The sequence below is a fragment of the Trachinotus anak genome, unplaced genomic scaffold (genome assembly GCF_046630095.1).
Source record: "Trachinotus anak isolate AG129_WGS33_773 ecotype Australia unplaced genomic scaffold, CSIRO_AGI_Tana_v1 ptg000016l, whole genome shotgun sequence".
Taxonomy (NCBI): Eukaryota; Metazoa; Chordata; class Actinopteri; order Carangiformes; family Carangidae; genus Trachinotus; species Trachinotus anak.
In genome coordinates, this window is record NW_027273867.1 from 99,803 (window position 1) to 243,981 (window position 144,179).

The 144,179-nt window shown below is 43.1% G+C and overlaps 5 protein-coding genes, 3 long non-coding RNA genes and 1 pseudogene across 14 annotated transcripts; 5 read left to right on the forward strand and 4 right to left on the reverse strand.

The window, feature by feature from the left end:
• The first annotated feature begins 8,383 nt into the window (after positions 1–8,383).
• Positions 8,384–10,821, forward strand: LOC139634212 (uncharacterized). The gene is made up of 8 exons (XM_071500525.1): positions 8,384–8,703; positions 8,793–8,967; positions 9,083–9,187; positions 9,295–9,440; positions 9,592–9,681; positions 9,777–9,964; positions 10,095–10,322; positions 10,424–10,821. The coding sequence occupies exons 1-8, from the start codon at positions 8,396–8,398 to the stop codon at positions 10,819–10,821; spliced, it is 1,638 nt and encodes a 545-aa protein (XP_071356626.1). The 5' UTR covers positions 8,384–8,395.
• Positions 10,822–31,238: 20,417 nt separating this feature from the next.
• LOC139634213 (uncharacterized) lies at positions 31,239–33,720 on the forward strand. The gene is made up of 8 exons (XM_071500527.1): positions 31,239–31,602; positions 31,692–31,866; positions 31,982–32,086; positions 32,194–32,339; positions 32,491–32,580; positions 32,676–32,863; positions 32,994–33,221; positions 33,323–33,720. Exons 1-8 carry the CDS (start codon positions 31,244–31,246, stop codon positions 33,718–33,720), a joined length of 1,689 nt encoding a protein of 562 aa, XP_071356628.1. The 5' UTR covers positions 31,239–31,243.
• A 15,848-nt stretch (positions 33,721–49,568) lies between these two features.
• Positions 49,569–52,210, forward strand: LOC139634322 (amino acid transporter heavy chain SLC3A2-like). Its single transcript, XM_071500701.1, has 5 exons — positions 49,569–49,876; positions 49,979–50,076; positions 50,214–50,356; positions 50,517–50,832; positions 51,406–52,210. Exons 1-5 carry the CDS (start codon positions 49,792–49,794, stop codon positions 51,751–51,753), a joined length of 990 nt encoding a protein of 329 aa, XP_071356802.1. The 5' UTR covers positions 49,569–49,791; the 3' UTR covers positions 51,754–52,210.
• A 2,328-nt stretch (positions 52,211–54,538) lies between these two features.
• Positions 54,539–58,421, forward strand: LOC139634321 (uncharacterized). Of its 2 annotated transcripts, none has more exons than XM_071500700.1 (4): positions 54,539–55,737; positions 56,432–56,584; positions 56,870–56,962; positions 57,520–58,421. In XM_071500700.1, the coding sequence occupies exons 1-4, from the start codon at positions 55,714–55,716 to the stop codon at positions 57,817–57,819; spliced, it is 570 nt and encodes a 189-aa protein (XP_071356801.1). In that variant the 5' UTR covers positions 54,539–55,713; the 3' UTR covers positions 57,820–58,421. The 2 variants fall into 2 exon arrangements, with proteins under 2 accessions (XP_071356801.1, XP_071356800.1); XM_071500699.1 differs by having other exon boundaries at positions 54,547–56,315; positions 57,520–58,418.
• A 14,103-nt stretch (positions 58,422–72,524) lies between these two features.
• On the reverse strand, positions 72,525–74,829 carry LOC139634131 (spastin pseudogene; annotated as a pseudogene).
• A 40-nt stretch (positions 74,830–74,869) lies between these two features.
• On the reverse strand, positions 74,870–80,694 carry LOC139634597 (uncharacterized). Its single transcript, XR_011693993.1, has 4 exons — positions 80,358–80,694; positions 79,808–79,915; positions 78,288–79,652; positions 74,870–77,080 (listed from the first exon to the last, which is right to left on the reverse strand). It is a non-coding gene; the product is annotated as an uncharacterized lncRNA (long non-coding RNA).
• Positions 80,695–83,901: 3,207 nt separating this feature from the next.
• On the reverse strand, positions 83,902–90,937 carry LOC139634533 (uncharacterized). Of its 2 annotated transcripts, XM_071501013.1 has the most exons (5): positions 86,692–90,937; positions 86,207–86,361; positions 85,938–86,007; positions 85,213–85,321; positions 83,902–85,113 (listed from the first exon to the last, which is right to left on the reverse strand). In XM_071501013.1, coding segments are annotated over exons 3-5 (651 nt in total). In that variant the 5' UTR covers positions 85,940–86,007; positions 86,207–86,361; positions 86,692–90,937; the 3' UTR covers positions 83,902–84,573. The 2 variants fall into 2 exon arrangements, with proteins under 2 accessions (XP_071357114.1, XP_071357115.1); XM_071501014.1 differs by lacking the exons at positions 85,938–86,007; positions 86,207–86,361; positions 86,692–90,937 and having other exon boundaries at positions 85,213–85,926.
• An 11,747-nt stretch (positions 90,938–102,684) lies between these two features.
• Positions 102,685–106,727, forward strand: LOC139634636 (uncharacterized). 5 transcript variants are annotated; one of them, XR_011694009.1, is made up of 4 exons: positions 102,685–104,116; positions 104,579–104,675; positions 106,085–106,183; positions 106,536–106,727. It is a non-coding gene; the product is annotated as an uncharacterized lncRNA (long non-coding RNA). The 5 variants fall into 5 exon arrangements; XR_011694010.1 differs by having other exon boundaries at positions 106,092–106,183; XR_011694007.1 differs by having other exon boundaries at positions 104,579–104,685; positions 106,092–106,727.
• A 7,997-nt stretch (positions 106,728–114,724) lies between these two features.
• Positions 114,725–119,823, reverse strand: LOC139634070 (uncharacterized). The gene is made up of 2 exons (XR_011693897.1): positions 119,665–119,823; positions 114,725–115,180 (listed from the first exon to the last, which is right to left on the reverse strand). It is a non-coding gene; the product is annotated as an uncharacterized lncRNA (long non-coding RNA).
• Positions 119,824–144,179: the final 24,356 nt, after the last annotated feature.

A 144,179-nucleotide genomic window follows, 5' to 3' on the forward strand; every position in this document is an offset into this window, starting at 1 on the left:
GAAATCAATTATTATCAAGATATGAGTGGTCCTGGAGCTGGCTGCTGATGGGCTGGTCCTGTTTCTCTTCTTTGTTTTGGAACTAGCTGATGGTCAATCTCATCCTCTTCTTCAAAGTCACTGTCAGACTCTGAATTTTCAGAAATGTGATCCTCACATTCTGAAACCCCTTCCTCTACATAATCATCAAAAGCTTCTGTCTCTTCCAAAATCAATTGCAAGGCCCTGTGAGCAGAGAATCCTTTGGCCATCTTGATCAGTTGTGATAAGTAACAACACTGGCAAAGCTATATCTATTGTGTCCCGCTCCCAGTTGGCAGCTGGGATAGGGTATGAGAAAATAAAGATTGGTTCCCGCAAGACAGAGGGTAAAATGTGCGGGAATGTGAGAGCAGAAGGTGTTGGTGAACAACTTCTCTCCAGGACTTTCAAGCAGGGAAAATCAAGAGCACTATAGTATTACAAACATTGTTATTATCGTAGATCTTTTCAAATGCTGTTGACTATTTTGTTGAAGTATGGCACACCCAGTCAAGGCGATTGAATGGGTGAATAATATCAGTGAAAATTAGGGTTTTTTTTTAAGTGGCACAGTTACTTGCTGTGTGTTTTGCATGCATTTCTTGCACTTGATGCATGTATATTGTGTTTTTCTATCCATCTTGGGCCAACACGCTCAGCAGCGCTTCTTTTTGTTGCTGCTGGCCACAATCCTAGAATAATGAAAAGATGAAAAGATGAGGAATTTTACCAACATATCTCTCTCTCTCTCTCTCACAGACACACACACACACACACACAAACACTCACTCACTCTCTGTCTCTTTCTCCCTCACACACACACACACAGACACACACACACACACAAAACAATTAAAAACAAATTAAAAAAACAATGAATCATATCATTTTTCTTTTGATAAAAAACGAAAATGGGTCCCTCACACCGCTGAGCCAGGACTCCTTTCAACAGCTGTGGGAGAGTGTATTAGACAGGCTCAAATAAACCTGGAGTTGACCTTTGACCTCTCAAATTGTATGGGGTATTTTATTATTTCTATTTTAATTTCTTTAAGCCCAATCAGGAAATTTGACACTAACTACAATCTCAGGACCATAACCCTAAACACAACCATCCCCCTGACCATTGACTAACACCAACCACTATTTCTACTTGGACTGTTAACCCTATCAGGCCTTCTGAAAATTAATTATTTATTTATTTTCCTCCTTTTGTTTTTTTTTAGGGGGGCTGGGTGACACTCTTTCAGGGGGACTGTGATGGAGAGAGCATAACTCGGCCACTGCTAGTCAGTGGCTGGGTAAACTTTTATCTTCCCTCATATTAGGTCATATTTGTTGTAATTTATTTCTACATTTTTCCCTTGTCCTTCTCTATCTTGAAGAGGTTTTTTTTTCTTTCCATAACATAAAAAAAACAAAAACTCATTGGATGATGTTTTTTTTTCAGATTTCATGTATTAGAAAATATATCAGGGCTTTACATACATTTCATTAGGGAGAATTACACAACAGAAGTGACATATAAAGCAGTTGCCAGTGCCGATACATCAAAAATATATTGGCCATATTTTTCTTCTAGCACACACGTTTCAATAAATCATTTTGTTCATTGCTGTGGACACACGATAGCTGCACAACCTCCAAATTGACTTGGGATCATGAAAATCACAATAAATGAGAATTAAACATTTAATTGGCACATAAAGAGTTTTTTAAGAAAAAGGCATGGAATACATTTTATAATCCAATAAAAAACAGCAACATGCAATACATACAATATACAACATACAACATTAAAACCTCAAAACCCAGTATACTTACCATTGACCTCAAGCAAATACTTGCCTTCAGGGAACCTTGCCTTCAGCTAACATTAGAGCTGGGCTTAAATTGACTGTATTTCAATTTCATGGGCTGTTTTGAGGCTAAAATGAGTGCTTTTTACTGATCTGTAACTGCAGGTTGAATGATTGCTGTTTTTTCCCAAGGTGGATGCAATGATTTATTTTGTCCAACAGATGGAGACACGGGGCCACTAATCACAAGAGTTACCATCTCTTCAACTCTGTACAGTAACCCTGTCAGTCTAGACAACACATCAGCCCCACTGAACACATTGCCTTTTCATACAAGCCTACACAACACATGAGTGGCACAGTTACTTGCTGTGTGTTTTGCATGCATTTCTTGCACTTGATGCATGTATATTGTGTTTTTCTATCCATCTTGGGCCAACACGCTTAGCAGCGCTTCTTTTTGTTGCTGCTGGCCACAACCTACAATAATGAAAAGATGAAAAGATGAGGAATTTTACCAACATATCTCTCTCTCTCTCTCACACACACACACACACACACACACACAAAACAATTAAAAACAAATTTAAAAAACAATGAATCATATCATTTTTCTCAGACCGCTGAGCCAGGACTCCTTTCAACAGCTGTGGGAGAGTGTATTAGACAGGCACTTATGTGTTTATTTCTTTTCATTTTAGATATTATTCATTTTCATTGGTATTATTCACCCATTCATTGGCCTCGACTGGGTGTGCCATACTTCAACAAAATAGTCAACGGCATTTGAAAAGATCTACCGTAATAACAATGTTTGCGATACTGCTACTGACTTTAAAAGGGACAGGTTTAAAGAGTCCAAGTGCAGGTTTAGCAGGGCGGTGAGAGAAGCTAAACGACTGTACTCTGAGAAACTTCAGCTCCAGTTCTCAGCCAACGACTCTGCTTCCGTCTGGAAAGGGCTCAGACAGATCACTAACGACAAACCTACCCCCTGGCTGTAAACGTTTTGGCTCTAACAGCAGGCAGCACAGGTGGGCTTCATAAACCAGAGTGAGGGACTCCTCTGACTCTAGGAGGAGGGGGACCCCTCTTGTATCAATAACGAAGAGTGTGCATTGTTGACAATTTGAAGAGCATAAAGCATTACTGCATTGCCACTGCCGTTAATACACTCAATTCTATTTCTTCAATTGCTGTAGCGCTTTGATAACAGTTGTATTACACTCATTTGTTGCAAAATGTAAATACCAATGCCATCAGATTTTAGATTTAGACCCAATTGAAGACAGTGTCTTGAGTGAGAACAAATTTGACAAAAAACTAACCTGGCTGGACACGACAGAATTCTCCGAGCTGTGGACGCTCCGGGGACGGGGGATGCAGTGTTGTTTAACACATCTCAGACTTTTTTTTCAACCTGTCCCCAGGTGCCTTATCCTGATTGGTTAACGCCATCAGCCAATCATGGGCCTAACCCTAACCCTAGGGGCTGGGTTGAGGGGCAGGGGATGGAAGATTACTGACTGTATGGGGCCGCAATGTCATCTCATTAATAAGAAAGAATGAGAAAACACAGGAATGACCTTCACTCAAATAGCCTGCGACCAATGATTGTGGTTGATACATTTCTGTTTTCTGTGTTTATTTTAAATTTCAAATGTAAAAAAGATTTAATGTGGCAGAGGAAGTCCGAACGACGCCGCCATATCTAAAGTCACTTGACCGCGCCTGTCAGATCCTGCTACAATCTGCAGACTATAGCGATTTCTGACAAGAGGACACATGACAAAGCACCGCCGCCAAACGCCACACTACCAACTCATCCCAGTCCACTCAAAGTGGCCTGAAATGTGCTCCCAAAGCCATTCTGCTGACACTTTTTTTTTTCTCTGACTTCTTTCATTGAGCATGAAATCCCCCTAAACGATCAACATTTGCATCAGGTGTCGGCAGCAGTCCGCTGGAGGTGCGCCGACCTCCCCAGAAACCAAGTTTCACACCTCCGCCCTGCTCCACAGAAGCTACAGCTGTTCTGACCAATCACAGGCCTAGTATGCTAATGAGAGTCAAACTGCTGAGAGTCCTTTGCCATATTCACCCATATACCTACCTCTGTCTGACCCCAGCCCTAGCCCTAGAGAGCAACGCCCCCCTGTGGCCGTCCCCAGGCGCTGATCTTAACCCTAGCCACTCATATTAGGTCATATTTGTTGTAATTTATTTCTACATTTTTCCCTTGTCCTTCTCTATCTTGAAGAGGTTTTTTTTTCTTTCCATAACAAAAAAAAACTCATTGGATGATGTTTTTTTTCAGATTTCATGTATTAGAAAATATATCAGGGCTTTACATACATTTCATTAGGGAGGATTTCACAACAGAAGTGACATATAAAGCAGTTGCCAGTGCCGATACATCAAAAATATATTGGCCTTATTTTTCTTCTAGCACACACGTTTCAATAAATCATTTTGTTCATTGCTGTGGACACACGATAGCTGCACAACCCCCAAATTGATTTGGGATCGTGAAAATCACAATAAATGAGAATTAAACATTTAATTGGCACATAAAGAGTTTACAACAAAGGCATGGAATACATTTTATAATCCAATAAAAAACAGCAACATGCAATACATACAATATACAACATACAACATTAAAACCTCAAAACCATTGACCTCAAGCAAATACTTGCCTTCAGCTAACATTAGAGCTGGGCTTAAATTGACTGTATTTCAATTTCATGGGCTGTTTTGAGGCTAAAATGAGTGCTTTTTACTGATCTGTAACTGCAGGTTGAATGATTGCTGTTTTTTTCCCAAGGTGGATGCAATGATTTGTTTTGTCCAACAGATGGAGACACGGGGCCACTAATCACAAGAGTTACCATCTCTTCAACTCTGCACAGTAACCATGTCAACACATCAGCCCCACTGAACACATTGCCTTTTCATACAAGCCTACACAACACGAGTGGCACAGTTACTTGCTGTGTGTTTTGCATGCATTTCTTGCACTTGATGCATGTATATTGTGTTTTTCTATCCATCTTGGGCCAACACGCTCAGCAGCGCTTCTTTTTGTTGCTGCTGGCCACAACCTAGAATAATGAAAAGATGAAAAGATGAGGAATTTTACCAACATATCTCTCTCTCTCTCTCTCTCACAGACACACACTCACTCACTCTCTGTCTCTTTCTCTCTCACACACACACAGACACACACACACACACAAAACAATTAAAAACACATTTAAAAAACAATGAATCATATCATTTTTCTTTTGATAAAAAACAAAAACGGGTCCCTCACACCGCTGAGCCAGGACTCCTTTCAACAGCTGTGGGAGAGTGTATTAGACAGGCACTTATGTGTTTATTTCTTTTCATTTTAGATATTATTCATTTTCATTGATATTATTCACCCATTCATTGGCCTCGACTGGGTGTGCCATACTTCAACAAAATAGTCAACGGCATTTGAAAAGATCTACCGTAATAACAATGTTTGTGATACTACTACTGACTTTAAAAGGGACAGGTTTAAAGAGTCCAAGTGCAGGTTTAGCAGGGCGGTGAGAGAAGCTAAACGACTGTACTCTGAGAAACTTCAGCTCCAGTTCTCAGCCAACGACTCTGCTTCCGTCTGGAAAGGGCTCAGACAGATCACTAACTACAAACCCAAACCCCCCCACTCCATTAACGACTTCCGCCTGGCCAACGATCTGAATGAGTTCTACTGCCGCTTTGAAAGACAATGGGACAGGCCTGACACCAACCCCTGCGTGTCAGTTCGTGTTCGCACCTGTTATTATTATATTATTCACCCATTCATGGGCCTCGACTGGGTGTGCCATACTTCAACAAAATAGTCAACGGCATATGAAAAGATCTACCCTAATAACAATGTTTGCAATACTGCTACTGACTTTAAATAGGCTTCCATGTGGCGCCTCTACTCCTAACACCCCTTGCTCTTGTAAGTGATGTGTGTGCATCTCCTTCCACTAAGGACTGAATTCACAGACAGATGTGGTACTTTACAATTATTTATTTAACTCGGCACACACCAAACCACACAGAAAAAATACAAAACAGAATAAATAGTCAATCTGTACAAAGGGTCAAAGTCAAATGTGAAAAACAAAAACAACAAACAAAAGGTCTGCAAATCCTTGCTTTAAAAAAAAAACAAACCCAAAACATATCAACCAATAAAAACATTTTGCTTATGTACATTTAAAGTGTCAGTGCCACCAGTGCAACATCCTGACCACCGTGAATCCCCATCAACAGTGTCCCTCTGTGCTTTTTCGAGCCTTTTTGGCTGACATCCTCAGCTCCTCCATCACCTGCGAAGCCCTTCTCTTCTTTTTTAAAGTGGTTTTGATCTTCTCCGCCAGAAAGTCCTGGAGAGATGTTGTTCCCCGGGGTTTCCAACCAGGAGGCCAGATGTCGTCTTTCGCGCCATCCCTCTGGATCCGGAGAGCCTTTAAATGCAGGTCCTTTGCATCTGAAAATGAATATTTGGATTGAGAATTACACACGGCATGTCACCTCATTTCACTCATTCACTGGACACAAGCAACCCACGTCCATTTGTCTCTGTGATTTACCTTGGATGGCGAGTTGTTCAAACTTGTAGCTGAAGAAGGCACACTGGAGAGCAGACAGCTTCTCTTGAAGGGAATGGCGCGTGGGCATGTGTGGCTCCAGAGCCGTCGCCATGGCGGGCTCCAGGTCATCCAGGCTGGTGGCGACCTTTGCCGGGGTGGTGCACGGTGGAGGTGTAGCGTCTGGGCTGGTCGGCGGCACCGTTCCGGCCTTCTGCTCAGGAGCATCTGCCGTGGCCTCGGGCATGGAAACCTCGCTCTCCGCCCTCACCAGTTCTAAGAAGCTTTCAAGCGATTCAGCACTATAGCGATTTCTGACAAGAGGACACATGACAAAGCACCGCCGCCAAACGCCACACTACCAACTCATCCCAGTCGACTCAAAGTGGCCTGAAATGTGCTCCCAAAGCCATTCTGCTGATTTTTTTCTCTTTTTTTTAACCTTTAAGTCTTGACCATGAAATCCCCCTAAGGTCGGAATTCTCCGAGCTGTGGACGCTCCGGGGACGGGGGATGCAGGGCTGTTTACCACATCTAAGATTTTTTTTTTTTCTCCCCGTCCCCAGGTGACTTATCCTGATTGGTTAAGACCGCAACGCCATCAGCCAATCATGGGCATAGGGGCTGGGTTGAGGGGCAGGGGATGGAAGATTACTGATTATATGGGGCAGCAATGTCATAAATAAGAAAGAAAGAGAAAACACAGGAATGACCTTCACTCAAGTCGCCTGCGACCAATGATACTGGTAGGTAGATTTGTTTTCTATGTTTATTTTACGTTGCAACTGCAAAAAACAAAAAAGAAAGAAAGAAAGGAAGAAAGAAATCATGAACATTTCTAGCTCTTGTAAACAAACTAAACGTGTCGTGGCTCGTCTTGACCACTCACCTGTTAGGACAGAACGACAAACCATCGTCGAGCTTTGCGTCGTTTTATTTTGAAGGAACACTTCCTGTGGCAGAGGAAGTCCCAACGACGCCGCCATATCTAAAGTCACTTGACCGCGCCTGTCAGATCCTGCTACAATCTGCAGACTATAGCGATTTCTGACAAGAGGACACATGACAAAGCACCGCCGCCAAACGCCACACTACCAACTCATCCCAGTCCACTCAAAGTGGCCTGAAATGTGCTCCCAAAGCCATTCTGTTGATTTTTTTTTTTTTTACCTCTTAGTCTTGACCATGAAATCCCCCTAACCCCAACCCTGACACTTGTCATGGGGTTACACAGAGCAAGCCACCGGCGACTGGTAAAATCAGCAGGAGATCCTGCTGTGGACACATCAAACAAGAGAATTCTGAAACACGCAAGTGCCATTTTCTTTACAGTAGATTTGCATTTATTGCTGCATAAATACCAGTGTTTCCCACAGACCAGGTAGCAATATGTGGCGCTCCACTGACACACGGCATATGCGCGCTTGTCTGTGTCTGTGTGTGTCCGCGTGTGTCCGAGAATGACAGAGAAAGAGCGCTATGCGGAGATGAATGAACGGAACGATATTACGTTGAGAGCACAGACGAGGGAAAACAACAACAACGAAAAAAAAAACCAAAACAGAATCATTCTGTGGCGGTTGGTCTCCATTCTGTGGCGGTGCGCACACAGAATGGTCTATGTATGGGAAACACTGAATACGTTAATTTATGTGATGAGAGTTTGTTATTCCACTGATGACCTGACTTTGCAACACGCAAATTAGTATTTGGAAACAACACATGCCAACCCACAAGTTAGAGAATAAATGTTTTTATATGTATTCACTGTACACCATGTTCATTGTTTTAGTGGAAGAAAAAAAACACACTCACTCACGCACACACACACACACACACACACACACACACACACACACATAAATAAATAAGATAAATGAAAAATAAAAATGTTATTCTCCTAATGATATGATGCTTCTCCCCATATTGATAGATTTGTCATTGTTAACCAAAGCAGTGATGAGCCATATGGAGAGAAACAGCGTCTACTGCCTGCTTTGCAACAAGCCCCAACAATCCATTGCAACTCATCTGAAGAGGGTGTGTATGAAAAACAACACCCCAGAGGAAAGGGAGCAAGAAGCATCCAGAGCAATTACCTCCCAGAAAATCTTTGCCAGAGAGGGCAGAGTGTGGGACTTTTCGGAGCTTGAAGAGTATTGCAAAGATGCAGCATCTTGTGTCAACCTATGCCATCGCCTTCAGAGTCGAGGATTTATAGTGACTAACACTCCTCAAATCTGCCTGACAATTCAGCCAACACAGAGGTATGATTATCTTATTACCACTGCACTATCAGTTGCACTGATGTAGTAATGCATAGACCCCTTCTACACTGTGTTATCTTTTGCAATAGGTCTCAAAAGAAGGACGTCCTTGCCGTTGCAAAGAAGGAAATTGATTACATCCAGCAAAGGATAGTCAGCGGAGATTACATTCCTAACACTGCAGCTACAACCTTCAGACATTACTGTGAGGCCATCCTGCTGTTAGAGCATCGGCTGACAGGAAATGCAGTGATGGAACTCTGTGTAAGCACCTCCACAATAATAATAATCATAATAATCATAATAATACAAATGTTAGTAAATCTATATTACTTTAAGTTGGAAGAGTTTCATCATGATCCCACATGCATATACGCAGGTACAAGACTGGATTGACCGAAAGCCAGTTGCAGACGGTGTTTGCATTCAGTTGAGTTCCACAGCACAATGTAAGAGCTTCACGCTAACCAAAGAAGAGGAAGGAGTAAGTCATTCATTCTCAACATGCATTTCCTTTATGGAGATGGTTTTATATGTATGTGTTGAATGGATTTATACTATAATAATTATTTTTTCTTTGTTTCTCTGGAGTTGTTTGAATGCTACTTCAACAATATCAGGCCAGTTTCCTTAGAACAACAAAGTGTAAACAAAGATGACAAGAGCAAGTTCTTCCTTGGAGAGGGTGGGGTCCCACTGTCCAACCCAGCATCAGATTTACAACGTCTGAAGGCCAAGTGAGTGCTTGGCATTACTACATCAAAAGTGTGCTCTAAAAAGCTTGCAAGACTTTGATTTGACAATGTACTCATAACAATCAAACAAACTAGGACATGTAGCAATTTTTTTTTCTGCTTTCTAATTGGCCTACACACATGTAAACCACAGGTACTTGCCACTTGAATCTGAGGATGCCGTGGCTGCATCAGCATCACAATCAGAGGCGCTGAAAGGACAACCAACCCCGGGACAGGCCAGGTATGCATTCTAAAATGCCACCTATTGTTGGAAGTAATCCCCCATTTCAGGTTTCAACAGGAAAGTGTGATAGATTCTTTTTTTCTTTTGTGCAGTGCATCATTGCCAACTGCGCCCGCATCCATGCAAGACTGGGATGCTTTCTGCAAGACCTTCCCTGTTACACTAAATGGTGACCCGCCTTCAAAAAAGCAGTCCATACAGGCTGGTTTTCCACACTACCGACCCTACTACCACAAGTGGAGGGATCTTCAGCTTGGGCAGCGAACTCAATACATTCTGAGTAAGCACTGTGCATGTCTTGTAAATGGAGGCAGTTGTGTTGCATTGAAGTTTTTTGTTTTTTTTCCCCATGCACTCATCACTGGCATTATTTATATTATATTACTTACCTTTTGCACTCCATCGTACAGGTCATTCTGTTGGCAGGAAATTCAACCCCCCTCAAGCAGCCAGAGTACAGATGATATTAGATAAGGAGGCAACGTGGACCACCAACAAACCCACCGTTGATGACGTTTTGAAGGCCTGGGTTCCTCACCAACAAAAAATTGAGGACAAAGATTCCCTCATCTGCTCAATAACTGAGCAGAAATGGAAGGGCCTGGCCTTGAAAGATTTTGGAGAGGAAAAGGGCAAAGGTAAATGCACTCAGAATTTGGATTCCAATAATCTTTTAAAAGGGAGTGAATATTTCTGTGTGCATATAATGACTGATGCTTTTCTATTCATTGTTTCACAGGTGTTATCGCACTTATGCCCTTCAGTAAAGGAGATGTCATCTGCGATTATCACGGGACAACCATTTCAGAAGCTGAAGGGAAACAGAGGCCACAATCAGGGTATCTGTTCTTCTTTAAGGGAGAGAGCGCCCGGGGTATGTGCATTGACGCTACTGCATTCCCCTGTGTATGTCATCCAGACAGGGACACTTATGGCAGAAGGATGAACCATTCAAGGAAAAATCCTAACGTCAAACCCAAGAAGTACACCATTAACTTTCCTGAAGGCCCACAAGAAACAATACTCTTTATCGCCCAAAGAGACATCAGGGTTGGTGAGGAACTGTTGTGGGACTATGGAGTCACAAGGAAAGCCTTCGGAGGGGAAGGACAAGATTTGGAGTGGCTCGACAGTTGAGGTTGTCCTGTCAGCAGGCCTGTTGCTGTCAGCAGCCCAGGATCCTTATGTGAAGCATTGTCCTCAAATAGAATATATTTTCACCTAATATTGTATTTATTGTTTATTCTTGTATTTTAGCATTTATGTCATTTAATTGTCTGTTGGAGTGGTTGTACTGTTGTATTTTTTGCATTCTAGCACACAAGTTTCAATAAATCTTTTTGTTCATTGTTTTTGGACACATGATAACTGCAGAACCTCCAAATTGCTAATAGTGTGCAAAAAAAAAAAACAAAACTTGATTATAGTGTAATGTCATATGTTTTAAAAGTGATATTCCTATATACTTGTGGATGCTTAATGCGAGCCATGAAGATACATTACCTTGCACATGCAGCGGTGAAGATTAGAATTTGACGCTGATCATGCACACAGTCCAGGGATAACAGAAATGAGGCAAGGACAATATCAATTCATAGTACATCACTTTATTTGAAAACAATGCGTGAGCTATTCAAAACTATATTTGTCTGTCTCCTCATCCTCGTTACCTGCAAAACACTGGAGAGGAAATGAAATAGCAAAACAGCTACTTATGAGCTTCTGAATTGCATCACATTATAGGGGATCCACTACTTCTCGCCATTCAATGGCAGTTAAACCTAGCATAGCCTACAATGATTGATCTCAAAACACATGCAGTGCATAGAAGTTAGACAACTTACAATGTGACTCAAGAATAATGTGGAGGCACGGACAAAGTCATGGATTATTAACTTACAACCAAGTCAGGTCAGGTCAGGGCTATGGACACTCGACTCAATTATCAATTTAAGACCAATAAATCACAAATCACTTTCTAAACCTTGTGTTTAAACTCTTAAACAGTGACTTCAAAAAAAGATAAATGAAGAAATAATACCAAAATTGTTCCGTTGGTCCTATAGTTCCATTATTGCATACTTCAACAAAATAATACATGGCATCTTAAAAGATCTATAATAACAACAATAATGATAATAATAACGAAGGGGTATTGCATCTAGGTTTTAGCAGTTTAAAAGCACCGTACATTTCAGGTCTTTTTTACATAAAACATTGTGACTTTAGAGAAATATATTTCATTCAGTTACTACTGACGTTATTACTCAATCACATCCACACACTCACACTCACACACTCACACACATGCGGGTGCTGGCATGCAGCTGCAGCTGCTGTACTTGTAGGAAGACAGAAACAGATATACGTCCCAGGCAATGCTGCTGGCAACAAATGAAATCCTCATTCCTTTGGCATATTCTGCTTTTGTGACTGAGGCAGCATTTGGACTTTTGACCAGTAGATGGAGATATATGATAAGGTTTGGCAGCTGGGGGACACTGACAGACACACAGCAAAGTTCTCATGCTGGCCCTGCTCATCCTTCATTTGGAACGATAGAAATCAGGTAAAATACCAACCCGATTAGCCACCTGCACATGCTGTCACAGAAGAAGAGAGCCACCGGTACCAGCTGCAGTATTATTGCCTCCCTGATTGTAACCCAGCACATTATTGTGGAGGGTGCCGTGCTGCATTTTTGTGCTCCTGTTGCTTGTGTGTTGTATTTTTTGGATGGAGGCCTTTTGCATCTAAGCAAGGTTTTGACTACAGTGCTCTTTCTTGGAACAGAGCATCGTTTACTCTGAGGCTTTGCTACTCTTACACTTGAAGGGAAATGCCACTGCCAACTGGAAGATTAAAGGTGAACACAATATTGCATCCGTCAGTGTGGCTGCTTTATAATGTTCTTCTTACTTTATTTATCCACTTATGTGTTTATTTCTTTTCATTTTGGATATTATTCATTTTCATTGATATTATTCACCCATTCATGGGCCTCGACTGGGTGTGCCATACTTCAACAAAATAGTCAACGGCATATGAAAAGATCTACCCTAATAACAATGTTTGCAATACTGCTACTGACTTTAAATAGGCTTCCATGTGGCGCCTCTACTCCTAACACCCCTTGCTCTTGTAAGTGATGTGTGTGCATCTCCTTCCACTAAGGACTGAATTCACAGACAGATGTGGTACTTTACAATTATTTATTTAACTCGGCACACACCAAACCACACAGAAAAAATACAAAACAGAATAAATAGTCAATCTGTACAAAGGGTCAAAGTCAAATGTGAAAAACAAAAACAACAAACAAAAGGTCTGCAAATCCTTGCTTTAAAAAAAAAAAAAACCCAAAACATATCAACCAATAAAAACATTTTGCTTATGTACATTTAAAGTGTCAGTGCCACCAGTGCAACATCCTGACCACCGTGAATCCCCATCAACAGTGTCCCTCTGTGCTTTTTCGAGCCTTTTTGGCTGACATCCTCAGCTCCTCCATCACCTGCGAAGCCCTTCTCTTCTTTTTTAAAGTGGTTTTGATCTTCTCCGCCAGAAAGTCCTGGAGAGATGTTGTTCCCCGGGGTTTCCAACCAGGAGGCCAGATGTCGTCTTTCGCGCCATCCCTCTGGATCCGGAGAGCCTTTAAATGCAGGTCCTTTGCATCTGAAAATGAATATTTGGATTGAGAATTACACACGGCATGTCACCTCATTTCACTCATTCACTGGACACAAGTAACCCACGTCCATTTGTCTCTGTGATTTACCTTGGATGGCGAGTTGTTCAAACTTGTAGCTGAAGAAGGCACACTGGAGAGCAGACAGCTTCTCTTGAAGGGAATGGCGCGTGGGCATGTGTGGCTCCAGAGCCGTCGCCATGGCGGGCTCCAGGTCATCCAGGCTGGTGGCGACCTTTGCCGGGGTGGTGCACGGTGGAGGTGTAGCGTCTGGAGCATCTGCCGTGGCCTCGGGCATGGAAACCTCGCTCTCCGCCCTCACCAGTTCTAAGAAGCTTTCAAGCGATTCAGCACTGGGGCTGGTCTGCAGCGGCGCTGCTCCCGCTGCGGGCTGGGGCTGTTGTGAGGCCGGCGAGGGAGGGGAGGAAGGGAAAGCACCGGGATCCACGGGTGACGCAGGCGTGCCTGCGGGCCGCAGGTCGGTCGCTGGCCCAGCCCCAGCTAACTGTCCACCCTTTTGTTCAAGGGCCTGCAGCCTGGTTGAGAGGCATCCCCCCATGTCCGTCATCCTCTCCTCCATCACCATCATCCCGCTGCTGTGGGCTTCATACAGGCTGCGCAGGTCTGCCGCAAACTTCCTCTCCAGCTCCTCCCTCGTGGCTTGCAACCTCTGGCCAACGTCTGCCATGAGCTCGGCCCTCAGTCCATCCAGGTGGTGTCGGAGGTCCTGCTTGAAAGCACCAAGCACAGATTTGAAGCTGGCAAGCTCTTGTGTGAGGTAGTCGGTCAGCACCTGCTGCCACACCTCCACCTCCTCCGCCGCGTCCAAAGCGGAGCTCACAGAGATGTCCTCCCCAGGGGTACTACCGCCGCTGTGCATGTTTCCTGTGAAAAATATAGAGAAGTTAAAAGTGAGCTTGTTGTTGTGCAGTGGGTGCTGGCTGTAAACGTTTTGGCTCTGACAGGAGGCAGCACAGGTGGGCTTCATAAACCAGAGTGAGGGACTCCTCTGACTCTAGGAGGAGGGGGACCCCTCTTGTATCAATAACGAAGAGTGTGCATTGTTGACAATTTGAAGAGCATAAAGCATTACTGCATTGCCACTGCCGTTAATACACTCAATTCTATTTCTTCAATTGCTGTAGCGCTTTGATAACAGTTGTATTACACTCATTTGTTGCAAAATGTAAATACCAATGCCATCAGATTTTAGATTTAGACCCAATTGAAGACAGTGTCTTGAGTGAGAACAAATTTGACAAAAAACTAACCTGGCTGGACACGACAGAATTCTCCGAGCTGTGGACGCTCCGGGGACGGGGGATGCAGTGTTGTTTAACACATCTCAGACTTTTATTTTCTCCCCGTCCCCAGGTGCCTTATCCTGATTGGTTAAGACCGCAACGCCATCAGCCAATCATGGGCCTAACCCTAACCCTAGGGGCTGGGTTGAGGGGCAGGGGATGGAAGATTACTGACTGTATGGGGCCGCAATGTCATCTCATTAATAAGAAAGAATGAGAAAACACAGGAATGACCTTCACTCAAAAAGCCTGTGACCAATGATGTTTATTTTAAGTTTCAAATGTAAAAAAGAATTAATGAATGAAAGAAAGAATGAAATAAAGAAATAAAGAATGAATGAAAGAAAGATAGAAAGAAAGAAAGAAAAAATGAAAGAAAGAAAGAGATCATGAATATTTCTAGCTCTTGTAAACAAACTAAATGTGCCGTGGCTTGTCTTGACCACTCACATTTTAAACGAACACTCTCTCTGACCCGAGCCCTAGAGAGCATCGCCCCCCTGTGGCCGTCCCCAGGCGCTGATCTTAACCCTAGCACCTCATATTAGGTCATATTTGTTGTAATTTATTTCCACATTTTTCCCTTGTCCTTCTCTATCTTGAAGAGGTTTTTTTTTCTTTCCATAACAAAAACAAAAAACAAAAAAAACTCATTGGATGATGTTTTTTTTTTCAAATTTCATGTATTAGAAAATATATCAGGGCTTTACATACATTTCATTAGGGAGGATTACACAACAGAAGTGACATATAAAGCAGTTGCCAGTGCCGATACATCAAAAATATATTGGCCTTATTTTTCTTCTAGCACACAGGTTTCAATAAATCATTTTGTTCATTGCTGTGGACACACGATAGCTGCACAACCTCCAAATTGATTTGGGATCATGAAAATCACAATAAATGAGAATTAAACATTTAATTGGCACATAAAGAGTTTTAAAAAAAAGGCATGGAATACATTTTATAATCCAATAAAAAACAGCAACATGCAATACATACAATATACAACATACAACATTAAAACCTCAAAACCATTGACCTCAAGCAAATACTTGCTTTCAGGGAACCTTGCCTTCAGCTAACATTAGAGCTGGGCTTAAATTGACTGTATTTCAATTTCATGGGCTGTTTTGAGGCTAAAATGAGTGCTTTTTACTGATCTGTAACTGCAGGTTGAATGATTGCTGTTTTTTCCCAAGGTGGATGCAATGATTTGTTTTGTCCAACAGATGGAGACACGGGGCCACTAATCACAAGAGTTACCATCTCTTAAACTCTGTACAGTAACCCTGTCAGTCTAGACAACACATCAGCCCCACTGAACACATTGCCTTTTCATACAAGCCTACACAACACATGAGTGGCACAGTTACTTGCTGTGTGTTTTGCATGCATTTCTTGCACTTGATGCATGTATATTGTGTTTTTCTATCCATCTTGGGCCAACACGCTCAGCAGCGCTTCTTTTTGTTGCTGCTGGCCACAACCTAGAATAATGAAAAGATGAAAAGATGAGGAATTTTACCAACATATCTCGCTCTCTCTCTCTCTCTCTCACAGACACACACTCACTCACTCACTCACTCACTCACTCACTCTCTGTCTCTCTCTCTCTCACACACACAGACACACACGCACTCACTCACTCTCTCTGTCCCTTTCTCTCTCTCACACACACAGACACACACACAGACACACACACATTCACATACACTACAACCGAACAAGGCATGAGTGTCGCACATACCTTTTCTCTTTTCTTTGCATCTGTTTTGGTGTGGTTTGGATTGCACCTGCCTTGTGTTTTGAAGTCACGAGTTCAGTGTCTCCAAGTTGAGTTTCGAGACCTCTTCCAGTCCTCAGTGTGGATCTGAGGGAGTTTGTGTTTTTATGAAGAGTTTATTGTAACTAAATGTCTGGAGTGTAGCCTTTGTCCAGGGGAAGCATTGGCACCAGTGCAATTGTAATCAATGATAAATGTGAGTTGGATTTTTTTTTTTTTTTTTATGTGGAGAGGGGGGAGTTGGGAAAAGCAAGCCATAAAAATGAAAAGGAGAGGAGAGCACACCTATGGGAGAAAAACCTGTTTCTGATAAGGCGGCACACGATGGCGGAACAGCCATCCGCAATTTGCAGCTGGGACAGAGTATGAGAAACTAAAGCTCGATTCCCGCAAAACAGAGGGTAAAATGTGCGGGAAAGTGAGAGCAGACAGGTCTCGCTGCTTGAATTTTGCAACAATGTTGCAACCTTGTGCGGGAACAGCAGGAGCAGAACCACAAAACTCTCTCACACACACACACACACACACACACACACACACACACACACACACACTCACTCTCTCTCTGTTTCTTTCTCTCTCTCTCACACACACACACACTCACTCTCTCTCTCTCTCTCTTTCTCCTTCTCTCTCACGCACACTCACTCACTCACTCACTCTCTCTGTCCCTTTCTCTCTCTCTCTCACACACACACACACACACTCACTCACTCTCTCTCTGTCTCCTTCTCTCTCTCCTTCTCTCTCTGTCTCTCTTCTTCGCTCTCTCTCTCCCTCGCTCTCTCTCTCTCTCTCTCTCTCCCTGTCTCCGTCTCCTGCTCTCTCTCTCTCCTTCTCTCCCCCCCCTCTCTTTCTCCCCACCTTTCTATCTCTCTCTCTCTTTCTTTTTTTTTCTCTCTCTCCTTCTCTTTGCGTGGCGCTCTCCCTATCTCAAATTCACTTTAACCTTTGACCTCTATAACACATTCTAGACCCAAATCCTAACCACAACCAAATTGGACACCTAATCTCAATCCTAGACCCTAATCTTAACCACAACCATACCTTGACCTTTAACCCTGTCCTCTATTCTATACCTAACCACAACCATACCTGGACCTTTAAACCTATCCCCCACTGCAAACCTAACCACAACCACCTCTGGACTTTTACCTAACCACAACCATACTTGACCTTTAACCCTAACCTACCTTAAACCTAACCACAACCACATTTGGACTTTTAACCCCATCCACTATTTAACCCTAATCATAACCACATTTGGACCCATAAGCCCAATCAGGAAATTTGACACTAACTACAATCTCAGGACCATAACCCTAAACACAACCATCCCCCTGACCATTGACTAACACCAACCACTATTTCTATTTGGACTGTTAACCCTATCAGGCCTTCTGAAAATTAATTATTTATTTATTTTCCTCCTTTTGTTTTTTTTAGGGGGGCTGGGTGACACTCTTTCAGGGGGACTGTGATGGAGAGAGCATAACTCGGCCACTGCTAGTCAGTGGCTGGGTAAACTTTTATCTTCCCTCATATTAGGTCATATTTGTTGTAATTTATTTCTACATTTTTCCCTTGTCCTTCTCTATCTTGAAGAGGTTTTTTTTCTTTCCATAACAAAAAAAAAACAAAAACTCATTGGATGATGTTTTTTTTTCAGATTTCATGTATTAGAAAATATATCAGGGCTTTACATACATTTCATTAGGGAGGATTACACAACAGAAGTGACATATAAAGCAGCTGCCAGTGCCGATACATCAAAAATATATTGGCCATATTTTTCTTCTAGCACACAGGTTTCAATAAATCATTTTGTTCATTGCTGTGGACACACGATAGCTGCACAACCTCCAAATTGATTTGGGATGATGAAAATCACAATAAATGAGAATTAAACATTTAATTGGCACATAAAGAGTTTTTTAAGAAAAAGGCATGGAATACATTTTATAATCCAATAAAAAACAGCAACATGCAATACATACAATATACAACATACAACATTAAAACCTCAAAACCCAGTATACTTACCATTGACCTCAAGCAAATACTTGCCTTCAGGGAACCTTGCCTTCAGCTAACATTAGAGCTGGGCTTAAATTGACTGTATTTCAATTTCATGGGCTGTTTTGAGGCTAAAATGAGTGCTTTTTACTGATCTGTAACTGCAGGTTGAATGATTGCTGTTTTTTCCCAAGGTGGATGCAATGATTTGTTTTGTCCAACAGATGGAGACACGGGGCCACTAATCACAAGAGTTACCATCTCTTCAACTCTGTACAGTAACCATGTCAACACATCAGCCCCACTGAACACATTGCCTTTTCATACAAGCCTACACAACACATGAGTGGCACAGTTACTTGCTGTGTGTTTTGCATGCATTTCTTGCACTTGATGCATGTATATTGTGTTTTTCTATCCATCTTGGGCCAACACGCTCAGCAGCGCTTCTTTTTGTTGCTGCTGGCCACAACCTAGAATAATGAAAAGATGAAAAGATGAGGAATTTTACCAACATATCTCTCTCTCTCTCTCTCTCACAGACAAACACACACACACAAACACTCACTCACTCTCTGTCTCTTTCTTTCTCACACACACACAGACACACACACACACACACAAAACAATTAAAAACACATTTAAAAAACAATGAATCATATCATTTTTCTTTTGATAAAAAACGAAAACGGGTCCCTCACACCGCTGAGCCAGGACTCCTTTCAACAGCTGTGGGAGAGTGTATTAGACAGGCTCAAATAAACCTGGAGTTGACCTTTGACCTCTCCAATTGTATGGGGTATTTTATTATTTCTATTTTTATTTCTTTTGACCTCCCCAGAAACCAAGTTTCACACCTCCGCCCTGCTCCACATAAGCTACAGCTGTTCTGACCAATCACAGGCCTAGTATGCTAATGAGAGTCAAACTGCTGAGAGTCCTTTGCCATATTCACCCATATACCTAACCCTAACCCTAACCCTAACCCTGCTGAGAGTCCTTTGCCATATTCACCCATATACCTACCTCTGTCTGACCCCAGCCCTAGCCCTAGAGAGCAACGCCCCCCTGTGGCCGTCCCCAGGCGCTGATCTCAACCCTAGCCACTCATATTAGGTCATATTTGTTGTAATTTATTTCTACATTTTTCCCTTGTCCTTCTCTATCTTGAAGAGGTTTTTTTTTCTTTCCATAACAAAAAAAAACTCATTGGATGATGTTTTTTTTTCAGATTTCATGTATTAGAAAATATATCAGGGCTTTACATACATTTCATTAGGGAGGATTTCACAACAGAAGTGACATATAAAGCAGTTGCCAGTGCCGATACATCAAAAATATATTGGCCTTATTTTTCTTCTAGCACACAGGTTTCAATAAATCATTTTGTTCATTGCTGTGGACACACGATAGCTGCACAACCTCCAAATTGATTTGGGATCATGAAAATCACAATAAATGAGAATTAAACATTTAATTGGCACATAAAGAGTTTTAAAAAAAAGGCATGGAATACATTTTATAATCCAATAAAAAACAGCAACATGCAATACATACAATATACAACATACAACATTAAAACCTCAAAACCATTGACCTCAAGCAAATACTTGCCTTCAGCTAACATTAGAGCTGGGCTTAAATTGACTGTATTTCAATTTCATGGGCTGTTTTGAGGCTAAAATGAGTGCTTTTTACTGATCTGTAACTGCAGGTTGAATGATTGCTGTTTTTTCCCAAGGTGGATGCAATGATTTGTTTTGTCCAACAGATGGAGACACGGGGCCACTAATCACAAGAGTTACCATCTCTTCAACTCTGTACAGTAACCATGTCAGTCTAGACAACACATCAGCCCCACTGAACACATTGCCTTTTCATACAAGCCTACACAACACATGAGTGGCACAGTTACTTGCTGTGTGTTTTGCATGCATTTCTTGCACTTGATGCATGTATATTGTGTTTTTCTATCCATCTTGGGCCAACACGCTCAGCAGCGCTTCTTTTTGTTGCTGCTGGCCACAACCTAGAATAATGAAAAGATGAAAAGATGAGGAATTTTACCAACATATCTCTCTCTCTCTCTCTCTCACAGACAAACACACACACACACAAACACTCACTCACTCTCTGTCTCTTTCTCTCTCACACACACACACACAAAACAATTAAAAACACATTTAAAAACAATGAATCATATCATTTTTCTTTTGATAAAAAACGAAAACGGGTCCCTCACACCGCTGAGCCAGGACTCCTTTCAACAGCTGTGGGAGAGTGTATTAGACAGGCTCAAATAAACCTGGAGTTGACCTTTGACCTCTCCAATTGTATGGGGTATTTTATTATTTCTATTTTTATTTCTTTTGACCATCACATGGCGTCTTTCCTAAACATAACCTGAGAGGAGAGAGTGCCTAATGCCAACCAATTGTGTTATTCATATTTTTATTCCTTTTAAACCTCACTCTTTCCTCATCTCAAGCAGAAATGGCCTACTCTTAACCTCATTTGATTTGTTTTTTTATGAAATCATGAACATTTCTAGCTCTTGTAAACAAACTAAACGTGCCGTGGCTCGTCTTGACCACTCACCTGTTAGGACAGAACGGTGGAGCTGGGCAAACCATCGTCGAGCTTTGCGTCGTTTTATTTTGAAGGAACACTTCCTGTGGCAGAGGAAGTCCCAACGACGCCGCCATATCTAAAGTCACTTGACCGCGCCTGTCAGATCCTGCTACAATCTGCAGACTATAGCGATTTCTGACAAGAGGACACATGACAAAGCACCGCCGCCAAACGCCACACTACCAACTCATCCCAGTCCACTCAAAGTGGCCTGAAATGTGCTCCCAAAGCCATTCTGCTGACACTTTTTTTTTTCTCTGACTTCTTTCATTGAGCATGAAATCCCCCTAAACGATCAACATTTGCATCAGGTGTCGGCAGCAGTCCGCTGGAGGTGCGCCGACCTCCCCAGAAACCAAGTTTCACACCTCCGCCCTGCTCCACAGAAGCTACAGCTGTTCTGACCAATCACAGGCCTAGTATGCTAATGAGAGTCAAACTGCTGAGAGTCCTTTGCCATATTCACCCATATACCTAACCCTAACCCTAACCCTAACCCTGCTGAGAGTCCTTTGCCATATTCACCCATATACCTACCTCTGTCTGACCCCAGCCCTAGCCCTAGAGAGCAACGCCCCCCTGTGGCCGTCCCCAGGCGCTGATCTCAACCCTAGCCACTCATATTAGGTCATATTTGTTGTAATTTATTTCTACATTTTTCCCTTGTCCTTCTCTATCTTGAAGAGGTTTTTTTTTCTTTCCATAACAAAAAAAACTCATTGGATGATGTTTTTTTTTTCAGATTTCATGTATTAGAAAATATATCAGGGCTTTACATACATTTCATTAGGGAGGATTTCACAACAGAAGTGACATATAAAGCAGTTGCCAGTGCCGATACATCAAAAATATATTGGCCTTATTTTTCTTCTAGCACACAGGTTTCAATAAATCATTTTGTTCATTGCTGTGGACACACGATAGCTGCACAACCTCCAAATTGATTTGGGATCATGAAAATCACAATAAATGAGAATTAAACATTTAATTGGCACATAAAGAGTTTTAAAAAAAAGGCATGGAATACATTTTATAATCCAATAAAAAACAGCAACATGCAATACATACAATATACAACATACAACATTAAAACCTCAAAACCATTGACCTCAAGCAAATACTTGCTTTCAGGGAACCTTGCCTTCAGCTAACATTAGAGCTGGGCTTAAATTGACTGTATTTCAATTTCATGGGCTGTTTTGAGGCTAAAATGAGTGCTTTTTACTGATCTGTAACTGCAGGTTGAATGATTGCTGTTTTTTCCCAAGGTGGATGCAATGATTTGTTTTGTCCAACACATGGAGACACGGGGCCACTAATCACAAGAGTTACCATCTCTTCAACTCTGTACAGTAACCATGTCAACACATCAGCCCCACTGAACACATTGCCTTTTCATACAAGCCTACACAACACATGAGTGGCACAGTTACTTGCTGTGTGTTTTGCATGCATTTCTTGCACTTGATGCATGTATATTGTGTTTTTCTATCCATCTTGGGCCAACACGCTCAGCAGCGCTTCTTTTTGTTGCTGCTGGCCACAACCTAGAATAATGAAAAGATGAAAAGATGAGGAATTTTACCAACATATCTCTCTCTCTCTCTCTCTCACAGACAAACACACACACACACAAACACTCACTCACTCTCTGTCTCTTTCTCTCTCACACACACACAGACACACACACACACACACACACAAAACAATTAAAAACAAATTTAAAAAACAATGAATCATATCATTTTTCTTTTGATAAAAAACGAAAACGGGTCCCTCACACCGCTGAGCCAGGACTCCTTTCAACAGCTGTGGGAGAGTGTATTAGACAGGCTCAAATAAACCTGGAGTTGACCTTTGACCTCTCCAATTGTATGGGGTATTTTATTATTTCTATTTTTATTTCTTTTGACCTCCCCAGAAACCAAGTTTCACACCTCCGCCCTGCTCCACAGAAGCTACAGCTGTCTGACCAATCACAGGCCTAGTATGCTAATGAGAGTCAAACTGCTGAGAGTCCTTTGCCATATTCACCCATATACCTAACCCTAACCCTAACCCTAACCCTGCTGAGAGTCCTTTGCCATATTCACCCATATACCTACCTCTGTCTGACCCCAGCCCTAGCCCTAGAGAGCAACGCCCCCCTGTGGCCGTCCCCAGGCGCTGATCTTAACCCTAGCCACTCATATTAGGTCATATTTGTTGTAATTTATTTCTACATTTTTCCCTTGTCCTTCTCTATCTTGAAGAGGTTTTTTTTTCTTTCCATAACAAAAAAAACTCATTGGATGATGTTTTTCTTCAGATTTCATGTATTAGAAAATATATCAGGGCTTTACATACATTTCATTAGGGAGGATTTCACAACAGAAGTGACATATAAAGCAGTTGCCAGTGCCGATACATCAAAAATATATTGGCCTTATTTTTCTTCTAGCACACAGGTTTCAATAAATCATTTTGTTCATTGCTGTGGACACACGATAGCTGCACAACCTCCAAATTGATTTGAGATCGTGAAAATCACAATAAATGAGAATTAAACATTTAATTGGCACATAAAGAGTTTTAAAAAAAAGGCATGGAATACATTTTATAATCCAATAAAAAACAGCAACATGCAATACATACAATATACAACATACAACATTAAAACCTCAAAACCATTGACCTCAAGCAAATACTTGCTTTCAGGGAACCTTGCCTTCAGCTAACATTAGAGCTGGGCTTAAATTGACTGTATTTCAATTTCATGGGCTGTTTTGAGGCTAAAATGAGTGCTTTTTACTGATCTGTAACTGCAGGTTGAATGATTGCTGTTTTTTCCCAAGGTGGATGCAATGATTTGTTTTGTCCAACACATGGAGACACGGGGCCACTAATCACAAGAGTTACCATCTCTTCAACTCTGTACAGTAACCATGTCAACACATCAGCCCCACTGAACACATTGCCTTTTCATACAAGCCTACACAACACGTGAGTGGCACAGTTACTTGCTGTGTGTTTTGCATGCATTTCTTGCACTTGATGCATGTATATTGTGTTTTTCTATCCATCTTGGGCCAACACGCTTAGCAGCGCTTCTTTTTGTTGCTGCTGGCCACAACCTAGAATAATGAAAAGATGAAAAGATGAGGAATTTTACCAACATATCTCTCTCTCTCTCTCTCTCACAGACAAACACACACACACAAACACTCACTCACTCTCTGTCTCTTTCTCTCTCACACACACAAAGACACACACACACAAAACAATTAAAAACACATTTAAAAAACAATGAATCATATCATTTTTCTTTTGATAAAAAACGAAAACGGGTCCCTCACACCGCTGAGCCAGGACTCCTTTCAACAGCTGTGGGAGAGTGTATTAGACAGGCTCAAATAAACCTGGAGTTGACCTTTGACCTCTCCAATTGTATGGGGTATTTTATTATTTCTATTTTTATTTCTTTTGACCATCACATGGCGTCTTTCCTAAACATAACCTGAGAGGAGAGAGTGCCTAATGCCAACCAATTGTGTTATTCATATTTTTATTCCTTTTAAACCTCACTCTTTCCTCATCTCAAGCAGAAATGGCCTACTCTTAACCTCATTTGATTTGTTTTTTTATGAAATCATGAACATTTCTAGCTCTTGTAAACAAACTAAACGTGCCGTGGCTCGTCTTGACCACTCACCTGTTAGGACAGAACGGTGGAGCTGGGCAAACCATCGTCGAGCTTTGCGTCGTTTTATTTTGAAGGAACACTTCCTGTGGCAGAGGAAGTCCGAACGACGCCGCCATATCTAAAGTCACTTGACCGCGCCTGTCAGATCCTGCTACAATCTGCAGACTATAGCGATTTCTGACAAGAGGACACATGACAAAGCACCGCCGCCAAACGCCACACTACCAACTCATCCCAGTCCACTCAAAGTGGCCTGAAATGTGCTCCCAAAGCCATTCTGCTGACACTTTTTTTTTTCTCTGACTTCTTTCATTGAGCATGAAATCCCCCTAAACGATCAACATTTGCATCAGGTGTCGGCAGCAGTCCGCTGGAGGTGCGCCGACCTCCCCAGAAACCAAGTTTCACACCTCCGCCCTGCTCCACATAAGCTACAGCTGTTCTGACCAATCACAGGCCTAGTATGCTAATGAGAGTCAAACTGCTGAGAGTCCTTTGCCATATTCACCCATATACCTACCTCTGTCTGACCCCAGCCCTAGCCCTAGAGAGCAACGCCCCCCTGTGGCCGTCCCCAGGCGCTGATCTTAACCCTAGCCACTCATATTAGGTCATATTTGTTGTAATTTATTTCTACATTTTTCCCTTGTCCTTCTCTATCTTGAAGAGGTTTTTTTTTCTTTCCATAACAAAAGAAACTCATTGGATGATGTTTTTTCTTCAGATTTCATGTATTAGAAAATATATCAGGGCTTTACATACATTTCATTAGGGAGGATTTCACAACAGAAGTGACATATAAAGCAGTTGCCAGTGCCGATACATCAAAAATATATTGGCCTTATTTTTCTTCTAGCACACAGGTTTCAATAAATCATTTTGTTCATTGCTGTGGACACACGATAGCTGCACAACCTCCAAATTGATTTGGGATCATGAAAATCACAATAAATGAGAATTAAACATTTAATTGGCACATAAAGAGTTTTAAAAAAAAGGCATGGAATACATTTTATAATCCAATAAAAAACAGCAACATGCAATACATACAATATACAACATACAACATTAAAACCTCAAAACCATTGACCTCAAGCAAATACTTGCCTTCAGCTAACATTAGAGCTGGGCTTAAATTGACTGTATTTCAATTTCATGGGCTGTTTTGAGGCTAAAATGAGTGCTTTTTACTGATCTGTAACTGCAGGTTGAATGATTGCTGTTTTTTCCCAAGGTGGATGCAATGATTTGTTTTGTCCAACAGATGGAGACACGGGGCCACTAATCACAAGAGTTACCATCTCTTCAACTCTGTACAGTAACCATGTCAGTCTAGACAACACATCAGCCCCACTGAACACATTGCCTTTTCATACAAGCCTACACAACACATGAGTGGCACAGTTACTTGCTGTGTGTTTTGCATGCATTTCTTGCACTTGATGCATGTATATTGTGTTTTTCTATCCATCTTGGGCCAACACGCTCAGCAGCGCTTCTTTTTGTTGCTGCTGGCCACAACCTAGAATAATGAAAAGATGAAAAGATGAGGAATTTTACCAACATATCTCTCTCTCTCTCTCTCTCACAGACAAACACACACACACACACACAAACACTCACTCACTCTCTGTCTCTTTCTCTCTCACACACACACAGACACACACACACACACACACACAAAACAATTAAAAACAAATTTAAAAAACAATGAATCATATCATTTTTCTTTTGATAAAAAACGAAAACGGGTCCCTCACACCGCTGAGCCAGGACTCCTTTCAACAGCTGTGGGAGAGTGTATTAGACAGGCTCAAATAAACCTGGAGTTGACCTTTGACCTCTCCAATTGTATGGGGTATTTTATTATTTCTATTTTTATTTCTTTTGACCTCCCCAGAAACCAAGTTTCACACCTCCGCCCTGCTCCACATAAGCTACAGCTGTTCTGACCAATCACAGGCCTAGTATGCTAATGAGAGTCAAACTGCTGAGAGTCCTTTGCCATATTCACCCATATACCTACCTCTGTCTGACCCCAGCCCTAGCCCTGGAGAGCAACGCCCCCCTGTGGCCGTCCCCAGGCGCTGATCTTAACCCTAGCCACTCATATTAGGTCATATTTGTTGTAATTTATGTCTACATTTTTCCCTTGTCCTTCTCTATCTTGAAGAGGTTTTTTTTTCTTTCCATAACAAAAAAAACTCATTGGATGATGTTTTTTCTTCAGATTTCATGTATTAGAAAATATATCAGGGCTTTACATACATTTCATTAGGGAGGATTTCACAACAGAAGTGACATATAAAGCAGTTGCCAGTGCCGATACATCAAAAATATATTGGCCTTATTTTTCTTCTAGCACACAGGTTTCAATAAATCATTTTGTTCATTGCTGTGGACACACGATAGCTGCACAACCTCCAAATTGATTTGGGATCATGAAAATCACAATAAATGAGAATTAAACATTTAATTGGCACATAAAGAGTTTTAAAAAAAAGGCATGGAATACATTTTATAATCCAATAAAAAACAGCAACATGCAATACATACAATATACAACATACAACATTAAAACCTCAAAACCATTGACCTCAAGCAAATACTTGCCTTTAGCTAACATTAGAGCTGGGCTTAAATTGACTGTATTTCAATTTCATGGGCTGTTTTGAGGCTAAAATGAGTGCTTTTTACTGATCTGTAACTGCAGGTTGAATGATTGCTGTTTTTTCCCAAGGTGGATGCAATGATTTGTTTTGTCCAACAGATGGAGACACGGGGCCACGAATCACAAGAGTTACCATCTCTTCAACTCTGTACAGTAACCCTGTCAGTCTAGACAACACATCAGCCCCACTGAACACATTGCCTTTTCATACAAGCCTACACAACACATGAGTGGCACAGTTACTTGCTGTGTGTTTTGCATGCATTTCTTGCACTTGATGCATGTATATTGTGTTTTTCTATCCATCTTGGGCCAACACGCTCAGCAGCGCTTCTTTTTGTTGCTGCTGGCCACAACCTAGAATAATGAAAAGATGAAAAGATGAGGAATTTTACCAACATATCTCTCTCTCTCTCTCTCTCACAGACACACACTCACTCACTCTCTGTCTCTTTCTCTCTCACACACACACAGACACACACACACACACAAAACAATTAAAAACACATTTAAAAAACAATGAATCATATCATTTTTCTTTTGATAAAAAACAAAAACGGGTCCCTCACACCGCTGAGCCAGGACTCCTTTCAACAGCTGTGGGAGAGTGTATTAGACAGGCACTTATGTGTTTATTTCTTTTCATTTTAGATATTATTCATTTTCATTGATATTATTCACCCATTCATTGGCCTCGACTGGGTGTGCCATACTTCAACAAAATAGTCAACGGCATTTGAAAAGATCTACCGTAATAACAATGTTTGTGATACTACTACTGACTTTAAAAGGGACAGGTTTAAAGAGTCCAAGTGCAGGTTTAGCAGGGCGGTGAGAGAAGCTAAACGACTGTACTCTGAGAAACTTCAGCTCCAGTTCTCAGCCAACGACTCTGCTTCCGTCTGGAAAGGGCTCAGACAGATCACTAACTACAAACCCAAACCCCCCCACTCCATTAACGACTTCCGCCTGGCCAACGATCTGAATGAGTTCTACTGCCGCTTTGAAAGACAATGGGACAGGCCTGACACCAACCCCTGCGTGTCAGTTCGTGTTCGCACCTGTTATTATTATATTATTCACCCATTCATGGGCCTCGACTGGGTGTGCCATACTTCAACAAAATAGTCAACGGCATATGAAAAGATCTACCCTAATAACAATGTTTGCAATACTGCTACTGACTTTAAATAGGCTTCCATGTGGCGCCTCTACTCCTAACACCCCTTGCTCTTGTAAGTGATGTGTGTGCATCTCCTTCCACTAAGGACTGAATTCACAGACAGATGTGGTACTTTACAATTATTTATTTAACTCGGCACACACCAAACCACACAGAAAAAATACAAAACAGAATAAATAGTCAATCTGTACAAAGGGTCAAAGTCAAATGTGAAAAACAAAAACAACAAACAAAAGGTCTGCAAATCCTTGCTTTAAAAAAAAAACAAACCCAAAACATATCAACCAATAAAAACATTTTGCTTATGTACATTTAAAGTGTCAGTGCCACCAGTGCAACATCCTGACCACCGTGAATCCCCATCAACAGTGTCCCTCTGTGCTTTTTCGAGCCTTTTTGGCTGACATCCTCAGCTCCTCCATCACCTGCGAAGCCCTTCTCTTCTTTTTTAAAGTGGTTTTGATCTTCTCCGCCAGAAAGTCCTGGAGAGATGTTGTTCCCCGGGGTTTCCAACCAGGAGGCCAGATGTCGTCTTTCGCGCCATCCCTCTGGATCCGGAGAGCCTTTAAATGCAGGTCCTTTGCATCTGAAAATGAATATTTGGATTGAGAATTACACACGGCATGTCACCTCATTTCACTCATTCACTGGACACAAGCAACCCACGTCCATTTGTCTCTGTGATTTACCTTGGATGGCGAGTTGTTCAAACTTGTAGCTGAAGAAGGCACACTGGAGAGCAGACAGCTTCTCTTGAAGGGAATGGCGCGTGGGCATGTGTGGCTCCAGAGCCGTCGCCATGGCGGGCTCCAGGTCATCCAGGCTGGTGGCGACCTTTGCCGGGGTGGTGCACGGTGGAGGTGTAGCGTCTGGGCTGGTCGGCGGCACCGTTCCGGCCTTCTGCTCAGGAGCATCTGCCGTGGCCTCGGGCATGGAAACCTCGCTCTCCGCCCTCACCAGTTCTAAGAAGCTTTCAAGCGATTCAGCACTATAGCGATTTCTGACAAGAGGACACATGACAAAGCACCGCCGCCAAACGCCACACTACCAACTCATCCCAGTCGACTCAAAGTGGCCTGAAATGTGCTCCCAAAGCCATTCTGCTGATTTTTTTCTCTTTTTTTTAACCTTTAAGTCTTGACCATGAAATCCCCCTAAGGTCGGAATTCTCCGAGCTGTGGACGCTCCGGGGACGGGGGATGCAGGGCTGTTTACCACATCTAAGATTTTTTTTTTTTCTCCCCGTCCCCAGGTGACTTATCCTGATTGGTTAAGACCGCAACGCCATCAGCCAATCATGGGCATAGGGGCTGGGTTGAGGGGCAGGGGATGGAAGATTACTGATTATATGGGGCAGCAATGTCATAAATAAGAAAGAAAGAGAAAACACAGGAATGACCTTCACTCAAGTCGCCTGCGACCAATGATACTGGTAGGTAGATTTGTTTTCTATGTTTATTTTACGTTGCAACTGCAAAAAACAAAAAAGAAAGAAAGAAAGGAAGAAAGAAATCATGAACATTTCTAGCTCTTGTAAACAAACTAAACGTGTCGTGGCTCGTCTTGACCACTCACCTGTTAGGACAGAACGACAAACCATCGTCGAGCTTTGCGTCGTTTTATTTTGAAGGAACACTTCCTGTGGCAGAGGAAGTCCCAACGACGCCGCCATATCTAAAGTCACTTGACCGCGCCTGTCAGATCCTGCTACAATCTGCAGACTATAGCGATTTCTGACAAGAGGACACATGACAAAGCACCGCCGCCAAACGCCACACTACCAACTCATCCCAGTCCACTCAAAGTGGCCTGAAATGTGCTCCCAAAGCCATTCTGTTGATTTTTTTTTTTTTTACCTCTTAGTCTTGACCATGAAATCTCCCTAACCCCAACCCTGACACTTGTCATGGGGTTACACAGAGCAAGCCACCGGCGACTGGTAAAATCAGCAGGAGATCCTGCTGTGGACACATCAAACAAGAGAATTCTGAAACACGCAAGTGCCATTTTCTTTACAGTAGATTTGCATTTATTGCTGCATAAATACCAGTGTTTCCCACAGACCAGGTAGCAATATGTGGCGCTCCACTGACACACGGCATATGCGCGCTTGTCTGTGTCTGTGTGTGTCCGCGTGTGTCCGAGAATGACAGAGAAAGAGCGCTATGCGGAGATGAATGAACGGAACGATATTACGTTGAGAGCACAGACGAGGGAAAACAACAACAACGAAAAAAAAAACCAAAACAGAATCATTCTGTGGCGGTTGGTCTCCATTCTGTGGCGGTGCGCACACAGAATGGTCTATGTATGGGAAACACTGAATACGTTAATTTATGTGATGAGAGTTTGTTATTCCACTGATGACCTGACTTTGCAACACGCAAATTAGTATTTGGAAACAACACATGCCAACCCACAAGTTAGAGAATAAATGTTTTTATATGTATTCACTGTACACCATGTTCATTGTTTTAGTGGAAGAAAAAAAACACACTCACTCACGCACACACACACACACACACACACACACACACACACACACACACATAAATAAATAAGATAAATGAAAAATAAAAATGTTATTCTCCTAATGATATGATGCTTCTCCCCATATTGATAGATTTGTCATTGTTAACCAAAGCAGTGATGAGCCATATGGAGAGAAACAGCGTCTACTGCCTGCTTTGCAACAAGCCCCAACAATCCATTGCAACTCATCTGAAGAGGGTGTGTATGAAAAACAACACCCCAGAGGAAAGGGAGCAAGAAGCATCCAGAGCAATTACCTCCCAGAAAATCTTTGCCAGAGAGGGCAGAGTGTGGGACTTTTCGGAGCTTGAAGAGTATTGCAAAGATGCAGCATCTTGTGTCAACCTATGCCATCGCCTTCAGAGTCGAGGATTTATAGTGACTAACACTCCTCAAATCTGCCTGACAATTCAGCCAACACAGAGGTATGATTATCTTATTACCACTGCACTATCAGTTGCACTGATGTAGTAATGCATAGACCCCTTCTACACTGTGTTATCTTTTGCAATAGGTCTCAAAAGAAGGACGTCCTTGCCGTTGCAAAGAAGGAAATTGATTACATCCAGCAAAGGATAGTCAGCGGAGATTACATTCCTAACACTGCAGCTACAACCTTCAGACATTACTGTGAGGCCATCCTGCTGTTAGAGCATCGGCTGACAGGAAATGCAGTGATGGAACTCTGTGTAAGCACCTCCACAATAATAATAATCATAATAATCATAATAATACAAATGTTAGTAAATCTATATTACTTTAAGTTGGAAGAGTTTCATCATGATCCCACATGCATATACGCAGGTACAAGACTGGATTGACCGAAAGCCAGTTGCAGACGGTGTTTGCATTCAGTTGAGTTCCACAGCACAATGTAAGAGCTTCACGCTAACCAAAGAAGAGGAAGGAGTAAGTCATTCATTCTCAACATGCATTTCCTTTATGGAGATGGTTTTATATGTATGTGTTGAATGGATTTATACTATAATAATTATTTTTTCTTTGTTTCTCTGGAGTTGTTTGAATGCTACTTCAACAATATCAGGCCAGTTTCCTTAGAACAACAAAGTGTAAACAAAGATGACAAGAGCAAGTTCTTCCTTGGAGAGGGTGGGGTCCCACTGTCCAACCCAGCATCAGATTTACAACGTCTGAAGGCCAAGTGAGTGCTTGGCATTACTACATCAAAAGTGTGCTCTAAAAAGCTTGCAAGACTTTGATTTGACAATGTACTCATAACAATCAAACAAACTAGGACATGTAGCAATTTTTTTTTCTGCTTTCTAATTGGCCTACACACATGTAAACCACAGGTACTTGCCACTTGAATCTGAGGATGCCGTGGCTGCATCAGCATCACAATCAGAGGCGCTGAAAGGACAACCAACCCCGGGACAGGCCAGGTATGCATTCTAAAATGCCACCTATTGTTGGAAGTAATCCCCCATTTCAGGTTTCAACAGGAAAGTGTGATAGATTCTTTTTTTCTTTTGTGCAGTGCATCATTGCCAACTGCGCCCGCATCCATGCAAGACTGGGATGCTTTCTGCAAGACCTTCCCTGTTACACTAAATGGTGACCCGCCTTCAAAAAAGCAGTCCATACAGGCTGGTTTTCCACACTACCGACCCTACTACCACAAGTGGAGGGATCTTCAGCTTGGGCAGCGAACTCAATACATTCTGAGTAAGCACTGTGCATGTCTTGTAAATGGAGGCAGTTGTGTTGCATTGAAGTTTTTTGTTTTTTTTCCCCATGCACTCATCACTGGCATTATTTATATTATATTACTTACCTTTTGCACTCCATCGTACAGGTCATTCTGTTGGCAGGAAATTCAACCCCCCTCAAGCAGCCAGAGTACAGATGATATTAGATAAGGAGGCAACGTGGACCACCAACAAACCCACCGTTGATGACGTTTTGAAGGCCTGGGTTCCTCACCAACAAAAAATTGAGGACAAAGATTCCCTCATCTGCTCAATAACTGAGCAGAAATGGAAGGGCCTGGCCTTGAAAGATTTTGGAGAGGAAAAGGGCAAAGGTAAATGCACTCAGAATTTGGATTCCAATAATCTTTTAAAAGGGAGTGAATATTTCTGTGTGCATATAATGACTGATGCTTTTCTATTCATTGTTTCACAGGTGTTATCGCACTTATGCCCTTCAGTAAAGGAGATGTCATCTGCGATTATCACGGGACAACCATTTCAGAAGCTGAAGGGAAACAGAGGCCACAATCAGGGTATCTGTTCTTCTTTAAGGGAGAGAGCGCCCGGGGTATGTGCATTGACGCTACTGCATTCCCCTGTGTATGTCATCCAGACAGGGACACTTATGGCAGAAGGATGAACCATTCAAGGAAAAATCCTAACGTCAAACCCAAGAAGTACACCATTAACTTTCCTGAAGGCCCACAAGAAACAATACTCTTTATCGCCCAAAGAGACATCAGGGTTGGTGAGGAACTGTTGTGGGACTATGGAGTCACAAGGAAAGCCTTCGGAGGGGAAGGACAAGATTTGGAGTGGCTCGACAGTTGAGGTTGTCCTGTCAGCAGGCCTGTTGCTGTCAGCAGCCCAGGATCCTTATGTGAAGCATTGTCCTCAAATAGAATATATTTTCACCTAATATTGTATTTATTGTTTATTCTTGTATTTTAGCATTTATGTCATTTAATTGTCTGTTGGAGTGGTTGTACTGTTGTATTTTTTGCATTCTAGCACACAAGTTTCAATAAATCTTTTTGTTCATTGTTTTTGGACACATGATAACTGCAGAACCTCCAAATTGCTAATAGTGTGCAAAAAAAAAAACAAAACTTGATTATAGTGTAATGTCATATGTTTTAAAAGTGATATTCCTATATACTTGTGGATGCTTAATGCGAGCCATGAAGATACATTACCTTGCACATGCAGCGGTGAAGATTAGAATTTGACGCTGATCATGCACACAGTCCAGGGATAACAGAAATGAGGCAAGGACAATATCAATTCATAGTACATCACTTTATTTGAAAACAATGCGTGAGCTATTCAAAACTATATTTGTCTGTCTCCTCATCCTCGTTACCTGCAAAACACTGGAGAGGAAATGAAATAGCAAAACAGCTACTTATGAGCTTCTGAATTGCATCACATTATAGGGGATCCACTACTTCTCGCCATTCAATGGCAGTTAAACCTAGCATAGCCTACAATGATTGATCTCAAAACACATGCAGTGCATAGAAGTTAGACAACTTACAATGTGACTCAAGAATAATGTGGAGGCACGGACAAAGTCATGGATTATTAACTTACAACCAAGTCAGGTCAGGTCAGGGCTATGGACACTCGACTCAATTATCAATTTAAGACCAATAAATCACAAATCACTTTCTAAACCTTGTGTTTAAACTCTTAAACAGTGACTTCAAAAAAAGATAAATGAAGAAATAATACCAAAATTGTTCCGTTGGTCCTATAGTTCCATTATTGCATACTTCAACAAAATAATACATGGCATCTTAAAAGATCTATAATAACAACAATAATGATAATAATAACGAAGGGGTATTGCATCTAGGTTTTAGCAGTTTAAAAGCACCGTACATTTCAGGTCTTTTTTACATAAAACATTGTGACTTTAGAGAAATATATTTCATTCAGTTACTACTGACGTTATTACTCAATCACATCCACACACTCACACTCACACACTCACACACATGCGGGTGCTGGCATGCAGCTGCAGCTGCTGTACTTGTAGGAAGACAGAAACAGATATACGTCCCAGGCAATGCTGCTGGCAACAAATGAAATCCTCATTCCTTTGGCATATTCTGCTTTTGTGACTGAGGCAGCATTTGGACTTTTGACCAGTAGATGGAGATATATGATAAGGTTTGGCAGCTGGGGGACACTGACAGACACACAGCAAAGTTCTCATGCTGGCCCTGCTCATCCTTCATTTGGAACGATAGAAATCAGGTAAAATACCAACCCGATTAGCCACCTGCACATGCTGTCACAGAAGAAGAGAGCCACCGGTACCAGCTGCAGTATTATTGCCTCCCTGATTGTAACCCAGCACATTATTGTGGAGGGTGCCGTGCTGCATTTTTGTGCTCCTGTTGCTTGTGTGTTGTATTTTTTGGATGGAGGCCTTTTGCATCTAAGCAAGGTTTTGACTACAGTGCTCTTTCTTGGAACAGAGCATCGTTTACTCTGAGGCTTTGCTACTCTTACACTTGAAGGGAAATGCCACTGCCAACTGGAAGATTAAAGGTGAACACAATATTGCATCCGTCAGTGTGGCTGCTTTATAATGTTCTTCTTACTTTATTTATCCACTTATGTGTTTATTTCTTTTCATTTTGGATATTATTCATTTTCATTGATATTATTCACCCATTCATGGGCCTCGACTGGGTGTGCCATACTTCAACAAAATAGTCAACGGCATATGAAAAGATCTACCCTAATAACAATGTTTGCAATACTGCTACTGACTTTAAATAGGCTTCCATGTGGCGCCTCTACTCCTAACACCCCTTGCTCTTGTAAGTGATGTGTGTGCATCTCCTTCCACTAAGGACTGAATTCACAGACAGATGTGGTACTTTACAATTATTTATTTAACTCGGCACACACCAAACCACACAGAAAAAATACAAAACAGAATAAATAGTCAATCTGTACAAAGGGTCAAAGTCAAATGTGAAAAACAAAAACAACAAACAAAAGGTCTGCAAATCCTTGCTTTAAAAAAAAAACAAACCCAAAACATATCAACCAATAAAAACATTTTGCTTATGTACATTTAAAGTGTCAGTGCCACCAGTGCAACATCCTGACCACCGTGAATCCCCATCAACAGTGTCCCTCTGTGCTTTTTCGAGCCTTTTTGGCTGACATCCTCAGCTCCTCCATCACCTGCGAAGCCCTTCTCTTCTTTTTTAAAGTGGTTTTGATCTTCTCCGCCAGAAAGTCCTGGAGAGATGTTGTTCCCCGGGGTTTCCAACCAGGAGGCCAGATGTCGTCTTTCGCGCCATCCCTCTGGATCCGGAGAGCCTTTAAATGCAGGTCCTTTGCATCTGAAAATGAATATTTGGATTGAGAATTACACACGGCATGTCACCTCATTTCACTCATTCACTGGACACAAGTAACCCACGTCCATTTGTCTCTGTGATTTACCTTGGATGGCGAGTTGTTCAAACTTGTAGCTGAAGAAGGCACACTGGAGAGCAGACAGCTTCTCTTGAAGGGAATGGCGCGTGGGCATGTGTGGCTCCAGAGCCGTCGCCATGGCGGGCTCCAGGTCATCCAGGCTGGTGGCGACCTTTGCCGGGGTGGTGCACGGTGGAGGTGTAGCGTCTGGAGCATCTGCCGTGGCCTCGGGCATGGAAACCTCGCTCTCCGCCCTCACCAGTTCTAAGAAGCTTTCAAGCGATTCAGCACTGGGGCTGGTCTGCAGCGGCGCTGCTCCCGCTGCGGGCTGGGGCTGTTGTGAGGCCGGCGAGGGAGGGGAGGAAGGGAAAGCACCGGGATCCACGGGTGACGCAGGCGTGCCTGCGGGCCGCAGGTCGGTCGCTGGCCCAGCCCCAGCTAACTGTCCACCCTTTTGTTCAAGGGCCTGCAGCCTGGTTGAGAGGCATCCCCCCATGTCCGTCATCCTCTCCTCCATCACCATCATCCCGCTGCTGTGGGCTTCATACAGGCTGCGCAGGTCTGCCGCAAACTTCCTCTCCAGCTCCTCCCTCGTGGCTTGCAACCTCTGGCCAACGTCTGCCATGAGCTCGGCCCTCAGTCCATCCAGGTGGTGTCGGAGGTCCTGCTTGAAAGCACCAAGCACAGATTTGAAGCTGGCAAGCTCTTGTGTGAGGTAGTCGGTCAGCACCTGCTGCCACACCTCCACCTCCTCCGCCGCGTCCAAAGCGGAGCTCACAGAGATGTCCTCCCCAGGGGTACTACCGCCGCTGTGCATGTTTCCTGTGAAAAATATAGAGAAGTTAAAAGTGAGCTTGTTGTTGTGCAGTGGGTGCTGGCTGTAAACGTTTTGGCTCTGACAGGAGGCAGCACAGGTGGGCTTCATAAACCAGAGTGAGGGACTCCTCTGACTCTAGGAGGAGGGGGACCCCTCTTGTATCAATAACGAAGAGTGTGCATTGTTGACAATTTGAAGAGCATAAAGCATTACTGCATTGCCACTGCCGTTAATACACTCAATTCTATTTCTTCAATTGCTGTAGCGCTTTGATAACAGTTGTATTACACTCATTTGTTGCAAAATGTAAATACCAATGCCATCAGATTTTAGATTTAGACCCAATTGAAGACAGTGTCTTGAGTGAGAACAAATTTGACAAAAAACTAACCTGGCTGGACACGACAGAATTCTCCGAGCTGTGGACGCTCCGGGGACGGGGGATGCAGTGTTGTTTAACACATCTCAGACTTTTATTTTCTCCCCGTCCCCAGGTGCCTTATCCTGATTGGTTAAGACCGCAACGCCATCAGCCAATCATGGGCCTAACCCTAACCCTAGGGGCTGGGTTGAGGGGCAGGGGATGGAAGATTACTGACTGTATGGGGCCGCAATGTCATCTCATTAATAAGAAAGAATGAGAAAACACAGGAATGACCTTCACTCAAAAAGCCTGTGACCAATGATGTTTATTTTAAGTTTCAAATGTAAAAAAGAATTAATGAATGAAAGAAAGAATGAAATAAAGAAATAAAGAATGAATGAAAGAAAGATAGAAAGAAAGAAAGAAAAAATGAAAGAAAGAAAGAGATCATGAATATTTCTAGCTCTTGTAAACAAACTAAACGTGCCGTGGCTTGTCTTGACCACTCACATTTTAAACGAACACTCTCTCTGACCCGAGCCCTAGAGAGCATCGCCCCCCTGTGGCCGTCCCCAGGCGCTGATCTTAACCCTAGCACCTCATATTAGGTCATATTTGTTGTAATTTATTTCCACATTTTTCCCTTGTCCTTCTCTATCTTGAAGAGGTTTTTTTTTCTTTCCATAACAAAAACAAAAAACAAAAAAAACTCATTGGATGATGTTTTTTTTTTCAAATTTCATGTATTAGAAAATATATCAGGGCTTTACATACATTTCATTAGGGAGGATTACACAACAGAAGTGACATATAAAGCAGTTGCCAGTGCCGATACATCAAAAATATATTGGCCTTATTTTTCTTCTAGCACACAGGTTTCAATAAATCATTTTGTTCATTGCTGTGGACACACGATAGCTGCACAACCTCCAAATTGATTTGGGATCGTGAAAATCACAATAAATGAGAATTAAACATTTAATTGGCACATAAAGAGTTTACAAAAAAGGCATGGAATACATTTTATAATCCAATAAAAAACAGCAACATGCAATACATACAATATACAACATACAACATTAAAACCTCAAAACCCAGTATACTTACCATTGACTTCAAGCAAATACTTGCCGTCAGGGAACCTTGCCTTCAGCTAACATTAGAGCTGGGCTTAAATTGACTGTATTTCAATTTCATGGGCTGTTTTGAGGCTAAAATGAGTGCTTTTTACTGATCTGTAACTGCAGGTTGAATGATTGCTGTTTTTTCCCAAGGTGGATGCAATGATTTGTTTTGTCCAACAGATGGAGACACTGGGCCACTAATCACAAGAGTTACCATCTCTTCAACTCTGTACAGTAACCCTGTCAGTCTAGACAACACATCAGCCCCACTGAACACATTGCCTTTTCATACAAGCCTACACAACACATGAGTGGCACAGTTACTTGCTGTGTGTTTTGCATGCATTTCTTGCACTTGATGCATGTATATTGTGTTTTTCTATCCATCTTGGGCCAACACGCTCAGCAGCGCTTCTTTTTGTTGCTGCTGGCCACAACCTAGAATAATGAAAAGATGAAAAGATGAGGAATTTTACCATCTCTCTCTCTCTCTCTCTCTCTCTCTCTCTCACAGACAAACACACACACACAAACACTCACTCACTCTCTGTCTCTTTCTCTCTCACACACACACAGACACACACACACACACACACACACACAAAACAATTAAAAACACATTTAAAAAACAATGAATCATATCATTTTTCTTTTGATAAAAAACGAAAACGGGTCCCTCACACCGCTGAGCCAGGACTCCTTTCAACAGCTGTGGGAGAGTGTATTAGACAGGCTCAAATAAACCTGGAGTTGACCTTTGACCTCTCCAATTGTATGGGGTATTTTATTATTTCTATTTTTATTTCTTTTGACCTCCCCAGAAACCAAGTTTCACACCTCCGCCCTGCTCCACAGAAGCTACAGCTGTTCTGACCAATCACAGGCCTAGTATGCTAATGAGAGTCAAACTGCTGAGAGTCCTTTGCCATATTCACCCATATACCTACCTCTGTCTGACCCCAGCCCTAGCCCTAGAGAGCAACGCCCCCCTGTGGCCGTCCCCAGGCGCTGATCTTAACCCGAGCCACTCATATTAGGTCATATTTGTTGTAATTTATTTCTACATTTTTCCCTTGTCCTTCTCTATCTTGAAGAGGTTTTTTTTTCTTTCCATAACAAAAAAAACTCATTGGATGATGTTTTTTCTTCAGATTTCATGTATTAGAAAATATATCAGGGCTTTACATACATTTCATTAGGGAGGATTTCACAACAGAAGTGACATATAAAGCAGTTGCCAGTGCCGATACATCAAAAATATATTGGCCTTATTTTTCTTCTAGCACACAGGTTTCAATAAATCATTTTGTTCATTGCTGTGGACACACGATAGCTGCACAACCTCCAAATTGATTTGGGATCATGAAAATCACAATAAATGAGAATTAAACATTTAATTGGCACATAAAGAGTTTTAAAAAAAAGGCATGGAATACATTTTATAATCCAATAAAAAACAGCAACATGCAATACATACAATATACAACATACAACATTAAAACCTCAAAACCATTGACCTCAAGCAAATACTTGCCTTCAGCTAACATTAGAGCTGGGCTTAAATTGACTGTATTTCAATTTCATGGGCTGTTTTGAGGCTAAAATGAGTGCTTTTTACTGATCTGTAACTGCAGGTTGAATGATTGCTGTTTTTTCCCAAGGTGGATGCAATGATTTGTTTTGTCCAACAGATGGAGACACGGGGCCACTAATCACAAGAGTTACCATCTCTTCAACTCTGTACAGTAACCATGTCAGTCTAGACAACACATCAGCCCCACTGAACACATTGCCTTTTCATACAAGCCTACACAACACATGAGTGGCACAGTTACTTGCTGTGTGTTTTGCATGCATTTCTTGCACTTGATGCATGTATATTGTGTTTTTCTATCCATCTTGGGCCAACACGCTCAGCAGCGCTTCTTTTTGTTGCTGCTGGCCACAACCTAGAATAATGAAAAGATGAAAAGATGAGGAATTTTACCAACATATCTCTCTCTCTCTCTCTCTCACAGACAAACACACACACACACAAACACTCACTCACTCTCTGTCTCTTTCTCTCTCACACACACACAGACACACACACACACACACACACACAAAACAATTAAAAACAAATTTAAAAAACAATGAATCATATCATTTTTCTTTTGATAAAAAACGAAAACGGGTCCCTCACACCGCTGAGCCAGGACTCCTTTCAACAGCTGTGGGAGAGTGTATTAGACAGGCTCAAATAAACCTGGAGTTGACCTTTGACCTCTCCAATTGTATGGGGTATTTTATTATTTCTATTTTTATTTCTTTTGACCTCCCCAGAAACCAAGTTTCACACCTCCGCCCTGCTCCACATAAGCTACAGCTGTTCTGACCAATCACAGGCCTAGTATGCTAATGAGAGTCAAACTGCTGAGAGTCCTTTGCCATATTCACCCATATACCTAACCCTACCTCTGTCTGACCCTAGCCCTAGCCCTAGAGAGCAACGCCCCCCTGTGGCCGTCCCCAGGCGCTGATCTCAACCCTAGCCACTCATATTAGGTCATATTTGTTGTAATTTATTTCTACATTTTTCCCTTGTCCTTCTCTATCTTGAAGAGGTTTTTTTTTCTTTCCATAACAAAAAAAAACTCATTGGATGATGTTTTTTTTTCAGATTTCATGTATTAGAAAATATATCAGGGCTTTACATACATTTCATTAGGGAGGATTTCACAACAGAAGTGACATATAAAGCAGTTGCCAGTGCCGATACATCAAAAATATATTGGCCTTATTTTTCTTCTAGCACACAGGTTTCAATAAATCATTTTGTTCATTGTTGGGGACACACGATAGCTGCACAACCTCCAAATTGATTTGGGATCATGAAAATCACAATAAATGAGAATTAAACATTTAATTGGCACATAAAGAGTTTTAAAAAAAAGGCATGGAATACATTTTATAATCCAATAAAAAACAGCAACATGCAATACATACAATATACAACATACAACATTAAAACCTCAAAACCATTGACCTCAAGCAAATACTTGCTTTCAGGGAACCTTGCCTTCAGCTAACATTAGAGCTGGGCTTAAATTGACTGTATTTCAATTTCATGGGCTGTTTTGAGGCTAAAATGAGTGCTTTTTACTGATCTGTAACTGCAGGTTGAATGATTGCTGTTTTTTCCCAAGGTGGATGCAATGATTTGTTTTGTCCAACAGATGGAGACACGGGGCCACTAATCACAAGAGTTACCATCTCTTCAACTCTGTACAGTAACCCTGTCAGTCTAGACAACACATCAGCCCCACTGAACACATTGCCTTTTCATACAAGCCTACACAACACATGAGTGGCACAGTTACTTGCTGTGTGTTTTGCATGCATTTCTTGCACTTGATGCATGTATATTGTGTTTTTCTATCCATCTTGGGCCAACACGCTCAGCAGCGCTTCTTTTTGTTGCTGCTGGCCACAACCTAGAATAATGAAAAGATGAAAAGATGAGGAATTTTACCAACATATCTCTCTCTCTCTCTCTCTCACAGACAAACACACACACACACAAACACTCACTCACTCTCTGTCTCTTTCTCTCTCACACACACACAGACACACACACACACACACACACAAAACAATTAAAAACAAATTTAAAAAACAATGAATCATATCATTTTTCTTTTGATAAAAAACGAAAACGGGTCCCTCACACCGCTGAGCCAGGACTCCTTTCAACAGCTGTGGGAGAGTGTATTAGACAGGCTCAAATAAACCTGGAGTTGACCTTTGACCTCTCCAATTGTATGGGGTATTTTATTATTTCTATTTTTATTTCTTTTGACCATCACATGGCGTCTTTCCTAAACATAACCTGAGAGGAGAGAGTGCCTAATGCCAACCAATTGTGTTATTCATATTTTTATTCCTTTTAAACCTCACTCTTTCCTCATCTCAAGCAGAAATGGCCTACTCTTAACCTCATTTGATTTGTTTTTTTATGAAATCATGAACATTTCTAGCTCTTGTAAACAAACTAAACGTGCCGTGGCTCGTCTTGACCACTCACCTGTTAGGACAGAACGGTGGAGCTGGGCAAACCATCGTCGAGCTTTGCGTCGTTTTATTTTGAAGGAACACTTCCTGTGGCAGAGGAAGTCCCAACGACGCCGCCATATCTAAAGTCACTTGACCGCGCCTGTCAGATCCTGCTACAATCTGCAGACTATAGCGATTTCTGACAAGAGGACACATGACAAAGCACCGCCGCCAAACGCCACACTACCAACTCATCCCAGTCCACTCAAAGTGGCCTGAAATGTGCTCCCAAAGCCATTCTGCTGACACTTTTTTTTTTCTCTGACTTCTTTCATTGAGCATGAAATCCCCCTAAACGATCAACATTTGCATCAGGTGTCGGCAGCAGTCCGCTGGAGGTGCGCCGACCTCCCCAGAAACCAAGTTTCACACCTCCGCCCTGCTCCACAGAAGCTACAGCTGTTCTGACCAATCACAGGCCTAGTATGCTAATGAGAGTCAAACTGCTGAGAGTCCTTTGCCATATTCACCCATATACCTACCTCTGTCTGACCCCAGCCCTAGCCCTAGAGAGCAACGCCCCCCTGTGGCCGTCCCCAGGCGCTGATCTTAACCCTAGCCACTCATATTAGGTCATATTTGTTGTAATTTATTTCTACATTTTTCCCTTGTCCTTCTCTATCTTGAAGAGGGTTTTTTTTCTTTCCATAACAAAAAAAACTCATTGGATGATGTTTTTTCTTCAGATTTCATGTATTAGAAAATATATCAGGGCTTTATATACATTTCATTAGGGAGGATTTCACAACAGAAGTGACATATAAAGCAGTTGCCAGTGCCGATACATCAAAAATATATTGGCCTTATTTTTCTTCTAGCACACAGGTTTCAATAAATCATTTTGTTCATTGCTGTGGACACACGATAGCTGCACAACCTCCAAATTGATTTGGGATCATGAAAATCACAATAAATGAGAATTAAACATTTAATTGGCACATAAAGAGTTTTAAAAAAAAGGCATGGAATACATTTTATAATCCAATAAAAAACAGCAACATGCAATACATACAATATACAACATACAACATTAAAACCTCAAAACCATTGACCTCAAGCAAATACTTGCTTTCAGGGAACCTTGCCTTCAGCTAACATTAGAGCTGGGCTTAAATTGACTGTATTTCAATTTCATGGGCTGTTTTGAGGCTAAAATGAGTGCTTTTTACTGATCTGTAACTGCAGGTTGAATGATTGCTGTTTTTTCCCAAGGTGGATGCAATGATTTGTTTTGTCCAACACATGGAGACACGGGGCCACGAATCACAAGAGTTACCATCTCTTCAACTCTGTACAGTAACCATGTCAACACATCAGCCCCACTGAACACATTGCCTTTTCATACAAGCCTACACAACACATGAGTGGCACAGTTACTTGCTGTGTGTTTTGCATGCATTTCTTGCACTTGATGCATGTATATTGTGTTTTTCTATCCATCTTGGGCCAACACGCTCAGCAGCGCTTCTTTTTGTTGCTGCTGGCCACAACCAAGAATAATGAAAAGATGAAAAGATGAGGAATTTTACCAACATATCTCTCTCTCTCTCTCTCTCACAGACAAACACACACACACAAACACTCACTCACTCTCTGTCTCTTTCTCTCTCTCACACACACACACAGACACACACACACACGCACAAAACAATTAAAAACAAATTTAAAAAACAATGAATCATATCATTTTTCTTTTGATAAAAAACGAAAACGGGTCCCTCACACCGCTGAGCCAGGACTCCTTTCAACAGCTGTGGGAGAGTGTATTAGACAGGCTCAAATAAACCTGGAGTTGACCTTTGACCTCTCCAATTGTATGGGGTATTTTATTATTTCTATTTTTATTTCTTTTGACCTCCCCAGAAACCAAGTTTCACACCTCCGCCCTGCTCCACATAAGCTACAGCTGTTCTGACCAATCACAGGCCTAGTATGCTAATGAGAGTCAAACTGCTGAGAGTCCTTTGCCATATTCACCCATATACCTACCTCTGTCTGACCCCAGCCCTAGCCCTAGAGAGCAACGCCCCCCTGTGGCCGTCCCCAGGCGCTGATCTTAACCCGAGCCACTCATATTAGGTCATATTTGTTGTAATTTATTTCTACATTTTTCCCTTGTCCTTCTCTATCTTGAAGAGGTTTTTTTTTCTTTCCATAACAAAAAAAAAACTCATTGGATGATGTTTTTTCTTCAGATTTCATGTATTAGAAAATATATCAGGGCTTTACATACATTTCATTAGGGAGGATTTCACAACAGAAGTGACATATAAAGCAGTTGCCAGTGCCGATACATCAAAAATATATTGGCCTTATTTTTCTTCTAGCACACAGGTTTCAATAAATCATTTTGTTCATTGCTGTGGACACACGATAGCTGCACAACCTCCAAATTGATTTGGGATCATGAAAATCACAATAAATGAGAATTAAACATTTAATTGGCACATAAAGAGTTTTAAAAAAAAGGCATGGAATACATTTTATAATCCAATAAAAAACAGCAACATGCAATACATACAATATACAACATACAACATTAAAACCTCAAAACCATTGACCTCAAGCAAATACTTGCCTTTAGCTAACATTAGAGCTGGGCTTAAATTGACTGTATTTCAATTTCATGGGCTGTTTTGAGGCTAAAATGAGTGCTTTTTACTGATCTGTAACTGCAGGTTGAATGATTGCTGTTTTTTCCCAAGGTGGATGCAATGATTTGTTTTGTCCAACAGATGGAGACACGGGGCCACTAATCACAAGAGTTACCATCTCTTCAACTCTGTACAGTAACCATGTCAACACATCAGCCCCACTGAACACATTGCCTTTTCATACAAGCCTACACAACACATGAGTGGCACAGTTACTTGCTGTGTGTTTTGCATGCATTTCTTGCACTTGATGCATGTATATTGTGTTTTTCTATCCATCTTGGGCCAACACGCTCAGCAGCGCTTCTTTTTGTTGCTGCTGGCCACAACCTAGAATAATGAAAAGATGAAAAGATGAGGAATTTTACCAACATATCTCTCTCTCTCTCTCTCTCACACACACACACACACACAAACACTCACTCACTCTCTGTCTCTTTCTCTCTCACACACACACAGACACACACACACACAAAACAATTAAAAACAAATTTAAAAAACAATGAATCATATCATTTTTCTTTTGATAAAAAACGAAAACGGGTCCCTCACACCGCTGAGCCAGGACTCCTTTCAACAGCTGTGGGAGAGTGTATTAGACAGGCTCAAATAAACCTGGAGTTGACCTTTGACCTCTCCAATTGTATGGGGTATTTTATTATTTCTATTTTTATTTCTTTTGACCATCACATGGCGTCTTTCCTAAACATAACCTGAGAGGAGAGAGTGCCTAATGCCAACCAATTGTGTTATTCATATTTTTATTCCTTTTAAACCTCACTCTTTCCTCATCTCAAGCAGAAATGGCCTACTCTTAACCTCATTTGATTTGTTTTTTTATGAAATCATGAACATTTCTAGCTCTTGTAAACAAACTAAACGTGCCGTGGCTCGTCTTGACCACTCACCTGTTAGGACAGAACGGTGGAGCTGGGCAAACCATCGTCGAGCTTTGCGTCGTTTTATTTTGAAGGAACACTTCCTGTGGCAGAGGAAGTCCCAACGACGCCGCCATATCTAAAGTCACTTGACCGCGCCTGTCAGATCCTGCTACAATCTGCAGACTATAGCGATTTCTGACAAGAGGACACATGACAAAGCACCGCCGCCAAACGCCACACTACCAACTCATCCCAGTCCACTCAAAGTGGCCTGAAATGTGCTCCCAAAGCCATTCTGCTGACACTTTTTTTTTTCTCTGACTTCTTTCATTGAGCATGAAATCCCCCTAAACGATCAACATTTGCATCAGGTGTCGGCAGCAGTCCGCTGGAGGTGCGCCGACCTCCCCAGAAACCAAGTTTCACACCTCCGCCCTGCTCCACAGAAGCTACAGCTGTTCTGACCAATCACAGGCCTGGTATGCTAATGAGAGTCAAACTGCTGAGAGTCCTTTGCCATATTCACCCATATACCTAACCCTAACCCTAACCCTAAATTGTTTTTAATGTTAACCTCAACCATGTGGAATCTATAGCTAACCCTAACCATGTGGAATACACATTTAACCCCGACCACCCTCAGGAAATTCAAATTATGGACAATGCTCACCCTTTGTCAATTAGAATAACTTTGGATTCTTGGAACACACTCTTTCATTTTACGAAGATCAAATTTAGATCAACCAGCTCAGCATAAATCGACCTTAACTTACCTGGAGCATGGATTCATGGGTCATCATCAAGTTCATGGTATTACATAAGCTCCGCCCCCAACCAATCAGAATCAATCTTTGGCTCTCCTGGGATACGGGCAGCTCCCAGGGACCCACTGTAGACAAGATTACTTGCATATGGTCAACCATAAAGGGATAGTTGGAATAATCACAGGCTCCACCCCCCACCAATCAGATTTCTATACAAGATGTCCGGGGATGATGGTCCCCTCTAGGGACCAGTCACACCCGGTACAACCATACGATCGATCTCTATTCTTTAAAATAGGTTAAATTCACATAAGCCCTGCCCCCCCCAACCAATAAAATGTCAGTTTGGGTCCCCCTTGAGGACTATCACTCTCCAGAATCCCATTAGACCTAATATGACCTGAACATACCAGGTTTTCACAGATATAACAAGGATTATTCATGTGAACTCCGCCCCCAACCAATCAAATTTGGACAGGACATCCCCTTGATGGGAAAGTTCAACCAGGAAGACCAATCATACTTAATCTTGTCCAGTTTGAAAACAAAAAGAAAAAAAGTTTTGTTTTTTTTTCACAAGCCACGCCCCCAACCAATAGGGGCTCAATTAGATCCCTCCCAATAGGACTGACACCGAGGATAACTGACCAACCCATGGAGGTAAACAAATTGAGTTTTATTTCATCAAATAAGTCTCGAAAAAGCCTCAAATAATTCCTTTTACAGGCCCCGCCTTCAGCCAATCAGAAGGGAATTGAGATCTTTGATTCTCTTGGATGAATGGAGCCTAACCAATAATCCGATTGGATTTCTGTTATAAAAGACAAGATAACAAACAATTTTTTAACGGCTCTGCCTCCAACCAATCGGAGGAGGGCAACATCCGAACAGGACCTGCCCCTAATTGATCAATTGAAGACTAGGAGCCTTGTAGGGGAGAATTCAAACCAACCAGGGACATGTGGACTACAAAAAATCCAAAAAACAACATATTTCCTTTGAGAGGCTCCGCCCCCAACCAATCAAGAGAGTTCATGGTCCAAATAGACCCACCATGTCCTTCATCTTGCTCCAGATGTTGAAGGTCAGGTTGCCCAGGTGTTTGGCCTGGTCTATCAGAGCTCCTGAGCCCAGCTGGGGATCATCCAGCAGGGGGCGCTGCTGGACTCTGTCCACTGCAGCCTTGTAGTTGAGCAGGAATGAGACGTCTTTAGCTCTCAGCTCATCCTCTGTGGCTCTGACTGTGTCTGAAAGAGCTGCTCTCTCTCTGCTCAGAGCCTCCATCTTCTCCTTCATCATCTGACTCTTCTGCTCCTCTTCCTCCCTCAGTGCAGCCATCCTGGCCTCCTCTTCCTCCTCTAGAAACCTCTACTAACTTCACTGAAGTTCACTTTGACTCTGAGTCCTGGTTTTGGTCAAACTCACCTTCAGTGTGTAGAGTGTCAGCAGGTTGAAGCAGCAGTGTTGTAGTTTTCCTCTTTTCTCTCCTGTAGCTGGACTCACTCAGAGGAAGTTGTTGGTTTGGTCTGAAGGTGAATCTGATTGTCTCTTCTTCAGTCTGTGTCTCTTTAGTGAACAGGAACAAACTGTTTCCTGGTTTGTCTCAGGTGAGTCAGATGAGGGGTGGAGCTTTGTCAAACCTCCTCTGATAAAAGCTGCTGCTTCACCTGTAACACAGGTTGATTTTCATTCCAGAGTTTTGATTCATTGCTGGAAATAATTGGTGCAGCAGCTCTGTCTAGTTTGTTTGTAAAAATCTTAATTTGTAAAATCAGAAGAAACTAAATCCATCAGAAAAATGTGGAGCAGTAAAAACTTAGTAACTTTCCACTTTAATGAAATAATTATTTCTCTTTCATGAACTGTGTTCTACCAAAATAAAGAGGAGCACCGACTGTTCAGAAAAGCTCTTTGTGTTGATTTTTGTCTTTATTTTTGCCTGTTTCAGCAGCAGTTTTTTCATAATTCAGTGTTTTTTGAATGGAGTTCAGTGTCAGCTTCAGTACCTGCAGATTGTATCAGGCTCCAGAGGCTGTTAGCTACAGAGAGTTTTTGACCAGAAAATGTTCAGTTGTGTTATTTAGTTCTTGGAAATCAGCCATTAACATTATCACGTCTTTTTTGTGTATTTTAGTTCATGTTGAATGAACATGAACAGACGACCTACAACCACAGTAACACAATGTTCTGGTTAAACAGACAAACTTAGATGTTCTGTGAACCATCATCACTGCCACTAATGTCAAACTAGACCACCATCATCTCAGACCAAAACAAATTCATTTAGCCGTCCTCATCATCGTGCAGGCTCCTCGCTGCAGAGACCTGCCCGCCACCAGCTGGTGGAACGACAGCCCCCTGTACCAGATCGGAAACATCCAGGCCTTCACCAACACACACAACCTGAATAATAATATGTTCATTATTCAATAATAATGATAATTATTATAATAATATAAGATAATAATGATGATAATTATTATAATAATATAAGATAATAATGATGATAATAAATCAAGACCGAGGTTTGAACAGAAGCCTGTCACACAAACTTCTGCTTGGATAGAAGACGGAGGAGGTGCAGGAGGCTCAGTGAACAGCTGGTCAGACGCTCCACAGGGAACCTTTGACCCCAGCCTCGGTCACAGCTGCTCTGTTCTGGTCCTTCAGGTCTGGAGCAGAAGGTCGACAGCCTGGCTCAGCTGAAGGTTAAAGGTCTGGTGGTCGGACCGATCCACGTCGCTCCGCCTGACAAGGCCATGAGCCTGAGGTTTGAGGAGATCTCCCCCGAGGCGGGAAACCTGGAGCAATTTAAAGGTTTCGTTCAGGCTGCTCACAGGAAGGGTGAGGAGAGGTTTAACGATGGGGGGGGGGGGGGGGGGGGTCGTTACTCAGGTGAAGAGCCGTCTACACACTGTGTTCTGTTGTGGTCTCGTGTTTCTGCAGGTATTTCTGTGGTTCTGGATCTGACTCCAAACTACCAGGGATCGTCTGGACCATGGTTCTCCAACATCAGTGTGACGAACGTGGCAGAGAGGCTGAAGGTGAGCTCACCCTGAACACACAGCCCCGTGCAAAGGTGAAGTGAGGGGGTTTTCAAAATAAAGTATGGTAGGTTGATGCAGCGTCTTGGAGAACCTGCCACGTCGATGTCTCTAACTCCTGTCTCTCTCTGCCTCAGTCTGCTCTGGTGTTCTGGCTCAACGAAGGCGTGGATGGCGTCCAGCTGTCGGGGGTGGAGCGTGTGTCCAGCGTGGTGCCGTCTCTGTGGAACGACATCCGAGCCATCGTCCAGAAAGGGACGGACGAGCGTCCAAACAAGAGGTCAGGAACCATGACGAACCAGCAGATCTCTCATACATCAACATCCGGAAGGGAAGTTCACCATCAAAATAAAATCACACAGAACAGTTTTCTGTCTCAGAGGTCTGGGTGTTCATAACGGAGCAGATCATTGGTAAAATAAACGCGTTGTGTTTTCCAGGCTCCTGATTGGCGTCACAGAGCAATCCTCGGCTGAAGACGTGTCCTCCCTCCTCTCCTCCACCAGTGTTGACCTCCTGATCTCCAGGGTCCTCCGTGCGGGAGACGTGGACGCCACGGAGCGCGCTCAGTCCGTCCAGCGCTTGTACTCGTCCCACAGCCAGACCACGCTGGCCTGGAGCCTGGGGGGCGGGGCCGAGGGTCACATGGCGTGGCTCGTGGGTCCGGCTCTGGTGAAGCTGCACCAGCTGCTGCTGCTCACGCTGCCCGGGACGCCCGTCTTCAACTACGGAGACGAGCTCGGCCTGATGGACGCGGTGAGGACGCAGCTGTAAAGGTTTTATTTCAGCAGTGCTGCAGGTTCAAGGTTCAAGGTTCAAGGTTCCTCCTCACAACCAGCAGGTGGCGCCGCAAACATCCGACACAGTCTGGGTTTAAAGTTTTACTGTTGCTGTACCAGAGTAACTGCAGTACCAGTGGCAGTAGAGGTAGTTTTAGTTGTAGTAGCAGTACTTGGAGCAGCACCAGTACTAACATCAGCAGCTCAGGCTAAAACATGAATATTGATTATTACTGATTTATTATCAATTTAGAAGTAGTGTTAGTAGTAGTAGCAGTAGTAGAGGTATAAAGAAGTAGTAGTAGTAGAGGTAGAGGTATAAAGAAGTACTACTACTTCTAGTACCAGCAGTAGATTTATGAGCAGCAGTATTAGCAGTATGAGTACCCATTGTAGTAGTACTGGGAGCAGTACTGTAGTACTGTTGAGGCTTGAGCGTCTGTGATGTCACTGATTTTTTTGCAGTATTTTTATTAGTTGTAGTAATACCAGCAGCGGTACTGCAGTATTGCAGTACTGTGTGTTGATGTCCTGCTCTGTCTCGCTGCAGGAGGAGAGGGCGGAGCGTCTGTCCTGCCGCAGCTTCTTCCGCAGTCTAAGCGAGCTGCGAGGGAAAGAGCACTCCCTCACGTTCGGAGACTTCCTGCTCCTCTTGAACTCCTCCTCCTCCCTGGCGTACCTGCGGGTCTGGGATCAGAGCGAGCGTTACCTGGCCACCTTCAACTGGGCCGAGGAGGCGGCGGTGCTGCAGCTGAGCCGTGCGACCCTCCCCCGCCAGGCGGCGGTGGTCCTCAGCACCAACAGCAGCGCCCTGCCCGCAGACAGCAAGGTGGACCTTACCAACCTGTGGCTCGGCCCCCGACAGGCCGCGCTCCTCAGGTTTCCCTACACTGGATAGAGCAGAGGTTCACTTTTATCTGTTGTCAGTTATCACCTCTAGACAAAGTGATGATTAAAGGCCCATTCACACTGGATTAAGATTGTCACAGCTGATCACTGCTGATCTCTGCTGATCTCTGCTGATCACAGCTGATCACTGCTGATCTCTGCTGATCTCTGCTGATCACAGCTGATCACTGCTGATCTCTGCTGATCTCTGCTGATCACAGATGATCACAGATGATCTCTGCTGATCACAGCTGATCTCTGCTGATCACAGCTGATCACAGATGATCACAGATGATCACAGATGATCTCTGCTGATCCTGAAATCCAGTCCACATGGGTTTTTCATCCAGTAACTGTTCCCTGGTGGTTCTTCATGTCTCCAGTGAGTGAAGATGTGATGTTCTGTGATGATGCACCTGTTCTCTGTGAATTGTGTGAAAACTAAATAAAAATAAGACAAAAGCATCTTCAATGTGTCTTTTTATTTGTAATGAGTTTCTGATCTTAACGTTAACTTAACGTTTTCTGGGTGAACTGGATATAATAACCAGAGTCTGTATCTTCACTGTGGCAGCAACAGAAGGGTGGATGTGAGCAGACTGACACCACAGTGAATCGGGGGGTGGGGCTCAGGTCTGGAAGTGTTTTTAGTCTGGAGTTGGACTCCACCCAGATTAAGTATAAGTGCCCCTCCGTCCTTCAGGGATATGCTACACCCTCTGGTTTGCAGGATTGATTCTGCAGCAGGATAACGACCCAAACACACCTCAGCTTTACAGGAACCACCTGAAGAGGGAGGAGTCCTGACGGTCCTGGACTTCCTGCGGCACCACACGTCTGTGGACCACCGTCCCATCATGCTGGGAGAACGTGGGTCATTGGGTTTTGTAAAGTGTGTCCCTGCCAGCTGAGGGAGTGTTTCAGTACCAGGACAAATACTAAGATATTTTGAAATTAATGTACACTTTTCAGAAATTCAGCTTTATACTCAAATTAGTTAAATTATTATTTGTAAAGAAACATTTAGTATCACGCTCAAAACAAAGTCATAACCAGAGATTTGGACCCTGTTGCAGACAGACAGCAGCAGGAGCACTTGTGGTTAATATTGATTTTGTTGGTAAAAATCACTGTGGACTAATGAGGCTTTTATTAACTTTTTACAACTAATTATTGGTCAATTGACCAATAAAATAATAGTGATAGTAATTAATCAATAATAGAAGTAATTGTTGCACCTGTTAACTGATGCCCAGTCACCCCGACCCTCGGCGAGTGTCTGTGGGGTGAGTGGGACAGAACCAGAGGACGAGTTCAAACCATGGATGTATGATAAGACCTTATACCTTAGGTCTTATCATACATCCATGGTTCAAACAAACAAACAAGATGGCCGCCGCCGCGGGAAGTTTCAGAACTGTAGCGCTGTGTGACGTGATACTGAACAGCAGCGCGGGCTTTACGTCACATAACGTGAGTCAACAATACTTCCTGTTTTCATAATTGTCTGTTTGCTAGCTGCTTCACTATTGGTTGAATGTGCCGCCATGGCTGCTCTGTAAACCACCTGATGACCTCATGAGGTTGTAGACGACTTGACACCTGGTTTCATTCAGGATTAAAGTCACAGGTGTGACAACAGATTATCTACAGATTATTTTATTAATCTCTGAACGTTCTAATCTTTTAACAGCACAAACTCAAGCCAGTGTGTTTAAAGTGGATGAGAGTACGAACACGAACAGATCACAGTCAATAAATTATATTGTTCCCACTGCAACATGTTCTGACCCTGAACGTCAGGTCCACGGGAAACCTGCTGCAGACCTGAGGTCAGAGTTCAGGACAGACCTACAGCTCAAAATCATCTGATTCTATTCAGTTCCACGGTTTAAAATCTGCATGTTCTGCTGAAGGCAACTGGGTCTGCAGCAGGTAGACAGTAGTGGTGTGCGATACTGCATATTTTGGTATCGATCCGATATCAAGTAAATACGGGCCAGTATCGCCGATACTGATAATTTTCAATAAGTAAGGTGGATGCGTCATTGAATTGCTAAATCTCAATTTTCATGACCTTAAGTGTTTTTTGTGATGTTTCCTTTTTTATTATTAAATAGTTAAAACCCAGGACACAATTAGGACAAAGTATAGAAAATGCTTCATTATCAAATTTTTTTCAGAAAAATCTTAAATAAAAAGTGCACGCAAACCAGTAAACAAATTAAAACGAGTACTGTTGAGAAACTATAATACAAAAATTAAATTAAAATTCTCAACAACAAAAACAACAACTGGTGAAAATATAAATAATATGTAAACAACTTAACAACCCCCAAAGCCTTTAGTTAGTCTGTGCAGAACAAAGGTTTTGGTTACAGGTTTTTGTTCAAGAACAGTATCATATTAACATTTTTTGCTTTTAATGCACTTCGTCTGTGACTCACTAACTGCCCTGCTTTTGAAAAAATCCTCTCAGCTGGCACTGATGTTCACTGAAATTCCTGAAGCCATCATCCTCTACTATGGAAAGAGGTTGCAGGTCTTTCACAATCATCTCTGCCAGGCTCTTTGTGATCTCCTCTGCTCTTGGGGAATCAGCTAAGTGAAATAATAAAAGAAATAAGCCTTTAGCACAGCTATGTGTAGTTTAAATGCAGTAATCATACACACTGTTAGCCCCGATTTCATTTCTACTCAAACAATCAATTTCAATGTACATAGATAATTTAAGTTTGATTGTAGAACTATTAAATTTGAGCGCAGTCTACTATGATCTGATGCTTCTTAAAGACATAATCGAGCTGGCTATGGCACCAAGGCATACTGAAGAGACACTGCATTTCATGGAATGTAAAATAACAGAACATAGACGGCTTCTGCAGTCAACTTTTCCAGGTTTTCAGTTAAAGCCAAAGCATCACTATCTCGAACACTATCCTTACCTTGTGAGGAAGTTTGGTCCCTTGTGTGATGTTTGGACAATGCGCTTTGAGGGTAAACATAAGTTCTTTAAAAAAGCAATTTGAAACGCTCAAAATTTCAAAAATGTTGCAATGACACTCGCTACAAAACACCAGAAAGCAGTCAGTTACCATCTTGACTGCAGCGCATTTTTCAAACCATCGGTGGAGATGACAAGGGTTACCCCAGTTTTGCTAGCCTCTTTCCCTTTGAATGTTCAGAGAGTATTTGCTCAAGACATTGCAAAGGTAGATTCTGTTCTGGATGTGTCATCTGTCTGCATAGAGGGAATCATGTATCATCCACGTATGATTCTCTCTTTTGGCGCATGCTCAGGTCTCTCTGAATTTGCCCAGATTGAAAAAGATTGTTGCAGCTAACACAGAAATCCTGTTCATCTGCCACAAAATGACCGCATGGTACTGTGAACATTTGAGATCTTACCAACTTCTCTGTGGTGATATCCCCTCCACACATGTGGTCAAGATATCGGAGCTGAATGATGTCCTCCCGTTATCAGCATACAGGGTCCAAGGAGAACTTATGGTAACATTGAAACGATATGTTATTTGCTAAATTCTTGTGCATATCCTTTCTCCCCAGATGGCTCTGCAAGAGAAATTCATCTTGAGGGTTATTGTCTCAGAGGGAGACATCAGAAAATTGACAATGACAACACGACCGGACACACTTGAAGATTTAATTGGCTGGCTTAAAGGCACTCTCCAAGCAAATTACAACTTCGTCCTGCAGTACCAAGACCCCGACTTTAACAATGAACTGTGTAACCTTGAAGATGTCTCAGAGCTCCCAGATAAGCCAACAATTAAAATCATCCCTATGATTGAATTGGTACCAGTCACTCGACCAGTTGAAGAACCAGTTGAACAATCTTCATTGTGTAGTGACGCAAGCAGCTTGGCAGACACCGAGATCCTGTCCAACTCCTCTCTGGATAGAAGTGCACCATGGCCAGAAGTGTTTGAAATCCCAAAATTTTCAGTTGATGTGGAGTACCGACTCCGTCAAGGTAACTTGTTATATCTCAGGGATGGAACCCATCTTAAAGTGACAAAAGAGTTAAAGCATGATATCCTTCAGAAATTGGCTGAGGTCATCTATGCATTTGATGCCTACCCAAAAAAGGAAGATTTAGCGCCTGTTGCACAAGCTTTAGTAGAAACGCACCCATGTCTTAAAGAAGCGGGGTCACCGTCTGGCTGTGTTGGATGGAAGAATAGTTTGATGTTCAAGGTTGGAAATTACAGGGCCAAAATGCGCAAGCTGGGCCGACTTGACGTCACCATCAACAGTGGTAAACGTGGAAGATACTCAACAAATGGCGATCCTCCAAACAAGGACATAAAAAAGCCAAGGAAAGGAGAAATAAATTTCCTGCCTCAGTATCCAGAGGGCTTAGACGACCAAAATCTGGAAGCAGCTCGCCAGGTTCTAGTCAATGAGATGATTAAGGCGAAGCCAAATAGGTCTCTTATTAAAAAAGAGATGGATATGACCTTTGCTCTTCGGAGAAAAGAAGTTGTGACAGACAAGCCTGCAATTACCCAGATTGTACAGCGATGGCCAGCACTTTTCTCTGAAAGAGAGGTTTGTATGCCTGTTTTGAGTATTTACAAAAAGTGGTCAACACTATGTGACCCAAATCATGTTGAGAGTCATAAATGTCTTTCATTTGACCATGGACCTATACATTATATTTTCAGGTGTGTTACGAGTTCACCCGAGTGGTGGGGAAAAATCTCAAAGATAACTTCTTTGAGGCACTTGACCGTTTCTCACCAAACTTGATGGACCTCTTCAGGAAGAAGAGGGGCCTCAGTGGACAGCTTTTAACTGACCTTTTACATCAGACAAGGGTAGGCTGATTTGTCTAACTAAACTGATTGCTTGTCTTGCTTCTCTATTATTCCCCCTTTCTTCTAATTTCATTACTTTTCACTGCTCCCCCATTTCCATTTCCTCTTTTCTCCAACACTTCATACTTTGCTCTTTTCTTATTTTTATCTCTCCTGTTCTGTCATTCTATCTACTCCTCTCTACTTTCTTTACAGGAAGTTTGTAATAAATTAATTAAATTGTGGTGATTTTGTATTTAACCATATACAGTATGAGTGTACTTAGTTATGTCCACTATCTTCCAGACCACTGAGCCAACAGACATCAGGTGCTTTTGTCTTCGAGGACTGCCAGTCGTCTTGGGGGATGACCCCTCTGCATTCTTCAAAACCTACTCGGTAAGTAACTGAATTTGTTTTGAATATCTGCATTATTGATTCACAACATGACCATTTGATAGGAATTTACAATAAAAAATTAAATTACTGATACCTACTCTAAATTACAAACAAATTAACATTGTACAAAAATTTGAACTTTCACCTTTGTCTTTATTTCTGTGAAACTGACATCAGCTAGTGTGAGATGGGGCCACAAGGAAGGACCCCTCTTCTTATTTTGCTGAGGACTATGAAAAACCCTTACATAAGTTCTTACTTTTTGAGATTAAATAACAATACTGGTCTTAAATTTGTATCAACTGCAGTAATTGCATCTGTACTGGATATAGTTTTTACACTTTCAACTTTCAACTTTTTAGTTTGACTAGGGCTAATAAAGCTCTCCATCTCTGCTGAGCTACAAAACCATTTCAGCACACAGGTTTTCAAACGGCTTCTTGTAATGCACAGATCAAATTATGGTGATGTAAAATTGGTGGTGTCCTTTCTTAATTTCTGTGGTCAATGCAGCATTATTGACATTACAATGTCCTCTCTGTCTCTTTTTCTGTTAGGATGCAACTGACAAGGACTCGTACAGTGAAACTCCAGTGGGAATCCTCTGCATTGATGAACATCCTCAACTCAACCCATCCAGAGTGAGCATCGTCTTGGAAGGGAGTGTGGTAATGGAGGAGCTGGCCAACCTGCCACAGGCTTTCTGTGTCCTTTTTGGACTGATCTATGCCTTGCACTTTGATTACCCCAAGTGCATGAAAAGCACCTTCCTCTTTATTCAACAGGTCATGCTAAACCTGGGCAGAGGTGAGCAGAAACCCAAAATTCAGTCTTTGAAGAGTCAACTATCTGTGTAAAACTGGGGTCTGAATACTTCTGCTCTGGATCTGAGTGCTTGGTTATCTGTGATGTTGCACTTTAAAAATACCATGTTTACTGTGGCCACTGTTTGATATGCAAGTTTTTTTATGCGTTGCCACTGATTTTGCTGTTTGATTCCATGCTGATTGGTGTATGATTCATGTTATCAACACTGATCTAGCAGTTTGGTTCCATTCCTATTTTAAGCTACAGTATGTTTTATGGCATTGACACTGATTTTGTAGTTTAATTCCATGCTGATTGGTGTATGTTCGTGTTATAAGCACTGATCTAGTTTCATTTCTATTGCATTGGCATTTATTTTGAAGTTTTAATGCCAGCCTGATTCACAAGAGTGCAAGGAAAGCACCTTTCACCTTCTTCAGCAGGTCAGACTCAACTTTGGCAGAGGTGAGCTGAAACCCAAAATTCAATTTTTGAAGAATTGAGTATGTGTTTAAAACAGGGAGTCTTGTTTATTTGTAATGTTGCACTTTAAAAATACCATTACTGTGGGCACTGTTTGATATGGATGTTTTTTATGCATTGCCACTGATTTTGTGATTTCATTCCATGGCGATCGGTGTGTGATTCATGGTATTAGCATGGATCTATTTGAACACGTTTTATTAAACTTGTCTTTCAAGGATGTACGCCTATGGTTTTAATTTTTATTTTCTTAATTTAATCTGTATAGTTTATTTTGTTTTATTAGACAGATTTTATTTATAGTGGAGTAATTAGGCAAAGCATTTTTTAAGGTAAATCACCTTGGAGGTTTGTGCACTTTACTTAAAATTAACAGTGGAATAAAGGGGAAAAGCAATTAATATTACTAATGATTTTAAGTTTAATCATCTTGGAGGTTTGTGCACTTAACTTAAAATTAACAGTGGAATAAAGGGGAAAAGCAATTAATATTGCTAATGATTTTAAGTTGAACAAACTTGGTCTTAAGTGTATTGAAGTCAAAATAACATTGCCATCCACTCATTTTTTTAAGTTAAGTTCACTTAAGTTTTTTCATCAAACATTACTTAATTTTTTTAGGGCAACCAGTTTCCTAAATTTTTTTAAGTAAACTCAACTTATCCGGGTTTACAGTGCAGTATCCCTTTGACAGTTAACACAAAAGGGCAATAATATTCAATAAATTCTGAGCCATGTTATCTTCAGTATATGTGTTTCAATTCCAGTAAATGTATTAATTTAAATAACACATTTCAATGGGATAAATGTATTACATCAAGGTCTTAGCATAATTTATACTTTTTGAGTTGGCTAAAGTAATAAATAACAGTTTCACTTTGTTACTTTCAACACTATAACCTGCCTGGATATTCTCTGCCATGCTGAAAGGCCTCTGCCAATGACCTCTGCCTCTGGACTGGGGGTCTTGCAGCGGGGCCAGGGGGTGGGGGATTTCTCTCCTCCTCTCTCCGTTTTTGTAGCTCCATGTTTTCTTTTGGATGGTCTTCTATATGTTTATATAAATTGGTAGTGTTTCCACTATACCTGACTAGCTTTTTACAAATCCCACATTTTGCTGTTGCCTTGTTTTCGGCTTGAAAATCCAGCCACACGGCTCCTCTTCCTCTCTGCCATTCTTCTGTTGTATTTTCTCTGTGTGTGCTGATGAACCTGAGCCGGAAACTTGCTTGTTTGTTTGTTTGTTTGTTTGCTTTGCGCGTCTAAGTCACGTCACGTGAGTCACGTGACGGCGCAACATCTAAACACAAGGGGGGGGGGGGCACAGTGCGCCTGCTCTGTGCTGACACAGGAGCGGCGAGTCCGGTGACCTGTTTCCTCTTTGCCGAAACCGCAGCATTGCAAACAAGAGCGGAACTTAAAGTAAAGAATCAGGCTAGTATCGATCCGATATCGATACCGACTTGGTATCGATACTATCGACATTTGGATCGATCTGCCCACCACTAGTAGACAGGACTGTAGGTGTCTCTACAGGACACAGGTTCCACTGAACCACGGCTGCAGTGCTGAACCTTAAACTGCCGCTAAGCGAACAGCTGCAGATGTTGTGTTGTTGTTGGTGTCAGCAGAGGCCTCCACCACGTTTCACTGTTTCTCAGTCACCTGTTGACTTGTGTGAGTTCTTCTTCTTCTTCTTCTTCTTCGCCAGTGTTACAGTGCATTACCCACCAGAGTCAGTGACCTGTTTAGGCTCCATGCTGTGTCCTCCACTCTCTGTCTGTACAGTTGGTTGAACCTCTGACTCCTCCTCCTGTTGTTTGGTCTCGTGTGTCCCAGTCTCCACCTTTCTTTCTTTCTTTCTTTCTTTCTTTCTTTCTTTCTTTCCTTCTGAACTGCTTTAAGCTGTTGCCTGTTTTTGCCTCTGTAAAATAATGATTATCATTTCTTTTTGCTTCTGCTGTGCTGAATGACAGTTCAGGGTGTCCTCCTCCTTCTCCTTTCATTCTCCTGTGAGTTTCAACCACATGCGTCTGAATATTGTTTGATATATTTCATTTGTTATGTCCTGTCTGCTCTGGGAGGAGGATGAAGACTGTGGTGTTAGTTAGTGGTAGTGATTGGTTAGAGGTTAGTTTGACCTGTTCTCACTGTGAAGCTGTAGCAGGTGGTTTGTGAGACGTTCTCCAGCCTCGTTGAGGTTTTTTCAGGTGTGTACCTGAGGGTGTAAATCAGGTCACCTCAGAGGAGCTGACTTCAGTGTAGTTCACAGTTTGTCCTGCAGAAGGCAGAAGATGCACATGAACCACAACAGGACTTTCAGAATAAAACGCACAGAGAAGCGACCTCCATCCTTTCCCACTGTCCCACAGTGTGAGGTCTGGTCATGTTGTTCCAGTGAACCCAGGAAGTTAATGCACTGAACAGTTTTATCATCAGATGATCATTAAAGAGGAAACAGACTCTGAAACACTAATGTTACAGCCTTCCCCTGGGTTCCCCTGGGTTCCACTGGGTTCCACCGGGTTCCACCAGGTTCCATCTGTGCGTTCCTCTGAAACTGCTCCACTTGTTAAAAGAAAAATGTATTAAACACATATTAAAGCCTGATTGTGACAAAAACAAAATGTTGAGGCTGTTTGTCCAAAATGTTGCTGATACACCACAGAGAAGATGACTGCAGGCAGAGGGGGCAGAGACCCCTGCATGCTCCTGCATGCTGGTCCTACACCTGGTTACCTACCTGCGTCACCTGAGGTGCTACCTGGGAGACACACACTTCCAGGTCCTTTATTGTGGTGGTTCTAGTTTGTCCACCCTGAGCAGCTGCCCATGTCGCCTGTATCTAAATCCACCACCATCTACGGAGGATTTTCTCTTTGCGTTCTCGAACTTACTGTTACATCCTGTTGCCTAGCAACCTCAACAACACATAACTTGTCATCACAGTAACTTGAGGATTTAATAGCTGAACTGTTACTGTTGAGCTGAGCTGAGACAACACTGACAGTAACAGTTGATCCTCAGACTCTGTGCTGGTTGATTTCATTACCAGAGCACAATGAATCCTGGGATATGTTGAGTCATGAAGGATCCACCTGGTGCAGCACAGACTCATCTGAAGGATCCTCTGGAGTGGGACAGTCTCTTCCTATCTTTAAATCCCACCACAAAACACACCTGATCAAACTCACCTGTTGTGTTTAACTCCAGTGCAATTCTTTGTTGTGTTTTATTCCTTGTTCTTTCTATTTTATTTCTTTTGATGTAAGGTGTTCTTTAGTGCCGTGAAAGGTAAAACATGTTATTATTCTTATTCCTTTGGAAAAACTCACTGCAGCTTGGAAAAGACAAAGGCATCTGTGTGTATGAGGTGAAACCTCCAGATGATGGTGAACGTCGGACTAATGGATGGATGTACTGAATATTGACTGATATTGAATTTAAAGTGTTGATCAGCTGTATAAATAGATTTTTTTTGTTTGAAGATGGTTTATTTCTCCTCAGTCACTCATCTGAAACCCTCTGTGGTGGTGATGGGTCTTAAACGAGTCCTGATCCAGCTCCAGCTGGTCTGAGTCTGAACTCAGGGTCTGGGCCTCTTCTGGCTCAACACATTAACTGAGTCTGTTTTAATGAGCCTGAGTCTCAGGACACAATCCAGACAACCTGAGGTCAGGTCCCAGCAGCTCCCCACGTTCCTGCTGAGTTTTAATGAAGGAGGAGTCTGCAGAGACACGGAGCTGGTTCTAAACTTGGAGCTGGAACAGACGGACTGCAGCACCTGAATGAACTGTTCACATGGACACAGGTAATTAGATCTGGTCCAGTGTCAGATGCTGACTGCTTGAGCTCATTATACAGACTGGATTAGATCACAGCTACAGACCAGTCTGAAGAAACCAGTTAGTGCTGTTACAGGTTCTGTCGTCTTCACATTAAACATGTTTCTACTGCAGAACCTTCATATCACAAAACTGACAGTGTTCAGACTTACTTTTTCATCAGTGTCCATCAGAGTCATTTTACCTGTGGTCTGTCTGTAAACACCTCTACCTCGATCGACTGACAGGTTTTTCCTAAAAGAAGAAATAGTCAAAAAACAGCTTTTCCAGTGAACTTTTGATCCATAAGAAGATTTATTTGAGCTTTAGGAGCTAGAACGGCTCCTGTCAGGCGTCTGTCTGGAGCTCGAACACGACCCCTAGTTCACCACCAGAGTCAGAATTGAGAACCAGTTCCAGATTGAATCCAGCAGAGCCGGATGGTTGATGATTCATGTTTAGTTGAACATCTACTCATCTACTCTGACTTCCTGATTGAGACACCTGGATCAAGCCTTGGCCCCGCCCACCACCTGCTTGCTCCAGGTGTCCAGGTGAAAGAGCAGAGAGGATGAAGATGGTTAGAGGAGGAAACATCAGAGAGACTCAGCCTCATGTTGGAGCCTCAGTCAGACCCAGACTCAGATGAGGAGTCTGTTGAGACCAGAATCACAGACTAGCAGACGGATCAGAACCGTTAGCATAGTTAGCATCTTTTATTTGTTTATGTTGTTTGTTAGCTTGTAACTGGCAGTGGCTGACACAGTGTTAGTGGTTGTGCTAATGCTAACTCTGGGTCTGACATCATCCCTGATGCGTGTGAATGTGACTTTTATCATCATCCCGAACACAGTTCGGTTTGTTCCATTCAGAGCAAACACTGACTCACAGAAACACGTGTTCAGCTTTTCCTTGTTAACTGTCCCGTAACAGTCGAGGTCACAGGTCGTCTGTCAGCAGGTTATTATGACCCATAGTTAGGTTTTGTTGCTAGGCGACATCTAGTGGTCGTAGTAATGATGACAGGAGCAAAGGGAAAAGTGCGGTGACGTAGTTTATAGAGCGACAAAGTCCACGTCAGGAGGAGGTTGGGGTGGATGGATGAATATGACACAGGAGAGTGGTGTTCGATTCCCATGTGACAGGAGCAGTTTATGTTGTTTCTATTATCCATGACTATTCGTTGTTGTTATTGTAACCATGACAACAAAGATCGTCTAATGTTGAGGAAGTACTTATTTTAACCCAAATCACCATCTTTTCCTAAACCTAACCAAGCCATGACTGTTATTATTGTAACCATGGCAACTAAGGTCAGCAGGGCTGGTCCTGCTGTAGCTGTCACTCACTGGTATCCTGCAGGTTTGGACCTGCTGGTCTGGAGCCTCCACAGCCTTGATGTTTATATGACCTGTGTATTTACCTGTTTCCGTCTGTCTGTGGTGAACAGACTCTTAAATTTGTTTTATCTGATTGACGACGTCCTCGCTGTCTTTTATAATTAAGAGCCGCCTCTTAATTCCCTCACCTGATTACTGAAACTACATTAAAGATTCAAACTGGAACTCAATCAACGCTTATCACCATGACAACCCCCCCCCCCCCAATCCCTGTTAAACTTGGACACGATGAAGAACAACATTGTTCTGTCACAGACAGCCGCCGCTCTTTAACTTCTTCTTCTAATGAATAAAAAACGCTTAGTTCTGGTGAACCTCAAACTCCAGTGCCCCCCCCCCCCCCCCCCCGAGAGATGCCGCGGCCCTGAGAACAGTGCTGTCGTCTTCAATGTTCCTCATGAATAAAATAAGAGCTCTCAGGTTGAAGACAGGTAATCAAACCTGCCGCGTCTCCTGCTTTTAATTTATAATTCAGGGCAGTTTTTACATTTATTTTTTTACAGCTGATCATGACCCTGAAGCAGCCCTGAAGAAGTCTGCAGCTTAGGGGGGGTTAATGAGCAGGGCGTCACCACCCCACTCTTTGGGTTCAGCACCAGTGATCCAGGAGTTGCAGGTTTGATTCCCTCGGTCTGTGACGTGTAGACTGAAGACGGGCGCGTCTCCTGTCCTCAGTGTCCGGGATGAGAGGAGCTGATCTCAGTGTGTGAGGTTCAAACATGTAGAGAGAGCATGAAAAAATGTTCCTGTCAATAATAACTGAACTTTATTCACTAAAACATCAAGTTTAACCAAGTGACAAACACATGACAACAAACAAATAATTAAACATGATGTGATGTTTAAAACAAAGAAAACAGTTATTGATAAAAATCCATATTTAATTCAATTAATTAGTTTTCATGTCGTCCAGTTTTAGTTTTTTTTAATAATTTGGTTCATAGTTAAACTCTGCAACTGTTCCTCATTAAAACTTCTAAAAACAACCAGAGCTCAGTTCTACATGTTGGTGAGTTGAGTTCTCACATCATCACTAATGTTTCCATCAATTCAAACAGAGAAATCTGTGACTTCAATCACGATAACGCTGCGTCTCATTGGTCGCCTGTCAAAACCTCCTGAACCACTGACACTGAAGGATCCAGACCAGGAGAAGACTACAACTCCCATGATCCCACACTGCTTCATGATGTCACCAAATGTTCTTGTTTTCACTGAGAGGCAGAAGTTACAGAGTTAAAGATCAAATAAACAGAAGAAAGAAGCTTTTACCGAGCAGTAGCCAGTCACCTCCAGGACGTCAGGCACTTTCTCAAAACACAAAATCAAATAAATGAATGAATAAATATATTTTTTAAATGTAATGTAGAGAATCAATAAAAGCCTCATTTGCTCGCTCTGATAGGAGACACAGGCCAGTTTACCTGTGGTGGTTCTTCCACATGAACCCCCCCCCACCAGCGTCCTCCCCTGTCCCTGATCTTTGGGTCTTGGTCGTTTGAAGACATCATGACAGGCACAGTTTTACAGAACAAATGATTAACTGATGACCAATAATCAATAATTAAATAATCGTCAGGTCCGGTCCTGGTTAACTCAGCGGTGTCAGGGTCTGAACTAAAAGTCCCCCCCCCACTGAGCTCAGCCTCTGTGGTTTGTCTGTGGGACAAGTTTGTTTCAGTGACAGTATCAGTGCCTGTTTGACTTTATCTGTGTGTGTGAGACGTTCAGGGACGCCGCAGTAGATCAGTAAACAGAGGACGCTGTCTCCTACTCATCATGAGATTAATTCACCTGAAGAAGAAGCTCCACACCTTTCTGTGCCCTCAGGGATCTGGTTCAGCATCTTCACTGAAGTCAACATGTGTATGTATTATTAACAGAAACCTGTGTGTCACCGCGGCTCCTGAACACGACCCCGACACTTCAACTCTTTAACTCCTTCACTTGGGGCAGAAACTCCACCCCACACTGAAGAGACCAGGCCTCAAACCGCCCCAGGGGAAACGCTGAAGGTCCCGGTCAGTCAAAAATCCTTGTTTCCAGGAAATTAGTCTCATTGTTTGTCTAAAGAGAAAATAATCTTGTCAAACACCTTCTGCATGAGAAAAGTCTCATTTTAAGAAAAGAACTTTGTCTTAATAAAATATCCAACGTATCCATGTGAACCAGAAATTAGCTGTGACAGTGTTTTAATATCTCCTGATTGTTTTCCTCATGTTAGGAGTAAAAACACTTCAGTTCCTCAGTTTAAGAATCAAACAACAGGGTCGTTGATCTGTTTGCTTGAGTTTTTCAGTGGCAAGAACTTTTTGCTAGTTTTCAGAATTCTAGTGTAGTATCTGAAGTTCTGTATGTTATGTTATGTGAATTTATGGATTTGGTATGTTTAGCTAGGAGTCCCCTGGTCAAAAAGATTTAATGGCCTTAGCCAGAAGGCTCTAGGGCAAAAAGATTTAGGGGTCGTGTTTAGGGGTTTCTAGGTCAAAAGGTCTAGGTGTGGATGAGAGATTGAAGACTCACCCAACTTATGTAAGGAAGCCCTTTTTCTGTAAGTTAGGAACCATATGTTTTACCTTAGGTTCACGAAAACAACCAGCCTATATAGACGGGGAGTTAGAGCAGTTATTCAGAGGAGATTCACATTGGCTTCGACTCCTCTCTCAGGCAATCTCGAGTGCTTGATTTGATGCTGGACTTTGTAATAAACCTCTTTATATACAAGCAAGACGGTGTCAGCGGAGTTTTCTTCATCATCATCACATCATCGCTGTTTAAGAAACAACACTAGTTCAACAATGGCTTTTTGCTCAATACAAGATCATTTGATTAAATGTCAGAATACTTGGCTTGTTTGTTGTCGGGCTGTTTCTGCAGTGCATGGAAAAAACAGTCAGGTCTGGTGAGAAGGGACGACCCTGGAGGGGCCAACACCCCCACCAGCAAGACTTTCTCACCCGTATAATATATTTCTTTATTGTTTATTGAAGTTGTTTCAGCGTTGTGTTTAATGTCCTGTAGTGTGTGACAGTAATACATATTCACTCACACACACACACACACACACACACAGACACATCCAAAACATTGTCTCAATTTTCAAAAATGTCCCAAATCTTGACTTTTCAAAAGCGTCTCTTCTGCCTCTTTTACTGAAATGTCCAAAACCTCGTCCTCACTTTTAAAAATGTCCTCAAGAAAATTCTGTTTCCACAAATGTCCTAATTATGTAAAAAAAACCACTCTGACCCCTGACCCCTGACCTCTGACCCCTTTCTCACTTATTTAACCAAACCATGATGGAGTCGACCCTGACAGGAAGAGTCTGGAGGAAAATCAACGTGGACATTTTCCTGAGACGTTCAGTGTCGGTCTGTTCTGGTCTCCTCTGGTTTGCTTTAGCTGCAGATAAACTCTGAAATGTTGAACTGGTTCAGCTCAGACTGGTTTCCATTCAGGCTCCAGCAGAGGAAATGAAAGTTAGTTTGGAACAGCTGGAGTCGTGTCATCCATTTTCTCCAGTTTCAAACCTCGGAGCGACTCGACTGATCACTTCATCAGCAGAACGACGGCTTTTCTTCTTCTTTTGTCTCCGTGTGACAAACACTGAGTCAGAGCGACGGAGGCAAGCGCAGGATTTATAAACACATTAACACAGAACAATGGCAACAAACAAAAGATGAGAAAGAGACGCACACAACTGACAGCAACAACAATGAGGACGAATCTGCCTCGTTTCATCACTGAGGAGGAGGAGGAAAAATAATAACATGAAGGAGAAAAACAGGACGAGCTGCAGAAGGAGGAAGATTGAATGAACTAGAAACTGCAGCTGTGTTTCATGGCAGCTTTGTGCAGTTGACAAACTCAGCTGTGAATGTTTCTGCTGAGTGATGAGTGTGAACAAAGCTGGTTCACGACTGCGTCACTGCAGCAGCCGTCAGGTGTGTAACGACGGACTGATCCACGGGACCGGCTGCATGAATGACACTGATGGAGCCGTAAAGACTTCTGGATGTAGTGTCGGCCCAGCAGACGTGGTCCTCCTGTGCTCTGCTCTCGCCTCTGGTGGTTTCTTCTTCACTGGAGGAAATGCTGACGGTCACTTCCACCTGCACACATACTAACGATGACAGGAGCAGAGGGAGAAGTCCGATGACGTAGTCTACAGAGCGACAAAGTCCACGTCAGGAGGAGGTGGTGGTGGATGGATGGTCAACAAAACACTGGTCTGACGTCTTACAGACAAGTTGAGTCATTGAAACTGAGTCTGCAGGTGAACTGATGATAGATAGACCTGACACAGTGTGTGTGTGTGTGTGTGTGTGTGTGAGTTTCATGCAGAATCAGCTGCTGTGTGTTCAGGGCTGCAGACGATCAGTTAGTAAAAAGGTGGGAAGCTGCTGTACAGGCTGCTGACTGAGTGTTTGCCGTCAGAGTTCCCTCCACCAGCCGCAGCTGAAGCAGACACTCGGGGCCCTCGGGGCCCTGAACAAACCGGACTCAGCACAGTGTTGATCTCTGCTGTTCTCAGCACAGCGTCACCATGGAAACAGGATAACTCAGAGCCGGGCAGTGTTTCAGCAGCTGGAGGGAGACGGAGACGCTGACACACACACACACATGAACACACTACTTCACTAACAGGTTTTCATAACTAACTACCCCCCCTCTCAGCCCTCAGCCACTGTCTGTGCTGCGACTTTAAAAACTTATTTCAGTGAACTTCACCTTCTCTTTGTCATCTTCTTGAAACTCTGCCTGTTTGTCTCCCCTGGTCTGAGAATCTGCTGAAATAAAGAGAGAAATCTGCTCTATAGAGAAGTCTGAACCAATCACACCTCACCCAACACCTGTACTTTACCTGCACACACCTGTACAGCCGCGTCGTCACTGGTGCAGAGACTCGCAGAACAAACACAAACACACAGTTTTGTGTGTAAATGAGGAGACAATGAAAACAACAGTGTGGACGTCAGACTGTCTCAGTATTTATTTATACACCCCCCCCACTCCTCCTGCTCCTCTTCATCTTCATGCCCTCCCGTCTTCATGCGCCGTGGCGTCCCTCTCCTTGTCTGCTGTAAAAGCCCAGAGCATCTGTTCGGCTCTGACTAATTGCTTGGTCCTCGGCCTCTTCAGAGGCCATTCCACAGCCCGTCTCAGCCGTCAGAGGAAGAGCTCACCCTGCACACGTTATTCTGCTAATGCTCAGAGGTTAACAGGCTCCGCAGGAACACACACTCCAGCTTCTTCGACAAACGAGCTTTTCCATTAACGAGCTCCAGGGAGAGTTTGGATCTTTTGTGTTTAGAATTGATCAAAGCTTCAGAAGTTCTGCAGGTGTTTCTGTTTCTCTTCTGTCGCACCTGTCCCTGAAGACTTTAAACTGATCTGACACGAGAGAGCTGAATCTTCAGCAGGCCGCTTTGGGTTTTGTCTCCAGTCCGGAGTTTGACATATTTCTGTCTGAAACTTCTGCTGAGACCTGAAAACAAGACCAGGTCTAAACCTGGGACATGTCTGGACTTCGGTCAAATCCTGATTTTATTAACACGACATAAATAGGGACAAAGACTGAGCTGGATTTACTTATAAAATGATCAGTCAGAGAGAAAGTTACAAGAGACAGAATATCTTTATTTTTTTCAGTTATTTTTTCTGGGTTTTGGCCGCCAGGTGAGCCACCAGGTGAGCCGCCAGGTGAGCCACCTGGTGAGCCACCTGGTGAGCCACCTGGGCACCAGAGACAGACTTTCATTGACCTGGACTCCAGAAGGTCACAGACCTTTACCAGAGGCAGCTCTTTATGTCTGACTCCTCTGTTTAACTGGTTCCAGCTGGACTTCAGTACAAAGCCTTGTTTTCAGTCACTCCTGTTTATCGTCGATTACATGTTAATCTCTCTCTCTCTCTCTCTCTCTCTCTCTCTCTCTCCTTCAGTAATAATGATTCATGTCATCACAGTAGTTTATCTGCTGTAATGGAGGCGGGGCTCAGTGTGTTGAAGCTCCTCCTCTTCCTCCAGCTTCAGAGCAGCAGGAAACCAGAGCTGCTCAGTGGACTGTCTGTGACGTGGTCCAGACCTGGACCAGGTTTATATTCAGACTATTTGAAAACAAGTCTCTAGACAATGAGCTGAGTTAGAAACACTGCAGCTGTGAACAGCCCCTGATAGAAGCTGATGGAGCCAGAAACTCCAAATCAGTGAGGAGGAAATCCTTTCTCATTTCAATGAAAGTTATAATAATAATAACTACATAACAGAGCTTCAGACTAATCTGCATCCTAAAATAAAAAGAACTTAATTTTAGAAAAAATAAAAAGTGCATTGTTTTTTCCATTTCACATCTGAACAATCTCAACACATCTGAACAAGTGAGCTGCTTCAACATCCTTTTCTCTTTATTTCCCTCCATTACTGCAACAGGATAATACTGATGATTCCCTGGAACTAAAACACTCGGAGAAACCCAAAGAAACTACTTGACCTACACCACAGACGACTGAAGACAGATTTGTTTACATGCTGCAGGATTCCCAGCATCACTTTAACATAAATTAAACTGTGGTAGAAACGTAATTGTATTGATTAAAGTTTGGTGCCTCCCAGCTGTTTGAGCAGACTCCCAGGCTGAGCAGTGCTGCAGGGAAACTCGCTGTTATTAATTTGACTGTTCAGTATGTGGACAGATGAACTGCAGGAGGAGGAGGAGATGTTTGGTATTCTGCTGCTCGTCTCTGCTGCTCTGCTGTAATTAAAATGTGAAATTAGAGAGGTTTGGTCCCACGGTGATGAAAAACTGTAGAGTTCTGCAGAGCCCAGATGAATGATTGGCAACAGGAAGCAGTTATAAATACATCTCTTTGAACTGGTCCGTTCCCAGGTGCCTTCAAAACAGCTGTAGGAGAAGCCTCAGTGAGGAAGCCCAGCTACAGGCCGATATGCAAACCCATTCATCAGCAAGATACTTAAAAAGATTCAGTTTCAGTGCAGATAAACTCTTTTCTTAAAGAAAACCACATCCTGGAAGACTTTCAGGCATCAAACCACTGCACTGAAATAATCAGAAAGTAGGTCTCAGTGTTTGTCCTTTGACCTCAGTGACCCTGTTGACCCTGATGTCCTCACCTTCAAAACACCAGCCTCTGAGATCATGTGACACCTGCTGCCTCGCTCTGTATTATTCTCACTGTACATGCTGCCCCTTGGTGACATCATCAGAGAGCACAACGTATGTTTCCATAGTTACGCTGATGACACACAACTGTTCATCGCTGCTGAACCAAGTGATGTTGCAGCTGTAAACTCCGTCACCACTTGTCCTCCAGCAATAAAGAAGCAGATCAACACTCATTTCCTAAAGTTTAAGGGGGACAGAAGTGATATCCAATGATTCGACCACAAAACAAAGTGAAATGCTGATGTAAAGCAGTTCCTGCTCCAGGGGTCATACTGGACCTCAGGAACTATTTGGATGAGGGGGAAATATTTCATGTTGTTTATTACGGTTGAAAACAAAGAGCAGTTTTGTTGTTAGGCAGGTTTCTGGTCCTGCAGATGGAGTCGAGAACTGGTTCATGTGCCAAACTCAAAGAAGCTGCAGAGCAAGGACGCCAGCTAGAATTAGCAGCTAGCTGTTGAACAGTTAACATGGTCTGTTAGCAGAGACTGAACTTTTGAAATTAATTATCTAAATATAGAACCTTTAACAAGGTGATCTGTTCGACTCCTCTGAAAAGTAGATCATGTGACGAAGTAAGATCGTCCACAGTATCAGATCATCAGATAGTTCATCCCTACAGCAACCATTCATGTTGGATAAACACTGATGGGCGACGGTGTTGAGAAGCTGCAGCTCTGAGAAGATCACGTGTGAACACATGTTGATCTGCACGAGCATGAAGTGAAACTCTGTGGGACCAGTGTGTCTCAGTCTCTGTGTGACTGTCTCTCAGATAACTGTCATCAAACAGCAGGGAATCAGGTCTGTCAGAGGAAGAAGAGGTAATACAAGGAGCAGGGAGATCTGTGTGTGTGTGTGTGTGTGTGTGTGTGTGTGGAGTCCAGGACCAACATATTAATATACTAAAAAGAAGAAATAAATTCATGTTGTCAACAACCAACATGAAAAAGTGAGAAGCTGAAGAAACAAAATAACTACACTGATAAAGTGAACAAGAAAAATAAATAAAGAAGGAAAATGGAAAAAACAAGAAAAAAAGAAGAGGGAAAAGAGAGGAAGAGGAAGAACAAGAAGAGGATGAAGCAAAGAAGGAAATGGGAGGATGAGTAGAGGAAGCAGAGAGGAAGGTGAAAAAGAGACAAACATGAGGCTGAGTGAAGAGAAGAAGAAGATGGAGAGGTAGTAAAAGAAGAAGAAATGTAAGGAAGGTTGGAAAAGAGGAAGAAAGAAGAGGGAAAGGGACAAAGGAAAGGATGAAGGAGAGATATGTGAAGGAGGATGAGGAAGAATGAAAGGATGAGGATGGAAGGACGTGTGAAGGTTACGCAGACTGTTCATCCATCAGCTCACAGATGGAGTCATTTGACTCCATCATTAAACTGATGTCTCTCACACAGGGATTTGTCCCTGCTGAGCCACCATACCTGCTGCAGACTGTCCTCCTGTGGATGCTTTCAGCGGTGGACATGGTTTTCTTCTTCTACACCATGGCTGCATATCTCTGGAAACATCTGTCATCATCTCATCGTGAAACCAGCTGAATGGGGCCGCATCAGGGGCCACATCCTTCAGAGGCTGCATCCTCCTCCTCCGACATATCTCACCCTGAGCCGCTTAGCAGGTTGAAGTCAGTGTCTGGTGCAGGTAACTACTATAACCTGCTTCAGTATCCCTCCCTTGGCTCAGGTCGTCAGCTATTGTCCAAACAAAATACATTTCCCATGATGAATTTCACCTTCCTCACACAAATTTCAGTGAATCACAAAGCATTTCATTGGTCACGTCTTAAAAACAACGTAATGATATACTACACATCTCACCCTGCAAGTCTCGTCCAGTCTTAATGGGTTAAAGTGTCTGTTTATTTTGAGGCAGTCGCTTCATCTCCGCTGATGCTGAACTGAAGCTGGTTGGGTGTGAACAGCTGTGACTTGTTCAGGTCACTAATGGAGGAGTCTTGTTGAGCCACAGTCACAGAGTGGCTCTGTGGGTGTCAGAGTCTGTTGGTCTGACCACACCTCTACAACTACTGAGTGGACGTTCATGGTCCCCTCATGATGAACTGTAATAACTCTGTAGTAACGCTCCGACCTTTAACCTGGGACCATCCTCAGGTCAGAATTTAAATTTGACTCATACTTTGATTTATGATGAAACATTTTCCAGACTAATCACTTTCCATCAGCCTCTCGTGGCTCTGAGTCTAGTTTCACTGCTCTAACAGCACCTCTGACAGTAAATGATGAGAAAAACAAGACAAATATTAAAATGCAAACATTTTTATTTATCTGTTTTTAGTTTATGTAAAGGTCAGTGGGAGGAAGCTGGAGCACCCAGAGAAAACCCACGATGCACGAGGAGGAGATGAGATCTCCACACAGACGGAAGGCGGCTGCTCAGTTGACTGAAAACATCAACCTCCCTGCTGTGAGGCCTCCGTTCTGCCCTTTATGAACTCTTCAAGTAGTCTGACCTGTCCTGAGCTGGTCTTCCTTAATGGCCGGTGCAGATTCACCTTCTTCTTCTTCTTTTGTCAACAAGTGAGAATGAACTAAAAAGCTGTTGTGTCTCCGAACTCTTTGTTCCATTTGGTGTACATCTCCAGAGTGGTTGGATGTCAGGGAGTCCTCAAAGTCTTTCTTTGTGGTGTTTCATATCTCGTTAGCAGCCAGACACCGGACATGTTCAGGTCACAACTCTCTTATGGGCCGAGCGCAGCATCTCTGGCCAACGATGTCAGATCGCTTCCTGAATATCCTTCTGTTGCTTTTGCGAGATCCCACAGGTCTTCGTCGCTCAGAGGATTCCTGGTCTTCTCCAGAAGATGTTTCAGCAGCTTGAACCCAGTCTGCTCATCTGGTAAAGCGTCATAAACCCTCTTTGGGAAGCTCCTCAGTGCTGCTTCATCCAGCTCCTGAGGCCGGTTGGTTGCTCCCATCACCAGCAGCTTGTCGTCTCCTCCTGACTGCACGCCGTCAAAGCCGATCAGGACCTCGGTTTTGACTCTGTGAATGTGGTCTTGTTCTCCCTCCCTCCTTTTAGTCAGCAAGCTGTCCACTTCGTCGATGAAGATGACAGAGGGCTGTAATTCTCTGGCAACTACAAAAAGTGCTTGAATGAGTTTCTCAGACTCTCAAACTGGCAGCGCTGACGTTGAAGAACGTGGCCTTTGACTCGGTGGCGACTCCTTTGGCCAGCAGAGTTTTTCCATTTCCGGGTGGTCCAGATAAAAGCAGACCACGTGCCGGAGCTCTGAGGCCAGGGAAGAGGTCCGGTCTTAAGGCAGGAAGAATGACCGTCTCTTGGAGCGCCTGCATGGTCAGATCCTGTCCCACAATGTCTTCATAGTACACAGACGCTCCGCTGCTGACTGCTCCTGCTGTCGTCTCCACAGTCATGGTCAGTACCCAGTGGCGAAAAAAAAAACAAAGAACAACAAAACGGAACAAAAAACTTCACAAAAATAAATATAAAAGTAATTAAGTCTGGACACTTTACTATTTTATGAAGTTTTTTAAAACTGTATATCACCTTTTTAGAAGGACAAATAAATAAACTTTATTTTAAAACTTGAATGACACTCAGACCAAGGTCGGTGTCAAACAACAGACTCAGGTAAAACATGACCTTCTTGATGGAGGTAATAAATTACCTGCATTTTAATAGTGAATAAAATGTTTTTATTTTATTAAACACAAGAGATTTCCCTTTTTCAAACAGGCTGTGTCAGTGATTTCCAATCTTTCCTGACCTTAAAAACACCTGAACTGCTGAAACGTTTCCAGTGAAACAAACAAGCTCTGAAGGAGTAAAACTATTCAGTAATTCTCCAGGAATCTTGTGCAGTCTCAGTATAAAACACTAACACAACTTCTCCAGCATACGAAAAGTTTCTCCTCCTGAGTCTGATGTTGGAAATGAGCCATAAAAGCGCTGCAAAGTTTGGTCACTGCTTTTTATTTTGAAATGTTTGTTCCGGAAGCCGCGTCGGTTTGCACTCTGTCCATCTCTGCCGCTCTGTTCGCTCAGTGACGTCGCTCACCGGTAAAAGTCGACCGGACTCACCGCGTCTCCTTCTTCTTCGGCGGAGCTCACGGAGGCATCACGGCATCACGGAACCCCGACTCTCCTCCTCCTCTCCGCAGCCTGACGGGCCGCGACGAGCCGCTGACGGCAAGGACGGGACATGGAGCGGGTACCGCTTCGCCTCAGGATGATGGCTGTATCTCCGGTACCGACCAGCGGACAAGGAGCCCGGTGGAGTGTGTCTCCATCTAATGGACAAAATACATCATTGCATCCACCTGAGGAAAAAACAGCAATCATTCAACCTGCAGTTACAGATCAGTAAAAAGCACTCATTTTAGCCTCAAAACAGCCCATGAAATTGAAATACAGTCAATTTAACCCTAACTCTAGTGTTAGCAGAGGGTAAGGTTTCCTGAAGGCAAGTATTTTAGGTTTTGGTGTTGTATATTGTATGTATTGTATATTGTTGTTTTTATTGTATTATAAAACGTATTCAACGCCCTTTTTAACTCTTTATGTGCCAATTAAATGTTTAATTCTCATTTATTGTGATTTTATTGATCCCAAATTTCATGAATGAAATGTTCATATGCCAATTAATGTGTTTAAAAAATAATAATTTTGAACCCTTTTCAATACAAATGAATTCCTGTAATGATAGGGGGTGTTGGTAGAAGGTGCACCCTTGGGTGCAGCTGGCTTTTTGTGAATATCTTTTGACAGGAAGGTGGCAGAGCGATGAAACCAAGTCCTACCCCATTCAATTGAGAGGTCAAAGGTCAACTCCAGGTTTATTTGAGCCTTTCTAATACACTCTCCCACAGCTGTTGAAAGGGAACATTTCCCATTACAAGACAGTTGGAATTCACAATAAAAGACTGCACATAAAAGCTGCACATTCATCAAATAAAAGTGGTGTTTTCTGATACTGTAAAACTCAAGAGTAAACTAAGTTGCTAAGCTGCAGTAAAGAAAAGAAAAATACAAATCAGAAAACCTACATCTGCCTGAGAAGTGCTGAACCACAAATGAAAAAAAAAAGACAAATCAGCCTGCAGCTCTCACAGGTAGGGGCACTTTGACATTAATGTATGTCACACATGCTGACTAAATCTGCACTGTGAGCAGAGCAAAGTGCTCTATCAAATATGTCAGTTACAACAAATGAACTGAATGGATGAGTGACCTGTGCCCTTACAGAAATATGTATCTTCCTGCTGAGGAAGCAGGAATCCTGACTCGATTTGTTCATAACTGAATGGAAATTCACCAGCTCAGCCCTGAGTGACCAGCAAAGAACAGAAAAAACAGCTACTGTGCATTCAGATAAGCTCTTGGAACACTGTACATGTGAAAATAGTATATTTATAGTCTGTACTGCTATTTCAGTTATGCTCCCTATGAGAGCTGTAAGTAATATTGCCCCATTATGCTGTGACCTGCCCAGTATGTAAAGTGTAATAAACCCACATATGTAAAGTGACTGCTTTCTTGTATCATTTCCACTAGAAATGGGCAGAGCAAGCGATGTATGAAGGTGTAGTTCAGCATGGATGGAAAACCACTGTTGTTCACTGGCAAAACAACATTCACCTGAGTAAATGGAGGATGTTAAAGATGATAAAGCTCTCATCTCTCTGGTATTGATGAGGTATAAAGAAGCCCATGAGTGATAAACTTGGCCATGCTTCAGGCAATCCCCTACATTCTGGTGTGAAGCCTTTCTGGGAGGTTTTTCCAAAAGAGGAAACCTAAACTGCAAACTGCAAACTGTTCCTAAAAAAAACCCACATTTACTTCTTACACTTGTGAAAAAAGCATCATAACCATATATCCATACTATACATCTGAGATAGAACACAAAATGATGAGTCACTCAATATTTCCCTTTTCAACACAATGGTGTTTGTACATTATAAAAGTGATTTAAATTCAAATATAATTGTTGTTCAAAAAGCAAACCACAAGAACCATCTTCCAAGAAAGTATTTAGAAGATCTTCACCCAAAGTAGGTGGAGGTAGTAGTAGATGCTGTCATTCAGATATTCTATGATAAAAAGCAATTTTTTCACAATTGTTATAAACATACTGTCAAAGGTAGGGCTCCCTGTGTGCATCATTCCCAGTATCCATGCACAACAGAACAAATGTATGACCATCGTACATACCCAGTGAAAGTAAGCCAGACCTCGCCTGGATTTATCTTTTTTTTTTTTTTCCTTGGAAGTCGGGGATCTGCAGGAGACAAGGTGACCTTGCTGGATTGCTTTAAGGTTACACGTCTGTGTGTGTGTGTGTCACAGCCTGGATGGCTTCTTCGGGCAGTAGGGATGGATCACTGAGAATGGACGTTGTTGTGCTCAGCTGGCGAAGGGTACTCAGCACCACTGAAAGACAATAAATCACAATTTAATAATCATGACCTGAGAGTAAAACATATAGAATATTTAAAAACAGGCCCTGAAAGAAAACCAGTTGCAAAAACAACTGCAAACAACTGCAAAATATTATGAATGTATCATTTTTTTGTGTTACAGTCTTTATTGCATGAAACCTGCATTCATTTTTTTGGCCACATGGGGGCAGCGCAACAGGCTGACAACATGCCACTCATCTTGTCACCTAGTAAAGTTGACAAAGTGAATTTGATAGCAAACAGCAGCCTAATTATAAACCCTGTAGAGCAGGATTACTAATGGGCATCATGAGTTGTCTGCAGTCATGTGTCTGGGATTGGGCGGGTACTGTATACTGGGTCTATTTTTTTTGTCTGCCGCAGCTGGAAATGGCCTCAATTAAAAACAGCCAGACTAAAGTAATTATCAAGGTGCTATGTGTAAAAAGCTGCATTTTGTCCAAGTTAATCAAACTGAAAATGTAATACTGGCACATGACTAGTTATACTAGTGAGACTAATGAAACACCAAAACAAAAACAATCTTACTGTCCTTGGACTGAGCACTAAGTTCAGCTAATTCCTGCTGCAAGAAAAGTAAAAATTGAATGGGACCTGCCAGGCTGCTGACATTCAGCCTGATTTTGTTGGACATTAAAATCCTCTTTTAGGAAATGCTGCTGTGAAACACAATTTTATGTTCAATGTTTTGAGGGGCAATGGCAAACTTGTCATTTACCATGATTTTTTCATTACTGTTGCATTAAACACTCCTAGATTTTCAAGGATGTATGAGAACCTCGTGTGTCATGCTGAAGAAGTCTTAAAATTGGTGATGTGGCTACAGGACACTGAGAGATTTGAATCATTAAATTTAAGTGGACAGTACCGCATTATTATAAATGAGACACTGCTAAATTTCCTGTCATGTTATGGTTGCTTGATAACAGAAGGCGGGAAAAAACAAAGATAGTGACAGATAGAAGCAGATAATCAGGCGAAACATAATTACACAAAGTAGTGATCTAACACTATGCAGCTGGAAGGAAGTCCCTCTAGGGTGTGAGTGATCCGCAACTATAAATTATTTTCATTGCAACCACAGAGCAGGTGAACTGATGATGTAGAACACCTTTGTGCGTGTCTGTGCTAGTGAGTGTGTATTTGTGTGGGTGTATGAAGTATAGTCTTTTACTTACTAGGTCTAAGCACTGGAAGGGAACAGTGACGATCAAACCATTGCAATGTGGTCCGACACAGCTCAGCTCTGCTTGTAGTTGACACCATCCCATTGAATGACTCAAAGAGAGGCTTGATACTGATGCTGAACTAGAGTTGATGACGGTCAAGGGTCAGTTATACTACAGAGGGAGTTCTGCCTCACCAAATGTTTGAGCACTGGAATCTAACTTGTACGTCCTCTTGTTTTATCATACCATGCTTCATTTAGTTGAGAACTATGTAACTGATAACACCTTTTCTTGTCAGTTCAAGTATGACTCAGGGTTTTGAGACACTTGGTAATGGAAAAAAATGATAAGTAAAAGCAGTAATCGAAATGCACACTGTGCATCGTCTTGGTATCATGGATTTACTGCACACCTTATACACTGTAGGTCTAAAGACATTGGGAGCTCTGTCAGATATAATTAGTGGCCCTGACAACAAATACATGGTTACTGAATGATTGGTGATTGGTGCTGGATTTGCTTTAGGAGTGGCTCATTGTGTAAACGACGCCCTGCAGAGAGGGAAACAGACACCAGTCACCATATAAATGCTGGGAAATTCTGCCTGAAATGTAGTTTCTCTGCTTTCCTAGACAAGTTGTTATATAACCAACCAAATGCCGCTCCCTTAAAAATACAGTGTGAAAATAGTCACAATTCATTTCTGCTTATTTGTATTTATTATTTAAATCCTCGAGGCGCTGTGGCCACCGAACAAACTTTAAATAAGGCTGTGTAGCCTGACGTGACGGTAGCTTGGCTTTCCTCAAGAGTTACTGGAAGACTTTAAAATGTTTCCATTGAGTGACCTTTCCTATCATTACGTCTACCTTTACAATGCATGGCAGAGCAAATAATCATTCTGATATGTATCAGTCTGATATGAACAGGGTGACTCTCAGACATAAAAGCATTCCACATCAAAACAAAATGCTTACGCCGTACTCTGAGTTACTAATAAGCAGAAAACATCGTAAGAGTTCTTCCATCGAAGGATACAATCCCGAACTTCCAGTCCTGAAGAGTCCGGTTCTTTACATATTCATTGAACTTCTCTTGGATGTGGTTGAAGTGTTGCCGCCTGATGGGCACCCCTGTTGCAGGCAGCTGTTCCTGACACAAGCTGTGATAAAGCAGTGACAGGAGACAGAAAGACTTCAGAGTTTTGCATAACACAGGAGGGGTGAAACATGTATGATGTTTGAACTGAATGGACGTGTTGAGCTCCTCTATCTCCTCTCGTAGTCTCTTAGCCTCATCCTGCAACTGTTGCCTCTCCTGCTGGAGCTTCCCAATGTGCTCCACTGTCTTCTGCACTGTGACTGCATAACTGCTCTAAATGCACAAAGTTAATGAATATGGTAGAAAGTGAGAAAGCAAATTAAATATGTACAACAATATTTGAAGCAAATACTGTGCGCAAGCATTGCAAAGAAATAGTGATGCCCTGAATCTGTTGTTGATGTTTTATGAAGAGTACGTATACTTACATTTGATTGTGACTTTAGAGTGGGAATCAGGTTGCAGAGTCTTTTAAAGCCAGTTTTTATGTTTGATCGTCTCTTTTGCTCAGCAGATATGTGTGTTGTCCTTCAGCTCTGTCACACAACAGCAGTGGAAACATTACACACAGACTTACTGAAAGTGTGTCATATATTACACAGGAAAAGGAAATGCTACTGGTGTTATGAAAAGGGTTATACTTGTGTCAGGTCTGTGTTACTCTATTGTTATCATTGGCATTTAAGGCATTCCATCCACATGACACATAAAGGGCCATTTAATTTTCATTGAAAACATTTTTAGGGACAGCCCAAGCCTGTGAAAACTCAAAATGTTATTCAAGTAATAATATGCTCACAATAATGAAGCAATAACACCTGCAAGTAATTTTTTATTAAGAAACATAAACAGACACAACCCTGATTCTGTTCATGCCTTACCAGAGATGTGCTGCTGCTGATGAGTGACTGGGGACTGGGAACTTGATCTAAAACACACGAAGAAAATGAAGTGAGGATGACGGATCTGAAAACATACCCCTCTAATATGAGACGAAGTGATGACCACTCCAGTATTAGGGACTACATCTGCGTTGAGAGCTGTTGGTGTAACCATCACAGCATTGGCGTGACCTGAAAAAGGGGCTGAGGATGAACATTGACAATAAGGCATAACAGTATTAGTTTTGTGTGTATCATAGATGAACATGCAAAAACGATCATTTTTGACAAACAAGTCCCCGCTGCTTGGTTCCTCTGTGGCTTTCCAGTCATGAAGAAAACAAACATTATTTTTTGCACTTAGGCCAAAAATTGCACAATTAAATCTCCTGAAACTGAATTTTACAAAGATAAAAAGTTCTATGAAAATGGGGGGGGGGGGCTCATGGTCTGGGGGATGGGGTACTGACCATAGATGGTAACCCTATATTTGTTTGCTAAGGAGATTATTTTCTCACTTTAGCCAAATACCAATACCATTCAATTTGAAATCACCATCAGTGTTAATAAGCATGACTCAATAAGAAAGGTTTCAGCGCTATCTTGTGGTCATTAAGTTAAAGTGACACAGCTCCACTGCCATATCAGCAATGTGAAAATGCACAATTTCTCCAACTGCAGAATCAGCATCTTGACCTTGAGACCAGACACAACAAACCTGTGAGGTTGAGGTGGGATGGGGGAGGGTGTTTGCAGGAGCAATCCTTTGCACAGGGCAGTTTTTGTTGGCACTGGATGACAGAAAGGGGTGATGCATGGCAAAAGTCTGAGGGTGTTGTACAGGGGTGGCAGGCAATGGAGCCATGGGTTGGAGTTGTGACGGAGGAGGTGGAGGTTGTGTGGACATGGAGCCATACTCTGAGCCATGGCTGAAGGTAGTGGCTGAATCACTGGCTGTGACAGTAGAGGAGGCTGTGTGTATAATCACAGGTGGCGCTACAGTCTCATCCAGTGCAGAGGTGTTGTTCAAGGATGAGGGAACCATAGGTGCTGCTGAGGCCATGTCCTGACCCCAGAGGATCATGGGATAATGTCTGAGAGACTGAGGAAACCACTGCTTGATCACTGGGCCCCACCTGCCCAGGATATAGAGTCATGAAGTTTTGGACATAGGCAGCAGCAGCAGCATCACCACTACCACCATCAATTGTTCGACTGGGTTGACTGACCATGGGAAAGGGGATGAGTGGGGGTCCAGGAGGAGAGATGTGGTTGGTTGTGAGTTGCATGGCAGACATGTACTGTGCCTGCCAAGGGATAACAAAGGAGGAGGGAACAAACACACCTAGTTCTTGTCTTATAGTTCAATATGATGATGATGATGCTGAAGAGATACAGTTCAGTGTGAGCTCATATTAGGTGTGAATTTTTCTTTTGTGCTGGTAAAATTATGATAGTAAAAGGGCTCCTGCACTACACAGTCTAAACCCTGCTTCAATGACAATGTCAGAAGTGGATTCATTATAATATTAGTAAATAATTGACTTATCTGGCTGTGTGCAGCTACATTTTCACATCTGCAACCAACTTGCACTAGTTTTCCTAAGGTGACTCTTTAAAGGGAGACGAAGCCAGAGACACTAGACTGTGAGAGAATTGTGGATGGGCAGATGAGAAATTAGTCTTTCAAGTCGTAAGGACATACCTATGTTGTTTTCATGGTGTTTTATGGTGAACAAATCCTGAAGCAATCCTTTTTTAAGTTTCTCCATTGACTTCCAGTGAACTGAAGAAGAGATTTGTTTATAAATCTATATGCTCTATATGCTCTATTCTCTGTAATAAAATCTTATGATCGATGGTGTCAAATGCAGCACTACGATCTAGCAGGACAAGTATAGACACAAATCCCTTGTCTGAGGCTATGAGGAAATCATTGGTAACCTTAATCAGAGCTGTTTCTGTTCCATGATGGACTCTAAAATCCATTCCTGTGCAAATAATCACATAACTGGTTTGCAACGACCTTCTCAAGGTTTTTGGAAATAAAGGGGTGGTTGGATATAGGTCTATAATTGGCTAAAACATCTGGATCAAGAGTAGGCTTTCTAAGTAGAGGTTTAATTACTGCAGCTTTAAAAGCCTGCGGTACATAACCAGTTGATAAAGATAAGTTAATCAGACTTGATATAGAGGTGTTGATTAAAGGAAAAACTTATTTGAACAGCCTTGCTGGAACGTTATAGATGGATCAACAGAGCTGTAGCTGTCTGTCAGCCTGGTTACAGTGCTGAACAGAAACCTGGGATTGTTCTTGTTTTCTTCTATCAATGATGAATAATAGGATGTTCTGGCTTTATGGAGACTTTTTTTATATGCCAATAGGCTCAGAAACTAGTAGGACTGGTTTTTGTGTTTTCCAGTTAGGGTGTGACAGACTAAGAATAAGGCTTTAAAATGAATGATGATTAATCTTAGGCTTAGGATTTATTAATAAATTGGAGTGATAAATGGCTGCCCCCCCCTCCTCCTCGGCCTGTGCTTCGAGGGATATGAACGTTAATATGAGTGGGGAGTGTTGATTCATTCAGACTAACATATTCATCCTGCTGCAGCCAGGTTTCAGTCAGACAAAGCAGATCTATATGATGATCAGTTATCAGATCATTGACTAGTAGAGATTTAGATGAGAGTGATCTGATATTCAATCATCCACATTTAATTTTCCTATTATTTGGTTCAATTACAGCCTCAAGTCTTTTTGAGTATGATGCTACAAGCTTGGCACACCTATTTTTGGGCACTTTCTCCCATTCTTCTTTGCAGAACCTCTCAAGCTCCATCAGGTTGGATGGGGAGCGTCGGTGCACAGCCATTTTCAGATCTCTCCAGAGATGTTCAATCGGGTTCAAGTCTGGGCTCTGGCTGAGCCACTCAAGGACATTCACAGAGTTGTCCCGAAGCCACTCCTTTGCTATCTTAGCTGTTTGCTTAGGGTCGTTGTCCTGTTGGAAGATGAACCTTCGCCCCCGTCCGAGGTCCAGAGCGCTCTGGAGCAGGTTATCATCAAGGATGTCTCTGTACATTGCTGCATTCATCTTTCCCTCAACCCTGACTAGTCTCCCAGTTCCTGTTGCTGAAAAACATCTCCACAGCATGATGGTGCCACCACTGTGTTTCACTGTAGGGATGGTATTGGCCAGGTGATGAGCGGTGCCTGTTTCCTTCAGACATGATGCTTGGCATTCAGGCCAAAGAGGTCAATCTTTGTTTCATCAGACCAGATAATTTTGTTTCTCATGGTCTGAGAGTCCTTCAGGCACCTTTTGGCAGACTCCAGGTGGGCTGTCATGTGTCTTTTACTGAGGAGTCGCTTCCGTCTGGCCACTCTACCATACAGGCCTGATTGGTGGAGTGCTGCAGAAATGGTTGTCCTTCTGGAAGGTTCTCCTCTCTCTACAGAGCAACGCCAGAGCACTGTCAGAGTGACCATTGAGTTCTTGGATACCTCCCTGACTAAGGCCCTTCTGCCCCAGTCGCTCAGATTGGCCGGGCAGCCAGCTCTAGGAAGAGTCCAAACTACTTCCATTTACAGATGATGGAGGCCACTGTGCTCATTGGGACCTTCAATGCTGCAGAAATGTTTCTGTACCCTTCCCCAGATCTGTGCCTCGATACAATCCTGTCTCAGAGGTCTACAGACAATTCCTTGGACTTCATGGCTTGCTTTGTGCTCTGACATGCACTGTCAACTATGGGACCTTATATAGACTGGTGTGTGCCTTCCCAAATCATGTCCAATCAACTGAATTTACCACAGGTGGACATTAATCAAGTTGTAGAAACATCTAAAGGACGATCAGTGCAAACAGGATGCACCTGAGCTCAATTTTGAGTGTCATGGCAAAGGCTGTGAATACTTATGTACATGTGATTTTTTTGTTTTTTATTTTTAATACATTTGCAAAAATTTCAAGCAAACTTTTTTCACTTTGTCATTATGGGTTATTGTGTGTAGAATGTTGAGGTAAAAAATGAATTTAATCCATTTTGGAATAAGGCTGTAACATAACAAAATGTGGAAAAAGTGAAGTGCTGTTAATACTTTTTGGATGCACTGTATGTAGCCTACACCATTCTGAGCATTTATACTCGCACACTGCTGTGTCTGTTCTGCTCTGCAGTTATGCCACCAAAATGCTAGTTGGTGGTAGATTTTTAAGAGGGGGTGGGGGGAGGAGAGAGGAGAAAAGAGAGAGAGAAAGACCAGGGACAGCTGTATAGGTAATGGTGTTATCTAATAATAATGACTCTTACTCACCAAATGGTGTCCCTTTTAGCTGAGAGGATTTTGAAGATGGTTCTCCTTTTCTGAAAGACATACCAGGCATTGAGTTACTAGAGTTGATGCTAGTGGATTTCTCTGTCTTATTGCCCAGGAGCTGGGTCAAGGTCCCCTGTAGCCCCTCTACAGTTGCCTCCAATTTCTCCATCCGCATCTTCAAGTCCACGCATCCCTGGCAGGAGATAAAAGGAATGGCCTGCGGGACGTTGCTATTGTGGAGTGGAGATATAACGGGTGTGCTGGCAGCAGCAGGGGTGCCAATATGAGGAGGCGACATGGAAGGAGCAGGAGTTCCGTCTTCTGGGGGCAATGGGGAGAGAGGGGGGCTGATGCCCTGGGCGGACAGCGGGGGGGGGTGGGGTGGGGGGGGTGGTTCACCCTTGTCTTCTTTAGGAAAGGGGGCACCTGATGGCCCCGGTTTGACTGCAATGTCATGGTCCTCCACGTCACTATCTAAAACCACAATCTCCACATCTGGTTCTCTGCCAGGCTGGTTGGTGGTACTTCCCTAATAAACAGAAAAGAATTAAAAATGAGTACCTGCACATAATTACAAGAAACAGATGTGGACAAAACAGGGAAAAAAGCAGTACAAATTTTCACTGACCTGGAGATCCAGCATAGATACCATTGGGGGTGAGGGTCTGGTGGCCCGGAGGATAGCCAGTTGCTCAAGACAGGGCCTGCTTTGCTTTAAACATATTGTCCTCCACTTCCTGTGAAGTATTACAATAAAGAAAACTGTTGTTTCGTTGACTTTAGGTAATTTGGGGAGGGAAATGAAAATTCAATTCAATTCAATTTTATTTGTATATAGCGCCAAATCATAATATACATTATCTCAAGGCTCTTTACAGGGTCAGGTCGAGACCTTACTTTGTTATAGAGAAAAACCCAGCAGTTCCCACAAAGAGCAAGCGCTTGGTGACAGGGGGGAGGAAAAACTCCCTTTTAACAGGAAGAAACTTCCAGCCGAACCGGGCTCAGGGTGGGCAGCCGTCTGCCTCAACCGGTTGGGTTTAAGAGGAGAAAGAGGGGGTGGAGGGAGGAGAGAGGAGAAGAGAGAGAGAGAGAGAGAAAGAGACCAGGAACAGATGTATAGGTAATGGTGCCATCAATGATAATGACAGATAACAGTGGTTAATAGTAATGATGAGTAGTGGTGGATCTGGATCCAAGCTGCTCCAGAAACAGAGATACCTGCTAAATGTGGACAGAGAGAGAGACGGAGGAGAAGCACAAACTACGGGAGAGAAAAAAAATACAAATGACAGAAACTTTGAAGACAGAGAGGGACACTCCATTTCTGGTCGTCTTTAAATTTTTACTTACATGTTGGAACAGGCAGTGCATGTCCCTAAGGTGCTTAGACAAGTCTGGACAAGTCAATTTTCCGTTGATCCTGTAAAAACATAAATGGGATTCATGACACATGGAATGGCCCTAAAACTTGCTTTTCTAATCAATTTTTATTTCACATTACACATTAACATACCAATGGCATAGCATCAGGAGGAATTTAAAGTTCAGTATATTTCCCAATGACTTAAAGGCCTTGGCTGGAGATCTATAAAGTCATAGCATTTGAAATCATTACTCACCGTCCACTGGCCCAGCAAAGGAGGAGGGATTTTTCATGTGGGTTTTTAACCTTCTCCACATACTTGAGATGGAGGCTTAAATTTCCCACAAACTTTTCACAAATTCCACATTGTCTGAAATTTGTGGACTTGGGGGGTCTTGCCTCGGGGTGAGCCTGAATAAGGAGAATTGAGGAGAAAAGCCTAAATATATCTGACTGATCTCAATTAATCACATTACATTTAATTGTAATTAACTGTAGTAAACTACTGAAATAAAATAATTAACCTAAGCCGAATGATTCTGATTGTTTTGCATTTTGAATCACCTCTGTATCTTATTTACAATGTCAGATAATGACAATCAAATGTTATATACGGTTTGGTAATTAAATGGTTAATTCCGTAACAAAACCGCATGCGTCGGTCCAAAATCAAAATCTAATTACAAAATCGAACTACAAAACCTCAACCTGAAAAGTAAGTCATACGAAAACATTACTCACCGTTTTGTGTTAATGAAAAAATCTGCCTCATGCGATGTTGCTCTTCAAATGGCAAGTTTTGTCCAAGGTACTAAAAGCACACACGGGGGGCGGGGCTGTTTACATGCTAGATATGTTGTCAGTTAATCACTTTTCAGGTAGGATAGGTGAGTGGAAAATAGATATAATATAATATAATATAATATAATATAATATAATATAATATAATATAATATAATATAATATAATATATATTTACTAATATGTATATTGTTTTTTACTTCCAAATTCAGTAGGCCAGCTTCCAGATTTGGTAGCCCAGCTTCCAAATATGGTAGGCAGGATTTGAAGGGTAACACTGCGAGTTACGTCAGATTTGACCCTAAAGACATGTTAGACAGCCCCAAAATAGTTGAAAATTGTGTTTTCTGTGATGTGTTGTCTTTTTGTGGGGCACCTGCTGTTACTTCCAAATTTGGTCGGCCAGCTTCCAAATTTTGTAGGCATAACCCTCTGGGCTGAATTGGAGGGTGAAAAGTATCATAGAGCAGCAACTGAGACCTCCCCTGAGACAGCACGAGCTGCCGAATGATATACAGTGCATCCAGAAAGTATTCACAGCGCTTCACTTTCTCCACATTTTAATGGATTAAATTCATTTTTACCTCAAAATTCTACACACAATAACCCATAACGACAAAGTGAAAAAACTTTGCTGGAAACTTTTGCAAATTTATTTATTTATCAAAAATAAAAAACAAAAAAAATCACATGTACATAAGTATTCACAGCCTTTGCCATGACACTCAAAATTGAGCTCAGGTGCTTCCTGTTTCCACGGATCGTCCTTCCAACTATCTTTCCCTGACAACAACATGCAGCTGTGCCAGTTCACGAAGTTTGACACACGAACTTCCCCCTAGCCCGGTCTTTTTATTACTGTTACACAAAGGAAGCAAGGAATGTAGGTTGAACTCTTCTTCATTGGCTGTTGCCCGACCGGCCTTCGGTCAGGCGCCTCCTTCGTGGTTATCTGACTCCATTTGACCTCCTTCACTCGTGCCTGGGAACAGCTGATTTTTCTGTGTGTGAAACAGAGAAGAGAAGACAGAGACAGACACAACCCACCCATCTCTTCAGGGCTGTCTCCCCTCTATCAGTTAACCGGGCCCTTGCTTACTTCTATCTTCATCTTCTACCTATGCAGTCTATTCGTGGCTGCTAAAAATGCTAAAAATATTCTTCAGCCTCCGGATTCGCGAGGCCCCAAAAACCTGTTTGCAAGTGCGTTTGGGGGCGCTGCTCGGCTATCTTGAGAGCCAGGAGCACCAAATTCACAGACATACCAAAAAATGAGAATTTGGAAGTGGAATCCTGAATTTGGAAGGAATGTAAATTGCATCTATAAGGGAGGAGGAGCAAGGTACAGAGGTGGCAAGGAGATATATGACTCAGGGGAAGGATCCTAGTCAGACGATACTGCTGTCAAGACACTGGGACTAAAACAGGCTTTTGGAAGCAACACACTGAATTTGGAAGTGGAAACCTGAATTTGGAAGTGTGAATTTGGAAGAAAATTAAATTGCATCTGTAAGGAAGGAGGAGCAAGGTACACAGGTGGGGCGGAGAGATATGACTCAGTGGGAGGAGCCAAGTCAGATGACACCACTCTCATGCCACTGGGATTAAAACAGGCTTTTAGAATTAACATACTGAATTTGGAAGTGGAATCCAGAGCTTGTAAGAGTAGAATGGGGGGCAGAGCCTTCAGCTATCAGGCTCCTCTCCTGTGGAACCAGCTCCCAGTGTGGGTTCGGGAGGCAGACCCCCTCTCTACCTTTAAGATCAGGCTTAAAACTGTCCTGTTTAGTAAAGCTTATAGTTAGGGTTGGCTCGGGTATGTCCTGACTCATCCCTTAGTTATGCTGCTATAGAGCTAGACTGCTGGGGGATTCCCATGATGCACTGGGCTCTCTCTCTCTCTCGATTACTTTATGCCATTAACTTTGTATTTTTTTCTCTCCTGTAGTTTGTGCTTCTCCTCTCTCTCCCTCTCTCCATTAGACGGTAACCCATTCTGCAGGTATTTCTGCCTCTGGAGCAGCAGGATCAAGATCCACCACTACTCATCATTACTATTAACCACTGTTACCTGTCATTATTATTGATAACACCATTACCTACACAGCTGTTCCTGGTCTTTCTCTCTCTCTTTTCTAATCTCTCCTCCCACCCCCCCCCCTTTTTTTTAGGGGAGTCCTAAACCCAACCGGTCGAGGCCTGAGCCCTGAGCCCGGTTCTGTTGGAGGTTTCTTCCTGTTAAAAGGGAGTTTTTCCTCCCCCCTGTCACCAAGCGCTTGCTCTTTGTGGGAACTGTTGGGTTTTTCTCTGTAACAAAGTAAGGTCTTGACCTTACCCTGTAAAGTGCCTTGAGATAATGTATATTACGATTTGGTGCTATACAAATAAAATTGAATTGAATTGAATTGATTACCAGGATTATCTGTTGTATGTGTGATATTGTGCTTGTGTCATCAGTGAACATGTTGGACTGTTAAACAAAGGGACCTCCTGGCTCTGGGTGGAACAGGAACATTTTCAGTTGACCCCGGACAAACCGAGCAGTTTACTGGATGACTGAATATAAATAAAACCTGTTCCCCAGCTGGTGATCTCTGAGAGCTCCCTAACCTCGGGCTTTTTTTCTAGGCATTGTAGAGCGACGGGACTAAGGTCAAAATGTTCCTCTTGGCCTGCTGAACGAGGGAAACACCTCATCTCACTTCATGGAATTTCTTGAAATTGAATTTAAAAATTCCCTGAATGACTTAGAGATCTGAAACCTTCCCCACTGAATTCAGGATTCTTTTCCACATCTCCAGATACCAATTTTATCTTTATTGCACACCTGTTACTAAAGATCCCCATTAGGCATTAGGCAGCCTTTTAAGTCCATCTTGAAGTTGTGTTATAGACAGAAAATTCCCTTTCTTTATTAAGGTTAAGGTTAGGGTAATCATCTGATTTAGGGTTATTATCTTCTTGTTTTATGGTTAAGGTTAGGTTAGGTAAAAAACGCAGCACTCTTAAGAGTGCTACGAGGGGCACGGGCACACGAGGACCCATTAAAATCAATTAAAAATAGGTCTCCCTTAAAAACTTCTTTTTAGGTTTCAGTATTCTCAAATCACTCAGGGGTAGTGGAGGGCAAAGGCCATAGACATTTAAGGTCTTTTACTATGTAATTAAGTTTTATGCCAGGAGCTGGTTTTGAACTCCAGTCTACCATATGCAGGTCCATAGCCTAAGCCACTCCAACACCAAGAAAAAAATAACAATTTGTGAGGGGATCTAGGTTAAAAGTAAATAAATTTTATTTATTTATTTTTAATTAAAGTTTTGGGGGGAAGAGAGAGGTAGTAGGCACTCATTGTAACCATAAGGTTTTATTTAAGTTTTTTGTTCAAACCTGGGTTTGAACGCAGAGTTTTCATGTGAGTTTAAGATTGGGTTAGGGTAATGGGTTAAGGTTAGGGTTAAGAATATGGTTTAGGTTAGATAAATCAATTGCCCCCTAAATATTGGTAATTTTTTTTTTTTTATTCAATTAGTCTATTAATTATATTTCATCCGTCCCTGAATCCAGCGAATGGTCTTGTTTATTCCACTCACTTCAATTGAGTCTATCCAATGAATTCTATAATTTCAATCTTCTATGTCCGTTATTCTACTAATGACTTACTTAAATGAATTTATTTATTCAATTCAATCAATTGAATTTTTAACTAATTTATTCATTTATTTGTCTAATTTATTTATCAATTTTAAAACTAGTCCCTCCACCTTTTTTGATTCATTTATGTGTTTATCTATTTATTTATTTATGTATTTATTTCTATTTATTTCTTTATCCACTTATTTCTTTCCTTATTTATTTATTTAATTAAATCTATCCATTTATTTTGTTAGCTAAAATAATTATCCCTAAATTCTCCTTTTTAATTTTAACCCTTTAGATGAAGTGCGATGATTCAAATCTACTAAGTTATTAATTTATTTATTTATGTATTTCCTTATCTATTTATTTATTTACTTATTTATCTATTTATTTATTGAATTATTGATTTATGTATTTATTTTTCCATTTATCTATTTATTTATTTATGTATTCATTGAATTATTGAATTATTGATTTATTACTCCTCCCGCTCCTGGAGACCTCCACCAGCTAGAAGAGATCAGAGGCCTTATCAATGAGCAGCTCAGCACCAAGGGAAGGTCCATGCTGCTGAACGGGCTGCTGGACTACTTTTTAGAAACAAATTCTGCCCAGGCCATGCATATCCTCTCCTCGGTCAGAGAGCCACACGATAAGCACCTTCTGGACAAGATGAACGAGTGTATGAACCAAGCAAATGGAGCAGAGTGAAAAATGCACTAAGTGTGGATGCCAAAATCCATCTTCCAGAAAGTGTTTAGGAGCATGTTTCAGGCCATTTGGAGTGGACAGGTCTGACAGTGTGTTTCTGTCAGGGTTACTTGCATGTCCTGTTGTCAGAAGTTGCTATAGTCTGCAGATTCTAGCAGGACTTGACAGGGTTAGGGTTAGGGTATAAGGGTGAATAAGGCAAAGGACTCTCACCAGTTTGACTCTCATTAGCATACTAGGCCTGTGATTGGTCAGAAAAGCTGTAGTTTATGTGGAGCAGGGCGGAGGTGAGTTCATAGTGTAGCGTTTGGCGGCGCAATTTGTCATGTGTCCTCTTGTCAGAAATGGCTATAGTCTGCAGAATCTAGCAGGATCTGACAGGCGCGGTCAAGTGACTTTAGATATCGCAGCATCGTTCGGACTTCCTCTGCCACAGGAAATGTTCCTTCAAAATAACACTATGCAAAGCTCCATGATGGTATCCAGCTTGACCGTTCTGTCCTAAGAGGTGAGTGGTCAAGACGAGCCACGGCACGTTTAGTTTGTTTACAAGAGCTAGAAATATTCATGATTTCTTGCTTTCTTTTTTTGCAGTTGCAACTTAAAATAAATATAGAAAACAGAAATCCATCTACCAAAATTACAGTCACAAAAGCAGAATGTGCCCAAGGAATGAGAATTTCATTTGTTGCCAGCAGCATTGCACAGGACATATATCTGTTTCTGTCTGCTCCCCACAAGCACAGCAGCTGCAGGCCAGCGCCACATGCGTGTGTGTGTGTGTGTGTGTGTGTGTGTGTGTGTGGGGATGTGATGATTAATGTCAGTAATAACTGAACGAAATATATTTCTCAAAAGTCACAATGTTTGATGTAAAAAGGACCTGAAATGTCAAGATTATACCTTGCTTTTAAACTGCTAAAACCTAGATGCAATACCCCTTTGTTATTATTATCATTAGTATTGTTATGATGGATCTTTTAAGATGCCACGGATTATTTGCTTGAAGTATGCAATAATGGAACTACAGGACCAGTGGAACAATTTTGGTATTATTTGTTCATTTATCTTTGATATCAAGACAACATACTGTACATCTTTGAAGTCATTGTTTAAGAGTTTAAACACAAGGTTTAGGAAGTGATTTGTGATTTATTGGTCTCAATTTGATAATTGAGTGGAGTGTCCATAGCCCTGACCTGACCTGACTTAGTTGTAAGTTAATAATCCATGACTTTGTCCGGTCTCTGCTGATTTTCTTCCATGCCTCCACATTATTCTTGAGTCTCATTGTAAGTTGTATCACTTCTATGCACTGCATGTGTTTTGAGATCAATCATTGTAGGCTGGGACTCTAGTGCCTGCACTGTTCCTCTGCAGTTGCTGGTGTCCTGGAGGTTGTCCATCATCCTCTTCTAGGACTCCAGTCCATACACTGCTCCTCTGTCCTTCTGGCTGCTGTAGGATATTGTATGGCTTTTTTTTTTTTTCCTCTGGAGCCTGTGTCATTCATCAGGAGAGGAGGTCCTTTCTCAAGGATGATGCCAGCATTCTAGGCTCAGAAGACAATGTTGAAGGGGATCCACAGGATGGAGAGAGGACCTGTTGATCTCCGGTGCACGCTGGAGCAGGCGTCTTATGGAATGTGTGGACTCACGTGGGACGGCCCACAAATTTGGTGCTCAGCAAGACATGTTGCGGTTTGGGTGAGCGAGGTTTCAGGGTGTTTACCTGATGGGAATTACAGACCCAGTCCCCTAGTTTGATGTCAACATTGTTGTTAGGAGGAGACTGGACAGCTTTTACTTGTCTGTGGAATGACTCGAAAGCAGTGGTTAGACCATAGCAAAATGATGTCCTTTGTCTCACAGAATGGAAATCCGTCTGGGTTGTCTAGTTGATAGATCAGTCATGGTTTACAGTACCCTTTGGCTATATCTTGCAGCATATCAGTCTTTCAACACTTATTAACAATCAATAAACCATGAGACACACAGACTAGTCGTGGGTACAGGGATGTGGGAACCACAATGCGGCCGTCATTGTTGCTACATTGTTGCTCCCTTGTTCACAGTAGCAGGCAAAGTCGGTACTGCGACACGTTCCTTGTCTTCATCTGTGACACAGATATGTTGGACATTTTATTAATTCAATGCAAAAATTCATTTAGTGAAAAGGTTTCGGGTTGCGTGTTATTTCTGAACAGGAGCAGGACTTTCTCCCAGTCTCAACTATGTCTGATTCAGTTTTTTTTTCTTCTGTCTGACTTTCGTTCTTGATCAGGGTGAGGTTCAGCGTTTGTATTTTACTCACTATCAACATGTGACTCATGAGTCTCTCAGGTGAGATTAAAATGGTCCTTTACCACAAAAAAAATAATAAGAAGAAATGACTGAAGCCAAGCTGGTGAGTGAAATAAAAAATGTATTATAGAAAATTTAAATTGAAACCTAATCAAAACTTTAAATAAAAAACATGTCTTAAAAAAAAATAATAATAAAATAATATATATATGTATATATATATATCAAATAACAATGAAATTAAACTTAGCAAACTATATACAAAAAACACACAAATATACTATATATTTAAAATAAAAAACAATTCAAGGGTGAGGTGGGTGGGTGGGGGGTGGGGTGTAACACACCAACAGAGCCTGGTATACGCAGTGTAAGAGTTCATCTGATATCTACAGTATAGACTCTGTTCTTTAGTACTTACTTTAAAGTGACTTGAATTCACCACTCTTTCCATCAAGCTGCAGCATGAAGACATCAGGAACTGGACAAAAGTATCTCTTGCTGAAGGAGGGCTAAAGATTGTATGGTCATAACTCTGATGTGGTCTTCAGCAAATATCACCTTCCTCAGGACTCCAGATGCCACCAGGCTTTATATTCCTTTTGTCCTCTCAGTTGACATGTGTGTGCCTACATGAATGTACACTTCACTTTACTTGCATCATAAACTGTATAATCATAAACTATGACAGCATGGAACTGGAGTCTGTTTTTTTTTTTGTAATAATTTCTAAAAATATATATATGTTGGTGCAGTCTCTGCAACTTGCTGCCATAGTAATAATTTGTTTACATGCCATGAGCGGTCTTGTGACAGCAACTAATAGCAACTCTCATTGATGTCTCAAAAAGTAGTGTGATTTTACTAACCTCTAGCTAACATAGAGACTCTTGTTGCAGACTTATTTCACAGCCCCTGTCAGCCCGTCTTCCCCTCTGTTTCCCCCACTGCATCATCTGTCACCCCTCTATCCAGCAGCAGCTCTCAGTCACAGGTAAACACCAACTCATGGCACAGTCCCTAACACACGCTACCATGGTGAGAGTTGCAATGGGTGTCTTATTTTTCCTATATTTGAAATTTAGGGATTTTTTGGTAAAATTATGAGGATTTCTACCACATGTGCTACCATCTTTTTGTCTGAATGTAGTTACAAAAAAAATCTATGTAACATAATAATATTACTAAACTTTACTTTACGTAGCACTTTCATATATGACATGCCGCTCAAAACTTCGTAACATCAAATTTAGGTTCTTGCGAGGATAAAACGCTCCCTCGAGATATGACTAAATATTTTGCTTCTCTTTCATGCTGCCTTCTTGAAGCTCCCTCAGAAGTAATTTATTTAGCCATATTTTGGTGAAAGTATGAAAGTATGTTTCACAGTTTTGTGTTGGGCTCATAAATGCAGGTTGGGGTCATAAATGCAGTCCTCTCCTGACTTTCAGGTACAGAAAGATAACAGTAACTGTTCTTCTGAGAGCCATGCGAAAGACGTGTTTTGGCAGCATTTAGGACTGGTTCATGGATAGAGTTATAAACAAATCTATTCTTCAGTTCACTGGAAGCCAATGGAGAAATTTAAAAAAGGATTGCTTCAGGATTTGTTCACCATAAAACACCATGAAAACAACATAGGTATGTCCTTACGACTTGAAAGACTAATTTCTCATCTGCCCATCCACAATTCTCTCACAGTCTAGTGTCTCTGGCTTCGTCTCCCTTTAAAGAGTCACCTTAGGAAAACTAGTGCAAGTTGGTTGCAGATGTGAAAATGTAGTTGCACACAGCCAGATAAGTCAATTATTTACTAATATTATAATGAATCCACTTCTGACATTGTCATTGAAGCAGGGTTTAGACTGTGTAGTGCAGGAGCCCTTTTACTATCATAACTTTACCAGCACAAAAGAGAAAATTCACACCTAATATGAGCTCACACTGAACTGCATCTCTTCAGCATCAGCATCATCATATTGAACTATAAGACAAGAACTAAGTGTGTTTGTTCCCTCCTCCTTTGTTATCCCTTGGCAGGCACAGTACATGTCTGCCATGCAACTCACAACCAACCACATCTCTCCTCCTGGACCCCCACTCATCCCCTTTCCCATGGTCAGTCAACCCAGTCGAACAATTGATGGTGGTAGTGGTGATGCTGCTGCTGCTGCCTATGTCCAAAACTTCATGACTCTATATCCTGGGCAGGTGGGGCCCAGTGATCAAGCAGTGGTTTCCTCAGTCTCTCAGACATTATCCCATGATCCTCTGGGGTCAGGACATGGCCTCAGCAGCACCTATGGTTCCCTCATCCTTGGACAACACCTCTGCACTGGATGAGACTGTAGCGCCACCTGTGATTATACACACAGCCTCCTCTACTGTCACAGCCAGTGATTCAGCCACTACCTTCAGCCATGGCTCAGAGTATGGCTCCATGTCCACACAACCTCCACCTCCTCCGTCACAACTCCAACCCATGGCTCCATTGCCTGCCAGCCCTGTACAACACCCTCAGACTTTTGCCATGCATCACCCCTTTCTGTCATCCAGTGCCAACAAAAACTGCCCTGTGCAAAGGATTGCTCCTGCAAACACCCTCCCCCATCCCACCTCAACCTCACAGGTTTGTTGTGTCTGGTCTCAAGGTCAAGATGCTGATTCTGCAGTTGGAGAAATTGTGCATTTTCACATTGCTGATATGGCAGTGGAGCTGTGTCACTTTAACTTAATGACCACAAGATAGCGCTGAAACCTTTCTTATTGAGTCATGCTTATTAACACTGATGGTGATTTCAAATTGAATGGTATTGGTATTTGGCTAAAGTGAGAAAATAATCTCCTTAGCAAACAAATATAGGGTTACCATCTATGGTCAGTACCCCATCCCCCAGACCATGAGCCCCCCCCCCCCCATTTTCATAGAACTTTTTATCTTTGTAAAATTCAGTTTCAGGAGATTTAATTGTGCAATTTTTGGCCTAAGTGCAAAAAATAATGTTTGTTTTCTTCATGACTGGAAAGCCACAGAGGAACCAAGCAGCGGGGACTTGTTTGTCAAAAATGATCGTTTTTGCATGTTCATCTATGATACACACAAAACTAATACTGTTATGCCTTATTGTCAATGTTCATCCTCAGCCCCTTTTTCAGGTCACGCCAATGCTGTGATGGTTACACCAACAGCTCTCAACGCAGATGTAGTCCCTAATACTGGAGTGGTCATCACTTCGTCTCATATTAGAGGGGTATGTTTTCAGATCCGTCATCCTCACTTCATTTTCTTCGTGTGTTTTAGATCAAGTTCCCAGTCCCCAGTCACTCATCAGCAGCAGCACATCTCTGGTAAAGCATGAACAGAATCAGGGTTGTGTCTGTTTATGTTTCTTAATAAAAAATTACTTGCAGGTGTTATTGCTTCATTATTGTGAGCATATTATTACTTGAATAACATTTTGAGTTTTCACAGGCTTGGGCTGTCCCTAAAGATGTTTTCAATGAAAATTAAATGGCCCTTTATGTGTCATGTGGATGGAATGCCTTAAATGCCAATGATAACAATAGAGTAACACAGACCTGACACAAGTATAACCCTTTTCATAACACCAGTAGCATTTCCTTTTCCTGTGTAATATATGACACACTTTCAGTAAGTCTGTGTGTAATGTTTCCACTGCTGTTGTGTGACAGAGCTGAAGGACAACACACATATCTGCTGAGCAAAAGAGATGATCAAACATAAAAATTGGCTTTAAAAGACTCTGCAACCCTGATTTGGGATCATTAAAATCACAATAAATGAGAATTAAACATTTAATTGGCACATAAAGAGTTTTAAAAAAAGGCATGGAATACATTTTATAATCCAATAAAAAACAGCAACATACAATACATACAATATACAACATTAAAACCTCAAAACCCAGTATACTTACCATTGACCTCAAGCAAATACTTGCCTTCAGGGAACCTTGCCTTCAGCTAACATTAGAGCTGGGCTTAAATTGACTGTATTTCAATTTCATGGGCTGTTTTGAGGCTAAAATGAGTGCTTTTTACTGATCTGTAACTGCAGGTTGAATGATTGCTGTTTTTTCCCAAGGTGGATGCAATGATTTATTTTGTCCAACAGATGGAGACACGGGGCCACTAATCACAAGAGTTACCATCTCTTCAACTCTGTACAGTAACCATGTCAACACATCAGCCCCACTGAACACATTGCCTTTTCATACAAGCCTACACAACACATGAGTGGCACAGTTACTTGCTGTGTGTTTTGCATGCATTTCTTGCACTTGATGCATGTATATTGTGTTTTTCTATCCATCTTGGGCCAACACGCTCAGCAGCGCTTCTTTTTGTTGCTGCTGGCCACAACCTAGAATAATGAAAAGATGAAAAGATGAGGAATTTTACCAACATATCTCTCTCTCTCTCTCTCTCACAGACAAACACACACACACAAACACTCACTCACTCTCTGTCTCTTTCTCTCTCACACACACACACACACACACACACACACAAAACAATTAAAAACAAATTTAATAAAAAATGAATCATATCATTTTTCTTTTGATAAAAAATGAAAACGGGTCCCTCACACCGCTGAGCCAGGACTCCTTTCAACAGCTGTGGGAGAGTGTATTAGACAGGCTCAAATAAACCTGGAGTTGACCTTTGACCTCTCCAATTGTATGGGGTATTTTATTAGTTCTATTTTTATTTCTTTTAAACCTCACTCTTTCCTCATCTCAAGCAGAAATGGCCTACTCTTAACCTCATTTGATTTGTTTTTTTATGAAATCATGAACATTTCTAGCTCTTGTAAACAAACTAAACGTGCCGTGGCTCGTCTTGACCACTCACCTGTTAGGACAGAACGGTGGAGCTGGGCAAACCATCGTCGAGCTTTGCGTCGTTTTATTTTGAAGGAACACTTCCTGTGGCAGAGGAAGTCCCAACGACGCCGCCATATCTAAAGTCACTTGACCGCGCCTGTCAGATCCTGCTACAATCTGCAGACTATAGCGATTTCTGACAAGAGGACACATGACAAAGCACCGCCGCCAAACGCCACACTACCAACTCATCCCAGTCCACTCAAAGTGGCCTGAAATGTGCTCCCAAAGCCATTCTGCTGACACTTTTTTTTTCTTTGACTTCTTTCATTGAGCATGAAATCCCCCTAAACGATCAACATTTGCATCAGGTGTCGGCAGCAGTCCGCTGGAGGTGCGCCGACCTCCCCAGAAACCAAGTTTCACACCTCCGCCCTGCTCCACAGAAGCTACAGCTGTTCTGACCAATCACAGGCCTAGTATGCTAATGAGAGTCAAACTGCTGAGAGTCCTTTGCCATATTCACCCATATACCTACCTCTGTCTGACCCCAGCCCTAGAGAGCAACGCCCCCCTGTGGCCGTCCCCAGGCGCTGATCTTAACCCTAGCCACTCATATTAGGTCATATTTGTGGTAATTTATTTCTACATTTTTCCCTTGTCCTTCTCTATCTTGAAGAGGTTTTTTTTTCTTTCCATAACAAAAAAAAAAAAAAAAAACTCATTGGATTGATGTTTTTTTTTCAGATTTCATGTATTAGAAAATATAGCAGGACACTTCGCTCTCTAAATGCAGGTCTATTTGTGGTTCCCAGAGTTTGTAAGAGTAGAATGGGGGGCAGAGCCTTCAGCTATCAGGCTCCTCTCCTGTGGAACCAGCTCCCAGTGTGGGTTCAGGAGGCAGACCCCCTCTCTGCCTTTAAGACCAGGCTTAAAACTGTCCTTTCTCTTTCTCTCTCTCTCTCTCTCTCTCTCTCTCTCTCTCTCTCGATGACTTCATGCCATTAACTTTGTATTTTTCTTCTCTCCCGTAGTTTGTGCTTCTCCTCTCTCTCCCTCTCTCTGTCCTCATTCTGCAGGTCTCTCTGCCTCGGGAGCAGCAGGATCCAGATCCACCACTACTCATCTTTACTATTAACCACTGTTACCTGTCATTATTATTGATAACACCGTGACCTACACAGCTGTTCCTGGTCTCTCTCTCTCTCTCTTTTCTGCTTTCGGCCATTGCAGAATATTCCACTTCTTTGCTTTAAAAAACTCCTGGGTTGCTTTTGCAGTATGTTTTGGATCATTGTCCATCTGTACTGTGAAGTGCCGTCCAATCAACTTTGCTGCATTTGGCTGAATCTGAGTAGAAAGTATATCCCTATACACTTCAGAATTCATCCGGCTGCTTCTGTCTTTTGTCACATCATCAATAAACACAAGTGACCCAGTGCCATTGGAAGCCATGCATGCCCATGCCATCACACTGCCTCCACCATGTTTTACAGAAGATGTGGTGTGCTTTGGATCATGAGCTGTTCCAATTCTTCTCCAGACTTTCTTCTTCCCATCATTCTGGTACAGGTTGATCTTAGTCTCATCTGTCCAAAGAATGCTGTTGTTCCAGAACTGGGCTGGCTTCTTCAGGTGTTTTTTGGCAAAGTCAATTCTGGCCTTTCTATTTTTGAGGCTGATTAATGATTTGCACCTTGTGGTGAATCCTTTGTATTTACTCTCATGAAGTCTTCTCTTTATGGTAGACTCAGATACTGATACACCTACTTCCTGGAGAGTGTTCTTCACTTGAGTGGATGTTGTGAAGGGGTTTTTCTTCACCATGGAAAGGATTCTGTGATCATCCACCACTGTTGCCTTCCATGGACGTCCAGGCCTTTTTGAGTTCCCAAGCTCACCAGTGCACTCTTTTTTTCTCAGAATGTACCAAACTGTTGATTTGGCCACTCATAACATTTCTGCTATCTCTCTGATGGATTTCTTCTTTTTTTTCAGCCTCAGGATGGTCTGCTTGCTCCAATTTGGATGTGAATACTCTCAAATTACAGCTGAGAGTCTGCACTTTAAGCCCATATAGATTATGTAATTGTATCCTGAATATGTTTTCATAAACAGCTAAAATTACAAAACTTGTGTCACTGTCCAAATATTTCTGGGCCTAACTGTATATTGGGTTTTCACGGTCAGTATTTTAGGTTTTGGTGTTGTTATATCGTATGTATTGTATATTGTTGTTTTTATTGTATTATAAAATTTATTCCATGCCCTTTTTAACTCTTTATATGCCAATTAAATATTTAATTCTCATTTATTGTGATTTTAATGTTTTAATTTTTTTTAACCCTTTTCAATACAAATGAATTCCTGTAATGATAGTGGGTGTTAACAGAAGGTGCACCCCTGTTCATGTTCTTTCTTTGTTTTGCCTTAAAGTGCGGTCTCAGTAAAGTTCACCTGCTTTCTTCAATCCTGAAAAATGGCTTCCCAGAAGTAAATTGAGATGCATTTTTATTTCCATTTCTTTCCTCTTTCCTTACACAGCAGCAGCAGCTCCCTTTAACCCAGAAGAACACATGGGAGGACAAATAAATGATTTCTAACAAAAAATACTTACCCAGGAACTGTGGATTAGGACCTCTCTGTTCTGCTGCCCTCTGACTTTTGCATTCTTCGTCGTTTCCAACATGTCTTCCTGATTTACCTTTGCCCGTATTTACTTCTGAACTGGGACCATGGCTTATTTTAATACTGATCCTCACTATGATCAAGAATGAAAGACAGAATTTCAAAGAACAACATAAATCTGTCAATCAAACATCAGCTCACATAGTTGAGACTGGATTTTACTCACTATCAACATGTGTGAACAAACAGGTGACAGACAACAACTGCATCCTCTCTCAGGTGAGATTAAAATGGTCCTTTACCAGAACAAATAATATAATAATAAATGACTGAGACTGAGCTGGTGTTGAATTTTTTTTATTTTATTTAAGAACATTTAATTAAAAAAAAAAACACAAGAATGAATAAATGAATGAATTTGAACTGTTTACAACATAAAATCAGACAAATCTAATAAAACAAAAGGAAAAATACAGGTGTGTGGTCCACTGACCTCAAAAAAAGAACATAATGTGTATAAAAAATGAACAAAATGAAACTTACCACTCTGAACTATATACAAAAAACACACAAACATACTGAGAGGTATGTCCAGACTCAGCAGGGTTGCAGTATTGACCTGAAACACAAAGAAAACAGGGCCTGGGTTAGGGTCAGAGGTCAGATCATGCCTTTAGGAAGACGTTTCACCTCTCATCCAAGAGCTTCATCAGTTCTTTCTTGCACCTGACCAGGCTGGGACTGGTCCAGTTCCTTTCGATTTAAAACTCCTTTGAGATACTATGACCTGGACAAATGAGAATATTCACAGGCTATATTTTGAGTTGTTTTGTTCTGGCATTTTAATCTTTTAAACACCAGAGGTTAACAAGAGCAACATGAAAAATATCTACACTTGCTCCTAGTACCAATAACAAGCACTATAACAGCTTTATACCAGGGTGTGATGTCATAGAAAGGGGCGGGGCGTGTTGTAACTTGTTGATAGTGAGTAAAATGCACCACATGGGCTGAATGGAGGAGGATATTCTCCAAGTCTCGAATATGTGAGCTGATGTTTGATTGACAGATTTATGTTGTTCTTTGAAATTCTGTCTTCCATTCTTGATCATGGTGAGGATCAGTATTAAAATAAGTCATGGCCCCAGTTCAGAAGTAATTCAGATTCTTTCTAAACAGCCAGGATGTATGAAATGAAACAGGACAAATATGGCTTTTTAAATAAAATAAAATATTAATAATTATTTTCCTCCTGTTCCTCCTCTCCATGTAACAAGATGGTGGAGGTGATGGAGGTTGATAAGGAGGTGGAGGTGATAAAGGAGGTGGAGCGGGTCGGGGGACGTCCTCACTGTCCTGTAAAATGGTACAATACAAAGCTGACATGGGAAAACCACAGTGTAGAAACACAGGTTTCACAGAATACAAACAAACTCAGGTGAGACAACACAGATGAGTGAATTAATTTAAGGTGGACTTACAGGTGGTCCCCACTGCCCCCGATCTCATCTCTCATCTGCCTGGGGGGCTGTCATCTGACATTGTGACCTGTCAGTGAGAACAAGAAGTAAAGACAACAGCTGATAAATGGATCAGATGGTTCTTGTCTTTGTTAGAAATCATTTAGTTATCCTTCATGGTGTTCATGGCCAAGCAGAGTTCTCAGTGACAGCTGTAACTTGACCATTACCTAAGTTACACCAGTCACTAAGCGCTTCACTTACTGTCACACCCTGACATGTGCCGCAGCAGCAGCAGCAGCAGCAGCAGCAGCAGCAGCAGCCTTTAACCCAGAAGAAAGTATAATTACAGTCCATGGTTGTCCACTGCTGTGAGACATCATTAGCTGTGAATGAGAAGAAAAAGAGATGTCATCTTATTTAGCTTTTGTTCCGGGTGTTTCCTTTGACTTTGTCTGATTTTGTTACAGATTTTACAGGTTTTGTTAGCTTTGAAGGTTTGTGTTTGTTGGAAAGTACAAAATGTGAGGGTTAATTTGATGTATGATGTCAATAATTCTGATTTTTCCAGCACAATATACGAGACTGTTTTTGATCACTTACAAAAGGTCCCGCTGCAGCACTGACTGCACTTCATTGGGTTTACCAAACACAGTGTGATGTCAGAGAAAGGGGCGGGGCTTGTTGTAACTTGTTGATGGTGAGTGAAATGCAGCACATGGGCTGAATGGAGGAGGATTTTCTCTTTTCTCTGCAAAGCGGCTGCGACGCAAGGCGCGTATGTAACGTGTATTTAATCCAAGATGTTCGAAGCTTTCATTTGATGTTCAGCATTCTTTACTTGAAGCAGGTAAGGAGTAAATAAAACAAGGTAAGTAAACAGTTCTCTGTTCAGTGTTCAGTGTTTTTATTTAGATTTTGTTTTCATTACATTCATAGAAGGTTGGATCTAAGGTTTATTTTGATATTTCACTCAACTAAATCAGACAATGCTGGACTGAAAGAAGTGGCTAAATTTAAAGGCATGATTTGACCTCTGACCCGTCCCTGTTTTCCTTGTGTTTCAGGTCCATACTGGAACCCTGCTGCCTGCCACAACCCTGGCCCTTTTTTCTGTCAGAGCACCAAACAGCCAAAGATGAATTTGTCTGAGCTGAGTCAGAACCTACCTCTTAGTCAGGACTCCCTCACTGGGGACTGTCACCTCCCCCCTACCTCCACCCTTTATTAAATTGTGGTGAGTTTGTGTGTTTTTAAGTTTAATTTCATTCATTTTTGTGTGTGTGTTTACTAGCTAGCACCGGGGCGGTGCTAGCAGTAGCTAACAGTAAAACAATACACAACAATGCAATAAAACTAAAGACAATGCCATTATGGTCTAAAGTAAACATTATTGTGTCTCGGACATAGACTGTAAAAACAGGTCGTATCTACCGTTTTTAATTGCTGGTTTGTGCACTGCCCAGCAGGCATATCAAGTGACGAAAATCAAACACATCTTTAGTATTGCAGGTGCATGCCGGGTCCGGCTAATACGGTAAATGTTGAATTGTCCTGCGTGGATCCTCCAGCGGTGACTTGGGAGTTTATTGAGGAGTGTTTCACCGTCAGTGAGGGTGTGAGTGGACAGTCTCATTCAGCTCTAAATGTTCAACATGTTGAGGAGCGCAGCAGGACAGAGGCTGAGTGGACGCTGACATCAACATGACTCTAACTCTAACCTGGAGCACACTGTGGAGGACTTTGCAGTGCATGAGGCACAAAATGACGTCCAGACAGGTGAGAACAATAAAACTGTTACTCTCCCTCCCGAGGGACGTCAACAATCACTGCGTTGCCTAGCAACATGTTGATTTGCGTGCATGTGCCATAACAAAGTCCTTCTAGGTTTTGCCTTATGTCAGTGGTTATACCAGGAGTGTAAAAATGCTGCCTCTCTTTCTTTCATATGTGTGTTTGCTGATAATTCTATAAGAAATGTAAGGCTGATTAATTTATGTGACTTAATAATATTTGTTGCACACACCATGTTGTCCATAGTTCTTTTTATTTCTTGTCTGTCATTTTTGTTAAACTGTCTGAGCTTTCTCACTTTGATGGTTTATTCTAGTGAGGCTACTCTGAAAAAAAAGGTTGTTTATTTATAAATGATAGTTTATTGTGTGAATGAAGGTTCTGTCTGTAGAAATGCAATTTATTAAATCAGACATTAATTAACCGATCTCTCTCAATTTATCACAGGAATTTGTGACTGCACTGTCTGCCTTCTGACCACAAGAGTGTCCTGCCAAACTTCACCAACTGCACCTGAGTCTGCTCTCAAACCACATTCACCACAGTCACTGCAAGTAAGAGGGGTCATCAGCCTCTATTAGGTTCATGATTTGAATGTTTCTTTGTATTTTATTTTCTGCTTGACCTGTAGGTGGCCAGCCTAAAACGCTGAATATCTGCTAAATATTTCTCTTGATTTTGTTCGGTGGAGAGATGTGGAGCTGTAAGGAGTGTAGTGTATCTCTGTCTGGTAGATATGAGCTGCTGAAACATTTTAGACTACAGCACCGCCAGAGGCAGCGTTACCCATGCCCACACTCAAACTGTCCGTGTACTTTTAAAACATGGAATGCTTTGCACATGCATTTAAGTAGAATCCACCCTAAACGAAACTCTCAGGAGCTGCTGGAATTGTCAACATTCAGTTGTCATTTGTGCTTTTGTCACAATCTTCCGACAGAGGAGGATTATTTTGTACACATTGGCACTCATCTGAAGAGTAATGAAACTGTGACTTGTATGTTTTGGGGTTGCAGTTTTCAAACAAATATATATGGAACATTTCACTCACACAAGAACAGGAAACACAACCCACACACATTGAAAGATTTCAAGCCAGGTGTCATTACAAGTACTGAAGTTTCACAAGAATCCTCTGATAATCCTGAGGAAGATTCATGTGACCACAATAACTCGGCAGTTGAAGCAGACAGTGCATGTTCAGGTAGTGACGTGGTTGTAACTAAGAACTTGTCCAAAGTAATTGAGCAAAATGTTGCTGCAGCACTGCTCAAGTTAGAGCATTTTGCACACGTGCCAGGCACAAAGATGAACGAGTTCTTAGAAGAACTGCACTACTTGTTAAGTTCAGCAACATTGCCCCTCTCCATGAACATTCTTGAAGGTGTTTTTCAGAAACCTAGTCCCACAACGGATAAGTCTGTGATAACAGAAGTAGCCACAGCTCTCTGTGCATCTAACACTATCTGTAGTGCAACAATGCACTTTTAAGCACAAAATAAAAAAAAGTTTCCATTGTGCAGTCAACAGTTAGGATTGCTTAAAAATGCATGTTCTATCAACCTAGCCAGCAAAAAATGGGCAACTGGACTGTGTTATAAAAGAAGAAACGTTTACTGCCGGAATCACTCATGAACAGCATCCTATATCATGGTAGGGAAAAGCATTCTGGGTAGAAAACCACACAGCATTGTGGGTAATGTAGTATTGAACTTGTATTTTTTTTATTGAATAATCAAATCAAACAGATTACATCCAACTAGGCAACTATCCAGATTCAAACAATATTCAAATGATAACTTTAAAGTGCTTAAACTCGAACAATAAACATTAAGTTGCAAAAGTGTATATTGAAAACAAATGGCTTTTAATGTTGTGACCTCCTCATCCACTCTGCTGTTTGGTTGAGATAGTGTTTCTGAAAAGTTTTTTGTTGTTTTACATATTCTCTAGTCTGCAGACTGACAGCATTGATGTGAGACGAGAATGCATCCTCAAAGTACATGTGTCTACTTGAACGAAGATCCAGAGAAGCTGGTGAGGGAATACTTGGTATGTTAATTTACCGTATCTACCTACCTATCTTCACTAAGGGGATGATCAAAGTTGGAATAGATGGGGGTTCCTCTTGGTACCAATTGGCTTTAAACTTCAGAAAAGATAAGGCCTTAAAACATTGTGAAATGAACCTTCTTGCCTACTGCATTGCATAAAGACACCAGGTGTGTACACTACAGGCCAAAAGTTTGGAAGCAAGATCAGATTTGTAGAAAAAAAGATCATAGTTTCATTGGTATACTTTGCAACAAAATAAACATGATTATTATATAAAGAGTCACTTATCAGAATACATTTTTACTGTAGGTATTTGGGTTTTTCTTGCTTAGACTTTGCTTTCTTCAAGGTAACCTCCTCTGGCTTTAACAACAGCATGGCACATACGAGGCATTCGTTCCACAAGTTTTTTAAGGTATGTGACAGGAATTGTTTTCCAAGCTTTGTTAAGTTCATCAATGAGAGACTGCTGATTTGTGGGACGCACTTTTCTGACTGATCGATCCAATTTGTCCCACACAAGCTCAATTGGAGAGAGGTCTGGAGACTGAGGGGGCCAAACCATCTTTCGAAGAACACCTTCCTCTTCTTTTTTGTCTAGGTTACCCCGACAGAGCTTGGAATAATGCTTAGGGTCATTATCTTGCTGCAAAACAAACTTTTGCGCACAAGTCTTAGTCCAGGTGGAACTGCATGATACTGGAGGATGGAGTGGTACTGTTCCTTCTTCACGATATCCTTTACCTCAAACAAATCTCCTACTCTATCACCTGCAAAACATCCCCATAGTAGTGTTTTTTTGCCTTCAGACCAGCCTTTCTCAAATGTCTTTTCACATTCATCAGAGATATGGGTTTTGACCTTGTCATGTTGATTTCCTTCCTCATTTGTGGTGCTGTTTTTTGCCGATCTCTCTTACAGGCAATGATATGTTTATCCTCTGCTTTTGTAGTAACCCGCTTTCTTTCAGACCTTTTTCTATCATCATAACTTCCAGTTTCCTTTAGTCTCTTCAGGGTGTAGTGAACTCCTTTGTTGGACACCATTAGGCATTTTGCAGTTTCTCTTTCAGTGTATCCTTCTTTCCCTTAATGTACAAATCTGTACTCTTGTTTCTTTACTCAGCTGTTTCTTTCTAGCCATTTCTGTGGTAGTTTGTCAGAGATATGAACACAGTTGAGATTTATTGGGATTTTTGTATGCAAACCCTCAAAAGCCAAAGAGCTAAAGTGAATAATGCAAACTTTCTTTTCTTTTGTTAACATTTATTCAGTAATGGTCTGGTAACATCAATGTATCCCTAAAGGTAAATTGAGGAAAATGGTGCATATCAATGAAAGCATAGTCTGATCATGCAGTAAATACATCCCAGAATCCAAAGAACTCATACTGGTTTTTAAGAAAGGCATTGTGAATAGACACTTGAAATTGCTTCCAAATGTTTGGCCTGTATTGCCCTTGCTTCCAAACTATTGGCCTGTAGTGTACTTACAAAATAATGTCTGCATATGTAACACACCCGGCTGCACTGGGCATGTATACAGATAATAAATTCCTGTAAACCAGGAGAAAATGATGAGGTGAAGACACTGGCTGCCGTTTGCCTGGTCAGTCCTGCTAGAATGGCAAACTTACAGCAGCTACGTTATCCCCCCAGTGCCATTACCATCAGCCCTGTGCTGCTAGGAGTTATACATAGTCAGTACTAAAATGTCACTTATTTTTGCATTGTTATATTCTTTCCTATTAAAACAAAAGCTGTTAGAACTTCATAAACACCGATGGTTCAGGACAGACTCAAGGCTTTCCAAATAGTTCAATTTCAGGTATGTTTTTTAACTTTTGTTCTGGTGTGTTTGTCTGATTTTGTAAATGTCACAAACACAAACATTTTCCAGATTTTTCCAGCATGAAATACAAGACTATTTTTGATCACTTGCCCACACAAGGTCCCGCTGCACCACTGACAACACTAGAGGGTTTCTGCTTTCTTGTCATTAATGTCATTTTGAATTTTATTCAACCTAAGTTTTTTCTGTCTGATCTGAGACACTATTATTCCACAGGCTGATGAATAAAACACGTCTGTACATTAAGAAGACATGCTTGCAATTACCAAAAATGCAAAGGTCAAAGGTCAGCAGAAGCTCTGTGATGTTAAAGGGCCACACAGCACCTCCATAAGACCTCCACAGCCACACACATGCTTCTCCTCCCCTGTATTAGAGCTCCAGCACCCAGGCTTATGACTCAGCCACTGGCCCTGTGATTTTAAAGAACTGCAAAGCACCTCCACAGAAGCTCCACAGACACACACATTCTGCATTGTTTTTATATCACCACATGTCTCAACCCCCTCATTTGGAAAGATTTCACCTTAAAATGTATCTCTTTTTTTTTCAACTTACTTTTAGAAGTGAAAGTTTTAATTTGGTGTGTAATGTTTAAACACTGGATCAGGTTTACAACTCCAACATGTTGATAGTGAGTTAAATGCAACATACAGTCAGGTCCATAAATATTGGGACATTGACACAATTCTCATCTTTTTGGCTCTAAACACCACCACAATGGATTTGAAATGAAACGAACAAGATGTACTTTAACTGCAGACTTTCAGCTTTAATTTGAAGGTATTTACATCCAAATCAGGTAAATGGTGTAAGAATTACAACAGTTTGTATTTGTGCCTCCCACTTTTTAAGGGACCAAAAGTAATGGGACAATTGGCTGCTCGGCTGTTCCATGGCCAGGTGTGTGTTATTCCCTCATTATCCCATTTACAAGGAGCAGATAAAAGGTCTAGAGTTCATTTCAAGTGTGCTATTTGCATTTGGAATCTGTTGCTGTCAACTCTCAATATGAGATCCAAAGAGCTGTCACTATCAGTGAAGCAAGCCATCATTAGGCTGAAAGATCAAAACAAACCCATCAGAGAGATAGCAAAAACATTAGGTATGGCCAAATCAACAGTTTGGAACATTCTTAAAAAGAAAGAACGCACCGGTGAGCTCAGCAACACCAAAAGACCTGGAAGACCACGGAAAACAACTGTGGTGGATGACCGAAGAATTCTTTCCCTGGTGAAGAAAAACCCCTTCACAACAGTTGGCCAGATCAAGAACACTCTCCAGGAGGTAGGTGTGTGTGTGTCAAAGTTAACAATCAAGAGAAGACTTCACCAGAGTGAATACAGAGGGTTCAACCACAAGATGTAAACCACTGGTGAGCCTCAAAAACAGGAAGGCCAGATTAGAGTTTGCCAAACAACATCTAAAAAAGTCTTTACAGTTATGGAACAACATCCTATGGACAGATGAGACAAAGATCAACTTGTACCAGAGTGATGGGAAGAGAAGAGTATGAAGAAGGAAAAGAAACGCTCATGATGCAAAACATACCACCTCATCAGTGAAGCATGGTGGTGGTAGTGTCATGGCGTGGGCATGTGTAGCTGCCAATGGAACTGGTTCCCTTGTATTTATTGATGATGTGACTGCTGACAAAAGCAGCAGGATGAATTCCGAAGTGTTTTGGGCAATATTATCTGCTCATATTCAGCCAATTCAGACATTTTTTTTTCCAAGATGGCGCCGTTCTAAGTTGCAGCTTGTTGCAGCGGCTCCTTTGTTTTTGTTTTTGTACTTTCTTGTACTTTCGTTTTTATTTCCGTCCTGTCCACGGGTACATTTTCTGTCAGTCATTGTCAAATCACTAGAGACAATGACTTTTCTCTTTTTTTAAACTTTTCTGGCCGTCTTTTGGCTACTGTTTGGCTGCTGTTGGCTACTGTTTGGCTGCTGTTTGGCTACTGTTGGCTGCTGTTGGCTGCTGTTTGGCTACTGTTGGCTACTGTTTGGCTACTGTTTGGCTACTGTTGGCTGCTGTTGGCTACTGATGGCTACTGTTTGGCTGCTGTTGGCTACTGTTGGCTGCTGTTTGGCTGCTGTTGGCTGCTGTTGGCTACTGATGGCTACTGTTTGGCTGCTGTTTGGCTGCTGTTGGCTGCTGTTGGCTACTGTTGGCTGCTGTTTGGCTACTGTTGGCTACTGTTGGCTGCTGTTTGGCTACTGTTGGCTACTGTTTGGCTGCTGTTTGGCTACTGTTGGCTACTGTTGGCTACTGTTTGGCTGCTGTTTGGCTGCTGTTGGCTGCTGTTGGCTACTGTTGGCTGCTGTTTGGCTACTGTTGGCTGCTGTTTGGCTGCTGTTGGCATCCATAGCAACGGAGGGTAACAGACGCGACGGTGCCGGCATTGTTTACTCTCGGGCCCAGCTGATCGCGCTGTGCAAACCTGAGCTGCTGCCCGAAGCTAGGCCAGTGATCCCGGAGGAGCTGCGGAGGAGGCGCCGGGGGTGCAGAGCTGGAGCCAAGCTGAGGGCGAAGAAGAGGAGATGTCGCCCAGCTGTACCGGCGATTATCATGGGGAACGTGAGGTTTATCATGGGGAACGTGAGGTCTCTGGGGAATAAGACGGACGAGCTCGCCGCGCTGATTAACACTCAGAGTATTCTGTTGACTGCCCCACCAGAGACAATAAAACTCTGGATCTGCTGTATGCCAACACCAGTGGTGCAGACAACACCACAGCCCTTCATGTGTAAATAGTGTAAATACACTCTCAGCCCTAACAGCCCTTATTGTGCCCTTATTGAAATATTGTACATTCTTTTTTGTTACTTTCTGTATCGTATTGTATATATTGTAAGTTATGCTGCTGCTGCAACGCAACAATTTCCCAGTTTGGGATCATTAAAGTCATTTGATTTGATTGGATTTCACTTGCTGAAGACAAAACTGAAGGGAAAATGCCCCAAGAACAAGCAGGAACTGAAGACAGTTGCAGTAGAGGCCTGGCAGAGCATCACCAGGGATGAAACCCAGCGTCTGGTAATGTCTATGCGTTCCAGACTTCAGGCTGTAATTGACTGCAAAGGATTTGCAACCAAGTATTAAAAAGTGAAAGTTTGATTTATGATTGTTAATTTGTCCCATTACTTTTGGTCCCTTAAAAAGTGGGAGGCACATATAGAAACTGTTGTAATTCTTACACCGTTCACCTGATTTGGATGTAAATACCTTCAAATTAAAGTTGAAAGTCTGCAGTTAAAGCACATCTTGTTCGTTTCATTTCAAATCCATTGTGGTGGTGTTTAGAACCAAAAAGATGATAATTTTGTTGATGTCCCAATATTTATGGACCTGACTGTATGGGGTGAATGGAGGAGGACTTTCTCCCAGTCTCAACTATGACTGATTCAGCTTCTTTTTTCTTCAGTCTGACTTTCGTTCTTGATCAGGGTCAGGATCAGCGTTTGCCACGATAAGTCATAGTCCCAGTTCAGAAGAAAACTGAAGAAGAGTCCTTACACTATTCCTGGCTGAGGGAAACAATTTGTTTCTGTGTAACAACAGGGCTGATCTTTGTACATTTGAAAGACATGTTCGACATTGCCAAGAATACAAAGGTCAGAGGCCAGCAGAAAAGACAGGTCATCAACTGAGTTCCTGTGTCAGCTCTGGTGTGTTTGTTTGATTTTGTAAATGTAACACAAACATTTCAGCTAAGAGCATCGAGGGGGCGCCGAGAGGCAGGGGCTGGGACAGACGGTTTCTGCTTTCTTGTCATTACTGTCATCATGAAGTTTATTCAACCTAAGTTTTTTCTGTCTGGTCTGAGACACTGTGATTCCACAGGCTGATTAATAAAAAAAAGTCTGTACATTAAGATTTGCCAAAAATGCTAAGGTCAAAGGTCAGCAGAAAAGAGAGGCCATAAACCTGAGTTCTTGTGTCAACTACCAGACAAAATACTCCATGTGTTTGTGGTGTAGTATAAACCACAAATGTCAGTGAAGTTCTGAAAGACAGCTGTCTGTAACCAACTGTCACAGCCTGAGGCACACAGAGCATGAGCAGGCAGCCTTTAACCCAAACAAAAGATGTGGCTGCAGCCATATTAGCATGTGTGTGGTGAGAGGTGAGGTTGGAGGGTGAGCAGGTAACATTTGTGGAGGTCAGTGTAGAAAACAGACAGAAGGGGATCTATAAAGAGATGAGATTTTAAATCATGTGAAACAAAGACACAGATCAGTTTTAAACACATCCACTCAAATTGAGATTTTATTTTTGAAAATAAGAGTTTATCATATAAAGTCAGCAAACTATACGCACAGTGTAGACAAGTGTTCATATAACAACCCAAACCCAAGTCTGACACTTTAACATATCCACTTTGTTTTTGAGATTTTAGATTTTAGACAATAAAAGAAGTTCATCAAAGAAGTTCATCAACAATGAACTTCATCATTAAAGCAAGCAAACTATGAACAAATGTCCACCAAATGTATCTTTACATTAATACAAATATAAACAGAGCAACAAATGTCCTCGTAGTCTTGGTCACAGATGAGTTTTGCCTCTTCCTGGATGGTCGGGGTCATGAACCAGCCTCAGCTTGGAGCTCATCACAGGATTGGAGTCCATCATTGAGAGTGGGGGTGAAGATGCAGATCACATGAAAACAGAGGACACATCTTAGTATTAGCCTCAGTCACAAATATTAAACAGAGCAGTGGTGAGTAAACCGTGTGTCACTTATGTTCGCTTATGTTGCCATGGCGCTGCGGATGGCTGCCTCTGTGTTTTGGTGCGCACTCTTTTGCCTTATTTTCTTTGTAAATTCAGTTGTCTGCCTTGGTTTCCGGAGCTCTTTCACCAGAGAAGAGTTCATTAACATAAGAGAAACAACTCCAGTGGATTTTTTTCCCCATCTTTCTCGACTCACCTGTGGAATTGTTGGACATTTTGGTCAAAGGTGCACTGACCGTTGCTCTCGCAGTGAAACGCCAGAGGAGAGAAAAAAGTGCCAGTGCTGTGGTGCGTCTCCACCAGCGCGCACTCTGCACACCGCTCCCAGGTATCTTTCTCTCCAACGTGCGTTCACTGCCCAACAAGCTGGATGAACTTCAGCTACTGTTGCAGAAGAACATAGACTTTTCTTCATCTTCCGTTCTGTGCTTCACGGAGACGTGGCTGTGTGGATCGATCCGGACTCTGCGCTGGAGCTGGCCGGCTTCCAACTCTTCAGTCCGGCAAAATGAAAGGTGGAGGAATGTGTTTTTATGAAAACAGTGGCTGGTGCAAAGACGTGACAGTGATCCTGCAGCACTGTTCTCCTGACCTGGAAACTTTCACCATAAACTGCAGGCCCTTCTACTCCCCCTGTGAGTTCACTTCATTCATTCTGGTCGGTGTTTACATCCCACCACAGGCCACAGCAGATACTGTGTGTGGAGCGGACCAACCCGGACTCCTTAGTTATTGTCCTTGGTGACTTCAACAAAGGTACAGATAGTTTGTTAATTGCCCGACCAGAGAGGGGAACACTCTGGACCACTGTTACACCACAATCAGTGGTGCTTATCCCGCCGTCCCCCGGGCTGCACTGGGCCACTCTGACCGTGTCATGGGCCACCTGATTCCCACATACAGGCAGAAACTAAAACTGTGTAAACCTGTTGTGAGGACATCGAAGCAGTGGAGCAGTGATGCCATAGAGGATCTGCGGCATGTTTGGACTGCACTGACTGGGAGGTGTTCAGGACTGCTTCCAACAGTCTGGATGAGTTCACAGAGGCTGTGACGTCATACATCAGCTTCTGTGAGGACTGTTGTATCCCATCACGTACAAGGGTGAGTTATAACAATGACAAACCCTGGTTCACAGCTAAGCTCAGTCAGCTCAGGAGGCAAAAGGAGGAAGCTTTCAGGAGTGGGGACAGGGACAGGTTTAAAGAGTCCAAGCACAGGTTTAGCAAGGCGGTGAGAGAAGCTAAACGACTGTACTCTGAGAAACTTCAGCTCCAGTTCTCAGCCAACGACTCTGCTTCTGTCTGGAAAGGGATCAGACAGATCACTAACTACAAACCTAAAACCCCGCCCACTCCGTTAACGACTTCCGTCTGGCCAACGGCTGCCGCTTTGAAAGACAATGGGACAGGCCTGACACCAACCCCCGTGAGTCCAGCCACCACCTCCAGACCACCAGCTTCTCCTCGCCCACTTCAGCAAGGGCCCTGGCACTTCCACAACGAGCCACATCAGAACCGCCCCCCTCCTCCCCTACCAAAGGAATGTCTCTTTCTATCCTGGAGAGAGATGTCAACAGGCTTTTTAAGAAGCAGAACCCCCGCAAAGCAGCCGGTCCTGACTCTGTCTCTCCATCATCCCTGAAGCACTGTGCTGATCAGCTGTCTCCGGTGTTCACGGACATCTTCAACACCTCACTGGAGACCTGCCACATCCCAGCCTGCTTCAAATCCTCCACCATCATCCCTGTACCCAAAAAACCAAGGCCCACGGGACTAAATGACTACAGACCCATTGCCCTGACCTCTGTGGTCATGAAATCATTTGAACGCCTTGGTCAGAAACAACACTTGTGTGATTTTTGTGAAGCTTTTCAGTTTCTGAGGTCTGCAGGCCTGAAACACTAATTTTAAAGCACAGTCAACTGAAAATGACTCAGTGTGAGTGAATACTGGTCGGAATCAATGCTTGTCTGATTTTTGTGAAGCTTTTCAGTTTCTGAGGTTTGCAGGCCTAAAATATTCATTTTCAAAGATAGTCAACTGAAAACCACTCAGTGTGAGTGAATCGTGGTCAGAATCAGCACATGTGTGGTTTTTGTGAAGCTTTACAGTTTGAGCTTTACAGGCCTGAAATATTCATTTTCAAACATAGTCAACTGAAAACCACTCCGTGTGAGTGAATAGTGGTCATAATCAATGCTTGTGTGATTTATGTGAAGCTTTTCAGTTTCTGAGGTTTGCAGGCATGAAACACTAATTTTCAAAGATAGTCAACTGAAAACCATTCAGTGTGAGTGAATACTGGTCGGAATCAGCACTTGTGTGATGTTTGTGAAGCTTTTCAGTTTCTGATGTTTGTAGGTATAAAACACTAAAACAGGCCAAAGCAACACTGAGGCAACTGGGAAGTGTCCCGGTGCTCCTCAAGGGCTGCCCACCACAAGCTCCCACAGAGGACTCATGAACGCTCTGGTCCGGACCACGTCTGAGACCGGCAACGCTGAAAAGCGACAAACGTCACAGACGCGTGTCCTCTCTGGGAGTGTGGAATGAGACCTATGGCAGAAATAACACCCATGGTTTCCGGAGCTCTTTCACCAGAGAAGAGCTCATTAACATCATCACTTGTTACTTTGCCCCATTCAGGCCTGGAGTGCATTTGTGTTCTCTGGTTTCTAACATAACAGTGTGTTTTATGTGAAGCTTTTCAGTTTCTGAGGTTTGCAGGCATGAAACAGTCATTTTAAAGCACAGTCAACTGAAAATGACTCAGTGTGAGTGAAAAGTGGTCAGAATCAACACTATTGTGTTTATCGTGAAGCTTTTCAGTTTCTGAGGTTTGCAGGAATGACACACAAATTTTAGAAAAAAGTCAACTGAAAACCACTCAGTGTGAGTGAATACTGGTCAGAATCAGCACTTATGTGTTTTTTGTCACGCTTTTCAGTTTGTGAGGTCTGCAGGAATGAAACAACTGAAAATGACTCAGTGTGATTGAATCGTGGTCAGAATCAACGCTTGTGTGATGTTTGTGACACTTTTCAGTTTCTGAAGTTTGCAGGAATGAAACAAGCAACAATGAGGCAACTGGGAAGTGTCCCAAGCTCCCACAGAGGACTCATGAACGCTCTGGTCCGGACCACGTCTGAGACCGGCAACGCTGAAAAGCGACAAACGTCACAGACGCGTGTCCTCTCTGGGAGTGTGGAATGAGACCTATGGCAGAAACGGCTCCTATTTAAAATCTTCCCAAGGTGAAGTAGTCATATCGAATGTGATGTCACCAAGCCAGGGACGTATCAAAGGAGGATCCCGCTCATTTTGCTTTGAAGTCGAGGCTTTGCTGCTGTGTGCTTTATTCTGTTTCAGGTCCAGTGTTACAGCGATTCCCTTTGCCATGTGTTGAGCCAGCCGTGTGGTGACTGCGCAATAATGAGGCAGGAGAGACATTGACTGCCACTGCTGTTTTGTTTCCTTGTGGTTTATGTAGTTGTTTTTATTTGTGATTGTATTATTAGTCTTTTGGTTTCTCTCGGCTGTGGCAATCATTGTTTTTCCCCAGTCAATTGAACACTATAGATCATTGTAACTGCCTCATGGCAGTAATTGTGGCTTTTACGCACGCTCCTTCCGCCTCTAGAATCATGTCAATACCAAAATGACGCCCAACATAATGATCAAATGATTTTCACTTTTAACTGATTCTTGCTCAAGCATATGTTTCAGCAGCAAAGTGGATCTACGGGACGCTTCGATAAAGCCAATCACAGCAGCTCCTTTCATCAGGAACAGACAGTTTAACGAGCCAACACTTCAGCAGGAAACCTCCCTCCACAGACAAAAGTATACGTTTAAGTATAAGTTGAGCTCCTGAGGTCCTGGCCGTATTATTGACTTGTAAGTGTTTTTCCCCTGTGTTTTTTGTGTAAGAGTGTATGCTCTGTTTTTGCGAGGAGCTTTGCGTTCCGAGGACCCGCAGGCTGTCGCGTGAGTTGGATGGGACACCAACAGGGAGCAGGCCCGTGTCGCGGCGCAGGCCAAGGCAACACTCAACACTGAGGCAACTGGGAAGTGTCCCGGTGCTCCTCAAGGGCTGCCCACCACAAGCTCCCACAGAGGACTCATGAACGCTCTGGTCCGGACCACGTCTGAGACCGGCAACGCTGAAAAGCGACAAACGTCACAGACGCGTGTCCTCTCTGGGTGTGTGGAATGAGACCTATGGCAGAAACGGCTCCTATTTAAAATCTTCCCAAGGTGAAGTAGTCATATCGAATGTGACGTCACCAAGCCAGGGACGTATCAAAGGAGGATCCCGCTCATTTTCCTTTGAAGTCGAGGCTTTGCTGCTGTGTGCTTTATTCTGTTTCAGGTCCAGTGTTACAGCGATTCCCTTTGCCATGTGTTGAGCCAGCCGTGTGGTGACTGCGCAATAATGAGGCAGGAGAGACATTGACTGCCACTGCTGTTTTGTTTCCTTGTGGTTTATGTAGTTGTTTTTATTTGTGATTGTATTATTAGTCTTTTGGTTTCTCTCGGCTGTGGCAATCATTGTTTTTCCCCAGTCAATTGAACATCATAGATCATTGTAACTGCCTCATGGCAGTAATTGTGGCTTTTACGCACGCTCCTTCCGCCTCTAGAATCATGTCAATACCAAAATGACGCCCAACATAATGATCAAATGATTTTCACTTTTAACTGATTCTTGCTCAAGCATATGTTTCAGCAGCAAAGTGGATCTACGGGACGCTTCGATAAAGCCAATCACAGCAGCTCCTTTCATCAGGAACAGACAGTTTAACGAGCCAACACTTCAGCAGGAAACCTCCCTCCACAGACAAAAGTATACGTTTAAGTATAAGTTGAGCTCCTGAGGTCCTGGCCGTATTATTGACTTGTAAGTGTTTTTCCCCTGTGTTTTTTGTGTAAGAGTGTATGCTCTGTTTTTGCGAGGAGCTTTGCGTTCCGAGGACCCGCAGGCTGTCGCGTGAGTTGGATGGGACACCAACAGGGAGCAGGCCCGTGTCGCGGCGCAGGCCAAGGCAACACTCAACACTGAGGCAACTGGGAAGTGTCCCGGTGCTCCTCAAGGGCTGCCCACCACAAGCTCCCACAGAGGACTCATGAACGCTCTGGTCCGGACCACGTCTGAGACCGGCAACGCTGAAAAGCGACAAACGTCACAGACGCGTGTCCTCTCTGGGTGTGTGGAATGAGACCTATGGCAGAAACGGCTCCTATTTAAAATCTTCCCAAGGTGAAGTAGTCATATCGAATGTGACGTCACCAAGCCAGGGACGTATCAAAGGAGGATCCCGCTCATTTTCCTTTGAAGTCGAGGCTTTGCTGCTGTGTGCTTTATTCTGTTTCAGGTCCAGTGTTACAGCGATTCCCTTTGCCATGTGTTGAGCCAGCCGTGTGGTGACTGCGCAATAATGAGGCAGGAGAGACATTGACTGCCACTGCTGTTTTGTTTCCTTGTGGTTTATGTAGTTGTTTTTATTTGTGATTGTATTATTAGTCTTTTGGTTTCTCTCGGCTGTGGCAATCATTGTTTTTCCCCAGTCAATTGAACATCATAGATCATTGTAACTGCCTCATGGCAGTAATTGTGGCTTTTACGCACGCTCCTTCCGCCTCTAGAATCATGTCAATACCAAAATGACGCCCAACATAATGATCAAATGATTTTCACTTTTAACTGATTCTTGCTCAAGCATATGTTTCAGCAGCAAAGTGGATCTACGGGACGCTTCGATAAAGCCAATCACAGCAGCTCCTCTCATCAGGAACAGACAGTTTAACGAGCCAACACTTCAGCAGGAAACCTCCCTCCACAGACAAAAGTATACGTTTAAGTATAAGTTGAGCTCCTGAGGTCCTGGCCGTATTATTGACTTGTAAGTGTTTTTCCCCTGTGTTTTTTGTGTAAGAGTGTATGCTCTGTTTTTGCGAGGAGCTTTGCGTTCCGAGGACCCGCAGGCTGTCGCGTGAGTTGGATGGGACACCAACAGGGAGCAGGCCCGTGTCGCGGCGCAGGCCAAGGCAACACTCAACACTGAGGCAACTGGGAAGTGTCCCGGTGCTCCTCAAGGGCTGCCCACCACAAGCTCCCACAGAGGACTCATGAACGCTCTGGTCCGGACCACGTCTGAGACCGGCAACGCTGAAAAGCGACAAACGTCACAGACGCGTGTCCTCTCTGGGAGTGTGGAATGAGACCTATGGCAGAAATAACACCCATGGTTTCCGGAGCTCTTTCACCAGAGAAGAGCTCATTAACATCATCACTTGTTACTTTGCCCCATTCAGGCCTGGAGTGCATTTGTGTTCTCTGGTTTCTAACATAACAGTGTGTTTTATGTGAAGCTTTTCAGTTTCTGAGGTTTGCAGGCATGAAACAGTCATTTTAAAGCACAGTCAACTGAAAATGACTCAGTGTGAGTGAAAAGTGGTCAGAATCAACACTATTGTGTTTATCGTGAAGCTTTTCAGTTTCTGAGGTTTGCAGGAATGACACACAAATTTTAGAAAAAAGTCAACTGAAAACCACTCAGTGTGAGTGAATACTGGTCAGAATCAGCACTTATGTGTTTTTTGTCACGCTTTTCAGTTTATGAGGTCTGCAGGAATGAAACAACTGAAAATGACTCAGTGTGATTGAATCGTGGTCAGAATCAACGCTTGTGTGATGTTTGTGACACTTTTCAGTTTCTGAAGTTTGCAGGAATGAAACAAGCAACAATGAGGCAACTGGGAAGTGTCCCAAGCTCCCACAGAGGACTCATGAACGCTCTGGTCCGGACCACGTCTGAGACCGGCAACGCTGAAAAGCGACAAACGTCACAGACGCGTGTCCTCTCTGGGAGTGTGGAATGAGACCTATGGCAGAAACGGCTCCTATTTAAAATCTTCCGAGGGTGAAGTAGTCATATCGAATGTGACGTCACCAAGCCAGGGACGTATCAAAGGAGGATCCCGCTCATTTTGCTTTGAAGTCGAGGCTTTGCTGCTGTGTGCTTTATTCTGTTTCAGGTCCAGTGTTACAGCGATTCCCTTTGCCATGTGTTGAGCCAGCCGTGTGGTGACTGCGCAATAATGAGGCAGGAGAGACATTGACTGCCACTGCTGTTTTGTTTCCTTGTGGTTTATGTAGTTGTTTTTATTTGTGATTGTATTATTAGTCTTTTGGTTTCTCTCGGCTGTGGCAATCATTGTTTTTCCCCAGTCAATTGAACACTATAGATCATTGTAACTGCCTCATGGCAGTAATTGTGGCTTTTACGCACGCTCCTTCCGCCTCTAGAATCATGTCAATACCAAAATGACGCCCAACATAATGATCAAATGATTTTCACTTTTAACTGATTCTTGCTCAAGCATATGTTTCAGCAGCAAAGTGGATCTACGGGACGCTTCGATAAAGCCAATCACAGCAGCTCCTCTCATCAGGAACAGACAGTTTAACGAGCCAACACTTCAGCAGGAAACCTCCCTCCACAGACAAAAGTATACGTTTAAGTATAAGTTGAGCTCCTGAGGTCCTGGCCGTATTATTGACTTGTAAGTGTTTTTCCCCTGTGTTTTTTGTGTAAGAGTGTATGCTCTGTTTTTGCGAGGAGCTTTGCGTTCCGAGGACCCGCAGGCTGTCGCGTGAGTTGGATGGGACACCAACAGGGAGCAGGCCCGTGTCGCGGCGCAGGCCAAGGCAACACTCAACACTGAGGCAACTGGGAAGTGTCCCGGTGCTCCTCAAGGGCTGCCCACCACAAGCTCCCACAGAGGACTCATGAACGCTCTGGTCCGGACCACGTCTGAGACCGGCAACGCTGAAAAGCGACAAACGTCACAGACGCGTGTCCTCTCTGGGAGTGTGGAATGAGACCTATGGCAGAAATAACACCCATGGTTTCCGGAGCTCTTTCACCAGAGAAGAGCTCATTAACATCATCACTTGTTACTTTGCCCCATTCAGGCCTGGAGTGCATTTGTGTTCTCTGGTTTCTAACATAACAGTGTGTTTTATGTGAAGCTTTTCAGTTTCTGAGGTTTGCAGGCATGAAACAGTCATTTTAAAGCACAGTCAACTGAAAATGACTCAGTGTGAGTGAAAAGTGGTCAGAATCAACACTATTGTGTTTATCGTGAAGCTTTTCAGTTTCTGAGGTTTGCAGGAATGACACACAAATTTTAGAAAAAAGTCAACTGAAAACCACTCAGTGTGAGTGAATACTGGTCAGAATCAGCACTTATGTGTTTTTTGTCACGCTTTTCAGTTTGTGAGGTCTGCAGGCCTGAAACAACTGAAAATGACTCAGTGTGATTGAATCGTGGTCAGAATCAACGCTTGTGTGATGTTTGTGACACTTTTCAGTTTCTGAAGTTTGCAGGAATGAAACAAGCAACAATGAGGCAACTGGGAAGTGTCCCAAGCTCCCACAGAGGACTCATGAACGCTCTGGTCCGGACCACGTCTGAGACCGGCAACGCTGAAAAGCGACAAACGTCACAGACGCGTGTCCTCTCTGGGTGTGTGGAATGAGACCTATGGCAGAAACGGCTCCTATTTAAAATCTTCCCAAGGTGAAGTAGTCATATCGAATGTGACGTCACCAAGCCAGGGACGTATCAAAGGAGGATCCCGCTCATTTTGCTTTGAAGTCGAGGCTTTGCTGCTGTGTGCTTTATTCTGTTTCAGGTCCAGTGTTACAGCGATTCCCTTTGCCATGTGTTGAGCCAGCCGTGTGGTGACTGCGCAATAATGAGGCAGGAGAGACATTGACTGCCACTGCTGTTTTGTTTCCTTGTGGTTTATGTAGTTGTTTTTATTTGTGATTGTATTATTAGTCTTTTGGTTTCTCTCGGCTGTGGCAATCATTGTTTTTCCCCAGTCAATTGAACACTATAGATCATTGTAACTGCCTCATGGCAGTAATTGTGGCTTTTACGCACGCTCCTTCCGCCTCTAGAATCATGTCAATACCAAAATGACGCCCAACATAATGATCAAATGATTTTCACTTTTAACTGATTCTTGCTCAAGCATATGTTTCAGCAGCAAAGTGGATCTACGGGACGCTTCGATAAAGCCAATCACAGCAGCTCCTCTCATCAGGAACAGACAGTTTAACGAGCCAACACTTCAGCAGGAAACCTCCCTCCACAGACAAAAGTATACGTTTAAGTATAAGTTGAGCTCCTGAGGTCCTGGCCGTATTATTGACTTGTAAGTGTTTTTCCCCTGTGTTTTTTGTGTAAGAGTGTATGCTCTGTTTTTGCGAGGAGCTTTGCGTTCCGAGGACCCGCAGGCTGTCGCGTGAGTTGGATGGGACACCAACAGGGAGCAGGCCCGTGTCGCGGCGCAGGCCAAGGCAACACTCAACACTGAGGCAACTGGGAAGTGTCCCGGTGCTCCTCAAGGGCTGCCCACCACAAGCTCCCACAGAGGACTCATGAACGCTCTGGTCCGGACCACGTCTGAGACCGGCAACGCTGAAAAGCGACAAACGTCACAGACGCGTGTCCTCTCTGGGAGTGTGGAATGAGACCTATGGCAGAAATAACACCCATGGTTTCCGGAGCTCTTTCACCAGAGAAGAGCTCATTAACATCATCACTTGTTACTTTGCCCCATTCAGGCCTGGAGTGCATTTGTGTTCTCTGGTTTCTAACATAACAGTGTGTTTTATGTGAAGCTTTTCAGTTTCTGAGGTTTGCAGGCATGAAACAGTCATTTTAAAGCACAGTCAACTGAAAATGACTCAGTGTGAGTGAAAAGTGGTCAGAATCAACACTATTGTGTTTATCGTGAAGCTTTTCAGTTTCTGAGGTTTGCAGGAATGACACACAAATTTTAGAAAAAAGTCAACTGAAAACCACTCAGTGTGAGTGAATACTGGTCAGAATCAGCACTTATGTGTTTTTTGTCACGCTTTTCAGTTTGTGAGGTCTGCAGGCCTGAAACAACTGAAAATGACTCAGTGTGACTGAATCGTGGTCAGAATCAACGCTTGTGTGATGTTTGTGAAACTTTTCAGTTTCTGAAGTTTGCAGGAATGAAACAAGCAACAATGAGGCAACTGGGAAGTGTCCCAAGCTCCCACAGAGGACTCATGAACGCTCTGGTCCGGACCACGTCTGAGACCGGCAACGCTGAAAAGCGACAAACGTCACAGACGCGTGTCCTCTCTGGGAGTGTGGAATGAGACCTATGGCAGAAACGGCTCCTATTTAAAATCTTCCCAAGGTGAAGTAGTCATATCGAATGTGACGTCACCAAGCCAGGGACGTATCAAAGGAGGATCCCGCTCATTTTGCTTTGAAGTCGAGGCTTTGCTGCTGTGTGCTTTATTCTGTTTCAGGTCCAGTGTTACAGCGATTCCCTTTGCCATGTGTTGAGCCAGCCGTGTGGTGACTGCGCAATAATGAGGCAGGAGAGACATTGACTGCCACTGCTGTTTTGTTTCCTTGTGGTTTATGTAGTTGTTTTTATTTGTGATTGTATTATTAGTCTTTTGGTTTCTCTCGGCTGTGGCAATCATTGTTTTTCCCCAGTCAATTGAACACTATAGATCATTGTAACTGCCTCATGGCAGTAATTGTGGCTTTTACGCACGCTCCTTCCGCCTCTAGAATCATGTCAATACCAAAATGACACCCAACATAATGATTTCATGTAATGATCAAATGATTTTCACTTTCACTGATTCTTGCTCAAGCTTATGTTTCAGCAGCAAAGTGGATCTACGGGACGCTTCGATAAAGCCAATCACAGCAGCTCCTCTCATCAGGAACAGACAGTTTAACGAGCCAACACTTCAGCAGGAAACCTCCCTCCACAGACAAAAGTATACGTTTAAGTATAAGTTGAGCTCCTGAGGTCCTGGCCGTATTATTGACTTGTAAGTGTTTTTCCCCTGTGTTTTTTGTGTAAGAGTGTATGCTCTGTTTTTGCGAGGAGCTTTGCGTTCCGAGGACCCGCAGGCTGTCGCGTGAGTTGGATGGGACACCAACAGGGAGCAGGCCCGTGTCGCGGCGCAGGCCAAGGCAACACTCAACACTGAGGCAACTGGGAAGTGTCCCGGTGCTCCTCAAGGGCTGCCCACCACAAGCTCCCACAGAGGACTCATGAACGCTCTGGTCCGGACCACGTCTGAGACCGGCAACGCTGAAAAGCGACAAACGTCACAGACGCGTGTCCTCTCTGGGAGTGTGGAATGAGACCTATGGCAGAAATAACACCCATGGTTTCCGGAGCTCTTTCACCAGAGAAGAGCTCATTAACATCATCACTTGTTACTTTGCCCCATTCAGGCCTGGAGTGCATTTGTGTTCTCTGGTTTCTAACATAACAGTGTGTTTTATGTGAAGCTTTTCAGTTTCTGAGGTTTGCAGGCATGAAACAGTCATTTTAAAGCACAGTCAACTGAAAATGACTCAGTGTGAGTGAAAAGTGGTCAGAATCAACACTATTGTGTTTATCGTGAAGCTTTTCAGTTTCTGAGGTTTGCAGGAATGACACACAAATTTTAGAAAAAAGTCAACTGAAAACCACTCAGTGTGAGTGAATACTGGTCAGAATCAGCACTTATGTGTTTTTTGTCACGCTTTTCAGTTTGTGAGGTCTGCAGGCCTGAAACAACTGAAAATGACTCAGTGTGACTGAATCGTGGTCAGAATCAACGCTTGTGTGATGTTTGTGAAACTTTTCAGTTTCTGAAGTTTGCAGGAATGAAACAAGCAACAATGAGGCAACTGGGAAGTGTCCCAAGCTCCCACAGAGGACTCATGAACGCTCTGGTCCGGACCACGTCTGAGACCGGCAACGCTGAAAAGCGACAAACGTCACAGACGCGTGTCCTCTCTGGGAGTGTGGAATGAGACCTATGGCAGAAACGGCTCCTATTTAAAATCTTCCCAAGGTGAAGTAGTCATATCGAATGTGACGTCACCAAGCCAGGGACGTATCAAAGGAGGATCCCGCTCATTTTGCTTTGAAGTCGAGGCTTTGCTGCTGTGTGCTTTATTCTGTTTCAGGTCCAGTGTTACAGCGATTCCCTTTGCCATGTGTTGAGCCAGCCGTGTGGTGACTGCGCAATAATGAGGCAGGAGAGACATTGACTGCCACTGCTGTTTTGTTTCCTTGTGGTTTATGTAGTTGTTTTTATTTGTGATTGTATTATTAGTCTTTTGGTTTCTCTCGGCTGTGGCAATCATTGTTTTTCCCCAGTCAATTGAACACTATAGATCATTGTAACTGCCTCATGGCAGTAATTGTGGCTTTTACGCACGCTCCTTCCGCCTCTAGAATCATGTCAATACCAAAATGACGCCCAACATAATGATCAAATGATTTTCACTTTTAACTGATTCTTGCTCAAGCATATGTTTCAGCAGCAAAGTGGATCTACGGGACGCTTCGATAAAGCCAATCACAGCAGCTCCTTTCATCAGGAACAGACAGTTTAACGAGCCAACACTTCAGCAGGAAACCTCCCTCCACAGACAAAAGTATACGTTTAAGTATAAGTTGAGCTCCTGAGGTCCTGGCCGTATGATTGACTTGTAAGTGTTTTTCCCCTGTGTTTTTTGTGTAAGAGTGTATGCTCTGTTTTTGCGAGGAGCTTTGCGTTCCGAGGACCCGCAGGCTGTCGCGTGAGTTGGATGGGACACCAACAGGGAGCAGGCCCGTGTCGCGGCGCAGGCCAAGGCAACACTCAACACTGAGGCAACTGGGAAGTGTCCCGGTGCTCCTCAAGGGCTGCCCACCACAAGCTCCCACAGAGGACTCATGAACGCTCTGGTCCGGACCACGTCTGAGACCGGCAACGCTGAAAAGCGACAAACGTCACAGACGCGTGTCCTCTCTGGGAGTGTGGAATGAGACCTATGGCAGAAATAACACCCATGGTTTCCGGAGCTCTTTCACCAGAGAAGAGCTCATTAACATCATCACTTGTTACTTTGCCCCATTCAGGCCTGGAGTGCATTTGTGTTCTCTGGTTTCTAACATAACAGTGTGTTTTATGTGAAGCTTTTCAGTTTCTGAGGTTTGCAGGCATGAAACAGTCATTTTAAAGCACAGTCAACTGAAAATGACTCAGTGTGAGTGAAAAGTGGTCAGAATCAACACTATTGTGTTTATCGTGAAGCTTTTCAGTTTCTGAGGTTTGCAGGAATGACACACAAATTTTAGAAAAAAGTCAACTGAAAACCACTCAGTGTCAGTGAATACTGGTCAGAATCAGCACTTATGTGTTTTTTGTCACGCTTTTCAGTTTGTGAGGTCTGCAGGCCTGAAACAACTGAAAATGACTCAGTGTGACTGAATCGTGGTCAGAATCAACGCTTGTGTGATGTTTGTGAAACTTTTCAGTTTCTGAAGTTTGCAGGAATGAAACAATCAACAATGAGGCAACTGGGAAGTGTCCCAAGCTCCCACAGAGGACTCATGAACGCTCTGGTCCGGACCACGTCTGAGACCGGCAACGCTGAAAAGCGACAAACGTCACAGACGCGTGTCCTCTCTGGGAGTGTGGAATGAGACCTATGGCAGAAACGGCTCCTATTTAAAATCTTCCCAAGGTGAAGTAGTCATATCGAATGTGACGTCACCAAGCCAGGGACGTATCAAAGGAGGATCCCGCTCATTTTGCTTTGAAGTCGAGGCTTTGCTGCTGTGTGCTTTATTCTGTTTCAGGTCCAGTGTTACAGCGATTCCCTTTGCCATGTGTTGAGCCAGCCGTGTGGTGACTGCGCAATAATGAGGCAGGAGAGACATTGACTGCCACTGCTGTTTTGTTTCCTTGTGGTTTATGTAGTTGTTTTTATTTGTGATTGTATTATTAGTCTTTTGGTTTCTCTCGGCTGTGGCAATCATTGTTTTTCCCCAGTCAATTGAACACTATAGATCATTGTAACTGCCTCATGGCAGTAATTGTGGCTTTTACGCACGCTCCTTCCGCCTCTAGAATCATGTCAATACCAAAATGACGCCCAACATAATGATCAAATGATTTTCACTTTTAACTGATTCTTGCTCAAGCATATGTTTCAGCAGCAAAGTGGATCTACGGGACGCTTCGATAAAGCCAATCACAGCAGCTCCTCTCATCAGGAACAGACAGTTTAACGAGCCAACACTTCAGCAGGAAACCTCCCTCCACAGACAAAAGTATACGTTTAAGTATAAGTTGAGCTCCTGAGGTCCTGGCCGTATTATTGACTTGTAAGTGTTTTTCCCCTGTGTTTTTTGTGTAAGAGTGTATGCTCTGTTTTTGCGAGGAGCTTTGCGTTCCGAGGACCCGCAGGCTGTCGCGTGAGTTGGATGGGACACCAACAGGGAGCAGGCCCGTGTCGCGGCGCAGGCCAAGGCAACACTCAACACTGAGGCAACTGGGAAGTGTCCCGGTGCTCCTCAAGGGCTGCCCACCACAAGCTCCCACAGAGGACTCATGAACGCTCTGGTCCGGACCACGTCTGAGACCGGCAACGCTGAAAAGCGACAAACGTCACAGACGCGTGTCCTCTCTGGGAGTGTGGAATGAGACCTATGGCAGAAACGGCTCCTATTTAAAATCTTCCCAAGGTGAAGTAGTCATATCGAATGTGAAGTCACCAAGCCAGGGACGTATCAAAGGAGGATCCCGCTCATTTTGCTTTGAAGTCGAGGCTTTGCTGCTGTGTGATTTATTCTGTTTCAGGTCCAGTGTTACAGCGATTCCCTTTGCCATGTGTTGAGCCAGCCGTGTGGTGACTGCGCAATAATGAGGCAGGAGAGACATTGACTGCCACTGCTGTTTTGTTTCCTTGTGGTTTATGTAGTTGTTTTTATTTGTGATTGTATTATTAGTCTTTTGGTTTCTCTCGGCTGTGGCAATCATTGTTTTTCCCCAGTCAATTGAACACTATAGATCATTGTAACTGCCTCATGGCAGTAATTGTGGCTTTTATGCACGCTCCTTCCGCCTCTAGAATCATGTCAATACCAAAATGACGCCCAACATAATGATCAAATGATTTTCACTTTTAACTGATTCTTGCTCAAGCATATGTTTCAGCAGCAAAGTGGATCTACGGGACGCTTCGATAAAGCCAATCACAGCAGCTCCTCTCATCAGGAACAGACAGTTTAACGAGCCAACACTTCAGCAGGAAACCTCCCTCCACAGACAAAAGTATACGTTTAAGTATAAGTTGAGCTCCTGAGGTCCTGGCCGTATTATTGACTTGTAAGTGTTTTTCCCCTGTGTTTTTTGTGTAAGAGTGTATGCTCTGTTTTTGCGAGGAGCTTTGCGTTCCGAGGACCCGCAGGCTGTCGCGTGAGTTGGATGGGACACCAACAGGGAGCAGGCCCGTGTCGCGGCGCAGGCCAAGGCAACACTCAACACTGAGGCAACTGGGAAGTGTCCCGGTGCTCCTCAAGGGCTGCCCACCACAAGCTCCCACAGAGGACTCATGAACGCTCTGGTCCGGACCACGTCTGAGACCGGCAACGCTGAAAAGCGACAAACGTCACAGACGCGTGTCCTCTCTGGGAGTGTGGAATGAGACCTATGGCAGAAATAACACCCATGGTTTCCGGAGCTCTTTCACCAGAGAAGAGCTCATTAACATCATCACTTGTTACTTTGCCCCATTCAGGCCTGGAGTGCATTTGTGTTCTCTGGTTTCTAACATAACAGTGTGTTTTATGTGAAGCTTTTCAGTTTCTGAGGTTTGCAGGCATGAAACAGTCATTTTAAAGCACAGTCAACTGAAAATGACTCAGTGTGAGTGAAAAGTGGTCAGAATCAACACTATTGTGTTTATCGTGAAGCTTTTCAGTTTCTGAGGTTTGCAGGAATGACACACAAATTTTAGAAAAAAGTCAACTGAAAACCACTCAGTGTGAGTGAATACTGGTCAGAATCAGCACTTATGTGTTTTTTGTCACGCTTTTCAGTTTATGAGGTCTGCAGGAATGAAACAACTGAAAATGACTCAGTGTGATTGAATCGTGGTCAGAATCAACGCTTGTGTGATGTTTGTGACACTTTTCAGTTTCTGAAGTTTGCAGGAATGAAACAAGCAACAATGAGGCAACTGGGAAGTGTCCCAAGCTCCCACAGAGGACTCATGAACGCTCTGGTCCGGACCACGTCTGAGACCGGCAACGCTGAAAAGCGACAAACGTCACAGACGCGTGTCCTCTCTGGGAGTGTGGAATGAGACCTATGGCAGAAACGGCTCCTATTTAAAATCTTCCGAGGGTGAAGTAGTCATATCGAATGTGACGTCACCAAGCCAGGGACGTATCAAAGGAGGATCCCGCTCATTTTGCTTTGAAGTCGAGGCTTTGCTGCTGTGTGCTTTATTCTGTTTCAGGTCCAGTGTTACAGCGATTCCCTTTGCCATGTGTTGAGCCAGCCGTGTGGTGACTGCGCAATAATGAGGCAGGAGAGACATTGACTGCCACTGCTGTTTTGTTTCCTTGTGGTTTATGTAGTTGTTTTTATTTGTGATTGTATTATTAGTCTTTTGGTTTCTCTCGGCTGTGGCAATCATTGTTTTTCCCCAGTCAATTGAACACTATAGATCATTGTAACTGCCTCATGGCAGTAATTGTGGCTTTTACGCACGCTCCTTCCGCCTCTAGAATCATGTCAATACCAAAATGACGCCCAACATAATGATCAAATGATTTTCACTTTTAACTGATTCTTGCTCAAGCATATGTTTCAGCAGCAAAGTGGATCTACGGGACGCTTCGATAAAGCCAATCACAGCAGCTCCTCTCATCAGGAACAGACAGTTTAACGAGCCAACACTTCAGCAGGAAACCTCCCTCCACAGACAAAAGTATACGTTTAAGTATAAGTTGAGCTCCTGAGGTCCTGGCCGTATTATTGACTTGTAAGTGTTTTTCCCCTGTGTTTTTTGTGTAAGAGTGTATGCTCTGTTTTTGCGAGGAGCTTTGCGTTCCGAGGACCCGCAGGCTGTCGCGTGAGTTGGATGGGACACCAACAGGGAGCAGGCCCGTGTCGCGGCGCAGGCCAAGGCAACACTCAACACTGAGGCAACTGGGAAGTGTCCCGGTGCTCCTCAAGGGCTGCCCACCACAAGCTCCCACAGAGGACTCATGAACGCTCTGGTCCGGACCACGTCTGAGACCGGCAACGCTGAAAAGCGACAAACGTCACAGACGCGTGTCCTCTCTGGGAGTGTGGAATGAGACCTATGGCAGAAATAACACCCATGGTTTCCGGAGCTCTTTCACCAGAGAAGAGCTCATTAACATCATCACTTGTTACTTTGCCCCATTCAGGCCTGGAGTGCATTTGTGTTCTCTGGTTTCTAACATAACAGTGTGTTTTATGTGAAGCTTTTCAGTTTCTGAGGTTTGCAGGCATGAAACAGTCATTTTAAAGCACAGTCAACTGAAAATGACTCAGTGTGAGTGAAAAGTGGTCAGAATCAACACTATTGTGTTTATCGTGAAGCTTTTCAGTTTCTGAGGTTTGCAGGAATGACACACAAATTTTAGAAAAAAGTCAACTGAAAACCACTCAGTGTGAGTGAATACTGGTCAGAATCAGCACTTATGTGTTTTTTGTCACGCTTTTCAGTTTGTGAGGTCTGCAGGCCTGAAACAACTGAAAATGACTCAGTGTGACTGAATCGTGGTCAGAATCAACGCTTGTGTGATGTTTGTGAAACTTTTCAGTTTCTGAAGTTTGCAGGAATGAAACAATCAACAATGAGGCAACTGGGAAGTGTCCCAAGCTCCCACAGAGGACTCATGAACGCTCTGGTCCGGACCACGTCTGAGACCGGCAACGCTGAAAAGCGACAAACGTCACAGACGCGTGTCCTCTCTGGGAGTGTGGAATGAGACCTATGGCAGAAACGGCTCCTATTTAAAATCTTCCCAAGGTGAAGTAGTCATATCGAATGTGACGTCACCAAGCCAGGGACGTATCAAAGGAGGATCCCGCTCATTTTGCTTTGAAGTCGAGGCTTTGCTGCTGTGTGCTTTATTCTGTTTCAGGTCCAGTGTTACAGCGATTCCCTTTGCCATGTGTTGAGCCAGCCGTGTGGTGACTGCGCAATAATGAGGCAGGAGAGACATTGACTGCCACTGCTGTTTTGTTTCCTTGTGGTTTATGTAGTTGTTTTTATTTGTGATTGTATTATTAGTCTTTTGGTTTCTCTCGGCTGTGGCAATCATTGTTTTTCCCCAGTCAATTGAACACTATAGATCATTGTAACTGCCTCATGGCAGTAATTGTGGCTTTTACGCACGCTCCTTCCGCCTCTAGAATCATGTCAATACCAAAATGACACCCAACATAATGATTTCATGTAATGATCAAATGATTTTCACTTTCACTGATTCTTGCTCAAGCTTATGTTTCAGCAGCAAAGTGGATCTACGGGACGCTTCGATAAAGCCAATCACAGCAGCTCCTCTCATCAGGAACAGACAGTTTAACGAGCCAACACTTCAGCAGGAAACCTCCCTCCACAGACAAAAGTATACGTTTAAGTATAAGTTGAGCTCCTGAGGTCCTGGCCGTATTATTGACTTGTAAGTGTTTTTCCCCTGTGTTTTTTGTGTAAGAGTGTATGCTCTGTTTTTGCGAGGAGCTTTGCGTTCCGAGGACCCGCAGGCTGTCGCGTGAGTTGGATGGGACACCAACAGGGAGCAGGCCCGTGTCGCGGCGCAGGCCAAGGCAACACTCAACACTGAGGCAACTGGGAAGTGTCCCGGTGCTCCTCAAGGGCTGCCCACCACAAGCTCCCACAGAGGACTCATGAACGCTCTGGTCCGGACCACGTCTGAGACCGGCAACGCTGAAAAGCGACAAACGTCACAGACGCGTGTCCTCTCTGGGAGTGTGGAATGAGACCTATGGCAGAAATAACACCCATGGTTTCCGGAGCTCTTTCACCAGAGAAGAGCTCATTAACATCATCACTTGTTACTTTGCCCCATTCAGGCCTGGAGTGCATTTGTGTTCTCTGGTTTCTAACATAACAGTGTGTTTTATGTGAAGCTTTTCAGTTTCTGAGGTTTGCAGGCATGAAACAGTCATTTTAAAGCACAGTCAACTGAAAATGACTCAGTGTGAGTGAAAAGTGGTCAGAATCAACACTATTGTGTTTATCGTGAAGCTTTTCAGTTTCTGAGGTTTGCAGGAATGACACACAAATTTTAGAAAAAAGTCAACTGAAAACCACTCAGTGTGAGTGAATACTGGTCAGAATCAGCACTTATGTGTTTTTTGTCACGCTTTTCAGTTTGTGAGGTCTGCAGGCCTGAAACAACTGAAAATGACTCAGTGTGATTGAATCGTGGTCAGAATCAACGCTTGTGTGATGTTTGTGACACTTTTCAGTTTCTGAAGTTTGCAGGAATGAAACAAGCAACAATGAGGCAACTGGGAAGTGTCCCAAGCTCCCACAGAGGACTCATGAACGCTCTGGTCCGGACCACGTCTGAGACCGGCAACGCTGAAAAGCGACAAACGTCACAGACGCGTGTCCTCTCTGGGTGTGTGGAATGAGACCTATGGCAGAAACGGCTCCTATTTAAAATCTTCCCAAGGTGAAGTAGTCATATCGAATGTGACGTCACCAAGCCAGGGACGTATCAAAGGAGGATCCCGCTCATTTTGCTTTGAAGTCGAGGCTTTGCTGCTGTGTGCTTTATTCTGTTTCAGGTCCAGTGTTACAGCGATTCCCTTTGCCATGTGTTGAGCCAGCCGTGTGGTGACTGCGCAATAATGAGGCAGGAGAGACATTGACTGCCACTGCTGTTTTGTTTCCTTGTGGTTTATGTAGTTGTTTTTATTTGTGATTGTATTATTAGTCTTTTGGTTTCTCTCGGCTGTGGCAATCATTGTTTTTCCCCAGTCAATTGAACACTATAGATCATTGTAACTGCCTCATGGCAGTAATTGTGGCTTTTACGCACGCTCCTTCCGCCTCTAGAATCATGTCAATACCAAAATGACGCCCAACATAATGATCAAATGATTTTCACTTTTAACTGATTCTTGCTCAAGCATATGTTTCAGCAGCAAAGTGGATCTACGGGACGCTTCGATAAAGCCAATCACAGCAGCTCCTCTCATCAGGAACAGACAGTTTAACGAGCCAACACTTCAGCAGGAAACCTCCCTCCACAGACAAAAGTATACGTTTAAGTATAAGTTGAGCTCCTGAGGTCCTGGCCGTATTATTGACTTGTAAGTGTTTTTCCCCTGTGTTTTTTGTGTAAGAGTGTATGCTCTGTTTTTGCGAGGAGCTTTGCGTTCCGAGGACCCGCAGGCTGTCGCGTGAGTTGGATGGGACACCAACAGGGAGCAGGCCCGTGTCGCGGCGCAGGCCAAGGCAACACTCAACACTGAGGCAACTGGGAAGTGTCCCGGTGCTCCTCAAGGGCTGCCCACCACAAGCTCCCACAGAGGACTCATGAACGCTCTGGTCCGGACCACGTCTGAGACCGGCAACGCTGAAAAGCGACAAACGTCACAGACGCGTGTCCTCTCTGGGAGTGTGGAATGAGACCTATGGCAGAAATAACACCCATGGTTTCCGGAGCTCTTTCACCAGAGAAGAGCTCATTAACATCATCACTTGTTACTTTGCCCCATTCAGGCCTGGAGTGCATTTGTGTTCTCTGGTTTCTAACATAACAGTGTGTTTTATGTGAAGCTTTTCAGTTTCTGAGGTTTGCAGGCATGAAACAGTCATTTTAAAGCACAGTCAACTGAAAATGACTCAGTGTGAGTGAAAAGTGGTCAGAATCAACACTATTGTGTTTATCGTGAAGCTTTTCAGTTTCTGAGGTTTGCAGGAATGACACACAAATTTTAGAAAAAAGTCAACTGAAAACCACTCAGTGTGAGTGAATACTGGTCAGAATCAGCACTTATGTGTTTTTTGTCACGCTTTTCAGTTTGTGAGGTCTGCAGGAATGAAACAACTGAAAATGACTCAGTGTGATTGAATCGTGGTCAGAATCAACGCTTGTGTGATGTTTGTGACACTTTTCAGTTTCTGAAGTTTGCAGGAATGAAACAAGCAACAATGAGGCAACTGGGAAGTGTCCCAAGCTCCCACAGAGGACTCATGAACGCTCTGGTCCGGACCACGTCTGAGACCGGCAACGCTGAAAAGCGACAAACGTCACAGACGCGTGTCCTCTCTGGGAGTGTGGAATGAGACCTATGGCAGAAACGGCTCCTATTTAAAATCTTCCCAAGGTGAAGTAGTCATATCGAATGTGATGTCACCAAGCCAGGGACGTATCAAAGGAGGATCCCGCTCATTTTGCTTTGAAGTCGAGGCTTTGCTGCTGTGTGCTTTATTCTGTTTCAGGTCCAGTGTTACAGCGATTCCCTTTGCCATGTGTTGAGCCAGCCGTGTGGTGACTGCGCAATAATGAGGCAGGAGAGACATTGACTGCCACTGCTGTTTTGTTTCCTTGTGGTTTATGTAGTTGTTTTTATTTGTGATTGTATTATTAGTCTTTTGGTTTCTCTCGGCTGTGGCAATCATTGTTTTTCCCCAGTCAATTGAACACTATAGATCATTGTAACTGCCTCATGGCAGTAATTGTGGCTTTTACGCACGCTCCTTCCGCCTCTAGAATCATGTCAATACCAAAATGACGCCCAACATAATGATCAAATGATTTTCACTTTTAACTGATTCTTGCTCAAGCATATGTTTCAGCAGCAAAGTGGATCTACGGGACGCTTCGATAAAGCCAATCACAGCAGCTCCTTTCATCAGGAACAGACAGTTTAACGAGCCAACACTTCAGCAGGAAACCTCCCTCCACAGACAAAAGTATACGTTTAAGTATAAGTTGAGCTCCTGAGGTCCTGGCCGTATTATTGACTTGTAAGTGTTTTTCCCCTGTGTTTTTTGTGTAAGAGTGTATGCTCTGTTTTTGCGAGGAGCTTTGCGTTCCGAGGACCCGCAGGCTGTCGCGTGAGTTGGATGGGACACCAACAGGGAGCAGGCCCGTGTCGCGGCGCAGGCCAAGGCAACACTCAACACTGAGGCAACTGGGAAGTGTCCCGGTGCTCCTCAAGGGCTGCCCACCACAAGCTCCCACAGAGGACTCATGAACGCTCTGGTCCGGACCACGTCTGAGACCGGCAACGCTGAAAAGCGACAAACGTCACAGACGCGTGTCCTCTCTGGGAGTGTGGAATGAGACCTATGGCAGAAATAACACCCATGGTTTCCGGAGCTCTTTCACCAGAGAAGAGCTCATTAACATCATCACTTGTTACTTTGCCCCATTCAGGCCTGGAGTGCATTTGTGTTCTCTGGTTTCTAACATAACAGTGTGTTTTATGTGAAGCTTTTCAGTTTCTGAGGTTTGCAGGCATGAAACAGTCATTTTAAAGCACAGTCAACTGAAAATGACTCAGTGTGAGTGAAAAGTGGTCAGAATCAACACTATTGTGTTTATCGTGAAGCTTTTCAGTTTCTGAGGTTTGCAGGAATGACACACAAATTTTAGAAAAAAGTCAACTGAAAACCACTCAGTGTGAGTGAATACTGGTCAGAATCAGCACTTATGTGTTTTTTGTCACGCTTTTCAGTTTGTGAGGTCTGCAGGCCTGAAACAACTGAAAATGACTCAGTGTGACTGAATCGTGGTCAGAATCAACGCTTGTGTGATGTTTGTGAAACTTTTCAGTTTCTGAAGTTTGCAGGAATGAAACAATCAACAATGAGGCAACTGGGAAGTGTCCCAAGCTCCCACAGAGGACTCATGAACGCTCTGGTCCGGACCACGTCTGAGACCGGCAACGCTGAAAAGCGACAAACGTCACAGACGCGTGTCCTCTCTGGGAGTGTGGAATGAGACCTATGGCAGAAACGGCTCCTATTTAAAATCTTCCCAAGGTGAAGTAGTCATATCGAATGTGACGTCACCAAGCCAGGGACGTATCAAAGGAGGATCCCGCTCATTTTGCTTTGAAGTCGAGGCTTTGCTGCTGTGTGCTTTATTCTGTTTCAGGTCCAGTGTTACAGCGATTCCCTTTGCCATGTGTTGAGCCAGCCGTGTGGTGACTGCGCAATAATGAGGCAGGAGAGACATTGACTGCCACTGCTGTTTTGTTTCCTTGTGGTTTATGTAGTTGTTTTTATTTGTGATTGTATTATTAGTCTTTTGGTTTCTCTCGGCTGTGGCAATCATTGTTTTTCCCCAGTCAATTGAACACTATAGATCATTGTAACTGCCTCATGGCAGTAATTGTGGCTTTTACGCACGCTCCTTCCGCCTCTAGAATCATGTCAATACCAAAATGACGCCCAACATAATGATCAAATGATTTTCACTTTTAACTGATTCTTGCTCAAGCATATGTTTCAGCAGCAAAGTGGATCTACGGGACGCTTCGATAAAGCCAATCACAGCAGCTCCTCTCATCAGGAACAGACAGTTTAACGAGCCAACACTTCAGCAGGAAACCTCCCTCCACAGACAAAAGTATACGTTTAAGTATAAGTTGAGCTCCTGAGGTCCTGGCCGTATTATTGACTTGTAAGTGTTTTTCCCCTGTGTTTTTTGTGTAAGAGTGTATGCTCTGTTTTTGCGAGGAGCTTTGCGTTCCGAGGACCCGCAGGCTGTCGCGTGAGTTGGATGGGACACCAACAGGGAGCAGGCCCGTGTCGCGGCGCAGGCCAAGGCAACACTCAACACTGAGGCAACTGGGAAGTGTCCCGGTGCTCCTCAAGGGCTGCCCACCACAAGCTCCCACAGAGGACTCATGAACGCTCTGGTCCGGACCACGTCTGAGACCGGCAACGCTGAAAAGCGACAAACGTCACAGACGCGTGTCCTCTCTGGGAGTGTGGAATGAGACCTATGGCAGAAATAACACCCATGGTTTCCGGAGCTCTTTCACCAGAGAAGAGCTCATTAACATCATCACTTGTTACTTTGCCCCATTCAGGCCTGGAGTGCATTTGTGTTCTCTGGTTTCTAACATAACAGTGTGTTTTATGTGAAGCTTTTCAGTTTCTGAGGTTTGCAGGCATGAAACAGTCATTTTAAAGCACAGTCAACTGAAAATGACTCAGTGTGAGTGAAAAGTGGTCAGAATCAACACTATTGTGTTTATCGTGAAGCTTTTCAGTTTCTGAGGTTTGCAGGAATGACACACAAATTTTAGAAAAAAGTCAACTGAAAACCACTCAGTGTGAGTGAATACTGGTCAGAATCAGCACTTATGTGTTTTTTGTCACGCTTTTCAGTTTGTGAGGTCTGCAGGCCTGAAACAACTGAAAATGACTCAGTGTGACTGAATCGTGGTCAGAATCAACGCTTGTGTGATGTTTGTGAAACTTTTCAGTTTCTGAAGTTTGCAGGAATGAAACAATCAACAATGAGGCAACTGGGAAGTGTCCCAAGCTCCCACAGAGGACTCATGAACGCTCTGGTCCGGACCACGTCTGAGACCGGCAACGCTGAAAAGCGACAAACGTCACAGACGCGTGTCCTCTCTGGGAGTGTGGAATGAGACCTATGGCAGAAACGGCTCCTATTTAAAATCTTCCCAAGGTGAAGTAGTCATATCGAATGTGACGTCACCAAGCCAGGGACGTATCAAAGGAGGATCCCGCTCATTTTGCTTTGAAGTCGAGGCTTTGCTGCTGTGTGCTTTATTCTGTTTCAGGTCCAGTGTTACAGCGATTCCCTTTGCCATGTGTTGAGCCAGCCGTGTGGTGACTGCGCAATAATGAGGCAGGAGAGACATTGACTGCCACTGCTGTTTTGTTTCCTTGTGGTTTATGTAGTTGTTTTTATTTGTGATTGTATTATTAGTCTTTTGGTTTCTCTCGGCTGTGGCAATCATTGTTTTTCCCCAGTCAATTGAACACTATAGATCATTGTAACTGCCTCATGGCAGTAATTGTGGCTTTTACGCACGCTCCTTCCGCCTCTAGAATCATGTCAATACCAAAATGACACCCAACATAATGATTTCATGTAATGATCAAATGATTTTCACTTTCACTGATTCTTGCTCAAGCTTATGTTTCAGCAGCAAAGTGGATCTACGGGACGCTTCGATAAAGCCAATCACAGCAGCTCCTTTCATCAGGAACAGACAGTTTAACGAGCCAACACTTCAGCAGGAAACCTCCCTCCACAGACAAAAGTATACGTTTAAGTATAAGTTGAGCTCCTGAGGTCCTGGCCGTATTATTGACTTGTAAGTGTTTTTCCCCTGTGTTTTTTGTGTAAGAGTGTATGCTCTGTTTTTGCGAGGAGCTTTGCGTTCCGAGGACCCGCAGGCTGTCGCGTGAGTTGGATGGGACACCAACAGGGAGCAGGCCCGTGTCGCGGCGCAGGCCAAGGCAACACTCAACACTGAGGCAACTGGGAAGTGTCCCGGTGCTCCTCAAGGGCTGCCCACCACAAGCTCCCACAGAGGACTCATGAACGCTCTGGTCCGGACCACGTCTGAGACCGGCAACGCTGAAAAGCGACAAACGTCACAGACGCGTGTCCTCTCTGGGAGTGTGGAATGAGACCTATGGCAGAAATAACACCCATGGTTTCCGGAGCTCTTTCACCAGAGAAGAGCTCATTAACATCATCACTTGTTACTTTGCCCCATTCAGGCCTGGAGTGCATTTGTGTTCTCTGGTTTCTAACATAACAGTGTGTTTTATGTGAAGCTTTTCAGTTTCTGAGGTTTGCAGGCATGAAACAGTCATTTTAAAGCACAGTCAACTGAAAATGACTCAGTGTGAGTGAAAAGTGGTCAGAATCAACACTATTGTGTTTATCGTGAAGCTTTTCAGTTTCTGAGGTTTGCAGGAATGACACACAAATTTTAGAAAAAAGTCAACTGAAAACCACTCAGTGTGAGTGAATACTGGTCAGAATCAGCACTTATGTGTTTTTTGTCACGCTTTTCAGTTTGTGAGGTCTGCAGGCCTGAAACAACTGAAAATGACTCAGTGTGATTGAATCGTGGTCAGAATCAACGCTTGTGTGATGTTTGTGACACTTTTCAGTTTCTGAAGTTTGCAGGAATGAAACAAGCAACAATGAGGCAACTGGGAAGTGTCCCAAGCTCCCACAGAGGACTCATGAACGCTCTGGTCCGGACCACGTCTGAGACCGGCAACGCTGAAAAGCGACAAACGTCACAGACGCGTGTCCTCTCTGGGAGTGTGGAATGAGACCTATGGCAGAAATAACACCCATGGTTTCCGGAGCTCTTTCACCAGAGAAGAGCTCATTAACATCATCACTTGTTACTTTGCCCCATTCAGGCCTGGAGTGCATTTGTGTTCTCTGGTTTCTAACATAACAGTGTGTTTTATGTGAAGCTTTTCAGTTTCTGAGGTTTGCAGGCATGAAACAGTCATTTTAAAGCACAGTCAACTGAAAATGACTCAGTGTGAGTGAAAAGTGGTCAGAATCAACACTATTGTGTTTATCGTGAAGCTTTTCAGTTTCTGAGGTTTGCAGGAATGACACACAAATTTTAGAAAAAAGTCAACTGAAAACCACTCAGTGTGAGTGAATACTGGTCAGAATCAGCACTTATGTGTTTTTTGTCACGCTTTTCAGTTTGTGAGGTCTGCAGGCCTGAAACAACTGAAAATGACTCAGTGTGATTGAATCGTGGTCAGAATCAACGCTTGTGTGATGTTTGTGACACTTTTCAGTTTCTGAAGTTTGCAGGAATGAAACAAGCAACAATGAGGCAACTGGGAAGTGTCCCAAGCTCCCACAGAGGACTCATGAACGCTCTGGTCCGGACCACGTCTGAGACCGGCAACGCTGAAAAGCGACAAACGTCACAGACGCGTGTCCTCTCTGGGTGTGTGGAATGAGACCTATGGCAGAAACGGCTCCTATTTAAAATCTTCCCAAGGTGAAGTAGTCATATCGAATGTGACGTCACCAAGCCAGGGACGTATCAAAGGAGGATCCCGCTCATTTTGCTTTGAAGTCGAGGCTTTGCTGCTGTGTGCTTTATTCTGTTTCAGGTCCAGTGTTACAGCGATTCCCTTTGCCATGTGTTGAGCCAGCCGTGTGGTGACTGCGCAATAATGAGGCAGGAGAGACATTGACTGCCACTGCTGTTTTGTTTCCTTGTGGTTTATGTAGTTGTTTTTATTTGTGATTGTATTATTAGTCTTTTGGTTTCTCTCGGCTGTGGCAATCATTGTTTTTCCCCAGTCAATTGAACACTATAGATCATTGTAACTGCCTCATGGCAGTAATTGTGGCTTTTACGCACGCTCCTTCCGCCTCTAGAATCATGTCAATACCAAAATGACGCCCAACATAATGATCAAATGATTTTCACTTTTAACTGATTCTTGCTCAAGCATATGTTTCAGCAGCAAAGTGGATCTACGGGACGCTTCGATAAAGCCAATCACAGCAGCTCCTCTCATCAGGAACAGACAGTTTAACGAGCCAACACTTCAGCAGGAAACCTCCCTCCACAGACAAAAGTATACGTTTAAGTATAAGTTGAGCTCCTGAGGTCCTGGCCGTATTATTGACTTGTAAGTGTTTTTCCCCTGTGTTTTTTGTGTAAGAGTGTATGCTCTGTTTTTGCGAGGAGCTTTGCGTTCCGAGGACCCGCAGGCTGTCGCGTGAGTTGGATGGGACACCAACAGGGAGCAGGCCCGTGTCGCGGCGCAGGCCAAGGCAACACTCAACACTGAGGCAACTGGGAAGTGTCCCGGTGCTCCTCAAGGGCTGCCCACCACAAGCTCCCACAGAGGACTCATGAACGCTCTGGTCCGGACCACGTCTGAGACCGGCAACGCTGAAAAGCGACAAACGTCACAGACGCGTGTCCTCTCTGGGAGTGTGGAATGAGACCTATGGCAGAAATAACACCCATGGTTTCCGGAGCTCTTTCACCAGAGAAGAGCTCATTAACATCATCACTTGTTACTTTGCCCCATTCAGGCCTGGAGTGCATTTGTGTTCTCTGGTTTCTAACATAACAGTGTGTTTTATGTGAAGCTTTTCAGTTTCTGAGGTTTGCAGGCATGAAACAGTCATTTTAAAGCACAGTCAACTGAAAATGACTCAGTGTGAGTGAAAAGTGGTCAGAATCAACACTATTGTGTTTATCGTGAAGCTTTTCAGTTTCTGAGGTTTGCAGGAATGACACACAAATTTTAGAAAAAAGTCAACTGAAAACCACTCAGTGTGAGTGAATACTGGTCAGAATCAGCACTTATGTGTTTTTTGTCACGCTTTTCAGTTTGTGAGGTCTGCAGGAATGAAACAACTGAAAATGACTCAGTGTGATTGAATCGTGGTCAGAATCAACGCTTGTGTGATGTTTGTGACACTTTTCAGTTTCTGAAGTTTGCAGGAATGAAACAAGCAACAATGAGGCAACTGGGAAGTGTCCCAAGCTCCCACAGAGGACTCATGAACGCTCTGGTCCGGACCACGTCTGAGACCGGCAACGCTGAAAAGCGACAAACGTCACAGACGCGTGTCCTCTCTGGGAGTGTGGAATGAGACCTATGGCAGAAACGGCTCCTATTTAAAATCTTCCCAAGGTGAAGTAGTCATATCGAATGTGATGTCACCAAGCCAGGGACGTATCAAAGGAGGATCCCGCTCATTTTGCTTTGAAGTCGAGGCTTTGCTGCTGTGTGCTTTATTCTGTTTCAGGTCCAGTGTTACAGCGATTCCCTTTGCCATGTGTTGAGCCAGCCGTGTGGTGACTGCGCAATAATGAGGCAGGAGAGACATTGACTGCCACTGCTGTTTTGTTTCCTTGTGGTTTATGTAGTTGTTTTTATTTGTGATTGTATTATTAGTCTTTTGGTTTCTCTCGGCTGTGGCAATCATTGTTTTTCCCCAGTCAATTGAACACTATAGATCATTGTAACTGCCTCATGGCAGTAATTGTGGCTTTTACGCACGCTCCTTCCGCCTCTAGAATCATGTCAATACCAAAATGACGCCCAACATAATGATCAAATGATTTTCACTTTTAACTGATTCTTGCTCAAGCATATGTTTCAGCAGCAAAGTGGATCTACGGGACGCTTCGATAAAGCCAATCACAGCAGCTCCTCTCATCAGGAACAGACAGTTTAACGAGCCAACACTTCAGCAGGAAACCTCCCTCCACAGACAAAAGTATACGTTTAAGTATAAGTTGAGCTCCTGAGGTCCTGGCCGTATTATTGACTTGTAAGTGTTTTTCCCCTGTGTTTTTTGTGTAAGAGTGTATGCTCTGTTTTTGCGAGGAGCTTTGCGTTCCGAGGACCCGCAGGCTGTCGCGTGAGTTGGATGGGACACCAACAGGGAGCAGGCCCGTGTCGCGGCGCAGGCCAAGGCAACACTCAACACTGAGGCAACTGGGAAGTGTCCCGGTGCTCCTCAAGGGCTGCCCACCACAAGCTCCCACAGAGGACTCATGAACGCTCTGGTCCGGACCACGTCTGAGACCGGCAACGCTGAAAAGCGACAAACGTCACAGACGCGTGTCCTCTCTGGGAGTGTGGAATGAGACCTATGGCAGAAATAACACCCATGGTTTCCGGAGCTCTTTCACCAGAGAAGAGCTCATTAACATCATCACTTGTTACTTTGCCCCATTCAGGCCTGGAGTGCATTTGTGTTCTCTGGTTTCTAACATAACAGTGTGTTTTATGTGAAGCTTTTCAGTTTCTGAGGTTTGCAGGCATGAAACAGTCATTTTAAAGCACAGTCAACTGAAAATGACTCAGTGTGAGTGAAAAGTGGTCAGAATCAACACTATTGTGTTTATCGTGAAGCTTTTCAGTTTCTGAGGTTTGCAGGAATGACACACAAATTTTAGAAAAAAGTCAACTGAAAACCACTCAGTGTGAGTGAATACTGGTCAGAATCAGCACTTATGTGTTTTTTGTCACGCTTTTCAGTTTGTGAGGTCTGCAGGCCTGAAACAACTGAAAATGACTCAGTGTGACTGAATCGTGGTCAGAATCAACGCTTGTGTGATGTTTGTGAAACTTTTCAGTTTCTGAAGTTTGCAGGAATGAAACAATCAACAATGAGGCAACTGGGAAGTGTCCCAAGCTCCCACAGAGGACTCATGAACGCTCTGGTCCGGACCACGTCTGAGACCGGCAACGCTGAAAAGCGACAAACGTCACAGACGCGTGTCCTCTCTGGGAGTGTGGAATGAGACCTATGGCAGAAACGGCTCCTATTTAAAATCTTCCCAAGGTGAAGTAGTCATATCGAATGTGACGTCACCAAGCCAGGGACGTATCAAAGGAGGATCCCGCTCATTTTGCTTTGAAGTCGAGGCTTTGCTGCTGTGTGCTTTATTCTGTTTCAGGTCCAGTGTTACAGCGATTCCCTTTGCCATGTGTTGAGCCAGCCGTGTGGTGACTGCGCAATAATGAGGCAGGAGAGACATTGACTGCCACTGCTGTTTTGTTTCCTTGTGGTTTATGTAGTTGTTTTTATTTGTGATTGTATTATTAGTCTTTTGGTTTCTCTCGGCTGTGGCAATCATTGTTTTTCCCCAGTCAATTGAACACTATAGATCATTGTAACTGCCTCATGGCAGTAATTGTGGCTTTTACGCACGCTCCTTCCGCCTCTAGAATCATGTCAATACCAAAATGACACCCAACATAATGATTTCATGTAATGATCAAATGATTTTCACTTTCACTGATTCTTGCTCAAGCTTATGTTTCAGCAGCAAAGTGGATCTACGGGACGCTTCGATAAAGCCAATCACAGCAGCTCCTCTCATCAGGAACAGACAGTTTAACGAGCCAACACTTCAGCAGGAAACCTCCCTCCACAGACAAAAGTATACGTTTAAGTATAAGTTGAGCTCCTGAGGTCCTGGCCGTATTATTGACTTGTAAGTGTTTTTCCCCTGTGTTTTTTGTGTAAGAGTGTATGCTCTGTTTTTGCGAGGAGCTTTGCGTTCCGAGGACCCGCAGGCTGTCGCGTGAGTTGGATGGGACACCAACAGGGAGCAGGCCCGTGTCGCGGCGCAGGCCAAGGCAACACTCAACACTGAGGCAACTGGGAAGTGTCCCGGTGCTCCTCAAGGGCTGCCCACCACAAGCTCCCACAGAGGACTCATGAACGCTCTGGTCCGGACCACGTCTGAGACCGGCAACGCTGAAAAGCGACAAACGTCACAGACGCGTGTCCTCTCTGGGAGTGTGGAATGAGACCTATGGCAGAAATAACACCCATGGTTTCCGGAGCTCTTTCACCAGAGAAGAGCTCATTAACATCATCACTTGTTACTTTGCCCCATTCAGGCCTGGAGTGCATTTGTGTTCTCTGGTTTCTAACATAACAGTGTGTTTTATGTGAAGCTTTTCAGTTTCTGAGGTTTGCAGGCATGAAACAG

Coding starts and splice junctions, on each gene's coding strand:
- LOC139634322 (XM_071500701.1), top strand. CDS start 49,792: ATGAGCCTGAGGTTTGAGGAGATCTCCCCCGAGGCGGGAAACCTGGAG. Junction 50,077..50,213: donor ACGTGGCAGAGAGGCTGAAG/GTGAGCTCACCC, acceptor TCTCTGCCTCAG/TCTGCTCTGGTGTTCTGGCT. Junction 50,357..50,516: donor GACGAGCGTCCAAACAAGAG/GTCAGGAACCAT, acceptor TGTGTTTTCCAG/GCTCCTGATTGGCGTCACAG.
- LOC139634213 (XM_071500527.1), top strand. CDS start 31,244: ATGATGCTTCTCCCCATATTGATAGATTTGTCATTGTTAACCAAAGCA. Junction 32,340..32,490: donor TTACAACGTCTGAAGGCCAA/GTGAGTGCTTGG, acceptor TGTAAACCACAG/GTACTTGCCACTTGAATCTG. Junction 32,581..32,675: donor CCAACCCCGGGACAGGCCAG/GTATGCATTCTA, acceptor TCTTTTGTGCAG/TGCATCATTGCCAACTGCGC.
- LOC139634321 (XM_071500699.1), top strand. CDS start 55,311: ATGGCTCTGCAAGAGAAATTCATCTTGAGGGTTATTGTCTCAGAGGGA. Junction 56,316..56,431: donor CACTTTTCTCTGAAAGAGAG/GTTTGTATGCCT, acceptor TTATATTTTCAG/GTGTGTTACGAGTTCACCCG. Junction 56,585..56,869: donor ACCTTTTACATCAGACAAGG/GTAGGCTGATTT, acceptor ACTATCTTCCAG/ACCACTGAGCCAACAGACAT.
- LOC139634533 (XM_071501013.1), bottom strand. Junction 85,114..85,212: donor TATCTATGCTGGATCTCCAG/GTCAGTGAAAAT, acceptor TCTGTTTATTAG/GGAAGTACCACCAACCAGCC.
- LOC139634212 (XM_071500525.1), top strand. CDS start 8,396: ATGAGCCATATGGAGAGAAACAGCGTCTACTGCCTGCTTTGCAACAAG. Junction 8,704..8,792: donor ACAATTCAGCCAACACAGAG/GTATGATTATCT, acceptor CTTTTGCAATAG/GTCTCAAAAGAAGGACGTCC. Junction 10,323..10,423: donor TGGAGAGGAAAAGGGCAAAG/GTAAATGCACTC, acceptor ATTGTTTCACAG/GTGTTATCGCACTTATGCCC.